This window comes from Amblyomma maculatum, chromosome 9, assembly GCF_055883805.1.
Source record: "Amblyomma maculatum isolate TAMU_Amacu chromosome 9, ASM5588380v1, whole genome shotgun sequence".
Taxonomy (NCBI): Eukaryota; Metazoa; Arthropoda; class Arachnida; order Ixodida; family Ixodidae; genus Amblyomma; species Amblyomma maculatum.
Window position 1 is genome coordinate 86,963,684 of NC_139352.1, and position 144,179 is coordinate 87,107,862.

Here is a 144,179-nt window from a genome sequence, read left to right on the forward strand (position 1 = left end):
AAAAATTGCCAGTAAAACCGTAAAACTTTGTGGTAGCATGAAAAATGATGTATATACACGCAGATACAAATATTAAATTGGGGGGGGGGGGGGGGTTTGCATGGCTTGGACCTAGTGATAAAGTGAAAGCTGTGAGCGTTGCAGCGATAGTCTGTTTAACTGCTTTTCGATCCGCGGTTTTCATAATCTTTTATTTAAATTAGGTTTTGGGGAGTGGAAGGAGCGTATACTTTTAAGTGGATGCCATGCAATTGTGGACACCTATAAGCAGGTCAAGATCATATTTTCATGTTTTTTTTCTTGTATATTACATGTACACTGGTTTATGAGAAAGTTGCAGTACCTGCCATACTTGAGAGAAGGAAGATGGGAGTGGAAGGGGAGATAGAGGTCCCGAAGTGGAAGCCTGTGGAGTAATTTTGCCGCCTCTGGGTCTCAATGTATGTGGACATTGCACCCAGGGCTGCATCTCCGTTTAAGTTAGGTTTTGGAGAAAGGAAGGTGCAGTAACAAGTGGATGAACATCACGATCGAAATCTTGAACACCCACACTTAATTAGGTCAAGGTCACCTGAAGGGCAAATTTAGTGTCGCATGAAGACCTGCTATAACTTGCATAGTAAAGCTTCCGTTTTCATTGTAAATTGGTTTATAAGAAAGGAAAGGCCCAGCACCTGTCAATGTCACTTGAATGTGAAAAGCGGCTCCATGCTGACGGCTCGAAAAGCTGGCGTAGTAAAGCTTTCGCTCAAAAATAAAAAAAAGCGGGGGATCGCTGTACGTCTCGCTCTTGGTTGTAAGCGCAAATGAATCGGAGAAAAGGCGCGTATCACTTCTCTTTCAGCACGGCGCCGGGTAGCCGTGTCCCGCCCAACAACACCTAAATATATTTTTGGCCATTTCTCGCGATTTCAGGGTGCCGAAGGTCGAGGTAATCAGCAGTAATAAAAAAACGACTGTCAATATTTCTGGAGGCTTCGTTAATTGCCAATAATCGATCATATTCGTTTTAGCGAACATTTATTTATTTATTAGAGATTGGTCAAATAGTTTTGTTGCTTGTTTTCTCAGCAAGAAAGCAAAGTCGCTTTGATTTTGAGATGGGCGTAGACATGGAACACAAGATTTTTAAGGGTTGACAGCATGACAACCAAACAAACAAAATAAAAGCGAGAATGATGCTTTCCAAAAATTACTTGAGTCTTTTCTTACGCCCTTATATCTCTGTACGGTACAGAACTTTGCGGAACTGAGCAAGCACAAAGCTGGCAAAGGGAATAGCCATTATCATCATCAGCATCGAGCCCGATCGAGCCCGCGACCGCGCGCAAACGCGCAAACTACGCGTGGCTCGGTCGGTTCGGTCGCTCGGTCAGTGGAGAACAAAAGATTTTCGGCGCAAGGACTGTTCCAAGACTGTTGACGAGGCCAACGTTACCATGTCGTACGAAGGGGCTGTGTACCGATTGCGAGGCTTCTTAAGCGGCATGAACTGGCGACCGACGCGGTTGGCAGAGGATGTATCCCACTACCTCACTTGCCGGCTGTGCAAAGTGCTTCCCAGAAGGACGGTAGTACTACCTTGTCAGCACACACTGTGCGAGTCATGCCATGGGAGCATTCTTCGAGATCAAGGAGGGGTCTGTCCTTTCGACGGGGAAGCGTTCGAAAAAGAAGACTGTGGATGGAACGTCATTCCTGCTAAGAAAATCGAGAAGTTAAAGGTGCGTCGTACGAAACTGCGTGTGTTGTTCTCTTGCGGCATACATAAAAGTCGAAGGGATTTATGCTTTTGCATGTGTTGAACTGTGCCAAAAATGAAAACTTTGCCGTTTCTCGATCATTCGTGACGTGAAAGCTTGCCACTGTCACTGTCGCACGTGGTTTCGCGACCGTGAAGGTAGTTGTATATTAACTGTGATTAGAGCTCCGGTGAATAGACCTCCAGGCATAGCAAAAACCTCTCGCAGTTTTGCGCACACAGTGAATGCCATAAAAGTCCCTTAACGACAGAAAACCTAACCTGGCAAAGCAAAACCACGCAGTTGCAAATGTTGGCTTTTTTCTAATGTTCCGTACTGCTAAGTGATTGGAACACTAGCAGGAGTTTAGTTCCCTCTGAGGGAAACTCTACACACCCCTGAAAGAAAACTAACCAGTCTGACACGCGAGGAGAGGGCAACAACAGGGCACACACGAGCGCTTCTGCCGTGCGTAGTGGTAGCCTTCATATATCCCATTCTTTTTTTCTTTTCTTTTTTTCCGTGCGCTGCCGCCTGCTGACCGTGACATTTCATTTGAAGTATTGTTGCTTGAGCCCCAGGTTGCGTGAAGAAATCTAATCATTGCCATTTCGAGAGAATGGCTCGCTTCAGAAAATTTTCTTTTTTCCATTTGCTGAGTGATGTGAGGTACCTTCAGTGGAAGAATCGGCACTGCTTAGCACAAGATGAGGAGCTATCCACAAATTTACTGTGCTTTTCACAGCCTACAAATGACAGCACCTGTATATTCGCCCACAAGCGTAAGCCAGCTAGCCTATGGAAGGAATTAGCTGGACATTAGCACTTGCAGCAGTGCATTTCACTGAAGCGCAGGAGAGATATAAAGGCTAAAACCTTCTTGACATCTTTTGGAGAAGCTTACAGTTGAAACACAAGTGGCACTTGTTATGGGAAGCCAACTAAAATTTTTATCTGTTGTTGCATTTCCCATGGTTTGCAAAGAAAAGTTTCAAACTAACGTGTCTTCAACAACAACAACAAAAAAATGAACTTAAAAAACATGAAAACAGGTGCTGGCAGTTTTACCATGCACAGTAAGATAAGTAGAACTCCTATACATTGTTCTAAAAACTTGCAAGCAAAAACGAATATAAAAAAATTAATTTTTTTTTTTAAAGAAACCTAGTTTTCCACTAGATTGGAAAATTCGAAATATGGTCGCATGACTAGAAAGTGTTTTCCAACAAAAATTGGATCGTAGAGTTGATAGCAAAGCTACATACTTTTTGGAGGGAAATGCAGGGGATCGAGTGCAAACTTCAGTACATCTGGCATAGACTGACCCTTATAAGAGCTTTTTAATATTTGTAAGCGTAAATATTTCACTTCGTTTCTTTTCAAGGCTCACTGTTTCTTTTCAAGGCTCACTGTTGGAATGAAGTCCATGGCTGCAACTTTGTGGGCACCTTGCAAGCTATGCTGCTGCACTACGAGGAAGGATGCAGATTCCACGACGTGTCTTGTCCGCAGTGCAGCAAGAACATGATTAACGGAGAGCTGCCATCTCACTACACAGCTGGATGTAGCCATTTAGAGCCTATAGGAGAAGCGGACCAACTCTCGGTGAAAGAGAGTCTTGGCGATGTCACCACTGTGCCTGAAACAAAGATAGCACCTTTGAAGGACCGATACGAGGAGGAAGTACCCATTCTTGAGACACGGATAAATGAGCTCACAGAACAGGCAAGGGAGCATGAAATGATGCTGCAGCAGGTAACCACCGCGCTTGGGGGCACTCTGGAGGCGCTGAACGTTCAGCTGACGCAGGCCCTTGGAAACTTCTCAGCCATCTTCAGCGAGGCCCTTCAGATGCGCCAGCAGGCGTCCAGTTGCTTAGATCCAGGACCTTCCAGCGCCAAAAAGGCTCGTCTTTCGACTGAAGCGGAGGCCGGTGAAGCAGCTGTCCCATTGCGCCTGGAGACGATGCACATTCTACGGAACTTGGAACGCATGGTTAGTGGAGTGGTCGGCTACCTGGAAGACATGCGCCATTGTTCTCTGCTGCGCACTAAGTGTAAAGTGCGCGCGATAACTTTTGCCTCGCTCAGAATTGAGCGTATGCCTAACAGGTGTTTCCACTTTCGGCCGTCCAAAGACACGCCCAACAAGCAGCTGCATTACCTTTTGACTGTGCTGAAGGCACGAGAGCTTCGGGAAAGGAGTCTCTCAACTGTTTTTACAGTGTGTGATGGGCGTAACTCATCTTTTGCTGTGCACGTCGGTGAGGCTGGGGCATCGGGTCGGCGCTTGGAAGTTGTTTTCATCTCGGACAGCCCATCTGAAACCTTTCCCATGCTAAAAGTTGTCTCTGTGAAGACCAAGATGCCTTATAGCTCAAATGTTCAATGTTTGTCGCAAGAAAATGAGGATTCACTGGGCTCTGCTTCAGCCGGACGTCGTCAGGTGTTTTATGCAGAGTTTGAAGGCTGTTGGCTGGATTATGTGCGCGACGAGAATGTATGCTTTGAGATTGAAATGCGGCACTGATTCAGTCTGAAAGTGTTGCACCACATGCATCAGTCTGTCTTCAGAGCTCGACCATCTCAGTGTTTTCCCTGCCTGCCTCTTCTGCTCATTGCACTTTGTGGTTCGTGTCATGGCGCTGTGTGTGGGTGCTTAAACATTGCATCTCTGCATGCCAGAAAGTGCAAATATGCCTTAAGTCTGGAGAAAAGAGAGAAATGGACTAACATGAATGTACTTATCTTTGCTGCACATACGCTTTGACAGGAGTTTCTTCGGCTAGATGGCACAAAATTACAAATTTTGTCAGGAGTCGCTGTTATTTCTGCAGAAAATGTTGGCACTGCCTATGAGGATCACCAGCTTTTGGCCCACATATATGACTATCACTTCCGGCCGTGAATAGTTTAAAGGTTTGAACAATGGGCCTTTGTTTATATTTGGTAAAGCAACTTCTGCTCTGTGTGACTTCCTGCTAATGGCAGAACAGCAAACTTAAACTGTTTATTGTATCCGTAGTTTGTGTGCTTTATCCACTGAAATGGGTTCACATGGTTTCCTTCACAGCACTATGCGAACCTGTGACGCAGCGATAGGTAATTTTCATGCTTTATCCCTGTTTAATTTGTGGGCAGTGATAGATGTGCCATGATTAGGGTAGCATGCGAAATAGGATAAGGAACTTGGTAAATTATGAAGGCGGCCCGGTAGTTTAATTCTTGTTTTTTTATAAAGTCTGATGGCATACATTTCTTTTCATTAATTTCATTATAGAGTAGTGAGATGCATCATATATGTCCCTGTGCCCACACAGCTACATGCACTAATAAGTGGAATTGCTCAAGATTGTAGAAAAGCATTGCTTTCCAATTTGTTTTGGTGATGACTTATGAGGCTTTGCGGAAATATGCAGTGCAAGGTTTATAGACATTCATGTGTCAACTGAATGCTCACGGTCAGTGGAATTTTTCCAGTAGTTGGCGTGCACAGAAGTGAATGCCATTTCATGTCAATAAGTCTGGTAATGTATGCAGTGTTGTTGTCGGCAGTGCTGACTGGAGGGTGCTGGGCATTACAAGCTTTCCTACATATCGCCCTGGTGATGAGTCACCCGAAGAGGTGACAAATTTGGCACTGTCAGGCTTTAAAGGAGCTGCATTTATGGGTTTTGCCTCATTGAGTCTGCTGAAGTGCACCCTCCTCCACTAGAGACAGACTAATGTGTTTGTTGACTGGTTGCTAAGATAGTGCGTGGTAAGTAACGGCAGTTGATCAATATTATTCCAAAGCCTTTCCTATTACATTCTTCATAGGGACGGTAAACTCGCGTACCATGCCTGATGTATTCATGCAGCAAATCAATCCATATGTAGGGGTCATTTTGTAAACTCACTTTGAGTCCACCTTACACACTTTCATACCTTGCTGCCTAGCATTTTCGTTGTTGACACTGAGGCAGTGATGTCACATGTGAGTTAATATTCTGCATTGTTACTGTGCTGCTGGAAGTATGTGTTCATGTGTTAAGGCATGTGTTAAGGCCTGTGTGCACGTGTGAAAGGGGTAAATTATGTGTATAGGGAGTGTTTTCAATATTAATTCCATCCATAAGTTGGTGGAAGAAGCTGCTTGCAATGTTGCCCTCCCCACCAGTGATAGATCAGCAGCTATGACCACATAAATCTTTTATCCTTTAAAGCAGCTGCACACGAAATCACGGGTTCCTTCACGTGCATACATACAACCATGGAGTTCAGTACTTTTCTGAGATGCCAAAATTGCCCATATAGCATTCATGCAAACCTAATTACCTAATGGGAAAAAGTACTCAATTTGCTAATTAATCAGCTTCGCATGCAAACGAAAGCTTGCATTTTAGAACCATATAGTAGATTTACAGGTGCATGCATAAGAGGAGTTTGTATCACTTCACCGAATGTCCAAACTTGTGCATCAGTATACACTGACCATATTATTAGCAAGCACTTGGCTTACATTGCTAGAAATGAGTTGATAACAGTGGATAATTTGTTTTCCCACTTCATTTATGTGTGATTGTAAACTTTTCCTTCCCTTTGTTATCCTGCACTGCTTGCTGTTCGTACATATAGATGTGTTCTGCGTCGAATAAACCTAGTTGAGAGCTGCCGCTCATTCCGTTGTACTATTTGTCCACATCATTTTTGCAGTTTTTGTTCCTATTGGCCTTAATTATTAGTGAATTTGGAATTACAGATGGTTTATTACCTTTCTTTTCAGCCGGGCACTATTCTCAATTAAAATATGGCTTTTAGAAAGGCGCATGGCTGGACGGTGGCAGTGGCATGCTCTCTATAGCTTGCCCACAGGTCTGCTGCTGCTGTGAAGTCATGGAGCTGTGATCCTACCCCTCCTCCACGGGTGGAGTGGCCTCTTACGTGCAAAGCGCGTTGGCATGTTTGCTCTGGGCTGACGCTTTTGGTGTGGAACAAAGTGGAAAAAAAGTATCGAGGTTTGCCAAGCCTGTGGCTGTAAGCCTTGCTTTATGAAATAAATCATTTATGATATTCGCCTCCTCGATTCCTACTAATGTCGTAAACTTGAGGAGCTCTCAGAGCACCCGACAGTAATATTTTGCCGCAGTACTGGGCCTCAAAAATCATGGGTGGACCTGCCATGAGTCATCCTAACAGCCAGTGGCTCTGGTTGTGTATGAGAGTAGCTGAAGAGCCATAATCTCACGCTAAATTTTTTCCTAAGGAAATTGCATACGTCGAGCTCTTGCACATCTCGGAGCACTGGGCACGTGCAAAATGAACTCTGAACCTACTTTTTTGCAAAATGAGAGTCTGGGCACCAGATAGGTCATCAGAGGCATCACTTACGTAGGTGTGTGCACATTGTTCAGCAATGTGTTTATAGGTGGGTTGCAGAAACCTAGAAGTCAGCTTCTCTGCAGAGCAAAAGCCCCTTCACCATGGCAGCCAAACCTGTTTTGGGGGCAGAAGTTTGGCGCAGAGCAGAATACTTCTACGTCCGGCCTGATGTCATGCACAAACCTGTTGAGCAGAATTCTTTCACTATTGAGAGCTCGGAGGAGGTAGGGGCGGGGGAGGCGTTATGAATGGCACTCACAAACTGAGGGATTCTTAATGCCATAATTGCGACAACAAGAAGAGGGGTGCAGGAAATGGACGTGGCCATTAATGCCACAATAGAAGTCTCCTGCACTGCACCTAATTTCTGCCCCCAAAACAAGTTTGGCCGCCATGGCGAAGGGGTTTTTGCTCTGCAGAGAAGCTGACTTCTAGGTTTCTGCAACCCACCTATCATAGCAAAGAAAATAAAGTTTAAATGTGAAGTAGAAAGCATACGTCCGGACCAAAGGAAATGCTGAAAGTACACTGCGGCTGTGAAGGTCAAGGGCTGTCAAAGTTCGCTCCTTCCTTACGAAGTAGTTACAGGGTTTAGCGACATAGGTGCTGGATGTATATAGAAATGTCGGGAAGCTTTCTGGTATCTTGTGTTGGTTTGTGGGGTTTAACGTCCCAAAGCGGCACGCGCTTTGAGAGACGCCGCAGTGGAGGGCTCCGGAAATTTCGACCACCTGGGGTTCTTTAACGTGCACTGACATCGCACAGCACATGGGTGCCTTGCTGATTCGATCCCGCGTCCCCGGGAACAGTAGTCGAGTGCTTTAATCACTGCGTCACCCCGGCGGGGCGGTATCAGGACCGTAATAAACACTGTTACCCCAAAACAATGAGCATGCCTCAGAACAGGAAACAAAAGAGTAAAAAAAAAACATTACACAGTACCACAGGGTGTCCAGACCAAAGGAAATACCACCCAAGACAGGTCGTCAGACACAATGCATGGCGAAGTGGGACTTCACAGAAATGTTTCCAGAAAGCAAATTTCATTTTACCGAAGAGCCACATAGTTGTCACTGGTACACATGCTCCCCTTCTTTTAATCAAAAAAGGCTTCAAGAATTTGTCTTGCCACGCGATCGCGCCTTCTGCCTAGAATCCTGATACTGCTAAGCACTGGCTCGCACCTGCAATCTATGCAGTGGAGAAGCATGTTCGATCCTTCTCCTTTCTCTGGTGATTTGCCATGCTCCCGATGTCTGTCACTGATGCAACGACCCGTCTGGCCTATGTAGGCCCTTCCACGTGTTAATGGGATTTCATTACCCACGCTGATAGCGCAGGAAACAAAAGGCTTACCATGCCTCTTATTGCACTCGAATTTCTTCTTTCGCCCAATCTTTGAATACAACCTTACCAGCTTTTTGGATGCGGAGAACACAACTGGAACCTTGTAATGGCTTGCCACCTTCTTCAAGCTGTGTGCTACTCGGTGTATATAGGGGACCACTTGTGGTCGCCTATATAGTTTCCTTTTTCCATTAGGCTTCTTGCCTTTCATTTTTTGAAGAAGGGCTACCCCACAAATGACAGAACATGGGAAACCAGCCATTCGAAGCCTTTCAATCTGATTATTGAAGCTAGCCTCGGCCATGTGAGCACAGGATTTTAGCACTGTGGATTCCAGGCAAAGTGAAGCAATGGCCCTTTTGACTGTCTTGGAGTGTGCAGATCGGTACGGAAGTAGCTCTTTTTTCTATCTTCTAAGAATTTGACCCAAGATAGACAGGTCACGGCAGAGAGTTCTGACAAAATGTGATTCACTGGAGAAGGTAATGGCAACCCACTCCAGTATTTCCTGCCAAGAAATCCCTATGGCCAGTCACAATACCATTATCAATATGGCGCCGGAAGATGAGCCCCCCAGGTTGGAAGGCGTCCCACATGTTACTGGGGATGAACAAAGGGCGATTCCTAGTAGCTCCAGGATGAATGAAGCGGCTGGGCTAAAGCCAAAAGGACGCTCAGTTGTGGATGTGTCGGGAAGCGACCGGAAAGTCCGATGTTGCAAGGAGATATATCACATAGCAACATGGAATGTAAGATCTATGACGCAAGGTAAACTGGATATCGTCAAGCGAGAAATGGACAGATTGAACATTGATATCTTGGGTATCAGCGAGCTCAAGTGGACCGGAATGGGAGAATTTAACTCCGGCGACCATTATGTCTTTTATCGTGGGCACGAATCCAAGAGAAGGAATGGGGTCGCTCTCATAATAAACAGAAGAATGGGCAAAGCAGTGCTAGGGTACAACCCCAAAAACGACCGAATGATTTCACTTCGGATCCAAGGTCACCCTTTCAACATAACAGTTATCCAAGTCTATGCACCGACCACTGCTGCTGAAGAAGCTGACGTTGAGAGATTTTATGCGGACCTACAATGCCTTTTAAACCGCACCCCATCATCAGACGTCGTTTTTCTCATAGGAGACTGGAATGCTAAGGTCGGGAGTGAAGAAATATCCGGAATTACAGGCAAGTTCGGTCTTGGTGAGCCAAATGAAGCTGGGCAGAGGCTAGTAGAGTTCTGTCAAGAAAACAACCTGACCATAGCGAATACTCATTTTCAACAGCACAAGAGGCGCCTGTACACATGGATTTCACCGGACGGTCTGTACAGGAATCAGATCGATTATATTATTTGCCGGCAGAGATGGAGAAGCGCTATACAAGCAGTAAAAACAAGGCCTGGGGCCGATTGTGGCACCGATCATCAGCTTCTTTATGTATGTATCAGCAGCGCGAACACAATCAGAGGAAAAGAAGAATAAGAGGGACAGAGCGCTGTCCCTCTTATTCTTCTTTTCCTCTGATTGTGTTCGCGCTGCTGATACATATGGATCGTTACCAACTAGCCCGACAGATCGTGTTATTCATCAGCTTCTTGTTGCCAAAATTAAGCTTCGATTGAGGAAAGCGCAGAAAACTAGAAGGCCTTTCAGGTATGATCTGGATCAGATTCCATTAGAATATGCTGTGGAAGTGAGGAATCGATTTCAAGAATTAGATCTAGAAGACAAAGAGCCCGAAGAGATGTGGACTGATGTTCGTGATATAATACAAGAAGTTGCTACTAAGGTAGTTCCAAAGCAAAAGAAATGCAAAAAAGCAAACTGGTTATCTGAAGAGGCTTTGCAAATAGCTGAGGAAAGGAGGATGGCAAAAGGTATGGGGGAAAGAGAAAGATACAAGGTGCTCAATGCGGATTTTCAGAAAATAGCGAGAGATAAGAATGCCTTCCTGAACATACAGTGTCAAGCAGTTGAGGACAACAACCAATTAAGGAACACAAGAGCTCTGTATAAGACAATCAAAGATATCAAAGGAAGCTTCTGTGCTAAGATGGGCGTGATAAAGGACAAACGAGGCAAGGACCTCACTGAAGCCTCAGAGATAAAGAAGAGGTGGCAGGAATACACAGAAGAACTGTACAAGAAGGACCCGGATGTGCAAACCCAACATAGGACGGTTGTGATTACTGATCTCGAGCCGGGCATCCTGAAGAGTAAAGTTGAATGGGCCTTAGCCAGCCTTGCTAAGAACAAAGCTAGCGGAATTGATGGTATTCCAGCTGAGTTGCTTCAAAACCTCAACCACGACGCTGTTAACACACTGCATACATTATGTCAAAAGATTTGGACAACCCTGCAGTGGCCACAGGATTGGAGAAGGTCAATTTACATCCCCATTCCAAAGAAAGGCAGTGCCAAAGATTGTTCCAACTACCGCACGATCGCGCTTATTTCGCATGCTAGCAAGGTGATGTTAAAAATCCTGCAAGGTAGGCTGCAGCAGTATGTGGATCGGGAGCTTCCGGACGTGCAAGCTGGGTTTCGCAAGGGCAGAGGAACTAGAGACCAAATTGCCAACCTTCGCTGGATCATGGAAAAAGCAAGAGAGTTCCAGAAACCCATTTACTTCTGCTTTATCGATTATGCGAAAGCGTTTGACTGCGTAGATCACAGCAGATTGTGGCAAGCTCTCTAAGAGATGGGAGTTCCAATTCACCTCATCTGTCTCCTCAGGAACCTTTATGAAGGGCAAGAGGCCACAGTCAGAACTGGGCATGGTCTTACTGATTGGTTTCCGATTGAGAAAGGGGTGAGGCAAGGCTGCATACTGTCGCCCTGCCTATTTAACCTATATGCAGAGTGCATCATGAGGAAGGCCGGTCTGGACGAGTCTTCAGCTGGAGTGAAGATTGCTGGAAAACGTATCAACAACCTTAGATATGCGGATGATACCACTTTAATGGCAGAAAGTGAAGTGGAACTCAAGAGACTTCTGATGCGCGTACAAGAAGAGAGTGAGAAGTTTGGGCTTACACTGAACATTAAAAAGACGAAGATCATGGCGTCTTGCCCTATCAAGTCCTGGAGCATCAATGGACAAGAAGTGGAAGCTGTGACAGATTTTCTGTTCTTGGGCGCCAAAATTACCTCGGAAGGAGACTGCAGCCATGAAATTAGGAGACGCCTGCTTCTGGGAAAGAGAGCAATGGTTAGCCTTGACCGCCTAGTAAAGAGCAGAGACATTAGTCTACCGACCAAGATCCGTATAACCCGTGCTATGGTCTTTCCAGTTGTGATGTATGGATGCGAGAGTTGGACTGTGAAAAAGGCTGACCGCCGAAGAATTGACGCGTTTGAATTGTGGTGCTGGCGAAGACTCAAGAGTTCCTTGGACTGCCAGAAGATCAAATCAGTCGATATTGTCAACCATAAACACTGACTGCTCATTGGAGGGTCAAATTCTAAAGTTAAAGCTCAGCTACTTTGGTCATCTGATGAGAAGAGAGGAGTCGCTGGAGAAAGATTTGATGTTGGGAAAGGTTGAGGGTCGCCGGAGAAGGGGTAGGCAGCGAACGCGATGGTTAGATGGCATTCTCGAGGCATTGCAGATGAAGCTATGTGATGTTAAGAAGATAGTGAGAGACCGGAAAGCGTGGCGTGACATGGTCCATAGGGTCACGAAGAGTCGGACACGACTGAACGCCTGAACTGAACTGAAGAATTTGATGTTAATATCTAAAAACTGTCATTGCCTGGTAGTTAATACGTAAAAGTAAGCCCTTTCCCTTGATGTCTGAAGGCGGCAGTATGTTTCCCACGAAGCTATATGGTACGTCACTGTAGCGTTAGTTTTTATTATAGCAAGAAAGTCGTCCACATATCTAAACATTTTCAGGATTAGGCGATTATGAAGGGAAAAGGCTAAATCGTGGTCAATGGTAAATCATGGGTGGGTACTATGTGATGTTTTTTTACCTTGCTTTTGTTTCATTTTTGCATTTTAGGTTTTGACTGCTATTGCTTCGAATACTTGACACTACTTTTGCTACGATTAAGTGACTGCTATTGCTAAGCTTTGTTTTGTTTATATTTTATTACCTTTGTTTTAAGTGTTTAGAGGTAATTTGCTGATTTCTGATACCGGCAGGGTAGAGCGATTAAGCTTTGAACACGTGCGTGGTCGAGGGTTTAAATATGTCCCTTTTCTTTCAATAAGCATTTGGTAGTATGCACATGGGGTGTCCTTTTCTTTCTTGTGTTGTCGTCTTTGTGCCATATGGTTTTCAAATGATTAGTGTTTCATGCCATATTTGATGCAGTTAGCAAAATCTTAAGTGCCAATCTAGCTGTGCCAGATGAACTCGCATAAATTCTTATGGTATTCACCAGTAGTAGATTGATGCAGCGAAAGTTTTTAGAGAGTTTGTGTGTACGGTGGTGGAAGTCAAAGGATACTCATGTTGAATCTATTCCCCGGATCTCGCGTTCGTTTGTTCTCATTTTCAGCGTCTGTTCAAATGGATATGAGCCAGTCTTTGCATCCACTCAGTACGTGCTAAGAGGGATAAGCATACGAAATAAACCAAAGTGCAGCAATTCTCCATTTACGGCCGCAATGTGTAATATGTACTCGGTGTAGGAAACTGAAGGACGATTTCTCCTTTCTATATTTTGCACGAGCCCGCTTTCCGAAGAAAATATATCTGGTTTGAAATTCACAAAGTAGATAAACCCTCCACATTACTCCTTTTCTGACGGAAATGTTCAAATGCTAATAAAAATATGAGCCATATTTTGATGGCCCAGCTTTTGTTCAGTCGTTTATTCCTTTATAATTGAGTTGAGAGCGCGCTTCTCATCGCCACTGCTCCGGAACAAGTGGCGCCCCTTCCCGCCGGCGCGCTCATAACGGTATAGGTCTGCTCGTCGGAGAAATGCGGCGGAGTGAACGCGCGCAGTCTACTCTTCTCGGCAGAAAATATGTTATAACGAAACACTTTCGGTCATTTCCTGCCTCGTGCCCACACGCGCACGTAAGACACATACGTACCATGGGTGTGTGTTGAAAAATAAACCAAATGCAAAACGAAGAAAGCCGCTACCCGTTCATGTTGTCTGGTAGACGGCCGCAGGCGCTTCGGACGCAGCTCATCGTCGACGCGCGCGCTTCTGTTGGCGGCTCTTCCGATTTTTTTTTTGTTCTTTGTAGTGGGAATTCGGGACCCAAGCAATATGGCACATTCGAAGTAAGGAGATAAATAAATAAAAACTAAGCCAGAGTGCAGTGCGCAGTACTGGCTTTTCCCCTCGATACGGGGCTGTATGTGTAGACAGCGTACTAGATCCCCAAGAAGCGAGAGCCGAGTACAGCTGGGAACCGTCGGTCAATGGAAAGGTTTAAAAAAAAAAAACTTGCTCAGGACGAAACGAGCACAGGTTGTTCCTGGAGATGTGCCATAAGGCGTTGAGCCATGCCTGCTTTTTCAGCGTTCGGCAGTTATGCCGTAGTGTTAAGGCGAAAGCCTTTATAGCCTCATCGTCGTCAGCAAAAGTGTCACGCTTTTGCGGCGGCTCTGCTTGGTCGAGACGAGATGACGTCATAGAGGTCTCGACCAATCACAGAGCGCCACCATAGTATAGAATGCGTGTCTTATAAAGCCATATGCCAATCAATGCCTAATTAATTAAATACTTAGTACTAATTGCTAATTCCTAAATAATGGTTAAAGTTTTAATGAATAATTAAGATATTACAAATTGATGACAATACAATTATTAATTACTAATTAGTGATAATTGCGTAAATTATTTACTAATATTGTCACCTTAAACGGCCATATGGCTATCAATAACCACTTACTAATTTATCAATGTCTGAATAATTACTAATTAATGATTGATAAATTATAATTACTAACCGGTGACAGTTGCGTAATTACCTATTTAAATACTAATTAATGTTGCGCGCCCGGTAAAATCGCGTAACAGAATGCAGTACTCAGGCTTTCGCCTTTCATCACTTTAGTTGCCAAAGCGTCCTCGAAATTTTTTATTTGCTACTCGGTGCGTCGAAACAAGTGGTGACTTGTGACTGCAGTGCGCGGAAAAACAGGCATGCGCTCGTGAACTGTTGTATGTGTTTCTTCCTGTGTCCTGTCCAAGTTGTTGCGCATTTCTCTTATACGTATACTAGGCATGGCTGAGCAAGCTCCGTAGCATGGGTTGTTCTGTGGATTTCGAGCGATCGAGAATGTTGAGACTGATTTTAAGAACAACTGCTTGGTGCGTGATCAGAAACTGTACGAAGCCAAGCATGTGCATGTATGGAGTGCGCGAGGACCTTCACAGTTCACAGGGGCGCTCGGATGTCTTCAGAAAATGCGCTACCCAAATGAAAGGCGCCTTCTACAACGTCAGCTCGGAGGTGTGTTTTATACGGCCCTTTCGGCGTCTCTTCACCACATACGTAATTCGGTTTTGTTGTATGTAGTTGTTGGCAAACCCATGCAATATCACGGATGCCGGGGGCCACTGTTAGCGATGAGTCACGTCGCTCTTATATGATTTTCAAAGAAACCGAAAAAACCTGCTTTTCTGTTGCTTCCCGGTGCTATTTTTATAACTATTATGACAACCATAAACACAGCAGTAAATCGAGCTGTTAGTTTTAAAGGACGTTTTCTCTTACGGGGAGCCCTGAGCGCGAAGCAAATCGGAAAGCACGCACTCTTGCATTGTACTTCGCTCTCTAGGTCGTGCTTCCATGTCAGGCTAGTCTTCCCAAAAGCGAGTGCCGAGAACAGATGGAAACTACCATTAGGAAGTTGTTAAAAAATTACGGCCTATTTGGATAGTTATTGCGTAGTAGATGCGTTGCACTGCTTAGGCGCGGAGGTAAGCACAAGCTTCTTCTGAACGCGGCGAGCGTTTGCCGAGGTCCAGGGAGCACCGCGCGTGCACGTCTGCTGTCCGTGAAAGCTGAGGAGGGATTGATGCGAGGGGAGAGATGCTGAAGTTTTGAGAACGCGCGAGCAACACACGACTGTTCACTCCGAAGTAACACACGCTTGTGCGATGGTGTCCAGTGACGGCCGCCACGTCCGCTACTGACACGCCCCTCTCTCTCACTTTTTCACTGGGTGCATCTATATGGCCGCTCCGCCCCTCACTGTGGTGACTTTAACGCACATAACACTGCGTGGATATGCGCCACTATTAGCCGCCGGGGTAGAGAGCTGCTCGACGCTACCCTCTCTGCAGGACTCCTTCATCTCAACGAAGGACAAATGACTTATGTCAGTCCTCCGTTCGTGGCTATCGTTGAAACCCCTCCCCGACACAAACGGGTCCGACCACTTCCCCATCGACCTGTGTCCCCGTGTGTCTCGACCCAACGTGCACACTCGCTGTACTTTTGTGAACTGTGCGCCAGTGACCGCTCTGAGGCAGATTTCTTCGCCCACATAAGTGAGTGCGCTAAAACGGCTAAAACAAAGTGTACTGTGGTCGTAGGTGCACCGGTGCCAGATATCAAGCTGCTCAACCTTCGTGCCCTGTTGCCTAGCATCGTGTTATCCGCGCTCATCGACGTGAACTGTGCAATCCCTACAATCGCCACGACACGGCTTGAATTCGCCATGCAAAGCGCATCCGTCGTCGAAGCTGGGCCAGCTTCTGTGCAGCCCTCCCTTGCGCCGACCGTCACCAGCATCGAGTGTGGAGCATAATGCGCTCGTTCCTACAACCTGGCATCCCACAGTGTCCGGTTGTTGCAGTGGCCTTTCATCGAGGCATCACCAACCTCGAACTTGTGGAGCGACTGGCCACTCAGTTTGCACCACCCACGATAGCCTCCAGCGTTCCCCCTTCACTCCCTCGGGTTCGACCTGCCGATGACCTTTGCCTTGCTCCTAATGTTGCAGACCAAGTTTCTGCCCTATGCGATGCGGATTTCACCCCTTTCGAGCTCCGCGTGCTTTATGATCACCGCAAGAAGCATAGCGCCCCTGGTCTAGACGGTCTTACTCATATGCTCCGGAACCTCGACAAACCGCAGCAACACTAACTGCTCACAGCATTTAAAGAGGCCTGGCGCAGCGGTAACATTCCGCAAGCTTGGCGTGTGGTCGTTATAGAACCCCATCCTCAAAAAGAGCAAAACCCCGAAGCAACCTCACTTCCTACCGACCGGTGTCCCTCACTTCCGCTCCCAGAAAAGTGTTTGAGGATATGGCCCTTCATCTGCTCAACTAGGTAGCAAAGGCTACCCACGCGCTTGCCTCACAATAGAGCGGATTCCGAAGCCTATAGCTACATAGCGGACTCCATCGCCGATGTCGCTTCGACTTTGAAGCAAGAGCATCTCTCCCGTCATGCCAGATTTCTCATCCTGCTCGACGTGAAGAGTGCCTTCGATTCCTTCCCACAATGGGCCATTTCGGACTCACGTACGGCTATGAGGATAAGTGGACACCTTCACGACTATGTCCGTGGCTTCCTGAGCGGCCGAACTATCCGTGTGCGCGTTCGCTCTAAGCTCAGATCTCCTCGCCCTGTGCCGTGTGGTGTCCCTCAGGGCAGTGTTTGAGACTCTTTCTTTTCAACTTGGTCCTCGCGGGTCTGGCAGAAGCACGGCTACGTCCAAGGGGCTCTACGCCCTGCCTCTCGTCTACCTCGTGCCTCGCAAGTGGCACACCTTCGACGCAGACAATTGGACAGCACTCCGGCTCTTCTACGGCCTGCCAAGCTTCTCAACAATCCATGCAACAATCCATGGAACTCGAGACTCCTTTATTTTTGGAAATAGCTAAATGTTCGCTTCTTGCCAGATGACGTAACAGAAAAAGAACAAATCCCATTTGACACGTGCCCGTACTCCCCGTCATATAATTTCCTCCTTTCTTAAAAACTATTCGTTGCACAGGTTTTTTAATGTCGCGAATACCTCCGCTAGACATGCGGAATTAAGGTACTTCAAGCTTGGTCGAAGGCACCGGAACGGCGCGTCACTAGCCCTAAACTCTGATGATTTCGGGCTTTCTTTCTGTTCTTGTGGTGATGCCTAGCTGATAATCTCTGTTGCCTGGGCTGGACTGAGCAGAGTTGAGCGCTTGATTATTTGGAGCTAGGATTTACAACCGATGTCAAATTAGGTCAAAATGACGCAAGGATGGCCCCCCTGGAATATCAGCTGTCAACCCTATAGCCCTTGATGTCTTTGATGTCTGCTGGACACCACGTCCTCCCACGGGCAAAGTTGTTTACCCATACGGCTTCCCTGCACTGGAAGTTGGAAGGAGGTATAGACCTTTAGGGGTAGACAGCAGACATATCTTTAAACGTGAACTGAAAACTGAGCAGAATTTTTCAGATGGGCTTGTCGCACTAAAGAAAGAAACGTGTGAAGCTAAGGAACCCATGCGTCATAGTGGTTTCACGATCGCTCGCCGCCGACACCTTGAAGCGATGTCTTTTAGGGTGTGAACAGCGCGCTCTGCGCGGTCATGGGATGTCGATGATATGGTGCGATGCGTAGGTGTTTAACGTTTTCATCAATGACGAACATAGAGAACTCTTCGCGGGAAAATTGAGGCCGGTTGCTCACAAGACATGTTTGTGGCGAGCCAAATCGAACGAAAATTTCACGAAGCCGCCGATTGTGACTTCAATGGTCGATGACTGGACAGGTGATCCCTCGCTCCACTTTCTATGCGAGTCGACGACTATCAGCAGTGGTGCATTGGTGTGGCATAGCTGTTGAGAAACCATGGAAAATTTGTTCCTGCTTCTGGCTAAACGATGGGCGTCTCGTGTCGTGCCATTGTCGGCGCCTGTACGCATGCGATTCAAGAAAATGCCAGTTTTAAATCTCACCGCGAGACCCAGTCCACCACAATAGTGTATAGACAAACGGGGAATGTCGCATACTATGTATAATAAGCACAGAGCTGAAAGGTTTTTGATTTATTGCCGGTTCTTGACAAATTACACACTCCAAACTTACGCACACATTCACATTTTGCAAAGCATACAGGAGTCACCAACTTGACATTGGCACTTTTCTTAATCACTTCTATATATACTCCTCCACAATGGTGTCCTGGTATGTGCAGGCACTAGAGAACACATAAGCAAAGCTATATAAAATAACCTCGAATAGTTATTTACTTTGCTTGCAGTACAGTTAATCAAGGTCACATGCAACATTCTGTCAATTGAGCCTGTTTATTTCTTTGTCGACAATAAAAATAAAGTGATTATAGGAAGAGCTGGTTTGTGTTCTTCGGAAAAGTTGGGCGCCGCGTGCTAATTGGGCACCACGAAGTTGGACACCGCGATAGCTGAGCGCCACCTTTAACTGTTGCAATTGACATATTTACTTTTTGCAAACATGTGATTCACATTGAACCTTACCTCTCATATCATGGTAGTAAGCGATCATCATGCGCTCTGCTGGCTCGCCAATTTGAAAGACCCCTCCGACCGTTTTGCTTGATGGAGCTATACGTCTCCAGGAATTCGACATCACAGTGGTCTGGTCGCAAGCATTCCGACGCAAACTGTGCGTCCCAGGCCCCTGTAGATGCGTCCCCAAAAGACGGATACGACGACGCCTTCTTGGAACCGGTAAGCGCCAGTAGTTTCGCTCAACAGCAGCGCTCAGACCCTGAGTTGAAGGACCTGGCGCACTACTTAGAATGAAAGATCGGTTCTCCTCCTTCTGCGCTAAGACGTCAGTTGTCAACCTTCGCGCTGCCCAACGATGACCTCGTGAAGAAGAATTTCGCGCCCAACAGGACCACATACCTATTTTTGGTACCTAAGGAACTCCGAAAAGAACGTTTGCAGGCCTTCCACGATGAGCTGACAGCAGTGCAGCATCGGATCCAATAGCGGTATTACTGGCCGCGGTTACCTGCCGACGTTGCCCATTACTGTAAAACGTGCCGTCAGTGCCAGCGACGCAAGACGCCCCCACCGATCAGACCAGCTGGGCTACTGAACCTCATACCGCCCCCGAACAAACCCTTTTAACAAATTGGGATGGATCTGCTCGGCCCATTTTCGACTTCATCTAAGGGTAACAAATGGATCGCCGTCGCCACTGACTACCTATACCCGCTACGCCGAAGCGAAAGCCCTGCCTAATGGCATTGTGACAGAAGTCGCCAAGTTTTTTGTTGAACACATTCTCTTGCGACGCGGCGCCTCAGAAGCGCTCATCACGGACAAGGGAACAGCAGAGTTGACGCAAGCCATCCTATCTACAGTCATACAAGCCGCCTTCGTCCAACAGCGTGTCATCCACAGACCAACTGACTTACTGAGCGCCTCAACAAAACGATTGCGGACATGACTGCAACGTACATCGACGCTGAACTCAAGACCTGAGACGCTATCCTGCTGTACGTGATCTTCGCCTATAACACGGCCGTCCAGGAGTTAACCAGAGCGACCCCGTTCAAACATGTGTACGGCAGGCAGCCCATGACGACGCTAGAACGCAATGCTGCCGCACGTAACCGACGAGGAGAACCTGAACGTCGCCGTCTACCTTCAGCTGCAGAGGAAGCCCAACGGCTTGCCTGGCTGTTCATAAAAGACCAGCAACACAATGACGCCCGAAGATGCAACTTACGACGACGCGACGCAGATTACAGGCCGGGAAACCAAGTGTCGGTTTGGACGACGATACGACGCCGCAGACTGAGTGAGAAGCTCTTGCGGCAGTGCTTATGACCATACAAAGTCCTTTGACGCGTCGGGCAGATAAACTACGAGGTCATCCCCGACGGCACGACCACATACCAACGGCGCCGGTGCCGGCGCGTCCCGAAGTCGTCCATGTTGTGCGTCTCAAACATTATTTCGCGCGCTTAAGTTATTTTGTTTGTCTTTCTGTGTTTATTTTGCAAGCGTCGGGTTGATGCCCTTTTGAGGGGGGAGTAATGCCGCAAACCATTCAAACCTTTGTTTTTTTTCGACAGATCCGGAAGACGGACATATCGGTATGATTCTGGCACGCAGAATAATTCTTTTTGTTCATGCTCGATGTCACGATTGAGACGCACCTTTATCAGTTTCGTTGTCGCGAAAGATGCGCCGAGATCTGTCTGGAAGATTCCAGCCACTCGCGTATGTTTCTACAATGTTCAAGCCAGGTTGTGCTAGTAACAGTTCGCGGCCTTATCTAGATGTTTCTTAGCCACCTTTAAATTGAGCGTTGACGTGTGCGACAGTCATTCTTTGTTCGGCGAACGCCGAGCACGACTGTTGCTATCGCCGCCGTCAAATCGCTTAGTTCTTTTACGGGCGCAAATCAGCCCAATAAAGAGTTTCTTCAGCGCACTCCCGAGCTCTTCATTTGTGTCATCGACCTTGTAACCACCACGTGACAATATTTAGAAGGGTCGCGCTGAAAGGACGAGGCCTGAAGGAAAGAAGTTTGCTTAAACTAACCCAAGCATATACGTAATGAGCCGCGTGAGCTAAGCCATGCCAATCTTAAATATCAGGTCGGAGGAGAAGAGGAAACTAGACACTGTCATTCGACGGTGCATAATGAGAGCCTTGTGCTTACCGATTACCACATATACAGATAAAATTCTTTCTGACGGAGTGCACAGTACCTGCGACGAAATAGCGGAGGCTGTAAGAATTTCGCAGTTCGAAAGATTAAGCCGAACGACCACAGGCACAACTATCCTCGTAATGGCAAGCCTGCAAACAGATAGGCACCTACGAGGAAACTCAAGTATTCCACAGGTGACAGGACTGCCGAGAAAATAGGATCTTCCCCCTTTTCCCTCGTAAAATTTATTCCATATTCAACGCAGAGAGGAGGGAGAGGAGCAGAAGCACTAATCAGATGATTCGATTCGATTTACAGCAAGTCCGTTGTGTACGTGAACGCGGAAAATGGTGAGTTAGGCGCGGTGGTCGCCTCGGTGGTCGACGGCCGAAGTTCCCCATATCGTCCACCCCAATTAAAAGCCTCTACACGGAAACGGGTGAAGAAGTTTCGATAGCGCTCGCTCGACAACAAAACGGCCATCTGAAATTTTGAAAATGGTCGGAACTCTCCGGGGGCGGCAAGGATTGTGGCCAGTAGACTACGAAACAGAAAAATTAGCCTAATTTGTAACTTCGTACAGGCGTCTTTTCCTGGAAACGAAGCGGGCCGCGAGTTCACCCGAGCTCTCTGCTTCCGGGTAACTGTGGAGCCGCCCGACTACCGGAACATGGACGAGCGTATGCAAAATTATACGGAGATTCCCAAAAATTACAGATTAAGCAGGAGACTGATGCCATCACTGGATAAAAGTCTAAACAATTGAGAGGCAGTCGAATGGCGGCGCCTGCAAGCTTGGAGGTTTGTAAACCTGGTCTGGCCATATTATTTTTTGATAGACGATAGAAATAAACGATAACTGCAAGCACTGTGGAGCGAGTGAGGCCCTCGACCTCTTAATTTGGGAATGCGCTAGCTCCCTATGGTCTGAAGCAAATATAAATTTAGAGAAGCCTGGGGAGCCCTGCTGCGAGTAAGGTCCCTGCTACACAGCAACAAGCCATCCGCCTGGCGGAAGGAGCCGCGAAGAGCCAAGACGTTTTTGCCTGCTTGTAATCGCGGAGGTCCCGTCCCCCAGGCCTGAGTGCCGGGGGTGGGGACCTCCTGCGTGCCTTATAATGTGGTGGAAGAATAAAGTTGTTATCAATGAAAGTTGGGTACCACATGACTCTCCTTGGACGTCGACATTGCACCCTTGGTTATTTTGACGTCTGATTAACTTAATTGGCACTAATCAATAATTTTCGGCATACTACCCCAAATTTTTCCCTAGCGAGATTGTTTTATCCTTTATCTAGTGCAACCATTCGTTTTCTGATAACTCGTTTCGTTCGAACGTAACCCGGCCGGCTAACTTCTAATGACGACCTTGAAAACATGTCCGACGTTTGATCGACTTAATTGGCTCTAATTGATTAACTAATTATTCTGCATGCACAACATTTTTCTCAGCGAGTGTTTCATCCTTGCAACCAATCCTAGTTAAGAACGCTGGTTTTGTGATCCCTCGTCTCGTACGAACGTAGTACTACCGACAAAGGTCTGATGGCACGACCTTGAAAAGATACACAATGCTTACGTATTAAAAAACGTTTAAGTAGCTGCGCTCAAATATCGCATTAGTGATTATCGTAATTCCCTTTGGATATTTTTATAGCATGTTCATTTTTTTTTTAATTTAATACTTCCCTTGCGCGGGTACAATGCGCTTATTCGTTTATTTTTTGAATAGCTCCGTCTATTATGCTCGGGCCATTTGGATTGGAGGCCGTCATGCTTTTGAGGTTTGGTATTCAGGTCTCGAAATTAGGTGCTGCCGGTAATTACACTTCGGGCTCGTTTTCGATTACATGGTTTGGGTAATGGGTTTAACATGACGACGATGACACACGCAATGAGGGACGCCGAAGTAGATAGCTCTGGAAACGTCGACATCTTGAGGTTGTTTAACGTGCACTCTCATCGCACAGAATACGAGCGCCTTGCTTCCCACCTCCATCAAAAAACGACCGCCATGACCGGTAGTATTATCCAAGTAAAGCTTCCGGACTGACAAACTGAGGCCAATATAACTTCAGAAATAATTAGCATTGGGAAGACGGCTAGCGAAAGATAAAAGGGGATGAAGAAGATTTTCTGCTGAGCATTATGTGCCTGGCAGCCGCGCGGCTGAGAATGCACGCGGAGGGTTCTCACGCGGCTGTAAAGAAGAAGAAGCCTTCCTCAAGAATCGGTCGGCCATGGACCACGACTCTGCGGAAAAAGACGCTACGAAGGAGCCAAGGGCGTCCAAGACCTCTAGGAAGGCGACAAAGAAAGCGCCCCAGCCGAAGCAATATTCGGAGAGGCAATGTGAGTCGTCAAGAACTGCTCATAAGCGACCAATGGGCAAGAAAACATCCGAGCCTCATGGGGACAAACGACCCAAAGAAATCAGCGACAATCGGGATCAAGCTTCTAGCCAGGCGGGCGCGCATGAAGCACATAGCGAGGGACCGAACGTTAGATCACCAGGACACCACAGTGCCGCCAGAAACGAAGAAGATTCAAGACTCTCCCAACTACATGCGGATAGGCGCTTCGACCCTGCGAGCCAATCAGAACCGCTCGGCCTTACGGAAATAGAATCTGCCAAAATGCCACCTTCCAACGAAGGTCAAGCACAGCTCCCAAAAGCCGGCTACTACTTAGGTGCCAACCCACGCAATGTGACTGATGACGTCATCGTGACAGCGCCTGAAGACGTGAAGGGCCCTGACAGAGCACCGCAGCACACGACGCGCACCATACCCAAGTCGAGTTGTTTCCAGGTTGGTGCCGAGATAGAGAAAGCGGTGAAACCAAGGCACTCTTCAGAACAGCCGAAAGCGAGGTCCCTCACTACGCAGAAGCCGCCTGCCGTGCACCCCCCTGAAGACGGAATTAAACCTTCGGGATTCGGCGTTATGGTAAGCTACGCGCTCCGATATCTCAAGCATTCGTTGTTAAATATTTTTTTTGAATGGTGGACGTGCTTGCAGCTGTGAGAGGTAAAACATCAGCCACGATGCGCTAATTTTCTTATTGTTTAGAACAAAGAGAGCATCGTCTATTTTTATGGGCAAGATGATAATTAGATCCAAAATTTCGCAGTTAAAATTTGCTGGGTAACATTTCACCATAGGTTATATGAAGGGCTCAATGATATTATTTGGAATGTGGGCATATTAGTTTAGCCAAAATGAGTGTTTTCTAGAGATAAAAGTTACCTCGCCTGACGTCCTTCAGCTGAATGTGGATTGAACTTGCGTGTTTTGATAATAGGTGAGTAAATTCGGCAAGCTTAGTGAGTCACCAGGCTGCCGCCTGTGGTAAGTCATGTACAGACCTCAGATTAACAATAAAATGACAAGGAATTAGCCATCGTTGAAATGAATTAGGAAGCGGTAGCTCAATTTTGCATTGTTTTGAATCGTTTACAGTTTGCTTTCAAACTTTATTTCTCGAAATCTATTCAGCTATATATGCAGACGTTGAGTTAAACATTAAATTTTCTTCACGAGTAACTAATTTCGCTAAATAACGAGGACCTGCGATCAGTGTACTGCGATTAATGAGACATAAGCTACTGAACTATAGGGACCGGGCGCCCGTTGTGTGGTGCCACCGTCGCCTCAGTGGAACAGCTTCGCCCGCGGCGAAACGCTCATCAGCGGAGTGCCGAGGCAGCTGAGCGGCGCAGTCGCTTCTGTTCTGCGAGGCGTTTCTGAGCATGTCCCTCCCCGTCGTTTTGCGGTGTGGCTTTGAGAGCTTTTAGCTACTTTGAGTTATCGCAAGGAGTATTTGTCGTCCGGGAAATCTTGAAAAAGGAAAGGGCCGTCCTCGGCAGGACGTGCGTTTTTTTTAAACCACCCGGCGCATGGTATTTTTGTTGTATACTGGAAAATAGTAGCATAAGGTTTAAATTTTTATCATTTTCCGAACAGTTGTGTAAAACACGTGATTAGCGTGCTTCAATTATATCAATATAAGCCGCACCATATCGTACTTGTTTCGATATGCCGTGACTCGAAGCCTTGCCACTGAGGTTACGCTAAAGCCCAACGGATTCAGTCTGCGGTGCTTGCGTTTTGCATTGAGTTGAGCTCCCGGTCTAGAAGCTCGCGCAAGTGTCGGTTTTCATTTGCAGCTGCGCAGCTGTGTATGGAGAAAACAGCATAAATTCGAAGGGGGAACGAGTAACGCTCAATATTTGAGCATAGTTAGGGATACTATAAATCAAGCTGCAGGATAACGCGAACCTGTATGATGGGTTATTCTGCTTCATGCAAGGGAAAGTTTGTGGCCGAGTTCTGTGAGCGTTTAAAGGTGAAAGTTTTCGACCGAAGCTCCGCTTGTCACATGCAGAACTGATGGCCAAATAAGCTTGGATGGATGGGTGCTCCCGACACTACGGGGCTGGGAATCAGGTGCCCCCTTCTTTTGTAGTGGGGGTTCGTCTGCCGTCGCAGTGTTGTGCCCCTCTGTTAATCAACGGTGCAATGATACGCTTACCTGCTCTGTAGGCCTACGGTGGGGTGCAGCATGCGCTGTACGCCGACGTCATCACCCTCTGGGCCACGCAAGGGCGTCTGCGAGAAAGATGGAGACCAGTCTGAAAATGGCTGCTATCACAGTGGACCGCTATGCCCGCGGCTGTGGCTCACCGCAGAAATCTGAATTCGTGCATTCGTGCCCCTGGCGGTCATTCTCGATTCAAATCATTCTCTCTGTGCTAAGCGGTGCCATTCAAAAATCTAAGGAAATCAGAGTTCTTGGAATCTTAATACACAACCAGCGACAGTGCGACTCAACACTCGCCAAGCTCCGACAGCTGATGGACCAGGTGGGCCGCATGGTCCGCCGGGTTCCCAACAAGCGCAGCGGGTTACGATGCAAAGACGCCTTGCGGCTGACGAACGCATTCGTGACCAGTCGAATTTTATATTCGGCTCCATACCTCCACCTGCGGAAACAGGAGGAGGATACTCTCGAAGGTATCCTCCGTGAAATCATGAAACGAGCACTGGACCTCCCGGTCTCTCCCTCTACCAGCCGCCTCATGGTGCTGGGTCTGAGGAATACTTTCAAGGAGCTCCGGGAAGCCCACCTCACGAACCAATACACGCGTCTGACAAGACAGAGTCGCGTAGCCGTCTTCTAGACCGAATTCACATTCAACTCACCCAACTCATGCAGGGGAGATGTCACATTTCCAAAAAATGGAGACGCGTCTTCCACGTGCGGACTCTCCCCACAAACATGTCCAAAGTGGATTATAGTGGTCGGTGCCTGGCGTGGGCGGAAGCCTTGGACAACCATTATTGAAGCAGACCAGAATTTTTTTACGTGGACGTCTCCGGCCCGAACCCGAGGGGGGGGGGAGGGGTGTTACACAGCCATGGTCATTCACAAGGACAAAATAGTGGACGGCCGTACGTTCAAGGCCCAGTCACCTACACACGCAGAAGAGGTTGCCATCGCCCTTGCAGCATCTGACTTTTCCTCCAATAAATAACCGACCCGCGAGGGGCTTGTCGGAACGTCCAGCAAGGGTGGACTGCTCCCCTAGCATACCGCATCTATCACAATTGTATTCGAGATTCGGATCCCGCGTACAGATCTCTCGTTTGGGCTCGAGATCACCAAGGTCTCTATGAGAATGAGGCAGCAGACGCCGGTGCCAACGTGTGCTCTCTCCGGGCATTTCCCACGGGACCCGACGCGAACCAGAATTGCGATTTCAGTCCAGCTTACAAATTTAAAGAAATATGTGAATATTATAAATCCCCGCACCAAACTCTCCCCGCCCCGTGCAAAGGGCTTGGGAAGGCTAACGATCGGGTGCTTCTGCGCCTGCTCACCACTAAAATGTTGTGCCCGACAACACTTAAACATTTTGTTCCCCAATTCTACGGACGGTGCTCGCACTGTGGGGAAGTGTTTGACACATACCACATGGTGTGCGCCAGCCAGAAGAAACCATCCCTGCCCTCTATCCCCAACCCCACCTGAGAGAACCCAACACCACCCGAGAGAACTGGGAGGCGACCCTGTCCGACTGCTGCACCCACAAGGCCCAAAAGGCCTTAGCGCAGCGCGCCCAGGCTGCAGCAAACGCCCATGGAGTGCCTGTCTAGGGATCCTACATAGTGACTCTATCTCTCTGTATATAAAACAATGTTTTCCCCACCACCACAGCTTCGATGGCGGTCGATGGTTGTTGCGACGCGCGTCTTTTTCTCTCTTCTCTGATTGCTCCTCTGTCCGCACGAGGCCGCGGTGGTGGCTCAACCATGGAGCCAGTTAGCAGGACAATGCATTTTTTAGAGCGCAGATCTTTGGCACCCGTTCTTGCATTTCGCGTCTTCGTCGGCCTGTGATGTGATGTGATAACAACAATAAATTTTCTACCAGATAAGGAGGCCCCCAATCCCCGCTCTCGGTACGCAGGCCTAAGGGACGGGAGCCAAGACCTCCGTGATCAGAAGCAGGCAAAGAGGTCTTGACTCGCGGCGCCTTCCGCCAGGCGGATGGCTTGTTGCTGTGAAGCAGGGACCTCGTTCCGCAGCAGGGCTTCCCCGGCTTCTCTACAATTTATATTTGTTTTAGCCCCTGGGGAGCTAACACATTCCCAGATTGTATGGTCGAGGGCCCCTCTCTCCCCACAGTGCTTGCATTTATCGTTTTTTCTATCGTCCATTTGGACATAATATGCCCAGACCGGGTTCACAAAGTTCCCAGCTTGCAGGCGGCCCCATGCGACTACTTCCCTATTGTTTAGACTTTTATCCGGTGGTGGCACCAGTCTCCTACTTAACCTGTAGTTTTAAAGAATCTCCGTATAATTTTGCAGACGCTCGTCCATGTTCCGGCAATCGGGCGGCTCCACAGACACCCGGAAGTAGAGAGCTCGGGCTAACTCGTGGGCCGCTTCGTTGCCAGGAACGGACGTGTGCAGGTGTCCAAACTAGGCGAATTTTCCTGTTTGGTCGTCTACTGGCCAGAATCCTGCCGCTTCCAGCGAGACCTTACCCTTTCCAAAATTCTGAATAGCTGTCTTGCTATAGCTGATTATGAAATTTGCTTGCGTTCCAACGCAAGCGAGCGAACGTCTTCAGCCGTTTCGGCGTTGCGGCTTCTAATGGTGGCGGCTGATATCGGGGCACCTCGGCCGTCGACAACCGAGGCGACCGCGGCTCCCGTCTTGCCACTTGCCGCATGCACGTACGGAACCGACTTGCTGTCCATCGAATCGCAGCGTCTGATTAGTGCTTCTGCTCTCTTCTCCCTCCTCTCTGCGTTGAATATGGAATGCATGTTACGAGGGAGGCGGGGAATGATTATATTTTCTCGGGAGTCCTGTGGGATAGTTGGCTTTTCTCGTAGTCCCCTATCTGTCTGCAGGCCGACCATTTCGAGTATAGTTCTGCCCGTGGTCGTTCGACTTAATCTTTCCAGCTGCGAAAATCTGACAGCCTCCGTTATTTCGTCCCAGCTATTGTGCACTCCAATTGAAAGGAGCCTTTCTGTGGATGTGGTAATTGGTAAGCCCAGTGCCCTCTTTATGCACCGTCGAATGAGAGAGTCTAATTTCTTCTCCTCTAACCTAATACTTAAGAATGGCGTGGAATAGCTCGCGCGACTTATTACGTAAGCTTGGGTTGGTTTAAGCAAGCTTCTTCCCTTCAGGCCTCGTCCTTTCAACGCGATCCTTCTAAATATTCCAATGGCTTGCGTGGCGAATGCCTCTAGCTTTTTGATTGTTCCATCATTACATCAATTCTCCTAAATGAATAGTCTTAAGATTCTGATTTGATCTACCTTTTGAACTGGTTTCCCTTCTACTTTAATGTCAAATTCCCAGCTGCTCTTGCATCGGAATGACTTTGGGGTATAGAGGAATAATTCCGATATTTGCGGCGAGCATGATCCGATAATGTCAAATTCCCAGCTGCTCTTGCATCGGAATGACTTTGGGGTATAGATGAATAATTCCGATATTTGCGGCGAGTCTACTGGCAGCGTAGTCTACAACAGTGTCCGCCGCAGCCTGCAGGCTCTCCTCAATGCTCGCCTTACTACCCATGGTTAATCCAGAGATTGATGTCAACCGCATAAATACTGAAATTTAGTCCCTTTATGCTCCTCACAGCTTCTGGAAGACCCCTCATCGCCACGTTGAAAAGGAACGGGGAGAGAACCGAGCCCTGCGGCGTGCCTCTGCTCCCTAACTTCACTGTGGGGGACGGAATGTCTTGAAACTTCATGCAGGCAGTTCTGTTTGACAAAACATCCTTGATGTACTCGTATGTTTGTACACCTACTCCGATTTCTTGGAGACCGTGTAGAATCGCTTCATGTTCAACTTTATCAAAAGCCTTTGTCAAGTCCAGGCCGAGAATCACTTTGGCGTCTCTAGAACGCGAGTCGATTGTGTCGTATTTGAGTCGAAGCTTCACGTCCTGCGTGCTCAAACGCGGTCGAAAGCCGACCATCTCGTGAGGCCACAGGTCGGGTTTCTCCATAAAGTGCGTCAGTCGGGTCTGGACTACATGCTCCATCAATTTCCACATGCATGAGGTTAGAGAAATAGGTCTTAGATTTTCTAGTTTTGGGGGTTTGCCCGGCTTTGGGATTAGAATTACGTTTGCCGACTACCACAGCCGAGGCAGGTGGCCTTTAGTCCAAATTTATTGCATATACTCAGTAAGAGCGCTGATGGAGTCATCATCCAGGTTTCTTAACATTTTATTAGTTATCCCGTCAGGGCTCAGGGTCGATTTCGTTTTTAGTCCTAATATTTCTGCCCTGACTCTCGCCTCCGTCATGAGTGCGTCCAGCTCCTCATTGGGAGCTCCGTCATAATCTGGGAGGGGGGCACTATGAGTATCGCCAATGTACATGTTGATTAGTGCATCCACAAATTCCGTGTCTGTAGTCTTAAACGCGCGCCTGGCTTTTGATAATCTAATTACTGATTGGGATTTTGAGTTGGTCGGATCTAACAGGTGTCTCAGCAGACCCCACGTTCTGAATGGCTCATGCCCCCTTCCATCTCGTCGCATCTGCTGCACCAATTCTGTTCGGATAATTTGACCGCATAATTTCAATTTCTTTGTTATGTCTAGCTATTCTCCTTCTAAGATATGGTTCCACTTTTGCTTCTTTAGTATGCGTTCCACACCATGTTTTGCCTCCCACATGTGAAGCAGTTTGCTATCAGCTATCGCCGGGGTATCGTCCCCTTCAAGAGTCTTTGTTGCCTCTCCATCGTGACGCATGAGAGCCTCCGTCCATTTTTCTATGTTTGCAATCTTCCGTGCGACAGCCTTCTCTCGCATTTCCCTAAATAGTTCCCATTGCGTAACCCTAGGTTGACACACACACGGTGCGTATTTACTCCTTTTTTAAGGGTCGAGGCCAGAATGAAATGGCCGCTTCCAGAATTTTGCTCCGAATTTTGCTAATTCACATCTGTCACATTTTTGGAGAAGGTCAAGTCAGGCGAAGTGTCTACGCAGACGCTGTTACCCACCCTGGATGGAAAACTAGGGTCCGTGTGCAAGGTGAGTCAAAGCTCGTGTGCGTCTTCCCATAACTGCCTGCCTTTAGGATCTTGATTAGTGTAACCCAATTCCGGGTGCGCCGCATTGAAGTCACCGACTATTAGAAAGGGATTACTCCCGGCTGTCATTATCGCTTTGCGAAAGAGAGCCCTGAATCTCACCTTTCTCTGCTTTGGCGTACTATACAAATTTAAGAGGAATACGCTTGGTTGCTCTTTTTGTCCCGTAAGAATTGTCAATAGCACTGCCTCAATTTCTTTCGAGATGATTTCGTGCATGATTGCAGCAATGTTCCTCTTAACCAACGTTGTGACGTGAGATTTCTCACCTCTGTCACTTGAAAAAGATTGGTATCCCGAGAGTTTTGCTCCTTTACCAGTCTCTTGCAGGGCTATAGCTAATGGTTTCTCACCCAATAGCGTCAAGTACTGTTGCACTAACGCCCGCAACGCCCGCTTGCGTTGCAAGCCGCGACAGTTCCACTGCCAGATCCAAGACTGACTTGGTGCGGCTCTGGCCATTATGGAGATGATCAAATTTTTACTCAGCTTTTTGCTGCCATTCTCTGATGGCAACTACATCTGCCCTTTGCAGTTGTGCTTCGCCCGTAAGGGTTTAGATCTGGCTTTCAATTTGATTTACTGCCCCCATAGTTATATTATAATAAAATAATAATAATAAAGATTAGAAGCTAAATTCGAATCATTCATGACCCAAATTATGGCAGCAATAAATCAGTCTTCGTCGGCCTCTTAACCTTGTGGCGTCATCGGCCGTGACTTCATAACCGGATGTGACGTCATCATGATGTCGTATCCAGCCATTTCTAATAACCGGATGTAATAATGACGTCACATACGGTCATGACGTCACCAGGAGATTCACGCATATACGAAGCTGACCCCGCTGGGCAATGTAGATCCTTTTCATCTTCTGAAATTGTTGCATATACCCAAAAGGGACTAATATGTGGGAGATGGGGCACTCTAGATCATATTATTTGGGAATGTAACAACAGCCCAGGAGCCAAAGAAACTATAGATAGAGACGCCTGGGAGACCCTGCTGCGAAGCGAGGACCCCGCTCAGCAGCAGCAAGCCATCCGCCTGGCGGCTGAGGCCGTGAAGCAACAATGCATATTCACCAGACCTTAGTTCGTGAGGCTCCAGAGTAAGGCTCCATCAGGCCTGCTTGCCGGGGAATCCGAAACGGAGCTTCTTCTCGGTGGAAATAAAGGTTCTCAACAACAACAACAACCTCGCTGGGCGTTCGATCCAGGCATCCGTGCGGCGCCTTTTCATTTGGCGCTTTCTCGAACGCCGCACGACAGACCATATAAAATAGGCGCAGTATAGCAGGGATCAGCGGTGCTTAAAATTGGTTGACATTAAAGAAAAGGCGCAGTATCTATCATAATTCTGCGCGGACAACTTAACCGAGCTTTAATGAAGAGGATGGATGGCTGGGAAAACATTTATTTTCAGCGGCTTTAAGAGGTGAGGGTTCAGTTTGGTTGTTGGCCGTGTAAGATGGCCACCAGTTGCGTCCTGTCGGCGATCTCTTCGGCCCACTCAGTGACCCGAGCCTGGATGGCCGAGTCCGAGCAGCGCAGCACGGCCTCCCACTCCTCCAGAGATGAAGCTGGCAGCGAATCGGCGGTTGGTGGATAGACCGCGCATCCCCATGTCCAGGGAAGTACGGTCCGAGCGAGAGACGGGAACTTCGTCGTCTTCTGCTTCTCTTCAGTCTTCTTCATACTGGCATCAATATTTGCGGTCGTGTGCTGCTGTCTGTTGATTCATGGTGGAATAAAAGGCTACTGGGAGATAACGACAGATCACAACCTAAACTAATAATTAATTTGCAGGCTCTTTTATAAACTCGGATGTCCTACACTCAAAAACCTACCGTCAATCTATTCATTTCCTTGCAGAATGAACAAAAATGATCAAAATTACGACTTATAACTACTTCACAATCTGCTCTGTAGCCTGAGCCAAGTAGAATGATAACATTAGTCACAACACTATGCTGAGTGCTGATCTCATGCATTGTGTGCACAGTATGCGTTATTCAAACTGTGAACTATTATATCAGTGATACGCCAACATTTTGTAACATCAGTTACGCTGGCCACCAGTATGCAAAAAAAAAACATCATAATGATGCCATGTTATAACGTTTTTTCGCGCGATTCGGTGTACGGTCGGTTCGCGTGATTTTTTTAGGAACGAAGTGTATTATTGCTACGAAGACGATGAAGCAGGCAGTGGCACGGGGCGGTGTGCTCGCGCTAGGTCCGTTGGCCATTAAAGCATATTTCATTGTCATGTCATCACGTCGCTCCTTTTCTGTTGTCGCCGTGTTCCATCGCTCGTCATGCCACCATGCACTTAACATTTGGTTGGAGGTGTGGTTCATCCCTATCGTCGCCTTGCCCCGACGACACCAACCATACGCAGGATCCATCGGACGAAAGCGCGTCGATATTGGCACCCAGCTCTGCCCCATCCCTTTCTGCTCACACCCGACCAGCCGCTCTCCCCAGCCCCGTCCCCAGCCCTGAACACAACGCATGACGACCAGAAGAGTCCGAAGTCGACCTGACCGACCCCACGAAGAAGCGACCTCACGACCACTCAGCGAAGTCAGCACCCCCGCCCAAGCCGTTCGACGTGTTCATGGGCCTTGGCCTCCGGCAAAGGGTGAACATTAGACCTGATGCTCCGGAGCAAGCATACATCCCATCCTCGCATTCAATGTGGTGGCAAGCATTTCATCTCCGAGTCCCCCGCCTGTGTTCGTGTGTCACATCATGCATTGGATTCCAAGATATCGATCAGGATGATCGCTTGGTGGCCCCGGGTTATGCTTCGAAGATGACGCGGGCAGTGGCGAGGTGCGGAGTGCTCGCGCTAGGCCCGCTGGCCATCAAAGCATGTTTCATCGTCATGTCATCACGTCGTTTTGTTTCTGCTCTGTCGCCGCGATCCATGGCTTGTCATACCACCACGTAACAATATATTAAGGAGGCATATGAATACCGACTGTACACATTAGCGAACGGCAGAACCGAAGCTCGGTGGCTGCAGCGATGATGTGTACGCGTTGAATGCCATTAACCTGAAATACCTTTGTCAGAAATGTCATGAAATGGCTTCTAGATACGTGTTAATATACATAAATCTGGAACCTCGTGTTGATTTGAATATTCATTGGACAAAATTTATTATTATTATTATATTATATTATATATAATATAAAGTATTATATCCAGGCTTTCAACGTGGCACTTACAATATTGGGAGATCAGGATCAACTTGTTCCACAGACGGCGGTTTCTTAAAACGGTATGACAGGTGTCAGAAAAATGCGAGACAAAATTTGCCATTGCAACCACTTTTTAGAAACGGCACCGGCAATATCGGGAGGACAAGATAAAGTGGTCCGATGTTGTAGTTTATTAGAAACGGCGAGGCCAATATCGAGAGAACATGAGACAAGTTGGTCCAAGGCCAACAATGCCTGAAAACGGCTGTTCCGATATCGGGAGGACATAGGAAAAAAAGTTGTCCAATGTTGCCAGTTCCTAAATACGGCTAGTCCTATATCGGGCGGGCAAAGGACCAGCTGGTCCAATGTTCCAGGTCCTAAATCGGTTAGTACAATATTGGCGGAGCACAAGGCAAACTGGCCCATTGGTGACAGTATTTGTGAATGGTGGTACCAACACTGGGGGAACAGTGAAACTTGGTTCATCATTTGATGTGTTGTGCGATGGAAAGATCTACATTGGGAGATATCGGGAATGCTGGACCACTGTAGGTCCACCGTTTACCGATATATTCCCAATATTGGACCAGTGTCTTGTGCTGCCTGGGAAGTAGCTGCTTGCGCCGCCTTACAAATGCGCTGGGAGGAAGGTCTTGATTTCACGGTATCGTGACATCTAGTTGTGCGCTTTCTGTGATTTTGGCAGAGAACAAATACTTGGCGAACAAAATAGCATAAAGATATAGCATCTGTCCCGGCGTTCATTATGAAATTGTGGTAGTAATTTCATCAAAAGAGAAACGCATTAGTTTCTGTTTAAACCATGCCTAGAATCACTCCAGGGCTTTTGCTTTTTATGGTAGCGTGACCTCCAGCTGAAGATGTTTGCAGCACGACAATTTTAAAGATGGTCTGACACTATTGGGATGATGTGGGTACGGTGCACTCCCATAGTAAATGGCCTGACTATTTTATGGCATCACAAACACGGTATGGGCCCTGATTGGTCCAGCTGCCGCTGCCTTTTCTAGTGATGTAAACATCTTGTCAAAAGGGGCACAGGGAATTAGAAGAGAAGCAGGAAAGCCTACAGAGAGCCGCAACATGCGTAGAAGAATACGTAAGGGCAAGAGGCCTAGCGTGTTCAACAGACAAGTCGGAGCTACTCAGGGTGGCGAAGAAACCTACGAAGGCGAACCTGGAAATCAAGCTCGAAGGCCAAAACATACAGGAAAAAAACGTCATAAGGATATTAGGCATGTGGCTGCAGAGTAGCGGAAAGTGCAGCCACACGATCAGCCTACTGCAAAAAACAACCGAACAAGTCAGCAGAATGATTAAAAGAGTCTCCAATAGAAGGCATGGCATGAAAGAAGACGACACCCTTAAACTAGTCAGAAGCCTGGTAGTCAGCAGGGTGACATACTCCTTTCCCTACCACCCGGCAATCAAGAAAGAAAAAGAACAGGCCGAAGCTCTGATAAGGAAAGCCTACGAAACGGCCCTAAACCTACCAAGAAACACCCCAAACAACAAGCTACTAGAACTGGGAGTTCACAACACCTTTGAGGAGCTGGCGACGGCCCAACTGGAAGCACAGCTAGAAAGGCTAGAACTCACGGAAACAGGCAGAAGACTACTGAGAAGACTAGGCTACCAGGCGGAAAACACGCCAGACCCAAACGAAAACATTCCAGACGAAATCCGGCGAACTTTCAGAATTCGCCCGATACCACGAAATATGGACCCCAACCTACACGCGACCAGAAGACAGGCAAGAGCAGAATACGTGGAGAACCACCTAGCTAAAAAGGCATATACAGTATATACAGACGCAGGGCTATACCCGAGCGACAGATACAGCACCAACACGAGGATAGCAGCAGCGGTGGTTGACTGCTCAGGCAACACGATCAGCTGCGCATCCGCGAGAGGAAGATCGGTAGTAGACGGAGAGGAGATCGCTGTGGCACTCGCAGCGGCCGAGGGCTATCGAGGAAACGAATCACAGGTTATAATAACAGACTCCAAGACAGCCTGCAGAAGGTTCCAACAAGGAAGGATCTGCAGGGAGGCCCTACGCATTCTCCTCGGCGCAGGAGCCTCGGGCTATAAAGCAACACAAGTAGTTTTCTGGGCACCGGCGCACACCAACATAGAGGGCAACATGAGGGCAGACAGCCTGGTTCGCGAAATCACGCACCGAGCCTTGCTGACAGAAGACCTCGTGGACCCCGTGATGGTGGACCCGACGTACGCAGATATTTTAAATCACTACAGAGGCAGCAGGTTAAAATACCCTCCGCCCCACAAGCGACTCACACAAGAAGAAGCGACCAGCTGGAGAAGACTGCAGACTGGCACCTTCCACAACTTATACATTCTAAACAAAATGTTTCCCACACAGTATAGAGATAGCTGCCCCTGGTGCGGAGACAGTCCGACCCTATACCACGTCACATGGGAATGTAAACACAACTACACTTTCCACAAACAAACTAACCCGAGTGCGGAGCAATGGGAGGGCCTGCTAACCAGCTGCGAGCTCACCGCCCAAAGGGCATTGGTGCAGCACGCATGCGAGGTAGCCAGGACCAGTGGAGCCCTGGAATGAGGGAACCACCCGTGCTAAGGAGTCTCCAACGGTGGCGAAGAAACGGCTGCAGGAAGACTCTCCGAGACTAACCAAAAGACCTCAATAAAGTTTTTTCACTCACTCACTCACTCCACTTTATAAGTGCTTCTTTGTTGAGACATGTTCTGTTGCCACAAAGTGCAGATTTTGAGGAAACTGTCGCAGACAGGACAGCGATAAACGGCATGTGGTAAAACAAGTAAAATGTAATTCGTGCTGGTTACATCGACGTGTCGTGCGATGGTGTAATCAGTGCCAGATATATCCTTCTGGCACTTGGTCTTGAGTTGGGTTATTAACAATTCCAACTCCAACTAGTTCGCATATGAACACTGGCAAATACTGAAGTTTTAGCGTCGCGTTAAATAAAGGCGTCACAAATGATTAGGGGAGCGTCACATGCCTGTGCAGTGCTTGTGTGGACACTCGCTTACCTGCCTGTCGACGGCTCTTGCCCGCACCTTACAAAGGCGTTCTCATTTCCACTGACCGTCGACACCCAGAGCAGACGATCTCACTCGTTTCCGAAGGCACTCTTCGCATTGCTCTTCGTGGTTCAAAGCTCTCGCATGTCATTTTTGAAGGCGTTATTACCCTTGCTCCTCTTCTGTCCTCGAAGCTCGCGCCTGTAACTCACGAAGGCGATCGCAATCGGCAGCAGCACTCTACAAAGGTGGACGCCAATATCTGAGGTCATAGCGAGTTGGCAGTTGATTAACTGAGATATCTGAAAGGAGAAAACGGTCGTTCAAACACAAGCTGAGTATACGGCCACTTTTTGACGTGTGGCGCCATCTGAAGTCATTATTGCAATTCAAACAAAATTTTGGTGTGCAATATGTGCGCCACATGGCGCCCCTGGTCGAACCAGCCACAAGGGCTACCATGCCATCAGGACGTGCTGGCTAGAACCTGTCCCAAACTAATACCCCAGTCAGACGGGCAAGTTTAGTGACAATTTCACGAAGTGCACTTACATAGTAAGAGTGACACTTTCGGTGCTCGCTGTCACACGGCAAAATCAAGTGTCATTTTGAAATGACGGCAGTGCCGATGCGGATGCTGCAGCCCTATGTGGAAATTAGTTTTCACAAAAATACCTTAAAATTCAATTTTATTGCAAGCACAATTACCTTAAGCTAATATTCAGTTTATTTGTGCATTTCAGTACATGGTTTTCACAAAAAAAAAAAAAAAAAAGCATCGCGATGTCACACGCACTTTTCGCTAACATGCATGGTTACTGCTGTTTACAAGCAAAACCGACCTCGTTTATTATATATAGTTGCGCTACTAACTGCGGTTATCGTGAACGTAGCTTTGCGACTTTGATTTGCGTCGTTAACCGATAGCGCCTAGGTATGGAACGGAGTCACCGGTGTTCGAGCGCGAAAAGTGCACGAGTTGTATGATTCAGAGTAGCGTGCATTTTTCACACGAAATCATCTCCGACGGCGCTTCTATATGCAGCCTAAAATGTCCAGCTGCGCAGCTCCCACGCACGGCAGCATCGTCTCGTCTTCACAGCGTTTGCTTGGCCTGTAGTTGTAACACAGTGTCGAAAAATGTCCACTTTCCGCAGCATCACGAAAGTAGGCGAGAAGTTCGCAGCGTTCACAGCACCGGATGCTACTAGCTTTCCGCTGTATGCCGCCCGTTAGCGCCCGTGAACGGCAGAGCGCGCGGAGCAGGTAGCGCTTGGCCGTGCGCTCCTCCGTGGTCGTCGCTAGGCATATAGTTTGTTTCGCATCGAAGTATCAGTGGACGGCGTTTTCGTATGGCCAGCTTAATCAGATATATGGCTCACTTGTGGCACTGCCTTGAGAGAAATGAGAATAATGATAGAAACGTGCAATTCAAATCGACGACTCCTTAGGAGCGTAGCTAGCGTATACGTGTACTACAAGGGTGAGCTGCGCCGCGCCGCCGGCGACGATGGCTCTGAAGTAGTGAACAGAAGTTTGCTTGTATCGCAGCTATTACTCCTGCTAGCGACTCGGTACGGGTCAACGATCCCCAACAAGGATTAATTTCTGACATTGCTTTACTCCAGGGATTATTATTTACGGGAAAAACTAATTCTCGCACACTTTTCTTACGCCGGTGACAGCGGGGCCGGATGCGCCGTAAATGTGCTAGCTTGGAGCTGGCGGCTTGCGGGAGCAAAAGCGGTGCTGTCTTCGACCGGCGCTTGAGCGAAATGCTGCCGTGTCAAGTGACGACGTTCTAGAGATTGGGTTACAAATAACTCCAACTTCGTTGATGCAGCTTGAGATACCGCATACCATCGAGGTGCAGCAGCAGACGAACGCCTTTCTCTTAGCGCAAGCACTTAGAGCGAGGGTAGCTGTTCAAGTGTACGCATTGTTTTTAGTTGGTGACAGCTTAAATCCCTTGCCTAATAATAGAAATGCTCATAAAATTACGATAAACATTTCAAAACATTGTAATTCCCAAAAAATGTATGAGTAATATGAAGTGTCCTGCTGTCGAGACTACACACTCGCCTGCCGGACAAAGTGTAGTGAGTTCCCCAAACTCACTTTGCGCTGAGTGTGTTCGGCAGCGAGTGTCATTAAAGTTCATCGTGTGGCACGATGCGAATGACACTAAAGGCGAGTGCACTCGTTGAAAGTGACACTAAACTTGCTCGTCTGACCGGGGTATAACAATCGTTTGTCGTCGCAATGTCGTTATTGGACGTAGGAAATAATATTTTGTTCACAGTGAGCATGCCTCCTTTTGACGTTATTTTGAAGTCACTAATTACAATAACGCCCGAGTAATTCGAAAAACTTCTGTGATAGAAGGTAGTGCACTTCTTGACATCATTTTGCTTTGGTGTACGGAAACGCCACTAAGAGGTGAAAATGTAGACGTTAAACGTATTACTGCATTAAAACAGTAGCGTATCCTGCGGCGCGTGGCAGCAGTTCGTGCTGATAGCGTATTCACAAACGGAATAGTTTCTCTAATAATATTATAATGTTAAAAAGAGCTATGATAAATGTCACCGTTGCGGGTGCTGTAAAGCGCTCAACGATGCCCACGCTAAGGTTTCCAATGATCAACCAGCGAAGCTCGCTTACATATTCCAGCCACCCTGATCCTCCAGAGCACCGGCACATAAATAAAACCTGCTAGGCGAGGAATTCAAATTAACTGTAATGGCGCTTACACTGGTGCGTCACTTTCCATTCTTCGGCAATACTGCTTGGCCTTACGTGCTTTTGTTTGTCTTTGAAATATATATTTTTTTATTTTAAAAGAGATAAACCAGCATGTTTGCCGAGTTCGCTAATAACCACGACAAGGTTCTGCTGGTATCTGAGCACCAAAGAGTAAATGCACGATGAAATTGTTACTGTGGCAGGGTCGCCGGAAATATTAATAGAGCTGGTTTGACGTGGGGCTAGTCACTGAGATAAGTCTATTTCTGTTGGTTATTTTGTTTTTCACACTGTGCGTGATTTTTAGGACCGAACGTTTGCGAGTTGGTCTGTCTAAACAAACGGTTTAAAGAGCCCACCGGCGCCGGCAATTAAAGATATCATCAGCCGTCTCGCGTGCAATAGGTCTGTGTTTCGAATCCCCTGCTCTTCGTAATTCTCGACGAAATAAAAACAGTCCACGTGTCAATGATGCTGTGTACATGGGTTTCAAATGGATCTTGAAACGGCGACACCCACAGGGAATGAACTATCGCAGCAGAACAAGATTTAGCCTCTTTGGTGCATTGATAGAATAAGAACAGTCGCATATTTTCATCACAGTACCTGACAGCCTTCTATAGGGGCTCCTAGACAATGAGTCAAATTCACATGCATCATCAACCTGGCAAAGGAGAATGCCAAGATTACTACAGATGTTAACCTTAGGTTACAAGAAAACTTTGGAATCAGTTAAACCTCTAAAAGACATGCAGGCACTGGAGAATAAGGGGGGAGAGAAGCCATCCATTTGATGAAGGCACATACTTCTTAATAACACAACGTGTTCGGCACGGGCTCACGACATCAATTGATTCGCCACTTTCTGAGACGAAGCATTCAGAGTTTTGGAGTGAGAACAGTTCGGGATAATTTGTAGTGGACGATAGCTTAGTGTTCAGCAATGCATCGTTTACATTGCCTTACTACAAGTAACTCAGGTGACAAGAAATGCCCATTATAAGACAGACAAAGCAAGATTGCCGGTGTAAAATTTATATACAGAAAACTAAACTAATGTCCAACAGTTTCGAAAGGACGAGTAATCTTCGGAATATGAATTTAGGTGCTGGGATTTCATATATTTAGAACAGACACTGACAGAAGGTCCGGAACGATGGATTTTATGTGAATAGCTGTAAAATGGGAATCGGAGGAGAGGCATTTTGGTAAGCATTCTGAAATCATTAATGACCCTTTACCACTATCTCTCAAGATAGTCTTTTAACAGTAGAAACGTACCAGTGTAAAACTGTGGGCTAGAAGTGGGGAGGATAACGAAAGCTTCAGCACAAACTAAGGACACGCAGCGTGGTATGAAAAGGAAGGTGATGTGCATAACGTTAAAGGCTGCAAATGAGCATAGTGGGTCACGGAGCTTTGCGTGTTGATGTCACCTTAATTGTAAATCAGAAGAAGAAATGGACATGGGTAGAACATGCAGCGCAATGTAATCTCTAAATAACGGCTGCAGACTGAAAAGAGTCAGAAATGGATTATAGAGAGGTAAGACAAGACAGTAGGCGACAAGAGAGAAGGCGGGAATTACCATTGCAACTAAGATTGGCGATGTGAATGAAATGTTCTACATTATCTCCAGAGTAGCTGAAGTAGACGTGAAGATAATGAATAGAAAAGTTATGTGCAATCAGATATTCTTTGTGTAGCAAAGAGAAAAGTAAGCAGCCTCGAAATGAAGTAAAGAACCCTAATGTCACACTCATCTGCGCGCTACTTGACATTTTAGGGAAAATAGAGAAATGCTTTTTTTTCTTTTTCTGACTGAATCCCGATGTGTACTCGTGGAGGTCGAACCTACTGATCGCTTCAATAGATTAGCGGTAGTTCTTTCTTAACGGGAAGTAGATACTATAACGGAAGAACGGAATGAAACGTTTGGACAGAAAAGGTTTGGGGCCGCCTCAAGCTGGTAACAGGTGCAGGTTTTGAAGTAAAGAAACATTGAAATTTACTGGATGAAACGTGATGTTATATGTGCTGGTCTCTAAGCGTATGTGAGTTAATGTTGCTGTGGTTGATATACTGCGCATCTTAAGGGTATGAAATGGCTCAGACAATGACGTCACGGTGTGGTGACAATAAAACTCACCGCCAAGAAAAGACAACCACGGGAACTACAGGCTCCCTGACACACTATTATACATATCATGAAAACATGGGAGAAAGGAAAGAACGGCGCCCTAATTATTCTCCCTGTGGCAAACTCTTTCAGAGCCCAGAAGTCAGCAAGAGGCCCAAGTATATACAATACTCTGCCGGGATTTCCATTGTCTTACTGACCATCATCGTGACGGTGTTTTCGGAACTGCGACGTCACTCCCAGGAACGCCACTACGACACCTGCGACACTCTGGCGTGCTATGCCTACTCGGAGCGGCTGCGAGAGTCTATCAACTCTTCAGTGAACCCATGCGACAGCTTCACACACTACGTCTGCGATGGCTGGAGCAGTCGCAATGAGATAAGCGTCAATGACGATGCGCTGCTGTCTTCGCTGGCCCGAATGTCCCAAATGGTTCGAGATATGAAGGTGCCCAAGAGCGGACAGAATCTGATGCAACGTGCCGCAGCTTTCTACCGAAGCTGCGAACGTATTGGCAAAGGCGACAGCAATCAGCTAACAGACGTTGTACTGGCGCTGAAAGCTGCGAACGTCGTGTGGCCTCTCAATGCGCACCGTCCAGACTTCCTACAGACACTACTACACTTGTCCATTAAACTTCGGTGGCCTAGTATTTTGACCTTCAATGTACTGGCTACTCCGTCAAAAACGCGCTTGATACAGGGGCCAGCAAACGAATTTTTTATGTTACGCCAGCGAGCAAATGAGCAGCTTCATTCGCCCGGAAGCAGGCAACGTTACTTCAATACGCTGAAAAAAAAACTTCGTCGCAGCAAGCGGACCAGGAAACCCCGATGATGTCACGTTTGAAGAAACTCGAAAAGCAGAAGAAAGTATATTGGATGTACTCTGGCCTGGGAGCGGTGTACATATGTTGCTGAATATTGATGCAGAGTTTGAATTTTTTGTCCCCAAATCCTTGGCGCTACAGTGGAAGGAAACTCTGGTAGAGTATTGCTTAGGGACGCAAAATAACACCGATATCGAGTTGGTCACCGATTCATATGCATTTATCTTCATCTTCTTCGATTTGTGGGTTAAGTACGGAGACGATCAAATGCATCTCCTGCTATCCTGGTGCACGGTTCAGGTGGCAGCATTGTTTGCTAACCAGGAGCTGCTCGTCAACTTCTACGGCACAAACCAGAAGGTGGAGCTCGGCCATGCCGCCTTCTGCTTCAGCAAAACTTTCGTCGCTACCGGAGACGCACTGCTTTACAGGTTCGTTCCCGTCTGAAACGCAGAAGCATTTTACATTACATAACAAGGAGGCACAGATCGAGCTTATTCTTTTATAGAGCCCGCAACATGCATGTTCTAGGATGCGGAAAGGCATGCTCTTGAGCTCATTCTTCTTTTTGTCCAGGAATTTAGGTGGGTACAATTCAGGTCCGCAGTGAACACAACAAAGCGTTACCCTGTGTGAAAAGAATTGCGCTGTTACCAATTTTTACAACGTGAAAAGGTATCGCAAGACCAAATTTATTGGGCAGGAGTTTTATTTGTTTCCTTTATTTCTTATGGTGGAACATTAATATGTAGATTCCGTTTGTTGTTGAGATTGCTCGAGGGCCTGACACAAGCAAAGTTCATTCTTACCAAGTGCTGTTTGTTTCAGGATGTCCTTTACAATAATTCCTCATTCCACTCTCTGACAGCCTAACCAAAACTTATTTCAAAACAGCTAGTTGCGTACTTAGAAAAAATGACAGCGTTGTCTGCATCCGCCAAGTTGGGCATTTGTTTTTTTAGCATGAAATAAAATTACTACAGCAGGCATTAGTTCTTTATAGTGTCTTTGTCAATGCTGGCTCTCGGCTGACATTTCTGTAATTGTTATGGCGCCCCTCTCTGCACCAGTGTGCTACATTTAGAGTATACAAAAACAACACAGTATTGTGTTCATTTCAGCAGGCATTCATTTACGAGGTTACAAAAGTTCTTGGCAGAGTAATGTGACTTTACTTGACCGTTTTTGTTCATGCTTTCGAAAGGAGACAAATTAAAAAGAAAAGAAAGTGTCGAAATATATGCTGACAGCGGCTTTACTCGGAACCGGACGCGTGCAATTAGTCGCGTTCAGTGGCATTCAAAATATTCGAACGAGGAAGCACGAGACGGACGGGCTTCTCAGTAGTTCCGGCACGGAGTCTTAGCACGGCTCGTATAAGTATACAGTCGGCATCTTCTTTAGCGTAAAATACACAAGGCTGCAGGTTTGAATTTCGTTAAGAGACTGAAGTGAAACACTGCTCGCAATTTCAGGTTCAGTGAGACCACCCTTCCTGGCAGCCTTCGACAAGAGGCACGAGCGCTCATTATGGACGTTCGCCAGTCTCTGCAGAGGCAAATTCTAAGCTGGGAATACCGTGATGATAATGTGACTGTAGTACACGACTGGGACTCCACCTCTGTTGTGCTGCAGTACTTCGAGAAACCTGTACAAGATGACGACGGTGAACCAGGTATATACGCGCGGGAAGCTGCCTCAGAATACCACCAAACCCGATAGCGGGGGTGGTTTGTAGGTACCTCACATTGTAATAAACTAGGAGCGCTATCCGCAGAAAATAAATTAATGAAATGAATTTCAAAGTATTTAGAGTGTTCTCCGCCTCCACAATAGTGCCAGGCTGCCTGAAGTACACGTTCTGATAAATTTCTTCACACTACAGATTCATAGAAATATCTCGTCTTATTTAACATACATTGGCTAAATGGAAGATTCTTGAACATCTAGATTTTAGCGTTCGCGTGCTATGCGATGTCTGTGCATCTTAAGGAACGCCAGGTGGTCCTTAGACCTTAGTTGGAATTTTGCAGCGGACACACATTTTACGCATTCAGACAAGCACTTTTGAGATGCTCTGAAACATGCAAAATGTGAGAGCTTGTGAAAAGATCAAATCTTTTTCCGTCCACAAATATTTTCATATTTAATTTTAAAACCGTTCGGTTGGACGTATATTTTAGAGTAAACATTGCAGTAACTTCTCCCAAGGAAATGTTCGAATGGAGAAGGACTTGCTTACGTTACTATCCGCGAGCGGTGATCATTGCTGTAGTTGATTTCGCATTTTAAGAAAAGTACAATAAGGTGGATTAAATCAATTGCCTAAGTGATAAGTGATGCCTGAGCAGAAAAATAGTATTCTTGAATTGATTTACGCGCCTACTTTGACTTTTTGAAATTCCAGTGCGGAAACGAGGAATCCAATTTTTTGCACCATAGGGTTACTATTACTAAATCTATGGAGTGTGCCTGTTATATATAAGGCTGATGTTTGAATATGAAATGTCACATTAGAAACTACGGGGCATAGTTTTGTTTTACCAATCTGAGCCCCAACGCAATACGATCGCCAGCGGATTTATGCTGGGTGCCAACCAATTTAACCCATATATGTAAAATGAATACGATAGAGGGCTCCAAATCACGAAACTTGCATTCCAGAAATAAATTGAAATTGAGATAATTTTTCACACCATGGGGGGGGGGGGGGGGGCGACGAGCAAGCGAAGCGTCAACTTATAGGATAGCTTTCGTCAATATTATGACAAATATTGCCTTGATACAAATGTTTTAAAAAGTACAGACACGTGCATTCACTAATAAAATAAGGTGTACTTTCTTTTGCAAGAAATCTAAATGTTTTTGCAAGAACATAAAAAAAGAATCATTGCTAAAAACACTGAAGAGAAGAAAATTGTAAAGCAGGCGGCAATATTTGCGCCTCCGTTGTGTGTGCCGCATTGTTGTGCGCATTTGCACAACGGAGTGTAGCCGGACGGTGACGGTGCGTATTCGCATATTATAAGCAGGTCGTCGTTTGAATGATGTACTTTAACGCGCAGTATTTTCTTCCATGGAAGCCGATGAGCAGTGCTCTGACATCCTAATCGGATACCGGAAACGGGGACCGCCGTTCAAGCCTCCAGGTGCGCCGAGAAGAACAGCAATGTCTCCAAGCTTGACAGGGACAGAATTCTCGAAGTGTCGAAGCGTGGAGGAGATGTGAAAAAAAAAATGGAGGCACGCTGGGCATCAATTTAAAGACGGAGATCCCACTGCAGCGGCATATAGAGAAACGTTGAAGAAAGAAGGAATATCGAAGAAATTCGGAAATTCGGTTCTAACGGGTTTAAAAAGTATTTTGGATAATGATGCTGCTTTCACGCTGAAGAAAATAAAGCAAGCGGTGAAAGATTTACCAGGAATCGTCACCAGCACAAGTAGCATTGATGGCCTACTGGATTCGCACGGATACTCCATGAAGTTGGCGACTGAGGTTGACTCACCGCAAGAGAGACGACGTGAAACACAGCCGCAAATCATAAGAGCAATGACTGCAGTGCGGAGCAACTCGCGTGTGCATGTTTTACGTCGATGAGACGAACTATAACATATGGTGTTCTATGAGCTTCGGCCGTGCAAGTAAGGGACAGCCTGCTGTGCAGACGGCCACTGGCACAAAAGGAGCAAACCTTAATATTATCGCCTGCGTGTCAGCAAATGGTGCCATATAATGGACGGCCGTCTGCAAAGTTCGCTGGGTAGTGTTCAATGAATTTTTGAGCGACATATCAGCCCGTGTCGAAAGCGCAGAATCTGGTTCAGAACGGTTTTTATTTTTGACAACGCTCCGGCTCAGAGCCATGCGGAACAATCAAACCTGGCCAGTCAGATGCACTCGATCAACCGGCTGCCTTACAGCACGTGCTTTAACCCTATAGAGGTATGCGAAGTTCAAGTCGGAAGTCAAAGCTTCCCCCGTCGAGCGGAGGGACCTGGTGCTCATCACTCCTTTTGGAATGACTAAAAAGTACCACCGGCGCTGTTTGTTGCTCGACGTTGCCCGATACTCTATGCAGCAAATACAAAGGGTAGAGAGTGCTGCTTTCAACCGCCATAACTTCTATTTTATACGGGCAGCTTTGCGTGAAGACGATATTTAAAAACTACCGTTACTCTTAGAGCTACCTAATGTGTCCCAGCAAATAAAATTGCACTTCAAAGACGGCCGCCTCTGTTCTTGTTCAAAAAAGAGCGCGAACAAACGGGGACGAAAGGAAGAAACCACAGGAACAAAAACAATGATGTATCTCCAACTCGCCCGCTTAACTATTCTGTTCTTGCACAAGCCTATAATTAGCAATCTACACCACTAGGATTGCAGCCCAGGCAAATTGAGCACTGCTGCTAAGGTGACTACAGTGAGAGGCCTGGGTCTGGGTTGTAAGCTCCGCTGTACGTAGTATAACTTTGCCGTGTCACGACCAAACTGAATGCAGCGGCGCCCGTGTTCTCATTCCGTGGTAGTGGCCGCATAAAATGGAAAAGCGGTGAAATGAGGTAGTGTTTCTCTCGCGCTAAGTTTCTCGCCTGCACCAAATCTGCTTTGCACAAATTCTTATTTTCTGCTAGTGGTGTTGAATCCATGATTAGAAAAAGAAAACTTTTCTGTAATCATCATCATCAGCCTGACTATACCCACTGCAGGGCGAAGGCCTCTCCCATATTTCTCTAATCAACCCGGTTCTGTGCTAGCTGCATCCACTGTACCCCTGCGAACTTCTTAACCTCATCCACCCACCTAACTTTCTGCCGACCCCTGCTACGCTTTCCTTTCCTTGGAATCCAGTTTGTTACCCCAAGCGACCATCGGTTATCCTCTCTTCGCACTACATGTCCTGCCCATGCCCATTTCTTCTTGACTTCCACTAGAACGCCAGTAACTTGAGTCATTTCTCTGACCCAATCTGCAGGCTTCCTATCTCTTAATGCTACCCCTACCATTTTCCGATCCATAGCCCTCTGCGTTGTCCTCAACTTAAGTAGAACCCTCTTGGTTAGCCTCCACGTTTTAGCCCCATAGGTGAGTACAGGTAAGATGCAACTGTTGTATACTTTCCTCTTGAGCGATACCGGTAAGCTGCTAGTCATAAGGTGCGCGTGCTTGCCAAATGCACTCCATCCCAATGTGCTGTGCGATATCAGTGCACGTTAAAGAACCCCAGGTGGTAAAAATTTCCGGAGTCCTCCTCTACGGCATCTGTCATAGCCTGAGTCGCTTTGGGACGATAAACCGCACAAAAGCAAAACCAAAACCAATCTTCTCGTTATTTCCTTTTCATGGTCCGGATCTGCGGTTGCTACTTGTCCTAAGTAGACATATTGGCCTACTACTTCCAGTGGTTCGCTGTCTAATGTAAACTGCTGTTCCTTTCCGAGGCTGTTGAACATTACCTTAGTGTTCTGCATACTGATTTTCAAGCCTACCTTTCTACTTTTCCTGTCTAGATCATCAATCATCATTTGCAGTTCATGCCCCGAGTTACTTAGCAAGCATGCCATCAGCAAATCGCAGATTACTGATTCTCCATGTACCCTTATCCCTAACTGCTACCATTCCAAGTCTCTGAATACTTCCTCTAAGCAAGCTGTGAATAGTACTGGGGAGATTGTGTCTCCTTGCCTATAGCACCTTTCTTTATGGGAATTTTGTTACTTTCTTTATGCAGAACTATGGTTGCTGTGCAGCCACTATATATATCTTCCCGCACTTTCACGTACGGCTCGTCTATCCCCTGATTTCGCTATGCCTGCATCACCGCTGAGATATCTACTGGGTCAAATGCTTTTTCGTAATCAATGAATGCTATGTATAAGGGCTGGTTATTCCGAGCATTTTTCTATCACCTGATTGATGGTATGGATATGATCGATAGTAGAGTAGCGTTTCCGAAAACCTGCTTGCTCCTTTGCTTGATTGCAGTCTAAGGTTGTCCTGACTCTATTAGCGATTAACTTGGTAAATACCTTATACGTAACAGACAGTAAGCTGATTGGTCTAATTTTTAAGGTCCTTAGCATCCCCTTTCTTATGAATGAGGATAATGTTAGCGTTCATCTATGGTTCCGGTACCGTCGATGACACCAGGCACTGCGTATAAAGGGTGGCCAGTTTTTCTAGCACGATATCCCCCCCCCCCCCCCGTACTTTTCTGCACCCGTTGCAATTTCATGACAACAGCCGGCTGTTGTGTGAAGGCCACACTTGCCATCAGCATGCAGAATCAGTGCCTATGACAACCCATAATAAGGAGTGCATAACCAGGCAATTAGAACATGACAGTCATATTTATTCACTTATGTGCCTAAGCTAAATCTTGCAAGGAAGGCATCACAAACAGCGGTTTTTCAGCTGCGCGTGGTTCTTGGGTGTTGCAAGATATAGAACAAAGCGAAACAGGGCATACAGATGTGACGCTTAAGCGTCGCATTATCGGCAAATTGATCTCAATTTCTATTTATTTCCGGAATTCATGTTTTGTGCTTTGGAGCCCTCTGCCGCGTTAATTCTCCACATACGATTTAAATTGGTTTGCACCCGGATTAATTCCGCTGGCGCTTGTATTAATTGCCTTGGTAGTCGTATTAAATTGGGTGTCGCTCTCATTATTCGAGTTGGCGCTTGAATTAAATATGTTGGCGCTTTGATTAAATGTTTTGCACTCGAATGAAATTAGACGGGGCTCAGATTATTTCCACTGGCACTAGGAATAAATTCAGGGGGAAAACCTGTAAAACAAACAAATAAATGTATGGAGAAATAGCAGGATTAACATTTTGTGTTCAAATGAGTATAGTAATAGTTCTCCGGGTAGACGCGGTGCACGTAAAGGGACGATGCTATCAGCGCAGTTACTTCAATGCTTGCTATCATGGTGACAGGATCGCTGCGGTGCTTCTGTTATCTCGTGAGGCGGCGACATTTCATGGGCGCCCAATGATGTATATGCAGATTTGGCAGCCTAGGCTCCCATAATAGTTTTGTGACAGCGTCCAAAGTTTCACCCTTGTGATAACGTTCTAACTACACTGTATTCTATTTCGCGACCTATAATTCTTTTTCGCAATGTACCACAACGAAGAATGCAACGCCCATTGACTACACCGAGAAATTGAAATGTATACAATGAGGGCAGTTCCGCGCAGTATCGGCTAGTTAGGTCCAAATAAGACGTGCCACTAATTTATGCCATTTCCGATGCCGGCATGCAGAAGCCAACAATATCTTCGACGAAGGCGCAGTTGACATGGGGGACTCTCTGGTCGCTAACTGGCACCTGGCATCTAACGCTACGTTCCTGCACCCATCTTCCCGGTATCTGTCAAAAGTCATGCAAGACCTGGGTTTGTACCTAGTGCACACGGATACCTTACAACCGGACTTTTCCCTGCTGCCGTACGCCTTCGGCTTTCCATACTTCGACCACGGAGCAACACGAGCGCTAAACTACGCAGGGATTGGCAGCCGTGTAGCTGAAGCGCTCATCATGCTCTTCACCTCTGTGTATATCTTCTCCCAGCGGACAGGAGGTGTAATTGCGGCGCACGCTCAGTGCATGGCAAACGTCTCATCAAGTGAGGTAAGAGAGCAGTCCAGCATTCCGCGTTATTAGCAGCCTGCGATGTTTCGCCCTGGCAAGTGCCCAAGTTATTTTTCTCTCTTAATTTACCCCACCTGGTTACGTTTCTATACAAACTGACCGGCAAGAGGGCAGATGCTGCGGTTTAGCCTTACTTGCTCGTTCATATCTGAAATATTTTATACTACCTGCTCCTTACAGCACTGAGTAAATTTGGTGCTTTATTTAGAAAAAAAGACTGTTATTTGTGCGTTTTTTAGCTTACTCACAACTAAATTTTTATTCAGGAAACGTGCAACTTATACAAAACAAGCTAAAGAAATAACGAAGAAAAGAAAGGAAGAAATCACGCAGGCGCTTCTAGGTGCAGAGATTGTTTGTGGTGGAGAACCACCATTGGATGAGCACCACAGTTTAGGTAATTTTTTGTGATACGACATGCTTCGGATATCTCCCTAGTCAGTTGATCAGTGTGACGAAATAAAACGACATTTTCTGAGCGATTTCGTCTAAGCGATATTTTTCTTTCCAAAGTGGATGTGGCCATTGAAAAGAATATGTGTGGCCTTTCCAAGAAAATTTTCAGGTGCGTTGATTTGTTGAACGTGCCGATTTCACTCCACGTTGTCAGGATGTGGCAAAAAGTTTCAAAGAAAATTGGTTTTGTCTTGAATTCGCCTATGAAACGCCCTCTAACGATGGTTTGCAATTCCTTGATATTAATCTCCGGTTCATGGATTACCGCGTTTGTTGAATGTATTCCCAAGGTGAACCACTTTTAGATTTTAAATCCAGCCACTACAAGATAGTAAAATGTGTATTGTGGTAGCCTGTTTAGGTTTTTCATTAAATAAATCTTGTCATCACTCAATGCACGATAGCTTTACGGAACAAGTAAACGGGCCAAGACGGGCGGGGTTTCCTCTTATGTCCATCGCTTCTCACTTAAATTGAAAAATGTGGGCAACACATATGGTGTGAGAGTTTTATTGCGAAAGCGACACTACTCGCAATTTCAAGCCTGCGCGTGACCCGGCCACAGTTACGTTTTACCCACGTGACGCTGTGACATCACACCCCACGTGACACACAGGCTGGCAGGAGCTGCCTACTTGGGTCTCTCGTTTCACATGGGACGGTTATGTCAGAATAAGCCTGCTAGGACCCTGGCATTCACATTACCCCTATAGGCCGCTAAGGCACGTTCATATGTGTTGGTTAAAGCGGGGCTTTATATCTAGGCTGAGGAAGAAGAAAAAGAAGAGCGCTCGGTCACCCGTAACTAATGATTTCGCTCAATATTTGGTTCAGCAGCGTTGAACCCTTGTAATTTTCATTTTCAGCCCCGAAAAAAGTCGGTAGCATTTGCGCTGTGGTTGACTGGCGGGCAAATGGTGCCCCTTGCGAAAACGAAAGGCCTGTTCAGTCAACTATGACAATCGGTACGTCAAATGTACAAAAGGGGTTGTGTACCGCACACCTCTCTCCTGTGGCCGAACCTATATTGGGCAAACTGGCCGGGGCCTCAATGTTAGATTTTAGGAACACAATCGATCTCTGAAGAAACCCCCGTCGTCCAATCTGGCCAAACACTGCGCTAAGAGCAGTGGCTGCAGGCCGATACTATGTGATACTGGTGTTTTATTTCATTCCACTGATCAAATAACTAGGAAGATATCAGAAGCATATCATACAAAAAAAAATGACCTAAACTGTGTTGGTGATACAATGGTGGTTCTCGACCAAAAAGAATTTTTGCACATTGATGCGCCTGCGTGATTTCTTCCTTTCTTCCTTTTTTCGTTCTTTATTGAGCTTGTTTTGTATAAATTGCCTATTTCCTGATAAAAAATTAGTCGTGAGCAAGCGCTTGTGGTGTGTTTTCTTTCTTGTCCCGTGTCGTGTGAGCTGTTTAATTTCCCAGGTGGGATGTCTGTTACTGACATTAGTTCTCTGTTTTCTGGCAGACATGCAACTATCCCAGAACAGGGAACGTCTTTAGTATTACTATATGCCCTCAATGTTTTTAACAGCTCGCAGTAACAGCACACTTGAATGCCTCTTTTATTTCTAGAAATGTTACCATTGCCATCTGGATTTTTGTGTAGCGCTGAGTTGATATGCTGAGAATGTGATGTAACCACAGTAGTTGTTCATTCACCTGATTCAAATTCATGCTTGTTAGCAGAAAGTACGTTATTATCAAGCGGAAACTTTTTATATTGTACAGCTTTAATGGATTGAAAAGAGTGTTGATTACACTGAGCGCAGTATTTATTATGGCACAACTTTCGCAATCTCCAAAATATTGGATATTTGCAACTAACAATTTCGTGGTCAGTTATTTTGCATAACAGGGCCAAATTATTGACATTGTATTTAATATCTTCGCTGGTACTCCGACGTAAGCTCACCCATCGTTTCTTGCAGTGCTTTCATTACTGACATCTTTTCATGTTAAGTTACATCTGGGAAAGCGAAAGTGTCATTTCCCTTCATGAGGCATTGCAGGAAATTCATTTAACAAGTTTCTTCTGCATTCGATGAAATTATTAATGAAAATATTTGGGACCACAATCAGAGATTACTTCAGGAAAGATGTATCAGTTTCTTAATCCAAAATCACTCGCAGTTCTCATATGTTTATAATATTTCATTTCTGGCGCCTAATTAGGCTTGTGTGTAGTATCGCTTCTATAACTTATCATCTCTGCAACCGACGTGTTTCGGTAGTACCTGAAATGTGCGAGGTAATAACCATTAGACCGATAATTTCTCCCGTTGTGTTAGTAAGAATCCTTTTTCCATTGCATCACCTGTAGCTTTTCTTGTCCAAGGGCTTATACCATGGTCGCTTAGTTTATGTACGAGTGGATAGATCAGTGGCATCTCTTATTTTAACCACCAGGTTGTGATATTGAGTCTGGGTCGCTATCTCACTCGCCTTCACTCTATTATGCATGAATAATATGCATGCAACGGAGAAAATTTTCTTCTCCGAAAAATATCTCTCTAGGCGACAAATATCTCGAGAAACATTATTTGAGGAAATCAACAACCTTTTTATTATATTTTCACTGTGTCCTCATATTTTTGCGGTGCATTCCCGTACGATAAGTCTAAGTTCAACATCAGGAGTACCTCCAGAACACCACAGCACACCAGCACAACAGCGTCAGCTTCAGTGTCGCCATCGTTCGGGCCAGCGCACAAAACATCATCTTCAGCACAACAGCGTCAGCTTCAGTGTCGCCATCGTTCGGGCCAGCGCACAAAACATCATCTTCGTCTTCTATCTCGGATACACACCGTGACACTAGCCCCCGCGGGGCAAGCACGGTCTCGGTGCTTGCTAAACCGAGGTGGGGGAAATAGTAGAGTTTAAGACGAGCGACGTGAACAGATTGTGGAGGTGTTCAGTAGAGTCAGGCGTGAGAGACAGGGCGTGATCTTGTAGGTCACGCCACTGAGTTGCTGCAAGACGCGGTAGGGACCCACGTAACGGGGCATGAGTTTCTCGCACAGGCCCACATAACGGGCCGGGAGCCAGAGGAGGATGATGGGTCCAGGCGAATAGCGTACTTCCCGATGTCGGTGATCGCAATGATGTTTGGGTCCATCTGGGAAGCCCTGAGGCGATCCAGAGGAATGTTTCTGGCGTTGTCGGCGCGTGCTATGACAGCGGAAGCATGACTGCTAGCATTGTCTACAGCAGGCAACAAGCTGTCGAAAGGGAGCAGAGGGTCACGGTCAAATAGGCAAAAAAAGGGTGAGTAGCCGGTTGAATCATGACGGGACGAACGTTATGCAAACGTGACGAATGGCAAATTGATGTTTCAGTGATAGCGTGATAGCGTATCGCGTTGTGTAAACAGTGGCGACCGCAATCCATGTCTCCCTGAAGTCGATGTTGGGAAATGCTCAAGGAGGTCAAGGGCGGCGCGGGAAAATGGGTCAGAAGAAACTTCTATCGGTTGAAGGTGACCTCTAGGCTGAAGCTGCGTCTTCTTTCAGCAGTGGCACAGGTCGAAAGTTGCAACGCAGTGGCGGACAGAGCGATAACGGCCTGGTCAGAAAAAACCGCCTGCCTACGCTACCACACGTGCGAGACACTCCCAGGTGTCCTGCTGTAGGAGCGTCATTAAAATGGGCTAAAACAGTAAAGTGGTGATGATTAGGGACAACGAGAAAAAGGTCCGCACGAGCATATTGACGGAAGGATCGGAGTCGTCGGTGCATAGCTGGTATATATTAGGTCGTAGGGAAGGGTCACGACTCTGTTCGGCACTGACGGGTAGAAAGTCGGTGATGACAACACGTAGTAGTTGATGGACGTAGATGGACAACGCACCTTAACAATATCAGGACATCATGCCGTAAGGTGGTCGAGGTAATCGGCTTAAGTACATAGTTAAATAGTAATGGTCTAAGCATGCAGCGTACTCATGCCAGAACAGCACAATAACAATTTAAAGTAAAAGGTTGATGATGGGGCCTTGCACAATCCGCTTATGCGCTGTGGAAAGAATCGGAGCACTCGCTACACAGAGGGACGTGGCAGCGATTGCAGAGATATATTATCTTGCCACTGGAGGAAGGACTTCGACAATAGTTAGCTTACTTCTGGTTACTCTTGTTTGGGAAATGCTACCCGAAGTCGCATATTGTTTCTACAGACGCATCGTGGATCACTTGTTTATACATAAAAGCTGGCGCTGGCTTATTGGATTAGCAGCCTCAACGCCTGATCTCTTTGGTTTTAGCTCCTTGGCAACGCGAACTCGGAGCTCAAGTTGGTTCATAAAGTGTTCCTTGCCAATATTGCATCTCCATACAATACTAAATGCGGCAATATTGCAATTGCCGCATTTAGTAGGTGGAAGGCATTGTCATTTAACTCCTCTAGTTCCGGACTATACTTCTGTACCTTGCAATCAAAAAACCCATGCTGTCGACAACCCCCATGTGTTCATTGTAAACTTATGAGTGCAGCCTGGCGACATCGATTGCAATGCTCTCTTTCCTTTTGCCTTTTTCGAATCTATACAATCCTGTTTGGAAAAACATTCTAAAATAAGGACTCAGAAATTGCAGCAATGAAGTAGTCAATCGTTATGTGCGTCGTGCATGTTGATCCTGTGCTCGCCAATAAACACAGCAGTGCTAAGATCTCTATCTAAATAATCATCTTCAGAATCGTGATCGGAGTTAAATTAGAGGTCCAGAAGAGCATAGATTTCCTCCTTGGACACTCCCTGCTTTCAAGACGCACATGCACACACGCACACGCACACACGCACACGCACACACACACACACACGCACACGCACACACGCACACGCACACACACACACGCACACACACACACACACACACACACACACACACACACACACACACACACACACACACACACACACACACACACACACACACACACACACACACACACACACACACACACACACACACACACACACACACACACACACACACACACACACACACACACACACACACACACACACACACACACACACACACACACACACACACACACACACACACACACACACACACACACACACACACACACACACACACACACACACACACACACACACACACACACACACACACACACACACACACACACACACACACACACACACACACACACACACACACACACACACACACACACACACACACACACACACACACACACACAAATTCCCGCCAAGACAGCCTGCACTGCGCAAGGAAAGCTCGGAGAACTACACGTGCTTTGGGTCCAGGCCTGCAATTCTGCAAGTGCGTTTTTCTTGAGGACGCAATTTTCATGCATAATATTCCCCTTTGAGGACAAATGTTTGTTTCCAAGTATACAAGACATAGCCGTAAAAAAGTGACAGCTGGCTGACGTTAAATAAGAGTTGTACTTTGCGCTTATAGTTTTTATACTCAGACAGAGGCATGCCTCTCGATGAAGTATTTTTTGTTAGGAACATTCGATGGCCTTAAACAAGCGTACTCCGCATCAGAACCTGGTATTTCAAGAAACTTTGAAGGCTACTGTAATTTGTGAAATATGTTAGAAACCTTGGCATGTCCTCAGCTGACTCCATGTGGGTAGCGACACGCTCCCATTAGGTAAAAAGTTTTTAGAGCAGGGTACATGTGTGTCCTCATATGAGGCCCGTATGCATGAGAGGGTTAAGTATTGGTGCAAATGGCCGCACTGAAGCGAAGATCGCACGTAAATGTACCCGACTCGAGTTGCACATTTTCTAGGCTGCTGGAATTGTAGCGCGAAGGGTCGCAGGGATAAAGCACAACAGTAGGATTCAGTCATAAAAAACCATGTTGTGAACACCAGCAAACACATTCACGTTCTTGCAAATTACATAGTAAATCAGAGGGGCAGAATATTTGGGGACTCAAATATTCCCAGCTATAACATTCGTCCTGTTAAGACTGCGTCAGCAAGAAGTATTCACAGCAGTCATCTTTCAACAAATCAATGTTGAAATCGCCACAGACAATTTAAACAATTTACCTGTCGCAGGTGATAACAAAATAATACTCATTACGGGATGAAACTTATTTAAACGTGCTTTGTGTGCGGTGAAAAACACCAGTAATGATGCCGAATTTTTATTTGATGATTGGTGATAATTAGCATAAAAGTGGTAACAGCGATCAAGCTGGCCTCGCCGGGGTGGTGCAGTGGTAAGACGCCCGACTACTGTGCCGGAGCTCCCGGGTTCGATCCCGACCACGGCGGCTGCGTTTCGATGGAGGCGAAACGAAGTGGTGTCCGTGTGCTGTGCTATGTCAGCGCACGTTAAAGATCCCCAGGTGGTCGAAATTACTCCGTAGCCCTCCAATACGGCTCCCCTTTCTCTCTTTCCACTTTCACTCCCACCTGCCTCCCTTCCCGTACGGCGCGGTTCAGGTGTCCACAGAGCAAGTGTCACAGATACTGCGTCTATCCTTCCTGTGAACCAACCAACCAATCAAGCTGCTGAACAAAAATTGCAACGACACCATCACGTGATCTAGCCTCCCGAGGTCGCGAAAATGTGGTTGCCCAAAGAGTTTAGCAGTTTTTCCTTGCATGAGCCTAGTCTATGCCAGCGCAATAACATCTTTGCGGTATGTGTAACGTGCCCTATAAGCAATCAAGTGATCAAAGTTTTCCCTATCATTCCGGGAGTTATAATGTAACACGTATACCTTAAGGAGCCGAAGCCAGTAGCTTTCTATTTGGCGAGAACACTAAGTCATTCAGAGATTGAGCGATTGCTGAGTACCTCTATTTGTTGCAAGAACTGGGCAAGGTCAGCCAGGCAAGTTAGTTGCAATACCTGCCAAGTGTCCGTTTTGCGCATCAAAACTTTAGCGTTCATAATGCAAGCGTACTTCGAACCATTATCTTTAGTTTCGTTCAAAGGATGGCTGAGCAGCACTTTCTTTGCTAGACTCAAATATTCAGTTACATAAACTGGTGCACGACGTTCCTCTGAACTGATAAGCCCAGCTGAAATGTATTTAGTCTTTCGTTTCGGCAGTTTTCAGCAATTTGCCTCTAAAGGCACGGGTGTGGATTTGACCGCATTTGACTATTTATGAATGGCCTTCTGTGAAAGGTGTCAATATCGCTCTCACTGATCTGAATTTGCATATGGCATGATATCTCGTTCAAACTAGATACGAAGTTTTCCCTTGGACTAGAGGAAGATTTTTGGTTTTGAGGTTACTTCTGCTGTATTCTTGGAAGTCATTTCCCCCTTTTCATCTCCTCTAGTTTCGTTTCGGGGCGAACGTTTTTCTCCTTTAGTTCTACGCGCTAATCTTGTATGTTTCAGGTAAAGGACTTTCTAGGCTCTATAGCGAAGACTGATGGGTGAGGTGGTACGACATTCAAGGAAGAAAGCAGTGTACCAGTACAAACACGAGGGAAGGAGAGACAAGGCACAACGCTGACTAACAACTGATTGTCATATGCAGAGCACCCGTGTTTAAGCACAAAAGCACTTCAGATAAACCAGAAAGGAAAAAACACGGGAAAACAAAGCAATAAAATTTACAATGATACAAAAAACGTGTTCTTTATGTGATATGGCGATGAATGGAGTGCTAACGGATGCCGGCCCTAGCTTCGCAATCTCTGAAGCCTGAATGACCTTCTTGTAACCGTATCTTTGTGATATGCTGCAACTTCACAATTATAGACCTGCGAATGACACGCACGATATTTCACGGCAATGAATCTCGATATGGATGTATGTATGAATAATTTTATTAAGATGCCGACAAACGATGGTTTAAAGAGTCGTGAGACTGGCTAAGCGTCGACCTGGGTTATGCCCTACTCTGCATTACCTCATTTTGGCCCGTTTGTGGTGGGTTGTGAGGCTTCTGCGTTTCGAGCGCTCCATGGGCCTGCTGGACAGCGCATAGTTGAATGTCCTTGACTGTACTTTGCACAGCACTTTGAAATTCCCACATGATGTGCCATTGGTCCGCCGGACCCACTTGACATACACTGCACATATCATTCGTGTATATCTCTGGGTGCACGACATGTAGCACTGCCGGGGCGAGAAGTGACCTGATTTGTATTTGCCTTAGGATGACTGCCTCCTCCCGAGTAAGTACCGGATGAGGAGGCGGTCATCCTGAGGCAATACAAACCGGGTGAGTTCTCGTCCCAGCAGTGCTACATGTCCTCCACCTAGACATGTACACGAGTGATATGAGCAGTGTATGTCAAGTGGGTCCGGCGGAATTCACTTTGCGGAGCAGCATTTTTTACACTAATGCAGGGTTCCCTCAGCTTGTCGTTAAGACAACCACTAGTTTGACCAACATATAGTGTCCACAGGACAGATGGAGAGAGTATACAATGTGTCTCTTGCAGGGTTCACACTTGTTTTGATGCTTTTTCATGCAGACGGGGACAGTTTTTAAATACTTTTCCAGTGCATGTACGTGTGCACACATGCTACCCAATCGCAGCGGAGCCGAAAATACAACGTCCACTCCCTCTTTTTTGTCAATATTTTTCATACTGTGAGACACGGCGTGAAGGCACGGATGCAGGCAAAAAGCGAGATTTCAGGCGATGCTTTTTCCGATTGCTGGCGGCAGAGAATGAAGCAGTCACTTAGTTGCAGCTCACTATTGTGGCGTCCGGAATGCTCCGGAAAAATTGCAGAATGGCTGCAGAATTAGAGAATGCCAAGCGAAACTTTTCAGCTCTTACTGCGTATGGCAAGCTTCTCGGTGCTTGTGCAATTTTACATTCTAGTTTAGCGCGTAATATACGTTGTGAAGGGCCTGCCACGTGCTAGGAGGATGCTGTAGTCAATTTTTGATTGCTTTCTTAGAGCTTTATTTTACGCTTAGTGAATCAACTATTTTTTATTTTTCATACCTGACAGCCGGCGTCGCACACTGAAACCTCCGTTTTCTTTGCTTGTTTTTTGAGTTTCATCTTGTGCTTCTTTCAAGTTTTGACTGCAAACAACCCTAGAGGAGAGAACCGGAAGTTTATATACTGTACCATCACGCATGCGCAGAACACAATATTGTGCGCCGGTGAATGTCATGGGGAGCTTTGCTGCCTTATTGCCTCTCCGATGTCCTCTGGAGACATCTCCTATCCCCGGAGAGAGGCAGCTATCTCTGCAAAACTACAGGCATTGCGCGATAATTGGCAGCTGACATGTTAGGAAAGTTATCGGTCTTAAGGTTGTGAAGCCTCAGGCGACGACATGACGGGGCTGATTAGGGAGCAGCTCAATATACATGGTAGGTTGAGGAGAATCAAAGCACACTGACTCTCTCTGTTCCGAGTCACCCATTCCCCCCCCCCCCCCCCCCCTCCCCCTTACATCCGACCCAAAGCCAGGTGCATGCGGCTTGATTAAGCTAGTCTTCATGTGTATGCTGTTGAGTATGTTTTTAAGTTTGTGTTAAATACACAGGGGACAGTTAAGGAATTAAATTATGTAAATAGCAGAGTGCATGGATGCGAACGTGGATCCGTAGCGTGAGCCTGCTGGGAAACCCATTAACTCCACTGTGTTGTGCTCTTCAAGGAACATATTAACACTTCACGAACTATTCTTATCATTTGCTGCTAGTATATCAATAAAACGTTTCTTTTTCCAGTGAAATTGTACACATTTCTTCTGCAAACCGTACAACTGTCATTGTACTTGTCTTAGCTTAATCTACTATCACCGCGTTCCCATCGGATTCCGTGCAATAGTTTTCATTAACACGGTGGCGCTAACATGTTTGCAAAGGATTCGGCGTTCTCATTTTGTGAGAATAACTCCGATTGGTCGGCAAAGTATGATGTCACCACAGAAGCTGCAAGATTTAAATGCATTGAATCGGCGGGTAAATAACAAATATCTGACCTGAAGCGATTTCATATGTCGTGTCAAAAAAGCAATGCACGTAAATGTGCTTTAAAGATAGTTAGATAACCAAGTGGCGAAATCAAACACTTCTCCTATGATTTCGCACTTTAATCTTCTGCAAAGAGGCATGTTTCAAGGAATTGGTTAAAATGCGCCCTTGTCTGAAAGTGAGTCATGATATGTTGTTTGTGTGACACCACCCCAAAGATGCAACCACCAGTGGTAACTGATAAGACTCCTTTTTTATTGCAAGTGGTTCGATGTACACCACTGATTCGTGATGGGTTCCTCTTTAGGCCGGAGGGACTGTCTTCGCGTCTTGTTCTTAAGATTTTGTACCTCGGTTATTTCCTTCAGAGTTTGCTACATTGATGGTAAAGCAAAGCTTGTCCTTGCTAAATACATTAACATAATATTTGCGATTCTTTTCACACGAAGTTGGTGAATGCTTGCTGTCGCTGGATTGCATAAGACTTTACATATGCTCTTCTTGAAATTCCTATTTGGCTTGAGTCTTATAACTATGTCCTAACGTAAAACACAAGTCATACATTTCCTGGGTCCTTCGTCAGTCTCATAAAACACGAAGGATAAACCTGTTGGAGTTTGACGTTACAATGTTCTTGTTTCCAGATCAGCATCAGCAAACTCGCACAGTACTTTGAGCCGCTCTCGTTGAAGACAGCTCTGTACGCGTACCGGGCCCGAAAAGATACCAAGAATCAGCGTCTCCGTGGCCTGGAGTTCCTGACCCCGGAGCAGCTTTTCTTTGTCGCTGCGTGCTATGTGCGCTGCGTGAGGACCAGTGGACATTCAGGCGCCGCCGATGAGTTGTGCGACGTGCCGTTTCGGGAGGTCGCTGAGTTTTCCGATGCATTTGCATGTGCATTAGGCTCACGAATGAACCCATCGCAACGGTGCGAACTGTTCTGACCCCATCCTCTGACTTCATGTTTTACGTCTCATGTTTGTGTTGAGCCACATACGTATTAGGTATAAAACGTTTAAAGCAGTGTTAAAACGAATTGAACTCGTTCAGGTCATTATATGAAGAAGGAAGAAAGAAAGAAATAGTGGCACGAACCTTAGGTTCCTTGCCCAGTAATTTCGCCAATAGCTACCAGTGTAGTCTTGGGTTCTGCTATACAGCAGCAGTAAAATTTATTTCATTAGGACTTCGGCGCACCTATCATTCTAGCATTAAGTATTGAAGTAGGGGCTTCCGAATTTGTGAAGCTTTGCTTAGATGATTATTCATCTTAACCTACAGGTAAAGCCTTCGTTTGGCCCCCACGCAAATTTGAGACAAAGTGTAGCACAGAAACGAAAAAAAAAAAAAATGACTCAGTTGAATGGTAATGCTTTCCTCACTCCAGGTTATTGAGATGAAATTACAAAAGTATTGAATAAGTTGCAATGTATATTACACAGTGAACCTAAGAAGAAAGGCGACCAACTCCAGCGTAACAAATTTGGATTAATTGTGGGCTGGTGTGTTTGCAATCATAGCTACAAAGAATATCCACTCCGTGTATGTAAAAGGGATGGAAGCTTCATTGCTAAATATAAAGAACTCTTCGAAATGCTTGCTTTTTATGAAGTTTTAAAAATAAAATGTCAGGAAGCGTTTGCCTGCTTTTTTTGATCTCCACGGCATTATCACTTCATAATAACATGGTTAAAAAAACCGTCCTATGATACTCTTGTCTGGCAGAAGTCAATCTTTTATCCAGATGTTGAAGAAAAACGATTGCACTAGCAGTAGTTCTACATATGAGAAGTTCTTCGATGGAAGTTATGCAGGGGTACCTTTCATGAAAGGAAAATGATCCTTGGTGTGGTTCCCGAATGTTCTAGCGGGTAGCAACGTATCGATGAAGCAGAGTTATTGCATGCATACCTTTGATTGTAGTTACGAGCAGCAGAGGCTAATCTCATACTACACTGCAACCAATAATAATAATAATAATAATAATAATAATAATAATAATAATAATAATAATAATAATAATAATAATAATAATAATAATAATAATAATAATAATAATAATAATAATAATAATAATAATAATAATAATAATAATAATAATAATAATAATAATTTCATAGGAAGGGAAAGGCGTAGTATCTGTCACATTCGTGTTTGTGGAAGCCTGAACCTCGTCGCAATGGAAGGGAAGAAGGTAAAGGGCTACGAATTTCGACCACCTGGGGATCTTAAATAAACCTTTACTCCACCGGGACTCGAACCTACATCCCTTAGAATACCAGCCAAACGCTTTAACTAACTGAGCCACGCCACATATATTTTGTTTATTGTATGAAAGTACTTCGAGCCCAATTTAGCCAGATCGCATCCCGTAACCTGTCATACACAGTAACACCATCATCGAGCTATCACTTTGGCCGCAAATCGAAATTCCATGAGACACATGCATAAATTAAAGCTAACCAGGCGGGAGGTTGATCCTGTGCAGCATATACCCCCCGCACCATAGCACACGGTTCTCTGAATAGACATCAATGAATGTGGTGGTTCTGAGTGGCAATCTGTCTTGCGGCTCTTCCACAGGCTAAAAAGTCCTATGAGCACAAAAAGGTCACATGGCGCCTCCGAAGCTTCCATTGTAGGCAAAAATCTTATAGTATAAGGCGTAATATCAATGCTCTTTTTGGCTCGCCGGGGTGGCTCAGCGATTAAGGCGCTCGGCTACTGTGCCCAAGGAAGCAGGATGGAATCCTGGACTCTGCGGCTGCGTTTCGATGGAGGCGAAACGGAGTGGCGTCCGTGTGCTGTGCGATGTCAGTGCACCTTAAAGAACCCCAAGTGGTCGAAATTTCCGGAGTGCTGCACTACGGCGTCGCTTATAGCCTGAATCATTTTGGGACTTTAAACCCCACAACACAAAATCATACTCGTTTTCATTCTTCCACTAGCGCGTGCTTACACACTCCCTCGTCCGCAGATTCGTTCCTCTCTCACCATAGCGCAGGCCGTACACTAGCGAATCTTGCAGACGCGGACTACTCCTTACCCTACACTTCTACATGCCCGATACCCAGACCGGTTTTCCTCATCATGCAGACTCTGCGGCAAACCAGGACACTTCTTACACATCCTTCTTACATGCTCCACCTCTCCTCATTCCCCATCACCGAACGCCGCAGAGTCCTAGTGGGAGTCTCTTATGAAGAGCACCTCAAGACAAGATCAACTGAAGATTATTTCCAGTGCTATGAGGAGGATTGGTTTGGTTTGGTTTGTGGGGTTTAACGTCCCAAAGCGACTAAGCCTATGAGAAACGCCGTAGTGGAGGTCTCCGGAAATTTTGACCACATGGGGTTCTTTAACGTGCACTGCCGTCGCACAGCACACTGACGCCCCTCCGTTTCCTCTTCAAGAACTTTCTGTTGCCTTACAAGGGTGTCTCCCATGTACTAAGGGAGCAACCAAGTGCAATGTAGGAGGCTTCGCCCCCACTATTTGTTCCAATGGAAATAAAATGTTTCTACCACCATGGGGCACTAGCTCGCGCTTTCACTCGCTCCCACCGCAGTGGCATAGTGGTTAGGGCGCTCGGCTGCTGTACCCACGGATGCGAAATGGAACGCCGGGCCGCGGCAACAGCTTTTCGATAGAGACGGAAAGAAAGGCACCTATGCCGTGCATGTTAAAGAACCCCAGATAGCGGAAATGTACGGAGGCGTCCCCAGCGGCGTCTGGCATAGCCTTGGTCGTTCTGGGACGTTACCCCTACAAACCAAACCAAAACAAAGGCAACATTCACTCAATCACTGATTCACACGCTCACTCATCTCACTGGGTCTTTCGGGACGGATGCACTGCAAACCAAATCACACCACACAATCCACTCATTCATTCATTCATTCATTCATTCATTCATTCATTCATTCATTCATTCATTCATTCATTCATTCATTCACTCAAACAATCATTCACTCACTTCATTCACTCAATCACTCGCTCACTCACTCACGCAATCATTACCTGTGGGGGACCTTACTGACGTCACTGAATTTTCGTGTGCCGCATGCAAAGGCCGCAAAATGTTTTGAAACATTTTATCCAGATTTGCACACCAACTGTTCAATGACTCGTATACAAATATTGCATAACAAAACTTTTATTGACACGGACATATTTGCCTAATTGTTGTTTTCATGCCTGGTTTTAAATGTTTAAGTGGTCATTCTGATGTATCTCACCTAGTGTGCACTCCTTTAGGCCACTTGGCTGTTGAGGCACACTGAAATAAACACTCTATCTATCTATCTATCTATCTATCTATCTATCTATCTATCTATCTATCTATCTATCTATCTATCTATCTATCTATCTATCTATCTATCTATCTATCTATCTATCTATCTATCTATCTATCTATCTATCTATCTATCTATCTATCTATCTATCTATCTATCTATCTATCTATCTATCTATCTATCTATCTATCTATCTATCTATCTATCTATCTATCTATCTATCTATCTATCTATCTATCTATCTATCTATCTATCTATCTATCTATCTATCTATCTATCTATCTATCTATCTATCTATCTATCTATCTATCTATCTATCTATCTATCTATCTATCTATCTATCTATCTATCTATCTATCTATCTATCTATCTATCTATCTATCTATCTATCTATCTATCTATCTATCTATCTATCTATCTATCTATCTATCTATCTATCTATCTATCTATCTATCTATCTATCTATCTATCTATCTATCTATCTATCTATCTATCTATCTATCTATCTATCTATCTATCTATCTATCTATCTATCTATCTATCTATCTATCTATCTATCTATCTATCTATCTATCTATCTATCTATCTATCTATCTATCTATCTATCTATCTATCTATCTATCTATCTATCTATCTATCTATCTATCTATCTATCTATCTATCTATCTATCTATCTATCTATCTATCTATCTATCTATCTATCTATCTATCTATCTATCTATCTATCTATCTATCTATCTATCTATCTATCTATCTATCTGTCTGTCTGTCTGTCTGTCTGTCTGTCTGTCTGTCTGTCTGTCTGTCTGTCTGTCTGTGTCTGTGTCTGTGTCTGTGTCTGTGTCTGTGTCTGTGTCTGTGTCTGTCTGTCTGTGTCTGTCTGTATGTCTGTCTGTATGTCTGTCTGTCTGTCTGTATGTCTGTCTGTATGTCTGTCTGTATGTCTGTCTGTCTGTGTCTGTCTAATCATGCACTCAATCATTCATTCATGCACTCCTGCAATAAGCACACGCATGCATCTCGGCGGCCGGTTTTCGATGGAGGCAAAAAGCAAGGCGCCCGTGTGCTGTGTTTTGTCAGTGCACGTTAAAGAACCCCTCGTGGTCGAAATTACCGGAGTCATCCACTACGGCTTCTCTTATAGCCTGAGCCGCTTTGGGACGTTAAACCCCAAAACAAAACCAAATCATTCATGCACTAACTCAACCATTCACTCAATTCCTCACTCACACACTGCCTCCCTCACTCTCACTCACTCAGTCACACATGCATTCAATCGCTTGCACATTCACTCAGTCTCATATGCATACTGGCGCGCACGCATACACAACTGCGTGCGAGCAACCACTTAATTCACTTACATTCGCATTCACTTTCTCCCACTCGCACTCAAGCAGTCATTCAGTCCATCGATTGCATGGTATATAACCTAAATATATTAACATGCTACCGATAAAAATGTCTCTGCCATAACAAACAAAAGTACAGGGTGACCATCACTTTGTCAATACCAAGCCGAGATAAGTTTTGCATGCTGTAAAAATTTCTACGCTGTGCGATAAAAGCTTCTAGTACAGCATGTGTCTTGACTTCAATTATTTTCGATTATAAGGGCTCAAGGTAGCATTGCAAACTCATACGAATTGTCTAAAGTATCACCCTCTATTATATGGCGAGGACATATATTTTGGAAGAAACCTTTACGCTTCTTTTGTGAGCTCATTTCTATTGGCCTCGAGATCGAGCAGAGTCGCCACCTAGCGTCATAGGGGTGAACCCTACCCAGTGTGGCACGGCCGGTCTCGAGGGAGAGAGCGCGCGCTCTTTCTTACGGCCTTCTCAATCGCCGCGTGAACAATGGGAACTTTTCTCCTTGAGTCACGCTCTCCGCCGCCGCAAGGGGCGCGACCTGCTCACCGTTCGCTCCGCATCTGCTTCAGTGGCGGCGGGTGGCATTTGCCTGGTTTCGCTCTGTCGCTCGCGAGTTTCGTGGTTAGTGCAGCCCCGAAATTAAAGAACACAGAACGTAGATGATGCAGCGGCATGTCGTCAACGTACTACACACGTGAACGCATATAAAAAACACTGTCGTTCAGCAAACGTTCGACAAGCATGGCATACATTGCGGCATGATAGCTACTTTTGTCCATTTTAGTCCGAATTTTTCCCAAGCCTGTACAAGAATAGGAACAAAAAAAAAAAATAAAACTGAATGAGAAGTGATCACATCGAAGCTTCTTCAAGGCTAACATGACAGCAACTCGTCTGCTACAGCAAAACCGTCTTTAGCGCTAGATGCGAAACCATTCATGTAACACCGAAGATGAAAATAATTTCATAAAAATGTAATGTAAATTGCAAAATGCTTGCATGATATAAAAGATTAGTATAACAGTCAAAGTAAGCGTTGTAGGGTAGAGTTTTAAATGTTATTACAATTCATATATTAGCCAATGTGTGGTATTATACACATTTTTTAATTTTGCAAATAAACATTGTTTTAATGAAATTTTTACATGATATTAAGCTTGTTATGAAAGCACTAAAAAATGGTTTGATATTCATGACACCACTTGTGCTCGAAGTGGTAAAAAGAGGCCAGTAAATGATGAAGGTGATACTCGATGCAATGACTTACAAATGAGTTCAGCTGCTATATCGAAAGTATGCAAGAAACTTTAAAGCGTTAAAGAAGGTCACTCTCACTGAAGACTCATTTCAAGCCCTATATAGCGACCCATTGAGGCTCTCTTCGGGAAAGTAAGGTTAATGTGCGGAAGGGAATGACATATGCTAGATGCGAGGGCCGCAACAGCTAGCGGCACATCACTACATTGTCAAGACAGACGTTTGATCTGAGAGCAAAATCAAGGCACTGAAGGAAGTGATGGCATCTCCTACCATCCCATTTCCCACTGTCACATATTCCGGTTTGCTTTACGCCGCCGGTGCTTTACGCGGTTTGCTTTACGCTTTATCGTTTAGTTAATCAACTTCGGGTGTGACGCTTGCTCTATTCTTCTTGAAACTAGCGAAAGAAGCTGCCCCATGTAGTACGCTCTTCTACGAGGACAATATTCTAGTGGACTGCATTATCCGAAACCAGAGCTTGTTGCTCTATTGGACAAGTTTTTTTTTTTTTTTTTTTTTTTTTTAAAGAAAAAGCTGCCGTGCACCTACTATACACACAAATGTTTTCGAAGTACTTAAGATCCTGATTCAGTCAGCATTTCAGAATTCAACACTGAGTTGCCCGAAAGGAATTGACAACAGCTATGTTATTAGGTCCGCTTCTGTGATTTATTTATTTGATATTTGAAACATTTATCAGAATTCTTCTTCTCAAATAATTATACCAGGAAAGTGACAGAGAAGACCGAGAGGCCAACTCCTTATGTGCACAAGCAGTGCAGGAAGATTTTGAGACTGAATTTTCTAGACGCAGGTCGAGTTTTGATGAATTGATGAACGTATAGTGCAATGTGTAACTTTGAAGGACAATTTTTTTATTGTTTGCCGCTCTTTTCGATTCTGCTTAACTGTTTATGCCGATTTCCTTGATTAAAAGTAGTCGCGAGACTACATATACATCTTTGGTCTTTCAACTGACTGATATGTTTTGAACGAAGCTAGAATAGCCCACTCCACTAGACAAGCGAAATTTTTACTATATGAGTAAATTTTTGTCCTTTACTCTGAATCTGAGACGCGCCATGAATTTTTGTCCGTGCCTCTTCTGATCTAAACGAAAACGGTAGCGGTTGACAGAATCTCCACCCAACAGTTCACCATGCACTCACGTCAGGTCGCGCTACACCTGCTTAAAACATTCAAAGGCACATTGCATAGCCTGGTAAATTTAGTTTTGTACAAAACTTAGGGCTAAGAAATGTTGAAGTGTTCCAGAAGCTTCATTCGACCGTGCAAGGCTGCACTGACGAAGGAGCGCGCGCGTGAGCGGATTGTTCACTGTATTTTATTCCTCGTAGTCGATAAATATTCGATGTTGATTACGGATTTTGTATAAACCATAAGGGGCGAAATGTCAGGACCTACCGGTTGCAACTGACGCGGGCGAAGCTAAAAGCGAGCGCGCGTTTCCCTTGCGCGTGAACGGCTGTAGCGGAGGAGCAGCAGTGGGGCGGTGGCGACCCCACCGAGGCGCGGCGGGTGGTAGAAACAGACCCCATTGGAGAGGCCGTAAGAGAAGAGAAGCGCTCTCTCCCTCGAGACCGGCCGTGAGTGTGGATGTGTATTCGCGTCGCGTGCCAGCCCGCAGGAATTTACGTGTGAGCGTGCCTCGTGTACAAGAGTGCTTTTCGTGTGTTTCGCGGTTGATGTGCAATTTGCTTACTTTATCTGTCTCTTGCAAAAAAAAAAAAAAAAAATACGAATAGGCTATTACCCCATGCTCCATTAAAAAAACATTTGTCCATATCGAGTATGCATCGCTGGAAAGGGCATATCAGTCGCGGTCTTCGGCGCTTGAGATTCTTTGACAAGCGGTGTCTCAAACGAAGCGCTGCTGTCGTTAGGCGTCGTGTCGAAGCAAAACAGGTTGCTTCCGTCGATACAACTTAATGAAAACGGCCAAAAAATAGCACAATCCGTGTTTGGAATATCGCAACTGCTGATTCGCGCGACCGCAGACTGCCGCATAGCAAAATCCAGTTTAAACAAGCCACTCTGTGCGTTCGGTATCTATGATAAAATTGTCTGAGTACTGTATTTGCTAATTTTTTGCTGTTAAACCTCTGTCGCGGTGTCTCAGTGGTAGGGCGCTCGACTGCTGATTTCGAGAATGGGGGGTTAGATCCCGGCTGTTTCGAAAGGCGCTCGTCGGCTGGGGAATTTGACTGTACGTTAAATAATCTCCCGTGGTCAACGAGACCGCGGCTCGCCCTTACATCATCCGTCATATAGGCGACGTCGCACGTTAAACCAATATATGCATTTCATTTCTTCGTTTTTTTTTTGTTGAAGGATTCTGCGCGTCCGTAACAGCTAGTGGATGTGAGCACATTTCGCTTTAGAGAAGTGCTCGAACGTTTGAGAAACAAATCTTCGCAGCACCTGTTACACTAAATATTACATAATACACATAGATCAATGTACACTGGTAGCCCATTAGAATCTTTAAAACTCCTTTTCGTCTGTGCTGTCTTTCGAGCAAACTGGTTGTTTCTGAAAAGGGGAGTAAAATAGCTTCATGCGAGCTTAACGATCGGTGTTTAGTTCGGGAATAAATACATATTTATAGACACATGATAAGATGAACTCCATTTCTTTCAGGTTAGTTTTATATCCGGCATCTGTTTTGGAAGCGAACGATAGAGCCGCCCCAAGTCACTGCTCAAGAATAATTACAATGATAAAGAAGTTATCTTTCAAAATTTCTAGCCAGAACATGAGAGCGATCGCAGCTTTTACCATGTCTTCGCAGATACTGATTCGTTGCTTGCACTTTAACGTATACTGAAAATTAATCGCTGGTAGTCCTAAATTTTGTCAAGTGTAAACGTTCTGTCACATGGTGAAATTTATTGCCATTGAAAAGACAAGTAATTACACTATACTAATTTACCATTTAAACATCGTACACATACGAAATTCCTTATACTTCTATCGGTTTCCGGAAATCATTTAGAGTAATTTCACAGTGCAACACTAGATTATCTACCACAAGAAGCATCCGCCTTTTTGTAAGTTCGGCAAACTCAGTCCACTCACCGCTCTACACGTGAGCAGTCAGCTTTCCTATGCGGAATCGCACAGCACACGACACCTCTTCGTGTGCTGTGCGATGTCAGCGTCGTGCGCACAGAAGACAAAGTAGAGAAGAAAGAAAAAGAAGAGGGGTAGAGAGACGCAAGCCGCAACAGCTGTCATCCACCACTTACGCGGTGGCGGGTGCAATGACGGCCTACAACAGATAAAAATTCAATGGTAGGCTAGCCCCCGTCGCAAGCTGCGTTGAACTACCAGTCCCATCCTCGTAGGGCCAGGAACAGCCACCCTTCGCCGCATCCTCCCCCTAACTCTCCGAAAGAACACACCGAAACGTTTATTTGAAAACTGCCGACGATAACGTTACTTCCTAATGCGAAATTTGAGCGCAGCTCATCAGCCTTTTTTAGCCTTTTGATAGATTAGTGTAAATAATTCGTGAAAGACGTGTGTACAATTAGGCTTTTTATTTTTCACACATATTCCTTTTTAAAGAATCCCTCCCCTAACAGTTCTTGATCTAAACGTATATGTGGCCTAAGCAACGACAGAAAATGCGGCGGTGGCACTGGGCAGAGTAACTGTGCACGCAGCGGCAGACGAAGGACCTCCACCGGTTGCCTCGCTTATGGCTTAGGGAGAACTGGCAGAGAACAAGCTATATATATGCATTCGGTTCGTACTAGAGAACGGCGGCTGCTATGCGTTTCTGCTCGGGCGGTGCGGGCTACAGAGAGCTGCATCGAACACAACTAGCGTTCCGTTGAACGCATCAAAGTCCAGTGGCGTTCTATGCAGAATCTACTTTTATGCCGGAAGAACACGATGCCGGCAGACGTAGCGCACGTTAAAGAACCCCAGGTGGTCGAAATTTCCGGAGTCCTCCACTACGGCGTCTCTCACAGCCTTAGTCGCTTTGGGATGTTAAACCCTACAAACCAACCAACCTTTTGTAGCGAAAACCTTCACTACGAGGGTCAGAGTCGAGCTTCGGGTGTAGGCCGCGTTTCACATGATAATATTCTCGCCGCAGCAGAGTGCGATTTCAGCCACACAGCGACAGAAGGGCACACCGCTCCCGTCGCAGAGCGACCACAGAGAAACATACGTGTGTTTCTCTATGGAGTGACTGCGACAGACTTCCAACGAGTTGGTCGCACGCCGCACTGTGGCTGCGATCGTTGCGAGCACCAGCCAATGTAATTCAGCCTCACGTGACTGTTGTACGTCGTTGCGTACAAAACGAAAAAAATTAAAAGTGTCTATTTTGCATAAAGTGTTTAATATTCTGATAAAAGGACATAATTTAGACACAACCCAGTCGGAAAAAACTACAAAATATCTTCTGATGTTACGACAGAATTTCTGTGTGGTTTTTGACGGGAATCCTGTTGTGACAACAGAACATTCTGTAGTAACATACAGAAAAGTGCTACAGAATTACAGACAACAGAAACATACTACAGAAAAACTACAAAACTATCAAACATACTACAGAACTACAGAAAACTCTGATGGTTACAAAAGAACTACAGGATATTTTGTCGTATTTTTGACACAGTGCTGTAGATTTTTTCGACTGGGAACATTTAATCTTACGCACGTTATACCTTTATTCTTGATAAAATATGATGGTGCCGCCGCTCCTGCCGCACCGACAGAAATCGCTGGCGCCGCAAGCATCTGAAAGGGCCGTTGCGATTGGCGCGGCAACGAAACTACGACTGGACCGAAAATTTTCGTGTGCGTCGCATCATGTGAAATAGCCTTATGCCGTATGCCGCGACCGAGTGACATCACAGGCAGCCCCCTCGCCAGGCTCTGCCGGCGTTACCTAGCAATGCTTAAGATATGTGCGGCTCCTCCTCATTAAAATAGTCTGCAGCCGGGAATCGAACCTCCATCCCTTGGATCCCCAGCCGAGCGCATTACCGCTGTGCCACGCCCCAGGATTTCTTTCTTTATTGCATAGATGCACTTCGACCAATTTAATCAGGTCGCATTCAGCAACCTGTCAATACAGAATAACACCAGCATTGAGCTCTCACTTTGACCACACGTGAAAATTCCGGGAGACACACACATGCATCAAGTAAAGGTAACCAGGTAGGAGGTGGATCCTGCGCAGCATATACACCCCGCACCATAGCGCATTGTTCTCTGAACAGAGACTTTGATGAACGGTGGCTCTGTGTGGCGATCGCTCATGCGGCTCTTCAACAGGCTAAAAAGTCCCATGAGCACAAAAAGGTCACATGGCGCCTCAGAAGTTTCTATTGTAGGCAAAAATCTTCTGGTATAGAGCGTAATATCAATGTCCTTTTTGAAAGTCCGTTGAAGAATGCCCCCCCCCCCCAAAAAAAAAACAAAAACAAAAAACACTGCATCCCGCAAATACACAAAGCAATGATCTATAGTTTCTAGCTGCTGACACAGGCGACAGTGTACTAACATTGACACAAAAGTATCTTTTGCACGAAGCCACATTTTGACAAGTAAGGTTGATGTGCGAAGTTTAAAAAGGAAAGTCTTTGAGGCTGATTGTATATACATTCGCTTAACCCGCTTTAATGCACCATTGTCTAGACAGGGGAGGTTAGGCCGCCAATACATCGGTATAGGAAATAATGTCTGAATAAGAACTTTTGTCATCTGTCTTCTGGATAGACTGTGTAGGTATTCTAAGGAAAACCGTACAGTGAGGAAATGGAATGTTTCGGCAACTTCCTTAAGGAAACCCCACAAAGGACCCTGAACTCTGTGACCAGTGGGCGCAAACAAATTAGGCAAATGGGTACTTAATCGTCTATTAAACACAGCTAGGAGGAAGGAATGGCTTGCTTTTTTTGAAAAAGAAAACCCTGAAACAAGCTGATGAACAAACACGTGTTGAAGACCAGCTCCACCAGCCTCCAGAGGGAGAAACAAATTATCTCGACGCATAGGCTCCCATTGAGAGTGCCACACAAAAGTAGTAAAAACTCTATGCATGGACTGTACTTTGTTTCTTTGGCAATGCAACACCTGCAATACATAGATAAGCTTAGATCTCAGCAAGACATTGCAAACTTGTGCTCGTGCAAATAGAGACAGCTCCCTACCCATCCATGCCTAGGTTTGTCGCCTAACTGATGATATCTGAAAATCCCAGTGAGGTCCATTACTGCGATATTGATGCAAAGGTACCCCTAAATACTGTAAGTTTACAGAATCCCAGCTGATTCCGGTAAACAATTTACGCTTTGTGCCCCAGTGACCTAACCAGAACCCCTTTCATTTATCAAGGTTAAGAGATGCCGCTGAACTATCACGAAAACGCTCAGTTACGCGCAAAACCTCGGTCACACTCTCTTTATCAGTACAGAAAAGGGTAATGTCATCAGTATAGGCAAAAAACTTAATTTCACATTGCGATATCGAGAAGGCACGAACTGCTTTGTTTTTAATGATACTACGACATAGGGGCTCAAGATATAAGGCGAGTAACAAAGGCGATAGAGGACAGCCCTGTCGAACAGATAATTTCAAAGGAATCGGTTAGGTTAAGTTTTGATTAACAATCAGTCTTGTAATGGCCGCTTAATAATATAGTTCATGCCTTTAAGCAAGACATCACCAATCATTGCATTCTTCAATACAGCAAACAAAAATCATGAAGCACCTTATCAAAAGCTTTTGCCACGTAAATCTGAATTAGGGCCACTTCACTGACCTCATCTGACACTGTTTCTATCACAAAACGTGCAATATGAATAATACAGCCTTTGATTCCACACACGTGATGTGGCCCTAATAAATCTATTGGTACAAGCTGCGGACGAGAAGAAAAAAACCTTCGCAAGTATTTTATAATCCACGTTGCGTAAGAATATCGGATGGTATCTTTCAACAGTTTTCAACCAACATGCATCTGTGGTTTTCGGGATTAGTATAGTGTGACAAGTGTAGAACGTGGGAGGCAAAAAGCCTTTGTCATAAGCTGCACTGAAAACTTCCAATAAGGCAGGTGCTAAGGTAGGTATAAACGTTTTATAGAATTCGCTATTTAAACCGTCCGGACCAGGAGACTTCTGGCCCTGCAGTGAACAAATGGCCGACTTGACGTCATCTAAGGTAATGAACCCCTCAATGGTTGTCCGCTGCTCATCCTCAAGACGAGGAAAATCTTCTTTTAAATGACAGAAATCACACCCACTGTTCGAGTTATTACCACCACTAAAGAGCCACACAGAATAGTTAAAGAAGGCATTCAGAATACCAGGCGTGTCATTGTACGCATCACTTCCGAAACGAATTTCTAAAACCTGATTAGAAAGAGCAGCTTGCCTTTCATCACTAAAAGCACTGTGAGATGGTTGTTCAATAAAGAACCTCCGCGTTCGCGACCTAATTTACGGCACCCTGATATTTTTCTGCACACAACTGTTATAACTGTGCTTTAATATTGTTGATGTCATCAAGATACGACCCTGGAGAAATTCTTTCCAACTCATATAGTTCGTTCAAGGTGCACTTCAAATCACGATTGTGAAGGTGCTTCAAGAATGTAATTTCTGATGATGCTTCAATTGCAAGACTCTTAACCTCTTGCTTAAAAAAATACACTTTTGAAATACAGATAGATCGGCACGAGCTCTCGTGTCTTCGAAGCAGGCATCTACAAACCACTGAAAAATTTCATTCGAAAGAAGGTAAGTATTTAGCTTCCGTAGCTCCCACTGCGGTTGAAGTAGACGTCCAATATGCTTTCCTATCTGAACAGATACCATGCAGTGGTCGCTAAAAAATATCGGTCTCACCCAGTATCCATGAACAGTAGGTAATGTGCCAGCCAAAACGTAGATCCTGCCAAGTCGGGCATTCGAAGATGATTGAAAGTGCGTGAAAGGTATACTATCGCTTTTTAGCCGGCCAATGTCAACAAGGTTATGCTCACAAACTAAGTCAGTTGGAACAGCAGCACTGAGGTCATAACGTCTGCGATATACTGATCGATCCTCATTGTTACATACACAATTTAAATCTCCCAGCAATAAAATTTCCCGGTGTGTGCGCAGGAGATTTGCCAATGACAAGAACAACACTTTTCTTTCTTGCTGCTTAATAGACGCATAGACACAAACAATTCGCCACTGCTGACCCAAAATGGTGAGGTCACAACATATGAGCAGCCCCTCATCATCAATGCATTATGACAAGTCAGTCATGTCTAGTGTATTGCTCAGAAACAGCATGCACCCTCCGGACAATCCTTTGGAATGGCTGACGATAATATTATAATAAAATAAAAAACATCTCAAGAGCACTTTCAGTATCCTCATCCGTAGGCAACTTTGTTTCCTGAATTGCAGCTACACTCACACGACTGCTTTCAAGCAGTTGCTTTAACTGGCACTGGCGTCGTGGATTCCGCAAGCCTCTAACGTTAAGGGTAGCGATCTCGAAAGCTGTGGTCTCCGCCTTTTTTTCTGCGTGCATTAATCAACCCCATCCGCCTAAGCGGGGAGAGTCGCCGGCAAATTGGCGACCTTTTAGCTGTAACTTCCCGTTATTTTTAAGCCAATCGCCCACTTGCCTCCTGCTGTGATACCTTGCTTGGGTCTTCGTTGACACCAAGGTTCTCCTCCGCGGGACGCTTCAAAGGCGCGCTGCTGTCTATGGAGACCTCTGATGTTGCTGAGGCGTCTGCCCATGATGTCGGAAGCATTGCTTCACTCGCAGCTCGAAGATCAGTCGGCAGCTCTTTGCAGACTCCGGCAGTTGACTCCTGACGCGGCGCACTACACACCAGCAACACACCACCGACGGGGCAGCGTGGACGCACATACGCTGGCTTCTCGGCAACCCCCAGTGGCAGATCTCGAGGTGCATCTGCAGCAGAACGCAGCGTTTTAAACAGCTCGATATCAGATGCACCGTGCTCAAACTGGCTTGGGCTTGGGGTCGGGAGATTAACTAGGTAGCGGATTGATGTCTTTTGGGTTATTAATGGACACTGCTTCATGCGAAACTGCGGTGTTGAGCTCTCCAGAAGTGTCCACAACATCCGATATGTCCATGATGTGCTCTAACACTCCATCATCTTCTTTAGACAAGGAGCCCTGACGCAACCTATCGGCATAGGTCAAGATGCAGGCATCCACTGTGTGACCGAAATGACGACACTGGGTGCATCGAGGCGTTCGGCACTGCCGCCGGACATGTCCTACTCTGCTGCACCAAAGACACAGTGGAGGCCTGCCCGGAATGATTACTAACGCCTGAATCCCGAACACACTCAGGGTATAAGGAATGCTGGAAGATGATACACCATTTTTCAGCGTGATAGACACTTCCCGGTTTGCTGTCTCCATGTACCTTTCCATCCCTGGACAGCGCCGCTTTTCTCGTTCCATGGTTTGAACAGTGCCATACGGCTCTAAAGCTTCTACAATCCGGCGATGTTCCAGGTGGCGTGGGAGCCAAAGCAGCTTCAATCTAATATTTCTCGTTTCCGGGTCAAATATTATGCATTTCAGCACTTTTACGCGTAGCTCCGCCAATTCCACAAGTTTCTGTTTTGAAACGCTGTTCTCACAAGTCACCATCCAAACATGGCTCATTTGATATTGTCCAATGCAGATCGAAGTCCATGACATGGGCAAAGGGCATCCCTGATGTCAGGAGCTCGGTAAGGACGGCCGTTTGCCACCATGCAAAAATACAGTATTGAGCACTACATTAAGGACGGCAGACGAGGCAGCACAATCTTGTAGGTGTTCATATGATGTCTTCAGAAGACGCAAAACCTCGGCCAACGGCCGATGCGCTGTTTCCAACTGAGAGCATTGTGAAGCGTGGCCGTCCCAAACGAATGCCACTCGCGAGCAACACCCCGGGTAGTGAAAGGCTCTTCATAATTCCGCTTGTCTACCGCAAGGGTGATAACGGGATTCCGCGCGTGACAAATACTGCGATTGACGCGCAATTTGAAAGTACCAAAGACTAAAATAGCTAATTCACTCAATTAGGGTGACTGAGTGATTGATTAAAACTTTAATTTCCACCTATTTAGGAGGCCCCCTACTTTCCGCTCCTGGCACGCAGGCCTAAGAATGGGGGCTGGAACCTCCGCGACTAAGGACTGGCGAATATATATTGGTTATTCGCGGCCTCAGCCGCCAGGCGGACGGCTTTTTGCCGGTCAGCAGGGACGTCGCTTCGCAGCAGGGTTACCCAGGCTTCTCAACTTTTAATGTTGTCCCTAGCGCCAGGAGACTTAGGGCATTCCCACAGTATGTGGTCGAGGGTCCCCCTCGCTTCGAAGGCTTTACATTTATCATTTTTCTCTCATCTATCTGGGTGTGAAACAACCAGACAGGGTTTGGGAAATTTCCGGCTTGTAAACGCCGCCAGGCTATGGCCTCTTTATTATTTAAACTAGAATACGGTGGCGGCATCAGATGTCTTCCTAATCTGTAATTTTCGATTATTTCTTTTTAAGTTTGCAAACGTTCGTCCATCGCCTGGCAGTCGGGCGGCTCCGCATTTGCCCGGAAGTAGAGATCTCGGGCTAAATCATAGGCCGCCTCGTTGCCGGGCACGGAAGTGTGTGCTGGGACCGAAATTAGGGTGATTTTGCGATTGATGTTAGCTACAACTGTTAGAATTCGGGCGGCTTCTTGCGAGACCCTGCCTTTTCCGATATTCCAGAGAGCAGCTTTACTGTCGCTAAAGATCAATCTAGCCTTCGTTCCGACGCAAGCGAGTGCTATTAATAGCGACCTCTTCAGCCGTGTCCATGTTTCTGCTTCGGATGGTGGCGGAGACGACTGGTGCACCGCTACCATCGACTACCGCGGCGACCGTCGCCCCTGATCGGCCTCTTGCAGCGTCTACGTAGGCAGCTTCTTTTGCTCTTCTTTCTTTTGTTCTCTAACCAGTGCTTCTGCTCTCTTCTCCCGTCTCTCCTTGTGGTATTGTGGGTGCATGTTGCGGAGGAGAGGACGGACAATGATGTTCTCTCGACATTGCGGCGGTAGGGCTACCTTGTCGGCGTGCCCCTATATGTTTTTCGACCCACCCATTCTAAGTTAGTTCGACCCGTGCTCGACCTACTTAATCTCTCATGTTGGGCGATTCCTACCGCTTCAGCAAGTTCCGTCCAGCTATTACGCACTCCCATTTCTAACAGGCGTTCCGTAGAAGAGGAGATGGGTAGACCCAGTGCCCTCTTGACGCAACGCCTGATGAGTGCGTCTATCTTATCGTTTTCATTGGTCCTGATGTTGAGGAACGGTGTAGTATAGCATATTCGGCTTATTATGTACGCCTGCATCAGTCTCAAGAGGCTTCTCTCTTTGAGGCCTCTACCTTTGAATGCAATCCTCCTAAATATCCTTGTTACTTGCATCGCGTAGGTAGTGAGTTTTTTTATTGTTCCGTCGTTATACCCGTCGTCTTGCTGGACTTTTTTGCTGGAGTTTTGGTACGGTTTTGCCATCGAGCGTAATTTCTACGTTGAAGTCGCCCTTGCACCTCATCTATTTTGGGGTATATAAAAGTTCGGAATGTTGCGGAGAGCACGCAAGACCCCTTTCGGCCGCGTAGGACACAATGTTGTCCGCCGCCGCCTGTCGGCGTTCCTCGATGCTGCCGTCGCTGCCATTGTTCATCCAGAGATTAACGGCACCCACGTAAATGCTGAACTTAAGATCTTTTATGACTTTAAGAGCGGCGGGAAGGCCACTCATCACCACGTTAAAGTGAAAGGGGGAGAGCACCGAGCTTTGCGGCGTTCCTTTACCCCCCAGGTGCAGAGTGGGGGATTCTAGGTCCTGAAACTAGTTTCAACGTCCTGTTTGTCCGGAAATCCATTACGTAAATATATGTCCTCTCGCCGACTCCTAATTCCTGCAGTCCCGCGAGAATTGCCTGGTGTTTTACGTTGTCAAATGCTTTTGCCAGATCTAGTGCTTGAATTACCTTCACGTCTCTGGATTTCGAGTCAATTATGTCATGTTGTAATCGGAGCATCATGTCCTGCGTGCACAGGCCCGGTTGGAACCCGACCATCTCATGCGGCCACATGTAGTTTTTCTCAATGAAATTAGTTAGCCATGCTTGGATTACACGTTCCATAAGCTTTCCAATGCATGAGGATAGAGTAATAGGTCTGAGATATTCCTATTTCATTGGCTTGCCAGGTTTTGGAATTAGCACAACGTTTGCAGTTTTCCATTGATGGGGAAGACGACTGCTACTCCATACATCTTGCATGTAGTTGGTGAGTGCCGTTATGGAAGCTTCGTCTAGGTTTCGTAGTATAATATTTGTTATTCCATCGGGGCCGGGAGCTGATCGCGTCTTCAAGCTCAGAATTTCGGCTCTAACCTCGGCTTCAGAATTGGGCGCGTGAGAGGGCATGCGTAAGAGGGAGGGACTTTGTATCGCCGATATATTTATCTACAAGTTTAGTTATTAGTTCCACGTCAGTCCCCTCGAAAGCGTGTCTTGCCTTTGCTATTGTTTTTTCGAACTGTCGGGATCAAGAAGATATCGTAGCAGGCTCCACGTCTTTGAAAGGCTCATGTTGAACTCTATTTCATCGCACCTGTTACACCAGTTTTGCTCACAGAGTTTAATTGCATAATCCTCAATTTCCTTCTGGTTATTTTTCGCCTTAGGTTTCGGTTCCATCTCTGACACTGGAGGCGTCTTTCTATACCTTTTTTTGCTTCCCACATGTGTAGGAAATTCCTGTCGACTGTTTTCGGTACATCGTTCCCATCAAGTGTAATGGTAGCGGATTTAACGTGGCGCATGAGGGTTTCTGCCCAATAGTCGATGTTTTGAATATTTTCGTCCATGTTTGCGGAATCCCTAATTTGTCTGAATTTCTCACATTCGATTGCGCTGATTACCTTATCTCGTCTTACTTTGACTCCCCGTTTAAGCGTTATTTTGAGGACGTAGTGATGGCTTCCAAAGTTGAGCTCTGTGTTCTTCCATCTAAGCTCCTCTATGTTTTTGGTGAATGTTAAGTCTGGGATTGTGTCTTTAATTGCTCAAACTGTTTCCCAACCTGGTCGGGCAGCCAGAGCCTGTCTGCAGGGTGAGGTTTAATTGGTGAACATCTTCCCATAACCGCCTCCCCTTGGGATCATACCTATTGTCACGGGGTGGTGACCAGGGTCGATGACACAAATGGAGACACAGGCTTGATGGTACGGAAATTAACTCTTTATTGGGCTGACTTGCGCCCGCAAAAGAACTAAGCAACTCGGCGACGGCGATAGCAGCAAACGTGTTGGTCGATCGTCGAACAAAGAATGCTCGTCACACTCGTCAACGCTCAATTTAAATGCTACACAGAACAATCTAGATAACGTCGCAAACAGCTACCAGCACAGGCTGGAGCATTGTGGAAAGACACCCGAGTGGCCGGAACCTTCGAGACAGATCTCGGTGCATCTTGCGCTACAACAAAACTGATAAAGGTGTGACTCGCGACATTGAGCATTAACAAAGATTACGGAACTGATACACGGTCCAGAATCAGAGTGATAAGCCTGTATGCCGGCGGCTGTTAAAAAGCAACAAATACTGCTTTGAAGGTTTCGCGGCACTATTATATCCCCACTCTTAGTGGGAGGCGTTGAAGTCTCCTACAATTAGCAGGGGGTTGGCTCCGACTGCCTTCATTGCTTTGCGAAATAATGTCTTGAACCTAACGTTGCGCCTAACGTTGCGCTGCTGAGGAGAGCTATATATGTGTAGGACAAAAAATACTGGCTTCCTTTTTCCTGCCCGTGATGATTTCAACGAAAACCGACTCAATGTCGCGTCAGCTATGAGGACCAAGCGGGGAACGTGTGTGCTCCAACGCCGCCGGGCGGCGCTTCTCGCCTTCCGCGAGTGACATATGCTGCACCGTTCCTTACCTGTAAACGAATTATAAAACGCCGGTGAACTTAGACGCGCTCGACATGGAAGCCAAGAAGAATTTACCTGCTGGCGAACGGCGCAGAAGACTTGAGAAATTCACTTCTTTTGCTCCCGAGGTAGTCACTGAGAGAGAGAGAAACAACTTCTAATGCCAAAAGAGCAATCATTAAGGCATGTCGGCCTGGCGTGGCCACCAGGTGGGGGCGACGCACTAGGCCCACGAGACAAGCGTCATCTGCGTCTTCTTGTCTGAGCGCGTAATAAGTTGGTCCCAGCTCTCCTCAGAGGGAGCTTGCTGTAAAGTTCGAGGGGGTGGTCTTCCCCTACATCCCCAAAGGGTGTGTGCCAATGTGGCCGTTACTGCACAGTCGCACATGGGGCAAATGGGGTCGTATTCCCCGACCGTAATCAGTGAAAATCTCGAATAGCTGAGAATAGAATTTGAAGTTTACGCAGCATGCTGGCTTGCGCTTTGTCAAGGTCAGGATGGGGAGGCGGGAAGCGTCGTCTCGTCTCTCTGTGTAGGTTGGTTATTTCGGCAAAAGTCAAGGGGGCCTCGGCGAAGGCCTCTGGATTCGCGGAGCCGCCCGCCCGGTTTGTTAGACCTCGGGCTAGTCGGTCGACCCCTTCATTCCCAGAGCTCCCCGCGTGGGCGGGTACCCAGACTAACTGGATTTTATGATCGGGAGTGAAGCCGCGGAGTATGCGTGCGGCGGCTGGACAGATAAGGCCTTTCGAATAATTTTGAATCGCATGTTTATAATCACTAAGGACTGTGTGCGTAGGTCGGTCGGCGATGGCCAACGCGATCGCAGTTTCCTCTGCCGCGGTGGGAGAGGGAGCGCTAACCGTAGCAGCAGTATAAGTGTGGAGTGTGGCATGGCTACGCATGCGACATAGAGATTGTCACTTTGTCTCGCTACATCCACATAATATGCATGGTCGTCTGTAAGTTAAGTGATGTCGTGTCTCGGCCTTGATTCGACGGCGTGCATCGTGGCGCCCAGCCCGCATATTCTTGGGAATGGGTTTATACGTGAGGCGGCTTAAGATGGTGCGTGTAGCCGTATGGGACCTGGATCGAGTATGTCATGTTAGAGTTGCCAGATTACGTCTTGGGTGTTAAGACCAGCGCGGAAGCCAATCATAGTGGGAGGAAAGAAGTTGAGTTTATCAGTGTGCGCGTGAGGCGATTAAGGATGACATGTTCCAAAACCTTGCCCGACAGGATGTGAGTGGTCGGAGATTGGCCAGCTCCAGCTTCTGCCTTGTTTGGGTATGAAAATTACTTTGGCATGTTTCCATGTGTGTGGCAGATTACCGGCATGCCAGTGGCGATTGAAAAGGTCCGTAACTGCCTCGATTGAGTGATCATAGAGGTTACGGAACATTTTATTGGTAATGCGGTCGACACCTGCGGTCGCGGTGGTCTTAAAGGGGTCGTGAAACGTTTTCCGGAAATTTTGCACGGCTTGGTTAAATGGAATACTTGTCCTGCATCATATAATATACCTCGATTCGTTTCATCGCCCGCGTTGATTTAATAGCGACAAAAACAGAATTTCGGTTTTCTAGTGCGCGTCCTCCTCAACTCAACAGATACGCCATAGCGCTAAGCCAATAAGAAGCTCCGGTTGCCGGAGCTTGCTGAGCCAAAGTTGACCGAGCTCGGTGTATTTTAGAGGTTCTAATTCTGCCCTACTCTACGCTCACACATGGTTTTTTAATATGGCCGACGCCTAGGTTTCTCCGTGGGTATACCGTGGGTTCCAGCGTCGCTGTGCTGCTATAGTGAACTAGAATATAGTCGCAACTGTTAAAGCATGGTTACATCTCGGGCTTTGAGCTTACGCCGACGCAACTTTTCGGGTGCCAGGTCAGCGAAGATGGAGCCTGCGAGCGACCGGTACAGTAACACTTGTGTCTAGAGGTCGCGGTAACCGCGGCACAACTCCGGCTTGCAGAAGCCCCGACCGTCAGCCTCTCGATCCCAGCCGTTTCAGAACTACACATTGGTATGTATGTCCGAGTCTTGCAGCCTAGCCTACGTTTGACCGTTGCGAGAGTGCGCAATCGCTAACCGAAGCTTTCGAACAGGTGCAGCTGCGGGCGGTGCGTGCCGATGCCGACTGCTCTTGAGAGCATCTGGCGAGATCCCGGCGGCGACTACGTAGTTGAAGCAGCCGTCTGGGTGTTACAGATCATCCGCATTTACTCCAAATGCTTCTTGATCATGGACTGCTAGTCGAGAACACAAGGTAAGAACCTTGAGCGAAAGGCGACATAACTTGAACAAGCGGCCAACTGTTTTTCATTTTCTCGAGCAAGAAATGCTGTAATGAAATCTATTGCGGAAGGCAGTGTTAATAAAAGAAAGCTTCCCCTTTAATATTACTTACTTGCGATCATCTACACTGTCTACAGTGTCGGTATTGCGCCACGTTAGCGCGAACACAACATCGCTGGTTTTCATATTTTTCTTGTTTTCGTAGAAGGTGCGCATGAGCATGACGTTTCACCATGCAAATTACTGGTTTGCTTAATTCCATGCACGAGTAAATGAGAAAACACGCATCATCTGATAGCGTGAACTTGCTAAATGGAAAGGGCATGCACATTGATGTAAAGTAACGGCAAAAAAAAAACGCTGTCCGGACACATTTGCTTGTTTTATTAGCCAGGTGTGACCTTCAGCAAGTGCAGCACTTCAAAACATGAATACATAAGGAATGCCACAAGAAATGCAGTAAATAAGTACAAAAGCAATCTCATTTCGGAGGACTCTGTGCTAAGTGAAACTGCGTGCAGTGAAGTAGCCTGTCTCCTGCAGAAGCCATGGGAAAATGCACTAAAAACGACACAGAAGAGAAAAACACACATAGCAGGACTGGCTTCTGCAGACGAACACTAACTAGCCCGACAACTCTTGGCCTGTCCCCACTTGCTGCCAGAACAATCACCATAGCAGCACTCAAATTTTTATTTGCTAGTTTTTTTTACCCACTTGCATTAGGTGAGTGTTGTATAATGTGCAAATATAATTAAAAAAATTGTCTGACTTCACTGATACCATCACCAACACCTCCACACAGTAAACCTCTCCAAAATGCATTTGACACTGACACTTTACATGTGCTGAAATGTGACAACCAAAAAAAAAAAAAGAAAGACGTTCTTCCAAAGGCCAGTACACCGAAACTTCCACAGCTTGAGTAAGTGTTGGAAATTTTACAGTTAGCAAATGAAGTTAGAGAGTAGTTTTGCAGCACTTGCAGAAAGTTTGGAACGTGGCGTGTTGTGGGAAAACAACTGAGAGCCGTTGACAGAAGTGCACTTGCAGTTTATGGCTCCTTCGAATAGAATGACGCCATGCACAGAGCTGCTTAATGCATAAGTCGCATACTTAACATCTTCGTGCTATGCGGATGATATCAGCGTGGACATTGACATTGGTCACAACACTAGTATAGAGGGTGTAAGACGACTACCAGGTTTTGTCAGTCAAAAGCTGCATTGCCTTCAGGCATTATTTTGCTGCAGTAGCAAATTGTGATTGCACTGGAGTTCTAATATTGGGTGGGTCACATTCTCTCTCAATCACCTGCAGCAGAATTCAAAGTTTGCCATACTTCCAGAAAGAATAAATTGACAGTGAAAGTTACACTGTACAGCTTCTGTTAGACGGGAATTAATTGTACAGATGCATGAATAACTTCCAAATTTGTAAAAGACCTAAACCATATTTTCATTTTGCTATGCTGAAAAGTGAATATTGCTTTTTCTCTTGTCAACAGGAGGCACCGCTACATCTGCTACAGCCAGCTTGCGCACTGGCTTTGGGGATGCCTCGGCAGACATCACAGTAAAGTCCTCCCTATTTGTGATGCAAGCCAAATAAGGGAAAGGTTTCCATCTGACAGCTACACTGGTTTCCAGTTTGCACAAGGTTTGTAGAGTCATCACCTTATTCATTCTGAAACAAGCCGGAAAACATAAGAGAGAATTGCAGGACAGCTGGACTAATAACTGGAATTTTACTAAAGAATAGAGGCAAAAGAAGACTTGCACAGAGATGCACATGTAAAAAAGGCCCCAAAAGACTGTTGACTGATTTCTTAGCCGCACACACGTCCTCAGCCTTTGCAGTATAGTGTGCCTTTGGATTTGGATCTGTGGCTTCCCTTTTGTAACGAATGGTTCTTGACCATAAGGAATTCGCTTTTTTTAGATGATTTTTTAGACCCTTTCTGCTTTCCACGCTTTCACTGCTTTGGGGGTTTTTCGTGCACGTGCATTTCTGTGCGAATCTTCTTTTGCCTCTTTCCTTCAGTAATATTTAAGTTGTTAGTCAAACTTTATCTTGTGCTCCTCTCACGTGTTTCGTCTTCTGGCTGGTTTTAAGATGAATCAGTACCAACTCATTCAGTTGTTAGTCTTGTTGATATCACTAGCCTGACTGCACCCTCTGCTGGGCAAATGCCTCTCCCATATCCATCCGAATAACCCGATCCTGTGCCAGGTGCATGATTCTTGCAAACTTCCTAATTTCATCTTCTTGCCCGAGTTTCTGCCGCCCCCTGCTACACTTTCCTTCCCTTGGAATCTAAAAGACATATATAGGCTCACTTAGAATGAATTTTGTGTACTCACTCCCTTCCCTTACCTTTGACGGGTAGAATGTTTCTTTTTTTGGAACTGATCGCAGATACATCATAATGGGGGAGGCATCATAATAGATGCCTCTCCCATATCCATTCATATAACCTGATCTTCTGTCAGCTGCATCCATATGATCCCCGCAGACTTCCTAATCTCATCTGTCTGCCCGAATTTCTGCTGCCCCCTGCTATGCTTGCCTTCCCTTGGAATCTATAAGACATATATAGGCTCACTTATAATGAATTTTGTGTACTCAACCCCCACCTATACCTTTGATGGGTGGAATTTTTTTTAGCACTGACCGCAAATGCATCATAATTGTGCAGTTGTGTATATACCTGCTTGTATAGATGCCTCTCCCATATCTATCCAAATAACCCGATCCTCTGTCAGCTGCATCCATCTGATCCCCGCAAACGTTTTAATCTCCCCTGCCTGCCTGAGTTTCTGCTGCCCCCTGCTATACTTGCCTTCCCTTGGAATCTACAAGACATATATCGGCTCACTTAGAATGAATTTTGTGTACTCAATCTCTAACTATACCGTTGTCGGATGCATTTTTTTTATTTAGCACTGACCTCAACACATCATGATTGTGAAGCTGTATATACACATTTGTATATTTAGGAGAGAGGAAGACAGCGAAAAAACATGAATAAAAGACGTCTTGCTCTAGGTCAACTTCCTTCCAGCCTAAAAATTTTGTATGCACTGATGAACCTGCGGCCAACCAATAAATTATTTTGAAAGCAACATGTCTCTCTTTAACACTCATTTGGTAACATTAGATAATGCCCAAATGTGCTACAAAGTGGTGGTCCTTGTGGCACTGACAAACCTAGATTTTCTAGTTGCCATGTTCACCTTTACACGGCCTCGAAAAATAGTGGCTCATGGGGAATAGAAAAATCAAACGGTTTTCTGCAAAAGCTGCTTTGAAAGGTGGCCACTGTTTGCAGCATTTTGCAGTCTCATTCAGAAGCAAGCCAACATAATCTGCAATCTGTAGACATGCATACAATAATATGTGCCTCATACTTTGAAATGTACCAGACTTTAACCAGTCATAAAACAGCGTGCTGAAAAGGTGTGTATAGTAAAGCCTCCTTCGTTGATGATACCCATAGTTTGCATGGAAACATCTGCACTAGAACCTGCATGACGTTGAGTTAATTGGCCTGCTGGTTGAATATGCCACCAAAATGCTCGTAATAAAATGAACTTCGTCGGTGCTGGGGTCAAGTGTGGAAATATAAAGTTGGGATGATTTAATTGTGAAATCTTTTGCTGCTGAATTCACTGCAGGCTAGAATGTAACAGGATTAAAGGGCAGCTGTAGACGTAAGGGCAACCCATATTTTCACGGCATCTTATGCGTCCTAGTGCACATATCTACATACCGTGCATGTTTTGCTAGTAAACAATGCAACCACAAATTTGTGAAGCTCCAAGAATGCTACCTGATGCTGTCTGAGTAGCTGCTTGTGTTGCTGAATATTGTGAAAGCCTTTTGATGGAACGAAAAATGTTTTGTGAATACTTGTGCAGAGTGAGGTTGGTCAGGAGAGCAGGTGATATGTACACCTTCGCAATTTAACCATACAAGCACAGACTGTATGATACTCATACAAATTGAAAAAATATAAGGGACGGAAGTGAACTGAAGACTTCACGGTTCGACAGTCCAAACTTCTGCTACATGTGCTTTGGGCTGTGTGTGCTAGCCCGCTTGCAATCTGATCGCCCGAGCCAGGAAAATAGTACACACCCATATGAGCACCACTCCCAGTACTCTTTAACATGTACATAGAAGTGCAGGTGCTTGGGATAAACCTTGGCTGCCGCAATGCACCTCAAACAATGGCATGTTAGGCAGAATAGCAGGTTGGGCTTGTTGGTTTTCCATCCTGAGGTAACAGCGCAAAATGTGGACGGGAGCACAAGACGAGAAGACGATGAGACATTGTGTCGTCTTCCCGTCTTGTGCTCCCATCCACGTTTTGCGCTGTTACTTCAGAATGTCACATTTGTTGATCGATTTACTGGTCACTGACCATGGTCAATTTTAAAACAAATGACGTTTCGGGAGCGCCACGGCTCCCTTGTTCACAATGAACAACCGGCCGGACGTCCCGGGCTTTTTGTAGCAGTTAGTACTGTTCTTAGAGATTTCGCGTAGATAGGATGCAGTGTGCCATCATTCTTGTTTATTGTGTTAGATGTTGTCTGGATGATTAGTGACTCGATAGTGACTCGAGATTTCGGCGGGCTGATACGTTCTTTTTCGTTGTCATTATTTCTGTTTAACATATAACACAACATTAACATCTTAACACAACACAACATTAACACAATATTAACATCTAACACAATAAACAAGAATGATGGCACACTGCATCCTATCTACGCGAAATCTCTAAGAACAGTACTAACAGCTACAAAAAGCCCGGGACGTCCGGCCGGTTGTTCATTTTGAACAAGGGAGCCGTAGCGCTCCCGAAACGTCATTTGTTTTAAAATTGACCATGGTCAGTGACCAGTGAATAGATCAACAAACCATGATTCCTGACCAGACGGTATGCTGTCGAACCCTCGACTACAGAATGTCACATGCCTGCCCAATATCTACATAATTGTCACACACACTTTGTGTGTATTTACGACTACTTGCACAGCACCGTTGCCACCCACTGATGACGAGCAGCTGAACAGCAGTTTTTCACGTACACTCCGCTGCCATTAATTACAAATGGTATCACGCTACGACTTCCCATACCACCCCACCCAACCTCTGTGTGCAATGACTCAACCTTTGGTGCATTTGCATGTTCTCGGGATACTGAAGAAATCTATGGTACCAGTTAGTAGATTCAAGCAACTTAATCTGACATAGATCTGGTGAGAATATATACTGAAGAAATCTATGGTACCAGTTAGTAGATTCAAGCAACTTAATCTGACATAGATCTGGTGAGAATATTACAACTCTATCCATGTATACACAGATCTGTATCACCACAAGCGTCGCCTACAATTGTGGTGATGTCGCTCAGAACATGACTAATTTTTTTTAGGGCATAATTCTCCACAAACCACTGCTGAGCTTGTGGCCCCTTAGTAAGAGGCTTTCTACATCTGTGAAAAACCACTCCAGAAGTGGTGTGCATTCACAGCTTCAAAGCCTGCATTACAAATTTTTGGAAGTTTTCAACACCACACCCTTACCAGCCTTATACCTACTTGTGCTCAAGGCCACAAGGTAGTGCTTTAGTGGATCCATACCCACTTGCCAATTATATGCCATTATGCATAATTTCTCCATAGACAGCATCTAAATGTGGTTTCACACACAAATATTTATACTTAATTGGACAGGCGGACTGCCCAGAATGTTCCACATGTGATATTACGGAGACTGTGGAGTGTGTACTAGTGGTGTGTCCCAGTATATGCGTGCAAAACAATAACTCGAGTTACTTCCTTGAAGTGTTTTGGCAACAGGCCTCTCTCAGAGGACCTATTGGCCGGTTGGCCAGAAATGGAAAGCTCTACAGGCAGTGCAGGCTTTCTGCTGCTTCTTCCATGACACAGGACTTGACTCGTGACTGTAAAGTTACTATTGCTGTGGAAAGAACGTGATCGAAGTGGAACCAAGGGGCCTGTCCTGGGTGGTACGATATGCTGGTAGGGGCACCTGTTGTGCTGTCCTCACGGTATCGTTCAAAATAAAATAAAAAAACCCAAAATGCGCATATTACTGCTATGAGGGCAGTCTGGCAGGAAACAATCAAATAGAACTGGTGGCTTCTGCGAGTCGAGTAGTTCTCAAATAGGCATATCTGTAAGGCTACAAATCGCAACTACTTTTACTGCGTTTATCACGCGACATACTTTTTTTGCCAATGCACTGGGCCAGCGGTTCTGCGTCGGTACAACGCATCGTTTGAGGTAAGCTTTCTTCGTTTCCGGTCCATGCCGAGGCTTCGAATGACGCCGATCAGGTTCATTTAGGACTTCCAGTAGAAAGTAGTACGAACACATGAACCCAATCAGTGTGCCAAAACTTGTGAAAGCGAACGTTACTTCCACTCGGAGAAGCCGCGCTGCAATCTCGCGACGCACATGGTTGGCATAGCGAGCACTCAAATCCGCACAACACGACTAAACCCAGCACCTAACGTTGTCAGGAAAAATAGGCGAAATCTGAGCACTGTAGACGTTGTAGGAAGTATGCTTCCTTCCTTTTTTTTTGAGAAAGGTTACGAAAGAGGCGTCGGGAAGGTGGGGGAGCAAAGTTGCGACAACGCGTTGGGGGAAAGGGCCACCCAAGTACATGGTACCAACCTTTTTTTTTTTCTGTTTCCGGCTTTCCGTGTATTGCCATAGTTCAGGTCACCCAGCCGAAATAAAGGAAGCGAAGCTCGACACGCTATTCTCAATGATACAGCGCGGAGGCAAGCAATTAAAATACGAGTGCGCGCCGCGGCGCCCGCTCCTGAAACACTCCACCCACCACTCGGATTGAACACACTTGTCGATTTCTTTGACCTGAAACCGTATTTACGTCGTATCTTTAATGACGCCAAGAATAAAAAAAAATTACAGCAGTGGCCGCACAACCAAATTGTACCGGTGGTATAAGACTGCTCAAAACGTTGTGCTCCATCACGAATGTTCACAAAAAAAAAAGAAAAAAACACCAACAAATAAGATTGGAACCATTGTCATTTGGAGTACCCGGCGGAGCGAGGTATAGTCGGCGTTACCGAAAACCTGAACTTGAGTGTCATCTCTCGCTCCGCAGCGAGAAGCAGTCACCCCCCGTCCTCCGCCGCCGCCGACCGCGCGTCAAGTGACAGTAACGAGGGATTGCCCTGGTACAGATTGTTGAAGAAATGCGTTTGCGTGAGCGAATAATTGATATAATATATTTTTATTTGCTAACTTTAACAGGAAGCTATTATTTTATGGGAAATAATGATTATATCTGCGTTTCGAAACGGCTAAACATGACGTAGGCGAGTACTTCTAATTCCGGCCTACAGGGTCGCATGGTCGCTTCAGGAACGCAAAAATGTGGTGATTTCAGAATGGTATTATTAAATTCAGAAGCAATATTTCGACGAGATATTTTGGAATCGGCATGCCTAATGTTTACTGAAGCAAGAAAAATTGCAACTGGGCAGCTACATTTTCGTTTCACGACCCCTTTAATTTGATTCAGAGCAGCGCCAACCTCTGCTAGTGTGATGTAACAGGCAGTCACTGCTTTTCGCTACGTATATCCAAGTATAGCAGAGCTAAGCCATCTTTCATTTTCTTACTCCAGTCGGTCAGCCTTCCGTGGTGGCGCGCGTATGCGCAGGTGCAGAGCCTGGTGACAAGGAACAACGCCAGTGGCGACACCGCGAAACGCAGGAAGGGGCGCCAAAGAGCTGCGTTCTAAAAGAAATTCGCGCGATGAAAAGGCGGTGTTAGACGCACTACGCGTCTGAGGTGGTGAAGGGTGGCTGATCCTTGATAGGGCTGGGACAGGTAGGCCACCGCCGCTTGCGGCGGGGTCGTGCCTGCCATTGATTTTTATCTTTTGTAGTTCATCATTGTTCCCGCCACCACTTCGGTGGCGGTGGACGCGGCTGTTGTTGTGGCGCGCGTCTTTTTCTCCCTCTTTTTTTCTTTCTTTTCTCTTCTGTCCGCACGAAGCAGCGGAGGTGGCTCAGCTACAGAGCCAGTAGCAGGCCCACGTATTTTTTCTTTCTTCCTACAGCCACAATAACACTACGCATCTATTCTCAAGGCGAAACTTTGGCGCCTTCCTTATGTTTTGTCGTTTTTATCTTAGTAGAAGAAACGCATTTAAAATTATGACAGTATGCTGAAAACGCTTCAAGACGTGCAAATTATTATTGTTGCGGAAGCTGCGACAGCTCGCTCCGCAGTAAAGGGGCCATTCCCGTTTTGTATAACTGCGGCAGTAAACAAATTAAATGTAGGAAGGCGCAAATAATGCGTACATCATACCTGCACTTTTTAGCCCAAGCAGCAAATACTTTTCTTGGTATAGAGAAGGTCGCTACAATATCACAACTAAGAAATCAAAGTAACGATACCAACCTTGCTAGCAATTTGCTGACTAAAATATTTGTTTCTGGGACGTTGTCGGTGTAGCACTGACCAATGTTCGTCGACAGTGATTTGCGGCCAATTTTCGGAGAGCGCGCATAATTTTGATCCCAAAACGTGATCCTCGGTTATCTCTTCCAGAAGAGTGGCGCCCGATCACCCTTCTAAACCTAGACTACAAGACGTTCGCTGCCATCGTGGTTGGCGCTTGAGGGGGGTGATGGCCTCCCTTATTGGTTGTCATCAGACGTGATCTTTTCCTGGCAGGGAAATACATAGTTTGTCGTATGCCAGTCGATACATTATTGATTACACACAGAGACGCTTAGCTAGTGGCATCCTTGTTTCTTTAGATAAAGAAAAAGCTTTTGATCGGCTAGAACAAGGCTACATATTCGGCGTTCTGGATGCTTTTCAGTTTCCGCGAAATTTCATACACTTAATGAATGATGGCATACATGTATGATGGCATTCAAAGCACACTGGCGATGGATAGGTGGGGCAGTGTCCCTTTCCCTGTGACTGGTGGGGTCCGGCAAGGTTGTCCCTGTGTGCTCTCAGCTTAGAGCTTTATTTGAGGCCGACAATTACAGCCCCGCCGGAGTGGTGCAGTGGTAAAACACCCGACTACTGTGCCGGTGTACCCGGGTTCAAACCCGACCACGGCATCTGCGTTTCGATGGAGGGGGAACGAAGAGGCGTCCGTGTGCTGTGCGATGTCAGCGTCGTTGTTGTTGTTGTGGCTCTAGGAAGAAGGAAAAGAAAATGCACGGGCCTGCTACTGGCTCTGTAGCTGAGCAAACTCCGCGGCCATGATTTATTTGTAGGAAGGGAAAGGCGCGGTAACTGTCTTATGAAATGTGGATTGAATAGTCGATTGGAACGTCTAGCGCTGGCAGTAATTCGGGCACAGCAGGATCGGAATACCATCCGCAGGGCACAGCTTCAGCGCTAGAGAGATGGGCGCCGGAGACCAGCGATGGCGATGCCGCAGCGTTGTTTCTTCTTCATCTTTACATTTCCCCCGCATGAAGAAGTCGCCATCCTGGCGACTCACGGAGAAGAGACAACCAGAGGGTTGTAATACGGCTTGAGTCGGCTAACATGGACAACCTCACGGCCGCGGCGGTGGTGGTCGGAAGAAGGGGTGACTGGCTCGATGACATAGTTAACAGGGGATGTGCGTTCCAAGACGCGATAAGGTCCGTGGTATTTCGTTTCTAGTTTGCTGGCGGCAGGAACGCATAGCCAAACGAAGCTGTCGGCCAGGAACGTCGGAGTAGGGGTATCGCTATCATGCTGATCTTTGCGATAGCCTTGAGTGTTGGAGGTAAACGTGCGAGCTAGCTGACGGCATTCCTCAGCCTTCTGTACAATATCGGACAAAGCACTGTACTCAGACGCATCTGGATGGTATGGCAAAATTGTGTCTAGAGTACAAGATGGTTCACGGCCGTATAAGAGAATGAAGGGCGAAAAACCAGTTGTTGCTTGGGTGGCAGTGTTGTACGCGAATGTTACGAATGGCAGTACCTGGTCCCAGTTGGAGCTCCCACCCAGATCCGAATGTAACATATATTGCAAGCATGTCTCCAAGCGTACGGTTGAAACGCTCCGTGAGGCCGTTGGTTCACGGGTGGTACGCGGTTGTAGCCCGATGTATCGATTTGCAAGACGACAGGAGCTCTTGGACTACTTCGGAAAGACACGACCTCTATCACTGAGTAGCTCGCGCGGGGCGCCATGTCGAAGAATGAAGCGGTGCATATGAAAATGGGCTACCTCTCAGGCTGTCGCCGCGGGAAGTGCAGCAGTCTCCGCATAACGGGTCAGGTGGTCGACGGCGGCGATGACCCATCGATTACTGGCGGCACTGCATGGTAGCGGACCATAGAGGTCGATTCCCAAGCGATCAAACGGGCGAGCTGGACACGGTAAAGGCTGGAGAGGACCAGCGGGGTGGCGAGAAATCTTGCGTTGTTGACAGGCGGTACAAGATCGAATGTAACGACGTACGAAATTGTACATTCCCCGCCAGTAATACCTCTGACGATTTCGATCATAGGTTTTCAGGACGCCGGCATGAGCGCTTTGCGGGTCAGTGCGATGGTAGGCACAAACCTCGGAGCGGAGGTGGCGCGAAATGACAAGAAGCCATTTTCTGCCGTCTGAGTTGTAGTTCTTTCGGTAGAGGAGGCCGTCCCAAATGGTAAAATGGGAGGCCTGTCGGCGGAGCGCCCGAGGATGCATAGCCACGGAAGTAGTGCCAAGGACATCTAGCAGGTTAGAAACCCAAGGATCTTGTCGTTGCTCGAAAGGCATATCCTCAATGGTGAGTGCTGACAAGGAGGCTTGAGAAGGGGATGATGAGTTAGGCGAACGCGCCGGTGACCGAGAAAGAGCATCGGCGTCAGAGTGCTTGCGGCCAGAGCGGTATACTACGCGGATGTCGTATTCCTGAAGCCTGATGGCCCAGCGCCCGAGACGGCCAGACGGATCCTTGAGAGACGCGAGTCAGCAGAGAGCGTGATGATCTGTAACTACCTCGAAGGAGTGGCCATATAAGTAAGGGAGGAACTTCGTTATAGCCCACACGATTGCTAAGCTCTCCTTTTCGGTAACGGAGTAGTTGGACTCGGCTTTGGTAAGAGCACGGCTTGCGTAGGCGACAACGTATTCGGAGAAGCCAGGCTTGCGCTGGGCGAGGACGGCGCCGAGGCCGACACCATTGACATCTGTGTGAAGATTCGTAGGTGCAGTAGGGTCGTAATGGCGAAGGATTGGTGGTGACGTCAGAACATTGCGCAGTGTCACGAATGCATCATCGCAGGCTGGCGACCAAGAGGAGAGGTTATGGGTGCCTTTCAAGAGCTGTGTAAGGGGGGCTATGATGGTTGTGAAATTCCGAACAAAACGACGAAAGTACGAGCAGAGGCCTACGAAGCTTCGCAGTTGTTTCAAAGTGGTCGGTTTCGGAAAGTCAGCAACGACGCGGAGCTTCTCAGGATCAGGTAGAACTCCATCTTTACACACAACATGTCCGAGTATTGTGAGCTGGCGGGCACCGAAGCGGCACTTTTTGAGGTTCAGTTGAAGACCGGCGCGGGTTAGGTAGGTGAAGACCTGGCGAAGTCGAGTCAGGTGGGTCGGGAAGTCGGTTGAAAAGACGACGATATCATCGAGGTAGCATAAACAGATGTTCCATTTCAGGCCACGCAGTACAGTGTCCATCATTCTTTCAAATGTGGCTGGAGCGTTACAGAGTCCGAACGGCATAACATTAAATTCGTATAGTCCGTCTGGAGTAATAAAGGCGGTCTTAGCGCGATGCTCCTCTGCCATGGGCACCTGCCAATATCCAGAGCGCTAATCGAGTGAGGAAAAGAATTCTGCGCCATGCAAGCAGGCTAGGGCATCGTCAGTTCGTGGGAGGCGATACACATCATGACGAGTAATTTTGTTAAGGCGGCGATAATCAACACAAAATCGTATGGAGCCATCCATCTTCTTAACTAGGACCACAGGAGACGACCATGGACTACAGGATTCTCTAATTACTCCGCGTTGCAGCATGTCATCGACTTTTTGGGCAATAACACGGCGCTCAGTCGGGGACACCCGATACGGCCGCTGATGGAGAGGTGGGTGAGCGCCAGTGTCAATGAGGTGAGAAACAGTCGTCGTGCGGCCCAAGGAAGATTGCGGGATGTCGAAGCAGGAGCGGAATTGGTGTAGAAGGTCAAGAAGTTGCTCGCGGTGGCGCGGCTCTAGAGCGCTGTCCACAGAATGGTCAAAAAGGTCCCGCTGTAGCGGATCTGAAGCCACATGAGTTGGAGTCAAGGCGTCAACTTGGCAAACAGGGACTGAGACATCATCAAAGGCGAACAGAAGGTCCACGGGCTCGATGCGGCCGAGGCACTCCCCTTCGATCAACATAACGGGAGGCGCAAGAGGATTGACTACCAGAAGTGTGCAAGCGCCGTTGTTCATGTCAAGGACGGCAAACGGCAGCGGTAAATGGCGGCGGCGGCCGACAACGTTAGAGGGCACAAAGAGGACTGTCTTGGCGGTGGTAAAAGGGGCAGTGAGGGGAACCAGAACAGCGCTAACGTTTGGGATGGTTGTGTCATGAGCTACGAGGAGTTTGGACGCAAAACGAGGACACGACTCGTGGAGCAGGGCATCAGATGGTGCATCACTTGGTTCAATGAGCTCTACTTGAGGACTGGCGCAGTCAATGATAGCATGATGCCGGGACAGGAAATCCCAGCCGAGAATGACGTCATGAGAACATGTGGGGAGAACGACGAATTCGATGATGTACAAGGCTGCAGCAATGACGACGCGAGCAGTGCAGACAGCTGTCGGCTGCATACTGTGAGCGGATGCGGTACGAAGCGATAGTCCCTCGAGGGGCGTAGACACTTTTCGGAGGGAGCGGCATAGTTTTTGGCTGATAACTGATATAGTGGCGCCGGTGTCGACGAGCGCAAGAGTATAAACACCTTCAACGATGACAGCAGTAACATTCGCGGGATTAAGACGAGGACATACTTAACCAGCCAAAAGACGAGACACAGAATCAAAGAGGGGACAGGACAAGGCTGGACTATCAACTGAATGTTTATGATCGGAAGAAAACAACGAAGACTCCTTCCGAAAAGCTCGAGCACAACCCAACCGGTGGAATGCAAGACATTGGCAAGAAGATGAAGACGAAAATACAAAGCCAATTCAAAGTCAAGGCCTAACTAACGACTTTTCTAAAAGGTCAAATTCCTTACAATGAAGGCTAACCGACGCCTTAGCCACACACTTGTCCTCGGCTTTAGCAATGTAAAATGCCTCAACCAACTCCCTGCAGAGTTGATTACCATTGCTGTAAACTACACCCGTATTATTGAAGTCAGGCGCACAAAGGGACGGGTCATGCTTCGACTTACACTCTCGGGATTGCACATGTAGCGCAAGATTGGAACTCGCCATCCCTCCCAGAGAATTAGAGTGTTCCGTCAGGCGCACATTTAGACATCTGCCTGTCTGCCGTAGTAGCACCGGCCACAATTCAACGGAATGCGGTAGACCACATTCTTTCTGCAGGTGGCGAACTTTTTCCAATCTCCGGAACAAGGCCAGCTGGTGTCGACTCCTTAACATATGGCTGCAGAAACAGTTGTCGCGCGACCTCCTGACGTACAAAAGCCTTGATGTCTTCAGAGAGGCTAGATGACTCCCTCTCCACGGCTAGTTCAGCAAGTGATGCTTGAGACTGGCGAATCAAAACACGCTCCTTGCGGAGTTCGTCGTAGCTTTGACAGAGGTCGTATATTTCCTTGACCGTAGCGGGGCCTTTGGCGACGAGCATGTTGAAAGCGCCGTCATCAACTCCTGTGAGGACATGACGTATTTTAACGGCCTCGGTAATGGTCGGGTCAACGCGGCGACACAAATCAACAATGTCCTCAATGTAACTGGTGAACGTTTCACCGGGCAGCTGTAGTCGCAATCGAATACGCTGTTCCGCGCGGAGTTTTCGGACGGTGGGGCGGCCAAAGACATCAGAAAATTTGGTCTTGAAATGCGCCCAGGTGGTAAAGTCCGACTCGTGATTTCGAAACCACAGATTAGCGACGTCGCTCAAGTAAAAGATGACATTATTGAGCCTACGATTGTCGTCCCAGTTATTGTGACGGCTGACCCGTTCGTAAGTGGACAGCCAATCGTCGACGTCGTCATCGCTGCTTGCGCTAGGTAGCGGGGTCCCGTTGGCGAAGGGCACCTGTGCAGGTGACTGGCGGATGTAGGTGCGATGAAGTAGGCTCCGTCATTGGGGTAGTCAACATTCTGCTGCGAAGTTCCAGGGCAAGATGGGTACAGGGAACCTCAGCTTGACCTCCACCAAGTAAAATGTGGATTTAATAGTCGATTGGAACGTCTAGCGCTGGCAGTAATTCGGGCACAGCAGGATCGGAATACCAGCCTCAGGGCACAGCTTCAGCGCGAGAGAGATGGGCGCCGGAGACCAGCGATGGTGATGACGATGCCGCAGATTTGTTTTTTCTTCGTCCTCTTTACACTTACCTGTTTTCTGTGGACACCGCAACCGTGCTGTAAGGCAAGGGAGGAAGGTCGGTGTGAAAGTCGAAAGAGAGAAAGAGGAGCCGTAGTGGAGGGCTACGGAGTAATTTCGACCACCTGGGGATCTTTAACGTGCGCTGGCATCGCACAGCAGACGGATGCATTTTCGTTTCGCCTCCATCGAAAAGCAGCCGCCGAGGCCGGGTGCGAACCCGGGTACTCCGGCACAGTTGTCGGGAGTCTTACCACTGCACCACTCCCGTGCAGACAGAAGAGAAAATAGAGAAGAAAGAAAAGGAAGAGGAAAAGAAAGACGCGCGCCGCAACAACAGCCGATAGTCCACCACCGAAGCGGTGGCGGGTGCAATGACGGCCTACAACAGATAAAGTTTCCGTGGCAGGCAAGCCCCCGCCGCAAGGGGCGGTGACCTAACTGCCCCAGCCCCATCAGGGGAGACTCCGCAGTTAAAGATACGTAGGTAGTCGAAATTACTTCGTGCCCTCCACTACGGCTCATCTTTCTCTCTTTCCCCTTTCACTCCCACCTTCCAACACCACCTAGACCTATGTGGTGTTGGCAGAGTGTTAAGATGTGAAGGGCGTTGGCGAGTGATTCGGGACAGAGGGTGCATGCAGGTGTAGGATAGAGGGGATGGTAGTAAGAAACAGATAGAGAGGATGGGAAGGTGTGCGTTTGGAGACGTCTCCAAAGAGTGGCACGTCTATTGTATAGGGATGAGTGAGGCTGAGGTTATAGCTGCCGAGTAGCTCTGTAGGCCTTGGTCAGCTCGCTGAAAGTGTGCATGCGCTCCCTCGTAAATCCCAGGTCGGAGGCTTCCTGTGCCCGGTGTATGATACCTCGGGCTAAAAAGTTGGCAGTCTCATTGCCCGGTCCCCGGACTGCGCTGACACCCAAATCGGCTCCACTTGGCGGGACGGGTTTCGCGCAGCAGACGAGCTTAGAATGTCACAAGCTGGACTATGGACTCTGCCTCGCAAAAAATTTTGAATGGCCGTTTTGGAGTCGCAGAGAATGTAATTGCTTTTGTATAGGTTATTACGGAAGCTATTGCACCTTCCTCGGCTTCTTCATAGGTGAGGTTTGGTAGAAGTGGCAGCTTAAAAAGGGGGGAGAGAGAGGAGTTTACTGCGGCAGCCGCGGCGCTTATGCCTGTGCATGCTGCATCCACCCATGCTGTTTCGGAGTCGGAGCCGTACCGTCGGTGGAGTGCCTTAGCACGGGCTATATGGCGCTGTTCGTGGAGATGGGGATGCATATTTCGGGAAAGGGGCTTAATAATAAGCTTCTTGTGGATATGCTTGGGTATAGCGAAGAGGTCTGGGTCGTTGGCGGGTATTCTGAATACGAGATGAGAGGGTATATGGCGACCCGTCGATGTGTGCATGAGTCGTATGTATTGGACATGTTTGTGGGCTTCAATGAGCTCCTCAATGCTATTATGTATGCCTAGGGCTCCCAAGGAGGAGGAGGAAGAAAAAAATTTATTTGCAGAAGAATTCGAGGCACGCAGGCATTCTCGTTCAGACTTTCGAGGTGTGCGGATGTGTCCCTGCTCGCCTCCCGCGATATCGTCGCGCCTCGCTCCGTCGCGCCAGCTTCGCTGCCGCCGAGCACCTTCGCCTGCGCCCGCTACCGTCCGTAGCGGCAGGCGTACGTCCTCGCTCGTCGCGCGCTCCCCAGCGCCGGCGAGTTCCTTCTACTAGGAGGTCTTCCCAGCAGTCGGCCGCGTCAGCGGCCACCCGCTACCTCTCCTAGAGGCCTAGCTCGGCGGGCCGCTTCGGCGGCCGCGGCGCCCTACTCCTCGAAAAAGGATTTCCTCGGGGCCGCCGTCGTTTGCTGCGGCGGCGGCGGCCCCCTCCCTACTTCATGGACAGCAGCCTGCAGAACCGCCCGCGGCTTCCTGCAGCTCCTTGGATCTGGGACGCACCCTGGCTAACTCTCGCTGCACCCTCGTGGCGCGGGAACCCTGCCTCCCCCCATCGCCATGGACCACGTGTTGCTGTGGATCCGGCGACCTACCCACCGCGCTGCTGCTGCTGCTGCTGCAGCAGTTCCCGGCGGCCCTCCCAGTTGCCGCCCGACTTCGTCGTCGCGGCGACTCCCTACTGACATCTTTGTGATGCCGCAGTCCTCGCTGCGGTCGCGCTTCCAGCCAAGCCAGCATGCTTGCCACGTGCAAGCCACCCGCCGTACTCGCAGCACCACTTGTGTGCACCGAGGCGGCTCCACCTCGCCGCCATGGACCACGTGTTCTCGTGAATCCTGGCACCCCCTCCTGCTGCTACCTGGATACTCCGGGACAGCTCCCCGTGGGCTCCCTGCTCGCGGGCCTCGGCGCGCTGTCTACTGACGGTCACCTCAGCGCCACCCGCCGCGCTGCTGCCTTGGCAGCAGTCTATCGCGGTCCCTTCCTGCTGCGGCGGTTGCCCCAATCGCCGTGGCGTCCTGCTGTCAACAGCAGTCCTTCCTGTGCCTCGCAGAGGCGCAGTACCAGGCTTCGTCTGGAACAACCAGAAGCGCTGCTGCACCGGAGGCTGCGCACCGGACCACCGACCTGCCGATGCTCACCGGGCTATTTGCTTGGTGCGGGCCACGACGATAAGGCGATCTCCCCCCCACCCCTCCCAACATCCCACTTCCCCACCCCCCGGACACCAAGAGTGCCGCCGCGATATTAGGCCGGCATAACCCGTGTCCGGTTCCCCCCCCCCCCCCACCCCCCATGAATATCCCAAAGTTCCCAACCAACCAACCAACCAACCAACCGACCAACCAACCAACCAACCAACCAACCAACCAACCAACCAACCAACCAACCAACCACGCAGGCCTCCTGGGTCTCCGCACGACCCCACTCACGATCTAAACGTTCATATTATGTTTATCCATGACGTATGCGGCCCGGCTGACGACGATCTTCTGCCTGGCCGGGTCCGCTGATCGCAGTGAGGTCTCCCAGTCCTCCCAGGTTCGGAGAGGCACCGGCCCGGCGGGGGGAGGAGACGCTGGGCAGGATAAAAGAATGTGGGTAAGAGTGGCCTTGGGTGGGAGCACAAAGTGCATATGGGGGATACCGGCTGAAATTTCGAAAGTAGAGCTGGTGTCGGTAGAGTTCGTGTCTGCAGACGACGCCAGACTGACTGCTCTCTGATAGTGAGGGATGGGTGGGGTGATGGATAGATGAGGCACTCAGCGCGGGAGTTTGCGGTGAACTCAGCAAACGAGTGTATACGATCCTTCGAGAAATCCCCCATGAGGACCGCCTGTGCCCGGTTTCTAGACAATCGGGCTAAGGAGTCGGCAGCCTCGTTGCCGGGATTTCCCGAGTGCGCAGGCACCCAGATGAGCTCAATCCGTCGGGGGAGGTGCGAGGTGGGCATGTGCAGCAACGGTGCACCGAAGGATGAACCCGGCCCCTGGTATAATTCAGAATGGCAGTTTTTGAATCACTGAGTATGTAACTGTCATCGGTGTATGCCAGAGCCATAGCTATAGCGGTCTCCTCGGCTTCTTCAGGGGTCGTGCCTGAAGGAAGCTCAATAGTTAAGGGGGGAATGTGGGGGTTGTGGACAACTGCAGTGGCTCCGCTCTCATTGCAGGCGGCATCTACCCAAACGGCATCGGGCTCATTCCCGTACCATTTGTGGAGCGCTGCCGCGCGCGCCTTCCTGCGAACTTGGTCATAGTGGGGGTGCATGTTCCGCGATAATGGTTTGACATAGATTGAAGTGTAAATTTGGCTAGGGAGTGTTAACAGGGATGAATTGTTTGCAGGAATAGTGACGCCTAGCTTAGTGAGTATACGTCGTCCGGTAGTTGTAGCAGAAAATCTGAGGTATTGTGCTTGTAAATGGGCCTCTCGAAGTTCATATATTGTATTATGGACTCCAAGTTCGAGTAGTCTCTCGTTACTAGTGCTTTTCGATAATTTAAGTGCTGCCTTTGTTGCTTGCCGAATTAATGAGTCTATTTGCTGGACCTCATTGCATGATAGTTGGAGGTATGGCGTAGCATAAAGAATTCTGCTGAGGGTATAGGCGTGCACTACTCGAAGTGTGTCCGCCTCTCGAAGCCCATGCGCGCGTCCTGTCACCCTTTTTATGATTTGTGTGGTGTTTGCAACGGCCTTTTTGAGCCGCTTAATTGTGTCGACGTTATTTCCATCCTGTGGCAGGTATAGTCCCAGGATGCGGATGGTATGAACTTGTGGTACTTGTCTTCCCTGAATTCGAATTTCTATGGGGTTTGGTAGGTCCGTCCTTTAGGGGGTATGATGAGTAATTCTGATTTTTCTGGGGAGCACTCTAATCCGATTTTTGCGGTAAGCTTGGCTATCGTGTCTGCTGCTGTTTGTAGCGTGTCCTCGATTTCACCGTCTGATCCGTGTGTTGTCCAGAGTGTGATGTCATCGGCGTATATGGTGTGACCGAGGTGAGGGATATTCTGTAGTTCTGCGGTTAAGGGGATAAGGGTAATGTTGAACAGAAATGGGGAAAGAACGGAGCCTTGCGGCGTCCCCACGTTGGCAAGCGTGTACGGTGAGGTGTGGAGATTGTCGATGTGAAGTGCGGCTGTCCTGTGCTGAAGGAAGGCTCTTATGAAGTTGTAAAGCCTAGGACCAGTTTGAATGTTCGTGAGTGCCTGTTGGATTGCTGTGTGTTGTACATTATCAAACGCTTTTCGAGATCTATTGCTAGTATCGCCTTAGTATGCGTTGGTATATGTGGGTCAAGCACTGCTGATGTTAGCTGCAGCATAGCGTCCTGCGTAGATAGACGGGGCCTGAAACCGACCATTGAGTGCGGGTATTGGTCCGTGTCATCAATGTATGCAGGTAGCCGAGCTAGTATAACCTTTTCAAAGAGTTTTCCTAAGTTTGGGGTGAACGATATTGGGCGCATATTCGCTGGGGAAATTGGCTTATTGGGTTTTGGTATGAGAATTACTTTCCCGTGTGTCCATTCTGCTGGGAGTGTCCCCTCTTCCCAGTGTTTGTTATAGAGGTCCGTTAGTTGCTCCAATGATTTATCATCTAGATTTCTTACCGCCGCATTTGAAACCTGATCTTCGCTTGGCGTTGTGTTCTTGAGCTTGTGAAGTGTTGCCCGTATTTCTGATGTCGTTATTGCAGCATCTATCATTTGGTCCTCCTGCATAGAAGGGAAGGGATTGTGGTTGACCCGGGGTGGTGTGCATATGCTTTAGAGTAGCTAGTAGGGCATCTGTGTCATCTCTGTGTTGATGGGTTAGTCTAGCTATTATGTTTCGTGTATATGTCTTGCTCTGGGTTGGGTCCAGAAGGTGCCGAAGTAGGTGCCATGCACGCTTTGTGGTGAGATTTCCTTTTAGCCCTTCACATATTTGTGTCCAATTCTGCTGAAACAATTGCGCTCCATAGACTTCAATTTGGATGGCCAGATCATTAATCTTCTGCTTAAGTTTGCGGTTGTGCTTCTGTGTGGCATACCGTTTATTTAAACTACGGTGGGCCTCAAGTAAATGCGCCATTCTGGCATCTAACGTTGGCACATCTTCGTTTGTATCAATGATCTGCGTATTATTTTCCTGGTCCTGAAGTAGTTGTCGCACCCATTGCCTTAATTCTATGTTGTCTTCAGCAGGGGTGTTTTGTCGTTGTTTTCGAAAATTTTCCCAGTTCACCAAACGATGCTTATATGTCTTTGGCGTGCACTGTGGCCCCTCAAGGGTTAGGGCGATGATATAATTATCGTTGCCTAATGTGTGTCCCGTTCGTTCCCATTTCAGGTGCAGGTTGCGTCTGCCGAGCGTGAGATCTGGGCTGGTATCCATAATGCCAACTGTACCCTGTCTGGTGGGCATTTCAAAATCATTATGTACGGATAGCTGTGACTGCTGTATCTGATTGGACAGAACCTCTCCTCTGCTGTTTGTACAACTGTATCTCCAATCAGCGTGTGCGCAGTTTAGGTCCCCCGCTATTAATAAAGGTGTTTTCTTGGCTTCCTTTGCTATTGTCCTAATTAGATTCGCGCAACGAGATGCGGGGCTACTAGGAGGGTTGTATATATTAGACTATTAATGATTCTTTAGTAACAGCATTCGGTATAATTTCTACGGTAATGTGTGCTACCTCGTGTGTATAGTCGTGTATTGTGTGGCTGAGTGTGCGTCTGATGTAGGTTGTAACCACGGGCTTGTCCACGCTAGGTGCATGGTATGCTGTACATCCTGGTATGTTGAGTGCTATACGAGTTTCTTGTAGAAGTATAAGGTCTGGGGGTGACGAGTTGCTAGTAATGAGTTGCACTAGAGGATCCCGCTTTCGCTTAATGCTCCGGCAGTTCCAATGCCAGATTATTAGTGGGTTGTTATTGCCCTTAAGAATTGAAGGATTAGCTGCCATCATGCTGCACTTGGGGTGCTACGGAGGAGGGTATTGGTGGTTGGATAGAGGGATAGCTTGGTGGGTGGATAGAGGGATGGCTTGGGGAGAGAGAAGTGGGGGATGGTTGGAGAGGGAGTGAGGATGAGCTGCCATCATGCTGCACTTGGGGTGCTACGGAGGGGGTATTGGTGGTTGGATAGAGGGATGGCTTGGGAAGAGAGAAGTGGGGGATGGTTGGATGGGGAGTGTAGCCAATCTGGCGTCAACTACGTTCATTAGGCGGGTAATTGCCCCCTCTACCATCGTTTCTACTTTAACAGTTGGATGGTCACAGAATGTGTTTAGCCGCGCCTCTAGCTGGGCCGTTAGGGTTTGGAATCATTCTTCCATTTTTTGCTGGAAGAGTTCGAATTTTGCTTGAAATTTCGCCTCTAAGCGGGCTTCTAGTTCAGCTAGAGGATCGGTGTCGCTGTTTGACTCTATGCGTTTCTTTTTTGGCGGGGGGGGGGGGGGGGGTAGCAGGAGGGGATGGAGTTTGGGTGGTTAGGGGGTGGTGGGAAAAGGAACATTTGAGTTGGTATCTGGGTGCAATAAAGGAGATAAGGTCGAGGATGAGTGGGAGAGGTGTTGCTGTAGGCGTCTTACCTCCTCCCTGAGCCAGGCCATCTCCTCCGCCTGACTGTCTGGAGTAATCAAGTTCCTTGGACACCTTAAGGCATGCGTGTTACACTGTTACTCCCGGAATGTTGGAAAAAACCTTGATCACTTGGTTTTTTAGGGCGCACGTTGTACATACTGTAACGATGTCATTGCGCTGTCATAGACTTGGCTAAAGCAAGGAGAAACTACAGAAATTCCTTGTTAATCATCTTTTCGCGACAGCGCGTGAGTAGATCACGTGATGGAGAGGTTACGCTTTTTGTTCAAGAGCTCAATAAATGATACCACTTTAGTGCTCATTATAATCGGTCATCAAAAAAAAAAATTCGGCATCATTATTGTGTTTTTCATCGCACGCACAGCACTTGTGTAAAGAAATTTTATGCCGTAATGAGTATTGCTTTGTGATCACCTGCGAGAGGCAAATTGTTTAAATGGTCCGTAGCAATATCAACACTGATTTTTTTAAAATACGGCTGCTGTGATTACTTCTTGTTGATAGTCTTAACATTAGAAAGTTACAGCTGGGTAAATTCGAGTTACCAAATATTCCGCCCCTCTGATTATGTCATTTGCAAGAACATAACGATGTTTTCTGGTGTTTAAGACACAGTGTTTAAGGCATCGTAACAGGCATCGTAACTTTAGTGCTTTATCCCAGTGACACTTCTAGTTATAATTTCAGCAACATAGAAAATGTTGAACGCGAACAGGTTAGGTTTACGTGGGACCTTTGCTTCAGTGCATCAGTATTTAACCCTATCATGCATGCGGGCCTAATGTGAGGACATATATGTGCCCTGTTATAAGCATTTTTCACTAACTGGGAGGGTGTCGCTACCTTAACTGACGACATGTTGAAGTTTCTAAGATGTTTAACAGATGACGCTACCCTTCGATGATTTATTTTTGTGAAATGCCAGGTTCTAATGGGACCAGGCTTGTTAGAGGTTATCGGATGTTCTTACGAAAAACAAAATAATTCATCGAGAGGCAGTGGACCTCTTCGAGTATAAAATTATATGCACTAAGTACAACTCTTCTTTAACTAAGCAAGTTTTGTTGATTTTTGTTGACCATAGAAACAACCATGCATGCTCAAATGAAGACATTGTGCATGAAAAGCGCAGTCTTATCTCTTACGCCACCTAACAAAAAAATCATTTGCAGAATTCCAGGCCTTGGCTCAAAGCGCATGTATTTTCCTTGGCTTTCCATGCGCAGTGCCGGCTGTGTTGGCAGGAATTTGGTTGTGTGTAAAACTTCCACTGACCGTGAAGAAAACGGTACTTTTCCAAAATGTCTTCAAAACGACGATTGTCTGGAGAAGAAATGTATGTCCTGTTGTAGCTCTTGGAGGAGGATGATATTAGCGAGACTCTATATGCTAATGACGAGGGTCTAAAAGTTGCATCGAGGGCCCCTACTAAGAGAAACTGAGCACTAAACTCAGCCAAAAAAGACAGCTACTATGTAGAGAAGCCTGCTGGGTTTATTAGTTAGCACAGGGTCAAGGAGCACGACGCACATAACGATTAGCTACCTTCTTCCTGTAATTGCTGAGTCCTCACTTTACAATATTTTTTATTTCTAAACATGTTTGTATGAATTCAAAAAAAAGGAAAGAGAGCGGTGTATACGATGTAATCAGGCCGCACTCCGCGGAATTTACAAAGAACACATGGGGGGTGTCGACATAATGAATTCCTTGATTATAAGGCACAGAAATAACATCCGGAAGAATAGGGGTTACGTGCGAATACCATCAACCTTTTAAATGCAGTAATTGCAAACGCCTCGATAGTATGGAGATGCAACAAAGGCATTGAAAACTTTATGAACCAAATTGAATTCAGAGTTTGCGTTGCCAAGGAGCTCATGAATCGCGTTCAACCCGCACTGAGCTCGAAGCGACAAAACTGCTAATCCAATGAGCCCGCACCAGCTTCTTTATAGGACAAAATGCTCCACCATACATCTGTGGAACAAAATATGCGACGTCATGCAGCCTTTCCTAAATAAAATTAATGAGAAGGAGGCCAACAGCTGTCGAATTACCTTGCATACCGTAGCAAGGCAAGCTACCTCTGCAGCCGCTGCCACGTCCCTCAATGTACCTGCTCTGAGTCCTTCCACAACGCATAAGCGAAGTGTGCAAAGCCCACAATCAAGTTTTCCCTTCAAATTTTTGTTTGTTATGCTCTTCTAGTATCACATCGGCTGCAGTTCACAGACACTTGTTAGTCCACTGTGAGCCTGGTTGATTAAGAAAACAGTCGATGTTATGGCTCATAGCGCTGCGGATATTGTCACGTATGTTTAAGAAACATGAAAACAATGGCTGCAAGAATATGAAGCCTGTCACATTCAGCAAGTAAGCCCCTGCATCGCTTTGTACTTTTTCATAAATTGTCAGGGAAATTATGCGGTGGATGGATGAAAAGAAAAGTGGAGCATGCACACTGGTTGTCTCCGCCTTGTGCCTTTGTCCTATGTAAAACGCATCGCAATAAACTGCGGGTGCTGTGCGATCATGCGACTGACATCACTCGCGAATAACTTGCACCTGCCAAGACGAAACATCGCAGGCTGCTAATAACATTAAACGCTTTACTGCACTCTCACCTGACTTGAGAGGTTCGCCATGCACTTAGCATGCGCCCTAATTGCTCCGCTTGCCCGGTCGGTGACGATATATGCAGAGGCGAAGAGCAGGGTGAGCGCTTCAGCTACACGGCTGCCAATCCCAGCGTAGTTTAGTGCTCGTGTTGCTCCGTGGTCGTAGTATGGAAAGCCGAAGGCGTATGGCAGCAGGGAAAAGTTCGGTTGTAAGGTATCCGCGTGCACTAGGTACAAGCCCATGTCTTGCATGAATGACTTTTGTCAAATACCGAGAGGATGGGTTCAGGAACGAATCATTAGACGTCCTTTGCCAGTTGGCGACCAGAGAGTCACCCATATCCACAGCGCCGCCTTCGAGGACATCGATGGCTTCTGCATGCCGGCATCGGAAATGGCATATATGAGTGGCACGCCTTATTGTGACCTACATAGCCTATGGTGCGCGGAAATACCTTCATCATATACACTTTATTTTCTAGGTGTAGTCAGTCGACGTTACATTCACCGTTGTGGTACACTGGTAAACACATTTATAGGTCGAAAAATAGAATTGGGTTTAATCAAAATGTTATAACTATAGAGGAAATTTGGAAGCCCTCACAAATATATTCTGGGAAATAAAGCCGCCAAATTGGCATGCATATACATCGTTGGACGCTTATTAAATATCGGTTTCTCACGGAATAAGGGAAGTAGAGCTGCTATCTCGTCATCGTGGTAGCAAGCATCGAAGTAGCTGCTCTGATAGCATCATCCCTTATTATTTATGTAACTGGATGAATGTACGTTATTGTACTCTTCACAAGATTCGTAATGAACTAAAGAAATGATCGCCGGGCGCGGGTATTAACATAGACAAGTCCGTTTCTGTTCGAACATTTCCCAAGAAAAGCATTCTGCACTATTTACTCAACAACTACGCCCCACCGAACAGTTTTGCAATAAATATCAAATTTATTGTGAACGGCAATCAAGCAAGGTAATGATCGCTACAGTAAACATTAGGATCTCGCCTTCACCCGTCTGCTTGTGTTAGTGACCATAGGATTCGACGTTTTGTTATAAGCGGTCTCTTTTTTCGTATTTCAAAGCATCTCACAAGTGCTTTTCTGACTGTTAAATGTTTTTCCGCATCAAAATTGCATCTAAGGTCTAAGGACCACCTGAGGTTCCCAAAGGTTAACTGACATAGAACAGCACACGGGCGCAAATATCTAAATATTCAATAACATTCCATTCAGCCTATATATGTTAAATAAGAAAAGATGTCTGAATCTGTACAGCGAAGACATTTCTCTGAACGTACACCTATGCAGCCTAGCATTATGATGGAGACGGAGAAAGCTCTAAATACTTTGGATTTCGAGTAGTTGATTTATTTTGCGCGGATTGTACTTCTCCTAAATTTACCCTTGGGCTACCTATTAAACGCTCGACCTACTGGTTTTGGTGTTCAGGGTAGAACGAGAAAAAGAATATGGCTACTCGTTATGAACGAGCGCTGAGCAAGGGTACAGGGCGGCCACAGTTCGCAAGCCTAGCCAACGTTTCGACAGCTGCTCAAGCATATATACCCGATTCGCCGTCATCTCCTGCAGATTTCTCAAAGTACTGCAGTACAACAGAGGTAGAGTCCCAGTCGTGCACTACAGTCACGTTGTCATCCTGGTGTTCCCAGCCGAACAGGCCCCTGTACAGAGACTGGCGAACGTCCAAAATGAGCGCTCGTGCCTCAGGTCGAAGGCTGCCAGGAAGGGTTGTCTCGCTGAACCTGAAATCGTGAGCTTCAGCTCGGTCGCATAATGAGATTCAAACCTGCAGCCTCTTATATTTTATGCTCAAGAAGCTGTGTACTGTGTACTTATTCGAGCCGTGCTAAGGCCCCGTACCGGAAACACTGATTGGCCCATCCGTCTCGTTCTTCCTCGTTCGAATATTTTGAATGCCACTGAACACGACTAATTACGTATTCGGTTCCGAATAAAGCTTTCAAAAGCTGAACAAAAAAGTGCAATGATGTAGCATTATTGCTTCAACAACTTTTCAACTGCGTAAATGGATGAATGCTTAAATGATCCCATTGTTGCATCCTTTGTTCTTTTATTCTCTAAATATAGCACGCAGAAGCGAATAGGTGCGTAACGACGATTACACAAATGTCAGCATTGTTAACGACACAGTAGATAACTAGTCCTGCTACATTAATTTTATTTCATGCTAACAAACAAATGCCCAGATTGCCGGATTCATACAACACTAACATTTTTTCTACGTCGCAACTAGCTGTTCTGAAATAGGGTTTGGTTAGGCTGTCAAAGAGTCGAAGGGGGAACTATTGTATAAGCTCATCCTAAAACAAGCCGCAATTGGTAAGAATGGACTTTGCTTGCGTCGAGAACTCGAGCAATCTCACCAGCAAATAGAATCTACATTCGAATGCTCCGCCATAAGAAATAAAGTAAACAAATAAAAGGCGTGACCTATAAATTTGGTCTTGCGGTAACTTCTTTTCAAATTATAATAATCGGCAACAGCGGCCTTCTCTTTCCACGGGGTAACTCTTTGTTGCTTCACTGCAAACGTAAGTTGTATCCGCCTAAATTCCTGTAGAAGCAAGGTTGAGCTTACAAGCAAGATTTTCCGCATGTTAGAAGAAGCTGGAAGAAAGTAAAATGCTTACTCGTTTCAGACGGCAACGAACCTGTAAAGTTCGTTGCCGTCTGAAACGAGTAAGCATTTTACTTTCTTCCAGCTTCTTCTAACATGCGGAAAATCTTGCTTGTAAGCTCAACCTTGCTTCTACAGGAATTTAGGCGGATACAGGATTTAGGCAGTGCGTCTCCGGTAGCGACGAAAGTTTTGCTGAAGCAGAAGGCGGCATGGCCGAGCTCCACCTTCTGGTTTGTGCCGTAGAAGTTGACGAGCAGCTCCTGGTTAGCAAACAATGCTGCCACCTGAACCGTGCACCAGGATAGCAGGAGATGCATTTGATCGTCTCCGTACCTAACCCACAAACCGAAGAAGAGGAACATAAATGCATATCAATCGGTGAACAACTTGATATCGGTGTTATTTTGAGTCCCTAAGCAATACCCTACCAGAGATTCCTTCCATTGTGGCGCCAAGAATTTGGGGACAAAAAATTCAAACTCTGCATCAATATTCAGCAACTTATGTACACCGCTCCCAGGCCAGAGTTCATCCAATATATTTTCTTCTGCTTTTCGGGTTTCTTCAAACGTCACTAAATCATCGGGGTTTCCTAGTCCGCTTGCTGCGACGAAGTTTTTTTTCAGCATATTGAAGTAACGTTGCCTGCTTCCGGGCGAATGAAGCTGCTCATTTGCTCTGCGGTGTAACTTGAAAAATTCGTTTGCTGGCCCCAGTATCAAGCGCGTTTTTGACGGAGTAGCCAGTACATTGAAGGCCAAATACTGGGCCAGCGAAGTTTAATGGACAAGTGTAGTAGTGTCTGTAGGAAGTCTGGACGACTCGCCTTGAGAGGCCACACGACGTTCGCAGCTTTCAGCGCCAGTACAACGTCTGTTAGCTGATTGCTGTCGCCTTTGCCAATACGTTCGCATCTTCGGTAGAAAGCTGCGGCGCGTTGCATCAGATTCTGTCCGCTCTTGGGCACCTTCATATCTCGAACCATTTGGGACATTCCGGCCAGCGAAGACAGCAGCACATCGTCATTGACGCTTATCTCATTGCGACTGCTCCAGCCATCGCAGACGTAGTGTGTGAAGCTGTCGCATGGGTTCACTGAAGAGTTGATAGACTCTCGCAGCCGCTCCGAGTAGGCATAGCACGCCAGAGTGTCGCAGGTATCGTAGTAGCGTTCCTGGGAGCGGTGTCGCATTGTCGAAAGCACTGTCACGATGATAGCCAATAAGACAATGGACATCCCGGCGCAGTGTTGTATATACGTGCGCCTCTTCCTGGCCTCTGGGCTCTGAAAGAGGTCGTCAGAGGGGGAATAATTAATGCGCCACTCTTTTCCATCTCTCATGTTTCATGACATGTTTAATAGTGTGCCAGGGAGATCCGTAATTATCGTAGTTGTTTCCTTGCCTCTGAGTTGTATTGTCCCCACGCATTGACGCCCTTTTTCGGAGCCATTTTAAACCATTAATATGTGTAGTATATTAGCCACAGCAACATACGTTCAGAGACCAGCATATATAAGACCACGTTTTTAACCAGTAACTTTCATTGTTTATTGTATAAAACGTGCACCTGTTTACCACAGCTTGAGCAAATTAGAGTTTCGGGCCAGTTCGAAAGACATGATTACTGGGAGGCGTAGCACGGAACAGACAAGGACAAGTGAGCGCTCGTCCTGTGTGCCTCTCTTATCCTTGTCTGTTCCGCGCTAAGCCTCCCAGTAACCATAGCTTCAGCCAGCCCCAAACATTTCCTGTTCAAGCATTTCATTCCGTTTTCCGTTATAGTACGCACTGCGCATTCAGAAAGAGCTACGGCTATTCACGTAAAGCGATCAGTAGGTTCCACCTCCACGAGTACATGACATAATTGCACAAAAAAAAAACACATCAATTCCCTGTTCTCGCGAAAAGGCCATATACTGTTCAAGATGAGAGTGACATAACGGTCCTTTACATCATTCTGAGGCTGCTTACTTTTCTCTTTGCCAGCCATGCAAAAACGGATTGTACTTAACGCCCCCTTATCTTCGCGACTACTTCGGCAACTGTGGAGATAATGCAGAACATTTTAGTCACGTTGCAAATCTTATCTTAGTTGCGATGATATTTCCTGCCTTTTCTCTTGTCGCATACCGCCTTATCTTATCTCTTTGTAATTAATTGCTGACTCTTTCCAGTCTACAGCAGGTATTTAGAGATAACATTACGCTGCATCTTCTGCCCATGCCGATTTCTTCTGTCATCATCATCATCATCATCATCATCATCATCATCATCATCATCATCATCATCATCATCATCATCATCATCATCATCATCATCAGCCTGATTATACCCACTGCAGGGCGAAGGCCTCTCCCATATTTCTCCACTTAACCCGGTTCTGTGCTAGCTGCATCCACTTGACCCCTGCGAACTTCTTAATCTCATCCGCCCACCTAACTTTCTGCCTCCCCCTGCTACGCTTTCCTTCCCTTGGAATCCAGTTTGTTACCCTCAGCGACCATCGGTTATCCTCTCTTCGCACTACATGTCCTGCCCATGTCCATTTCTTCTTCTTAATTTCCACTAGAATGTCATTAACTCTTCTGTATTACGATTAAATGACGTCAACATGCAATGCTCCGTCACCCACTATACTCATTTGCAGCCTTTAACTTTATACGCATCATTTTACTTTCCTTACCTCACTGGTGTCCTCAACTTGTGTTCAAACTTTCGTTAGCCTCCATGCTTCTACTCCGCAGTTTATACGGCTATGTTAAAACATTTTAAAGGCTTTCTCTTGACAGGCACCGGTAAACGGCCATTGATCTGAGAATGCTTACCAAATGCTCTTCACCCGATTTCATTTGATACTCATTCAAAGTCTCGCGTTCCGGATCTCCTGCCAGCGTTTATTCTAAATAGATGAAATTCCAACGCCTCGATCGCGGTCTGTTACGAGTGTTACCCTTCTTATCGACTCTAATGAACGTAAATATTCTCTATGTTAATTTTCCACCTGCAGTCCTGCTTTGTCTGTCTGGGATATTGGTCATTTCTTGTCAACTGAGTTACGTTTAGTAAGGCAATGTAAACGATTAATTATCTAATGAAGTGATGAATCGTTCACTAGGAAGTATCCCGAACTGTTCTCAATAACTCTGAATACGTTCTCTCAGTAGCCGGGAAATCAGAAAATTGTGCGTCCCTGCGAACGTTCTGTCTTATTGGGAAATATTTTATTGTCTTCATCAAATGGATGGCATCACTTCCGCCTTATTCTGCAATGTCTTCATGACTTCTTGAGGTTTAACTGACTCAAATGTTTTCTTCTAAACTAAGGTTAGCAGCCTTCTAATCTTGGCATGTCTGTATTGCCTGACTGATGGTGCATGTGAATTTGACTCATTGTCCAGTATCCTTTGATTAATGGAAATCTGCGAGTTTTCTCATTCTATCAGTGCACCAAGGAGTAATAACAACAACAATAATAATTGCTTGACAAGAAGGGAAAGAGCGCAGTATCTGTCACGCTTGCTCTGTGGACACCTGAACGGCGGCATTAGGGAAGGGAGGAAGGTAGCAGTGAAAGTAGAAAGAGGAGTCGTAGTGGAGCGCTACGGAGTAATTTCGACCACCTGGGGATCTTTAACGTGCGCTGACATCGCACAGCACACGCATGCTTCTTCGTTCGTTTCGCCTCCATCGAAAGAGGTGAAGGATTGCAGTTCCTGGGCCACGGGGCTGGTACGGTAGGTCAACGCCGCTTGCGGCGGGGGCTGACCAGCCACCAAAATTTATCCGTTGTAGGCCGTCATTGCACCCGCCACCGCTTCGGTGTTGGACGACGGCTGTTGTTGCGGCGCGCGTCTTTCTCTCCCTCTTCCTTTTATTTTTTCTCTATTTTCTCTTCTGTCTGCACAAGGCGGTGGAGGTCGGTCATTCTATCTCCACTTTCACTCCCATCTTCCTCCCTTCCCTTACGGCGCGGATGCAGTGTCCACAGAAAACAAGTGAGACAGTTACCGCACCTTTTAGTTCCTATAAATAAATAAATCAGAGGTGGCTCAGCTGCAGAGCGAGTAGCAGGCGCGTGAATTTTCTTTTCCTTCTTCATACAGCCACAACAACGCCAGGATCGGGATCTGCGATGTCAGCGCACTTTAAAGATCCCCAGGTGGTCGAAATTACTCCGTAGCCCTCCACTACGGCTCCTCTTCCTCTCTTTCCACTTTAACTCCCACCTTCCTCCCTTCCCCCACGGGGCGGTTCAGGTGTCGACAGAAAACGAGTGAGAGTTACAGCGCATTTCCCTTCCAGTGAACCAATTACGATCGGGACCGTTTCAATGGACAAATGTCGTTCTGTCGCGACCGTGCGTTCCCTGTATTTGTCACCGTTTCAACGAATCATTTCACACCTAACTACACATTATCATTTATGCGTGGACTCTTTCTTTCGTAGATAATTGCGAATAGCGGGGATTCGAAACGCAGACCTTCTGCACGCGAGGCTGCTGCTGGTAACCTTAATTAGCGGCACCGTTTGAGCTCTTATACCGTTTATTGAGACAGAACCTGCAAGCCATCGGTCTTAATAATCACGCACGTTGTTAAAAATAAAATAACGTACACCAATTGACCTCTTTCAGTGACTAGCACCACGTCAAACCAGCTATATCAAAATTTAGAGCGACTCAGCCATTTCTTTTTTCTTTCTTCTCTATTTTCTCTTCTGTCCGCACGAGGCAGCGGAAGTGGTTCAGCTACAGAGCCAGTAGCAGGCCCGTGCATTTTGTTTTCCTTCTTCCTACAGCCACAACAACAACAGCCCCGCCGGGGTGGCGCAGTGGTAAGACGCCCAACAACTGTGCCGGAGTACCCGGGTTCGCACCCGGCCTCGGCGGCTGCGTTTCGATGGAGGCGAAACGAAGAGGCGTCCGCGTGCTGTGCGATGTTAGCGCACGTTAAAGATCCCCAGGTGGTCGAAATTGCTCCGTAGCCCTCCACTACGGCTCCTCTTTCTATCTTTCAACTTTCACTCCCACCTTCCTCCCTTCCCGTACGGCGCTGTTGAGGTGTCCCCAGAAAACAAGTGAGACAGTTACCGCGCCTTTACCTTCCTATAAATCAATCAGTTTTTGGCGTTCAGATACCTGCGGAACCTGTCGTAGTCGTTAGCGAAGCATTCGACGGACGTGCTGCTTTATCACTTACCAAGACGTGGCCTTTTGAAATTCAAAGCAAAAAAAGATTTCAAAGCCGTTAGAAGTATTCAAAACCTGCTACTTTTCGAAGGAATAGGCAGTAGTTGAACGCTCCGTTCCCCTGGGTATGCTGCCAGTAAGCACTGAAGGCATGTATGTAAGTGTCAAAAACATTTTTTGAATCCTTTTTATGTTATGCTATGTTATGTTATGAGTCCAATGTTTACAATTAAGAACGTTCACTGAACTCTTTGGCGCAAAAATTTACAATGCATGGCTCCGCACAAGTTTAAAATAAGTATATCAAGTCGCATAACCATCCAGGATAACATGCTTCAAGGCTCAACAATGCCTATCGAATGCGAATGCTTGCAGTTATACATTAACGGCAAATCCTGTGATAGGACCATGCAAGGAAAGCGACTGGTTCGCGAACCTTGGAAATGCCATTGGAATAGGAACGTTGTACTATATGAACATTGAATGAAAAAGCCAAAAATAGGGCCATACAGGTAGTGCCAAACTGGTTGTACGATTGACCAATATTGACGTCACCGGTGGACCAACAATGAGAAATACAGTAAAACCAATTAGAGTCAATGTGGCTCTGATATTTAAGCCACTGTTCCCCAACCCTAGACCATCGTCCTTCCAATGATGGTGGTCTACTTGGATCGCTTCAAACCTGACCACCGGCCGCTGTGTTTCGTAGGAACTTCGTGCTGTGCGATGTCAGCCAAATGCCCTGATGGGGCTGGGCCAGGTTAAAGTTAAATTGGTTCACAGGAAGGGAAAGGCGCAGTAACTGTCACACTTGCTCTGTGGACACCCGAACCGCGCCGTAAGGGAAGGGAGGAAGGTGGGAGTGAAAGTGGAAAGAGAGAAAGGGGAGCCGTAGTGGAGGACTACGGAGTAATTTCGACCACCTGGGGATCTTTAACGTGCACTGACATCGCACAGCACACGGACGCCACTTCGTTTCGCCTCCATCGAAACGCAGCCGCCGCGGTCGGGTTCGAACCCGGGAACTCCGGCACAGTAGTCGGGCGTCTTACCACTGCACCACCCCGGTGGGGCGGGGCAGGTTGGTCACCGCCGCTTGTGGCGGGGGCTTGCCTGCCACCGAAATTTCATCTTTTGTAGGTCGTCATTGCACCCGCCACCGCTTCGGTGGTGGACGGGTAGGTCACCGTCGCTTGTGGCGGGGGCTTGCCTGCCACCGAATTTTCAACTTTTGTAGGTCGTCATTGCACCCGCCACCGCTTCGGTGGTGGACGACGGCTGTTGTTTCGGCGCGCGTCTTTCCATCCCTCTTCCTTTTCTTTCTTGTCTATTTTCTCTTCTGTCTGTACGAGTCAGCGGAGGTGGCTCAGCTATAGAGCCAGTAGCAGGCCCGTGCATTTTCTTGTCCTTCTTCCTACAGCCACAACAATAACAACAAATTACCCACACAACCCTCGAGATGACCGATGAAGTGCCAAGAATTGAGGGGTGGGAGGCTGCCCTATCTATCTCAAGACTAGAGGCCCAACTGGTCCATGTCACACGGGCGCTGATAGCAGCGGCAGCCGCTGGAGGCCCGGACTCAGGACCCCGCTTGAACATCCCTATCTTTAATCTCTAGTGAATAAAGTTTTTCACTCACTCATTCAGCACTGCATACGAGAAGTGTACGTAAAGACGGAAAAGCTTTTTTGTCAAACGGGTGCAAGGAAGTAGCCTACAGGTCCTACCCCAAGTAGACAATGGTCGCTAGCTTCGGTGGCGTCTACGACCATTCGAAGGAGTTGTTTAATTGCCGGGTCGGCGCTGAACCGTCGTGTTAATGAATTCACTCGCTTGTGAAGCTTGAGCGCAGTTCCAGATCTCAGGTAGGCCCTACCATTAGACTGTATGCATTTGTCTCATTATTTCCCTTCAGTACAAAACTGCAGTTTGAAAAATGACCCTTAGCGGAATCATTTATACCAAGTAAAGGTACTGTACCAATCACACTTTCTGCGTCGATACCCAAACCGTCCCGTAGAAGTTATTTTCATGCCGGACAACTTTTAAACGACCTCAAACGGAATCCTCCTTGTATCCCCAGAGTACATGGTTGAGGGTAGCTCTCTTATCACACAGTGTGCAGTCAGGAGAAAATTGGTTCGGGAAAATGTGTGACAGATCTACAGGCGCTGGCCATCTGGTAGGGAAATGTAGCTCGGCCCTATATAACTATCCGACCAAATAAAGGTTTCTTCTCTCTCTTGCTCTTCAGAACTAGGAAAAATCCTGCATCCAGATGACTGGGAGACCCTGCTACGCAGCTCGGACCCGGTAATACAAGACCGGATCCTCAAGCGAGCCTATCAGGTCACCAACAAGCTTGACCTGCTGGCCATCTAGTAGGGCAATGTAACTCGGCCCTATAAAACTATCCGGCTAAATAAAGGCGCCGTTCAAGCTTTCTTCATGACACCTTAATCGAGGCGTTGAGGGGATTTGCAGGCGCTGTTGCCACTGCAGTAAAAAGGAAAAGAACATGCAAGGTCCTGCTGGCTCTGTAGTTGATAGCGTGCCTCGATGCGCGCGCCCCTAGCGCGCATTGAGGCACCTGAGGAGTTGAGCCAACACATCGGCCTCGTGAGGACAGAGGAGCAATTTGAGAAGAAAGACAGAAAAAGACGTGCGTCGCAATAGCCATCGAAACGGCGGCATAAACAACAGGTACAAACGCCGCGGCAAACGAACACCCGCCTGAAACGAGTGAGGCTCTGGTTATGTCTCATAAAACCGTGAGCAGTCACCTATCCAAACGTTATTTTGCCTTCAGCTCTACATGCGGTACATAATGCAAAACAATACAAAATGGAGCTACCGCTCCCCAATGCGGTTCAAAAATGGCGAACACCTCATGATGTTTACCTGAAATCTAAAGTCTGTATACATGGCTTACCACAAGCGGAAAGTTTGTAATGCTACTAAGCTTGGCGAATCCACTCACTTGTTATGAAAACATGTATTTAATCCACATTTTCCATAAGTAGGTCCCCAGGCGAGGAAAATTGCATCTCTAGAAAACACTCCTTTTGGCTAGGCTAATATGCTCACATTCTGTATAGTATTATGGGGTTATGTATAAAAAGCTGTGATGAAAAGTAAACCATAAATTTAAACTGGGTATTGCTGGATCTGATTAACACTAAGCCCATTAAAAGGGGATGAATGTGTGTATGTTCAAAACATTAGGCAATGTAGAGTATCGGTGGCGGCTACCGTGGCTGATGTTTTAACACTCACAGCTGCAAACACATCCACATTGATATTTATTATTTAACAACCAATGCTCAAAATTTCAGAGCACGTAGCTTACCATACCGCCGAACCCCGAGGGTTTAGTTCCGTCTACAGGGCAATGCACGGCAGGCTGCTTCTGCGCAGTGAGGGACTTCGCTTTCGGTTGTCCTGAAGGGCGCCTTGGTTTCACCGCCCTCTATATATCGGGGTCAACCTGGCACAGCTCAATTTGCGTATGGTGCGCGTCGTGTACTCCGGTTCTGTGTCAGGGCTCTTCACGTCTTCACGTGCGGCCATTATGACGTCACCAGTCACGCTGCGGGGGTCGGCCCCGATGTCGTGGCTGGCTTTTGGGAGCTGTGCTTGGCCTTCGTTGGAACGTGGCTTTGTGGCAGATTCTATTTCCGTAAGGCCGAGCACTTCTGGTCGACTTGCAGTGTTGAAGCACCGCTCCGCAGTCGGGAGGCTGGACAGCCTTTGCTCTTCTTCATTACTGAGAGTACTGTGGTTGCTCGGTGATCCAACTTTCGGTCCCTTGCTGGGTGCTTCCTGCGTGCATGTTTGTCTTGAAGCTTGATCCCAGTGGTCGATGACTTTTTGGGGTCCTTTGCCGCCATGAAGCTCGAACGTTTTCTTACTCCTTAGTCGCTTCTGATTAGTTCTCGACGACTCATACTCCCTCTCCGAATCTTGCTTTGGCTGGGGCACTTTCTTTTTCGCCTTGCTAGAGCTCTTGGATGACCTTGACGACTTTGTAGCGTCTTTTTCCGCAGAGTCGGGGTCCATGGCCGACCGATTCAGGGGCAAGGCTTCTTCACAGCCACGTGAGAGCACTCCGCGTGCATTCGCAGCCGCGTTGCTGCCAGGTGCAAAATGCCGAGCGAACATTCTCTTCATCCCTTGCAGGTAGTGGCGACGCAAAATAAGATATTGGATGGAATGGTCATGGTGATAAAAAAAGGAGGATGGAGCGGAAAAAGTCGCTTACCGAAAGGTCTCAATAGCACTGCAAGCCCGATGCCATTAGTCAAGAATAGGATGGGAGATATTACGGTGACTACAGGGAATATCCCTCCTCCTCAAAAGAGGAAAATTAGAGAGAAAGAAGATGCGGGGGAGTCCCTTGAGGACAAATAACCAGAATATTTGGGGCCGTGGGTTCGTTGGAATCAATGCTGGAAGGCTCCTTCGCTAAAAAAGATTATAAACCTAATTGCATAGACGAGAGCAATAGAAGAGCTGAAGAGATGGCTACTATGAAGAGCAGAATAGATGAAATCACCATTCTCATATAAAATGGACAGATGACCCCACAAGAAGTTCGTGGTTAAATCTGGCAGTGGAACTGTCGAGGCTTCCGGCGCAACATGTTTTATCCAGACTAGAGGGAGGCCTCTCGCTATAGCCTTGCAGGAGGCAGGGGAAAGGTAAAATTAATAGAGTGCAAGGGCTACCACAGTTATAAAAAGAACTCGAGAGCTTCTACCTTTTTAACGTAATGTAGCCACAGTAGTGCGTGAGCTAGGGAATAAAGATGTAGAAAACGTGTTTATAGAAATTCTTACAGGCAAAAAGGGCGAGTCTAACACTTTTATATTAAACATATATTTCCCGCCTAGGCAACAAAAAACTAGGCTCAGCGCCATTATTGGAAAAGCCTTAAAGGTAGCGGGAAAGCAGCCCTGATAGATATTGGCGACTTTAATGCATGCCACCTTGAGGGGGGGTATGATAAAGAACAAATTAAGGGTGGAATGTTAAGGGAGGATTATCACAATTTGGGAATAACTCTCATGACAAATCTGGAGTTCCCGACGGGGGGGGGGGGGGGGTAAGAGCGTATGCAAAGACTCGTCTCCAGATAATACGTTCAGCAAGAACGTAGGTGAATAGGAGTGGCGCAATACAGCGCAAATCCTTGCAAGTGATCACTGTGCTGATAGTCAGGACGGATTTGAAAGGTAATCTTATGCCTAGGAATGAGGCCCCTTTGTATGTGACATAGTGGGATAGCTCCAGGGAGATTAGAAGCAACAGCGATGATGAGTCCAAAGCTAGACTATACGCTGTGGTGTGACAACCTCAAGCAGAATGCCAAGGGTGCCACAAAGAAAATTTACGTGGATAGCGCCCCGGATGTTGCAGACAGTCGGCTTCTGTATATGTGGTAGGCCAAGGAGAGCATGGAGCACCGTCTGAAGAGGCAAGGCAGGCGGAATCGCAGTGTCAAAAGTATCCTTGCTAGACTCAACTAAGAGATTGAAGACTATGGCTTCGAGCTGTGCGAACAGCAATGGAACAGTAAATGTGGAGAAATGGAAAAGGGCATGAATCACCCTAAAACTTGGAACTTGCTAAGACACTTGCTTGACCTGGAAAAATTCAAAAGGCAGACAAGGGTGCACATGGACAAAATTAGACATGCGTGTGGGGATCTCAGTGATCAGTCATTTCTGAAAAAATCGGAGGATACATATATAGGGGACACGAGCTCGATACAGCTTCAAGACTACGTGGGGGAAGTAAATTTGGAACAGTTAGAAATAGTTAACCTAAAGTTAGGTCAGCACTGGGCCCGCATGGCATTACTAACAAAAATTAAAAAAAAAAAAACTAGGTGACAGCTCTATTAGGGATATCACTAGATTTATGAACTTATGCTGGATGGAGTGGAGAATGGCGAAGGTGATACTAATCCCTAAGCCTGGAAAGACACCTGGAATAGGACATCTTCGGACAATCTCATTGAGCTCGTGCATAGGGAAATTGATGGAACATGTTGCGTAGACTACGTTAACTAGGTTTACGAAGAGGAATGAGCTATGGCCGGATTACATGTTCAGTTTTATGCCGCACCTTAGCACGAGGGATGTTATGATGCTCCTGAAGCATAAGATTGTGGAATGTAAGACACAGGTATTTGTCGGGGTATTTGCGGGCAAATGCGACACATGTTCGCTTTCGATGCGGTAAAAATAAGATCAGCCCAATTGGGGCTGCTGATAAAAGGCCGCAATGGGCCCCAAACTGGCCGTGGGTGGGCTTACCGCTCTGAAACGTCTCCACCTTAACTTTAAGCCAGCATTTTATTTATGCAATTCACGTATTACCGGCCGTTATTTGCCTCTTCCTGAGGTTTCAGATAACTGACCTAAGCATATCAATGACATGAATTAAGACTATTTATTTTACCCTAAACACTACGCTAATATCGCAGTATTGGCAGAAAATATGCAGCAATTACTGTTCCGCTTTACGAGTATGTACTGAACTACCTCCAAATTTTTCCTGCGCCAATTATATACTAGACACACCACCGAAATAAATATTCAGACCAACATTTTGGGGGTGATGTGGGCCAGCCCACATTACTGTAGTGTCGAGAATAAATTTCTTTTATGTTACTGAGTGTAAATAAATAGCGCTCAATGTTTCACACTTGATGATTAATGAAACTTGGGCAGCTCCAAAAATGTCAGATTCAACCCATGATGCACTGCACGTGGACCAGCTCGAAACGCACTGGTCTCCGCAAAGCCGGCGTCGGTGCAATTCAAGTATTGGAGGGATAAATCGACCTAAAAACGAAAACTTTGATCAGTGGGGTGGCACTGCCTACTAAAACGTAGGACCCATTAGTGATTCTGGTATGCTACTCTCATTAGGCTATCTGGGCTGAATGCGGGCAGCCCCATTTGGGCTGTCCACAGGCACACATATTGGGACCTCATCTGCCACCCGTGTTGCGGATGGCAAAACAACTAATGTTATTGGTATCTGTACTGCACGAATTAGCATTGCCGGCCCCAACAACCCTGTGGTATTAAATACCACAGGGTTGTTGGGGCCGGCAATGTTCTCACCAACTGCCCTCAAGATGTTATATTAAGCCTCGAATTTTTAACTACATACTCCGCTCTAATTGACTGTTCTTCTGGACTGCTTCATCTAGATCTGCCGCTCTCTCCTGACGAACAAGCTCATGAACCTTCAACGCTTCGTCTTCGCGCCACTGCATTTACTTGTAGTATAGTTCTCCCTCATAATATCGTGCACGTAGCCAATAAACACACTTATATTCCCGTCCCGAACTCCAGCTGTACTGTACAAGTTCTTCCTGAGGGCATTTCGCTCGCCGAACTGACCCTACTATCTGACTTTAATGTGTCTGCACTTTTACCTGACACTACTGCTGGAGTACCAACACGATCTGCAGAGTCCACGCCTGCGGAGGCCCGCATATCATGAATAGTAGCTCCTGACTTGTCTCCTGATCGTTTTCAAACACTTATGCGCCTTCTGACTTCGTACAGTGACATTTTTTACTTTTGTAACCGACACTTGGGACAAACGTCCCTCGTTACTCAACGCATCGATACTGGAGACGCAAGACGAATTCACATGAGACCTTATCGAGTCGCCATTTCTGAACGTCGCGGCATACAGAAAGAAGTAGAAAAGATGTTTGTAAGAAATATTATAGAGCCTTCGAGCAGCCCTTGGGCGCCGCCTGTCGTGCTTGGTAAAAAGAGGGACAATAGCTGGAGGTTCTGCTTTGATTACCGACATCGCAACAAAGTTACAAAGAAGGACGTTTAACCACTTCCCAGGATAGATGATGCCCTCGACTGCTTGCACGGAGCCAGTTATTTTTCATCGATTGAGCTTTGTTCCGGTTATTGCCAGATCGTGGTCGACGAAGGGGACCAAGAAAAGACCGCCTTCGTCACTCCCGATGGCCTGTATTAATTCAATCTGATGCCTTTTGGCCTGTGTAATGCGCCTGCTACATTAGAGTGTATGATGGACTCTCTTTTACGTGGTTTCAAATGGACGACGTGCCTAAGCTATCTTGATGACTTCGTTGTCTTTTCTTCGACTTTCGAGAGCCATCTTCACCGCCTTGATGCCATTCTTGGAGTCTTCCGAAGAGCTGGCCTTCAGCTGAATTCAAAGAAATGTAGCTTCGGTCGACGTGAACTCAAAGTGCTCGGACACGTGGTCTACGCCCGCCGCGTTCAACTCGACCCCCGACAAAACTCGTGCTGTAAGTGCATTTCCTACACTCCACTGTACCAGTGACGCTCGTAGTTTTCTTGGCATTTGCTCGTATTTTCGGCGGTTTGTCACCAACTTTGCGGACACGGCTCGTCCACTCACACTTCTTCTGAAGAAAGAAGTTCCACTTTGCTGGGGCCAAGAACAATCTCAAGCCTTTTCTGCGCTCATCGCAGCCCTCACCAACCCACCCGTCCTGGCACACTTCAAAGGTACGCACCGACGCCAGTGGTCACGGTATTGCTGCCATTCTTGCCCAGCAGCAGACAGGTCGCACTCGCATCATTGCTTATGCCATTCGCCTCCTTTCAGCGGCTGAGCAAAATTTTTCGATCACAGAACGTGAGTGTTTAGCCCTCGTGGGGGCCATTACAAAGTTTCGGCCTTATTTGTTCGGCCGCCCGTACTCCGTGTATCACTCTATTTTCCATCGTCGTCCTCTTCAATGTCATATACGCAACAATATTATTGTGGTTGTTGTAGGTTCCAGTGTAGTATCAGATTAGCCTTTGCTGCAGGTAAGCTACAATCAGAGGAATGCATAAAATGCATCAGCTTCACCGATATGTTTAACGAAAGGCATCCTCTGCATAAATTCTTTTGAAGAACTGATATAACTACTGCTTGTGAAGTCATTTTTCTTCAACATTTGGATGAAATAGACTTCAGCCTGACAAAAATATCATAGGAGGGTTTTCTTAATTCTCTTATTATGAAATTATGATACTGTGGGGATCGAAAAATGCGGACAAATGCATCCAGACATTTTATTTCCAGATTTTGACAAAAAGCAAGAATTGCGAAAAGTTCTCTATTTTTTGCAGGTTTACTTCCATAACTTTTACATACACTTAGTTGATACTCTTTATAGCTATAATTGAAAACAAACAATCACACAATTGATCCACATTGGTTTACGCTGGAGTTGATCGCCTTTCTTACGGTTACTGTGTAATGAACATTAACTTATATAATGCTTTTGTAATTTCTTTTCTGTAACATGGAGTTGGAAAAGCTTTAAAATTGAACTAAGTTATTTTTGTTTCACTTCTGTGCTACACTTTGTCTCTTTTTCGCGCGGGGGCCAAACGGAGGCATTACCCGTAGGATGAGGATTAACCATCTGAGCAAAGCTTCACGCATTCGGAAGCTCATACTTCAATACTGAATGCTAGAATGATAGTTGCGCCGAAGTCCTAAAATATGAGTTTTACTGCTGCTATATGGCAGAACAGTCAAGACTGCAGGGTATTGGCGAAACTACTGGGCAAGGAACTTTTATTAACCCTATTGTTTTTTCTTCTTCCTGCTTCATATTATGACCTGAATGAGTTAAATTTGTTTTCATACTCCTTTAAACATTTTATACCTAATAAATATGTGGCTCAACACAAACACGAGGCGTCAAACATGAAATGAGGGGACTGGGTCAGAACAGTTCGCACCGTTGCGATGGGTTCATTCTTGAGTCTAGTGCACATCCGAATGCATCGGCGAACTCAGCGACCTGCCGAAACGGCGCACTGCACAAGTCGTCGTCGGCGGCGACTCGAAGTCCCCTGGTCCTCCTTCTGCGCACATAGCACGCAGCGAGAAGGAAGAGCTGCTCCAGGCCACGGACGCGCTGGTCCTTTATATCTTTCCGGGCCCGGTACGCATACAGAGCTGTCTTCAACTAGAGCAGCTCAAAGTACTGTGCGAGTTTGATGAGGCTGACCTGGGAACAAGAACATTGTATCGTCACACTTCAACAGTTTTTTCCTTTGTGTTTTATGAGACTGACGAAGGACACAGGAAATTTATGGCTTGTGTTTTACGTTAGGGTATACCTCAAGCCAAATAGGAATTTCAGAAAGCGCATACATTACGTCTTATACAATACTGCGACAGTAAGCATTCACCAACTTCGAGTGAAAAAAATCGGAAATAATATGTTATTGTGTTTGACAAGGACAATCTTCGCTTTAGCATGAAATGTACATATACACACATTGACAATATTTGCAGAGCATCATTTAAAAAAACAGTTTCCTCAGACAAACTCCAAAATTCTCAATCTGATGTAAACGTTATGAGCTATCTTTCTTTATTCAGGCCTTATCTTCAATATGTGTCCATAGTGTGGTATCCGTACCCTACATCAAATATAAAAAAACCTTGAAAAAGTGCAAACAAAAGCTATGAGATTCGGGCTTTTTAAATTTTTGAAATCACAATCACCATCGGAATTATAGCAAATTCTCGTATACGACACTATGAAGATCAGAGAAACAACTTTCGTTTAGAATTTCTTTCCTTTTTACTAACCAATAAACTAGCACTTGACCCTTCTAACTTTTTCATTCCTTAACCAGCTAGAAACGATCGATACAACAATATAGCTATGCGTTTCGATGGAGGCGAAACAAAGTGGCGTCCGTGTGCTGTGCGATATCAGCGCACGGTAAAGATAATTGTTTTTTTTTAATGATTGGTTCACAGGAAGGGAAAGGCGCAGTATCCGTCACACTTTTTTCTGTGGACACTTGAACCACGCCGTAAAGGAAGGGAGAAAGGTGGAAGTGAAAGTGAAGAGAGAGAAGGAGGAGCCGTGGTGGAGGGCTACGGCGTAATTTCGACAACCTGGGAATCCTTAACATGCGCTGACATCGCACAGCACATGGACGCCTCTTCGTTTCGCCTCCATCGAAACGTAGCCGCTGAGGTCGGGTTCGAACCCGGGTCTCCGGCACAGTAGTCGGGCGTCTTACCACTACACCACCCCGGCGGGGCTGTTGTTGTTGTGGCTGTAGGAAGAAGGAAAACAAAATGCACGGGCCTGCTACTGGCTCTGTAGCTGAGCCACTTCCGCTGCCTCGTGCGGACAAAAGAGAAAATAGAGAAGAAAGAAAAAAGAAGAAGGAGAGAAAGACGCGCGCCGCAACAACAGCCGTATTCCACTACCACCGAAGCGGTGGTGGGTGCAATGACGGCCTAGAACAAAAAAAAAATTCGGTGGCTGGCTAGCCCCCGCCGCAAGCGGCGTTGACCTACCGTCCCAGCTCCGTAGGGATGGATGGATAAAAATTTATTTAAGCAAAGGAGTTTGGTACTCGCAGATCCCGGTCGCACTGCACTCAAGCGTTCATGCCCCTAAGGTCCAGTACGCTGGTAGCCAGGCTTGTGACAGTGGCCTGGTCAGCCGGGTCTGTAGAGCGCAGCAGGGCCCCCCAGTCCTCCCAGGTGATAAGGTGCTCCAGGCCCCGCGGGGGAGGGTCCGCTGGGCAGAGTGTTAAGATGCGAAGGGCATTAGCGTGTGATTCGGGACAGAGGGTGCATGCAGATGTAGGATAGAGGAGATGATAGTAAGAAATAGATTTAGGGGTGTGGAATGTGTGCGTTTGGAGACGTCTCCAAAGAATGGCACGTCTTTTGTCTAGGGATGAGTGAGGCTGAGGTTATAGCTGCCGAGTAGCTCTGTAGGCCTAGGTCAGCTCGCTGAAAGTGTGCATACGCTCCCTCGTGAATCCCAGGTCGGAGGCTTCCTGTGCCCGGTGTATGGTACCTCGGGATAAAAAGTTGGCAGCCTCATTGCCGGGTGCCCGGACTGCGCTGACACCCAAATCAGCTACACTTGGCGGGGCCGGTTTCGCGCAGCATACGAGCTTAGAATATCACAAGCGGCACTAAGGACTCTGCCTCGCACAAAATTTTGAATGGCCGTTTTGGAGTCGCTGAGAATGTAATTAGCTTTCGTATACGTTATGGCGGAAGCTATTGCAGCTTCCTCGGCTTCTTCAGAGGTGAGGTTTGGTCGAAGTGGCTGCTTAAAAGGTGGGGAGAGAGAGGAGTTTAGTGCGGCAGCCGCGGCGCTTATGCCTGTGCATGCGGCATCCACCCATGCGGTTTCGGAGTCGGAGCCGTACTGTCGGTGGAGTGCCTTAGCACGGGCTATATGGCGCTGTTCGTGGAGATGGGGATGCATATTTCGGGAAAGGGGCTTAATAATAAGCTTATTGTGGATTTGCTTGGGTACAGGGAAGGGGTTTGTGTCTTTGGCGGGTATTGTGAATACGAGATGAGAGAGGATGTGGCGACTCGTTGATGTGCGTGTCAGTCGTATGTATTGGACATGTTTGTGGGTTTCAATGAGCTCCTCAATGCTATTATGTATGCCTAGGGCTCCCAAGCGTTCGTTAGGCGTGTTGCAGGGTAGTTTGAGTGTGGTCTTATAGGCTTGGCGAATGAGCATATTTAGAGCGTTGATGTCGTGTTTTGCAAGTGGGAGGTAGAGCGTTGTGTAGAGCACCCACTAAGGACAAAAGCTTCAACGAGGCGACATAAGACGGGTTCTTTCATTCCCCTGTGCCTTACTGTTACTCTACTAATGAGGTGCGATATGGTACCAGCAACCTTCTGGAGTTTCTTGAGTGTGATGGTGTTTTTCCCATTGGATTGGATGTGGAGTCCTAATATCTTGAGGTTGGGAACCTAAGGGACGGGCCGGTCTTCAATGGTGACTGAAATCGGGGCACACGGAGAGTTTCGTGGACGCTGATGAGGAGCACTGACTTCTCCGCGGAGCATGATAGCCCTATGCTGCTTGCGTGATTTTGGGTGGTGGTAGCCGCTGTTTGTAGGGCTTCCTCTATTTCGCCGTCATTGCCATGTGTGGTCCATATGGTTATGTCGTCAGCATATAGCGTGCGGCGTAGGTGTGGAATGATGCTCAATTTGTTAGCAAGGGGTTTGAGGGTGATATTGAAGAGGAGAGGCGATAGTACAGACCCCTGCGAGGTGCCTACATTTTTGACGGTGAATTTCTCTGAAGTTAGGGGGCCAAAATGGATTTCACCTGTTCGATCTGACAAAAAGGCCTTAATATATGAGTACGTGCGTTCGCCAACATTGAGGGAGGAGAGTGCACTAACGATCGCTAAGTGGTGGATGCGATCGAAGGCTTTGGAGAGATCCAAAGCGAGGACAGCTTTGGTGTGTCCTGGTGTTAGGGGGTTGTAACTGTCGTTCGTTAACTGCAGCATGGCGTCCTGAACCGACAGGTGCGGACGAAAGCCGACCTTGCTGTGCGGATACAAGTCTTTGTCAGCCATATGGCGGGCAAGTCTGTTTTGAATAACATGCTCGAAGAGGTTTCCGAGGCCTATGTCAGGGAAATGGGGCGAAGGGCCTGTAGCGCGAGTGGTTTGTTTGGCTTGGGAATGAAGATGATTTTGGCATGCCGCCATGATTGAGACACAGTGCCTTCATTCCAGCATGTGTTGAAGTAAGCCGTAATCTGCACGATAGAATTATTGTCCAAATTACGGAAAAGAGAATTTGTGATTTATTCTGCGCCTGGAGCAGAATTTTTTCGTAGCGCCAGAAGTGCCGCTCTCATATCTGCCTCCGTGATTTCTTCGTCTAATGTTTGGTTCGGGTATCCGTTGTAACTTGGGAGAGCGGTAGAAGTGCCCAGAGACTTGTATGTGATTTTGAGGATGTCGAATAGGGTATCTGTGTCGTCTATGTTTTTCTGAATGAGGCGAGTAACATGGTGTTGCGAGGCAGATTTTGTTCGTGTTGGATCTATGAGGTGGCGAAGGAGTTGCCAATATTTTTTAGAGGATAGTTTGCCATACATGCTGTCACAGACCTGGTTCCAATTGGAGCGGCAGAGGTCTTCCGAGTGTTGCTCGATTTGTGCTTGAAGTGTTGAGAGACGCTTCAAGCACAAATCCCTGAAATGGTCCCAGTTAGATTGTGTGTGGTGTAGGCTTTGCGCTTTTGTTGAAAGGGGATGGAGGCAAGAATGATGTAGTGGTCGCTACCTAATGTATGCTGGGTTCAGTCCCATGTCACCTTTGTTAAACAGCGGCTGAAGACGAGGTCGGGGCTGGTGTCAACACGTACACTACTGCCAATTGTCTGGGTGTGTTGAAGTTGTTGTGGACGGATATAGCCCCAGTCTCTGTGGGGACTGTTAAAGCCTTCCCCATTGAGTCGAGGGTGCTTACCTGCCAATTTATATATACTCTTTAGGAGAGATTCTAGCGAGGCAATGGGTAATGAGGCTAGTTCCTAGCCAGTAAAAGTCCCTAGGTGGTCGAAATTGCTCCGTAGCCTTCCACTACGGCCTCCTTTCTCACTTTCCACTTTCACTCCCATTTTTATGATTTCCCTTTCAAGTGTCCACAGAGAAAGTGTAACAGATACTGCGCCTTTCCCTTTCTGTGAACCAATTAATAATAATAATAATAATAATAATAATAATAATAATAATAATAATAATAATAATAATAATAATAATAATAATAATAATATTAATAATATATTTTCGCCTTATTTTGCTCGAACTAATTTGTATAAGTTTTCTTTTCTTCCTCGCACCATCGATGAGTGGAACTTTGCCTATGGCCCGTATTCCGAGTTTGCGTCGTTATCGAAGTGTCGCTATCTCATGTGACCTCGAGTCATCTGATTGGTCGAAACGCCAGAATCGGGTGTTGCCTCTACGGAACCGGAAATGGTGGCAACGTCGTGTTCCGGCGTTTCCACCAATCAGATGGACTCGGGGTCGGAGAGATAGCGAAACTTTCGATAACGCAAACTCGGAATAATGTTTTTCGTAAGAGTCATCGTTTTATAAAATTGCAAAATCTATGTTGTAAGTGCGTTTATGCTGCAAATTGCTTTGTTTTGTATACTTTTTTTCTGATTGCTTCTTTGCTATGTATATTGCCCTACCCGATTGGACCTAACCACGGTCAGCAGTGCGTCTGTAAATAAATGAATACATCTCCTTTGGAGCTGCCCTACTTTTGACGCAGTACGGGAGAGAGCACTCAAGTCCCTGGGCGGGCTTCGACCTGCAACCCTGCAGGCATGGGTCGATCCCTTATCGCACATCGGGCTATCGGACGCAAACCGGCTCTGGCGAAGTTTTCTTTCTTACTTCAAGGAAGAAGAAGGACCAGGCCATTACTTCGCGGAGCCGACCTCGGGACGACCCTATCTCGAGGAAGAAGTGGACACCGGTCCCTCATATCTATCCCAACCTTCACCCCCACCCCCACCCATACCCTCACCCCCACCCTTAACCGCTCCCCCACCCCTACATCCATGAAGCAACTTAGTTCTGCCGCAAGGTAAACGCCTACCGTAAGCAGAAATAAAGACGTAAAAAAAATAAATAAATACATTATGAAGGAAAGAACTGAGGCAAAAATTTTAAGAACGAGGCTCGAAGAGAGTTCCTGCGGCCTAAAGAGGAACCCATCACGAATCAGGGTTATATATCGAACCACTTGGGATAAAAAAAAGGAGCCATGTCAGTTACCACCGGTGATTGCATCACTGGGGGTGGCATCACAAAAACAACATGGGGTGACAAACTTTCAGACAAGGGCGCCTTTTAACTAATTCCTTGAAACGTGCCTCTTTGCAGAATAACAAAGTGCGAAATCATGAAAGAGGAGTTGGAGCCCGCGACTTGATTATCTAACGTTCTTTAAAGCACATTTACACGCATTGCTTTTTTGGCATGATGTATGAGATCGCTTGACGTCAGATAATTATTTTCCGGACGATTCAATCCGCATAAATCTTGCAGCTTCTTCGGTGACATCACACTTTGCCGACCGATGGGATTTATCCTAACAAAATGAAAACGCAATGTCGAATCCTTAGCAAAGGTATTTGCGCTACCGCGTTTTTAAAACATATTGCAAGGAATCCGATTGGAACGCGACGATAGTCGATTGAGTTAGGAAATGGGGAATGGCAGTTGTACGGTTGCTGTGCGATGTCAGCGCACGTTAAAGATCCCTAGGTGGTCAAAATTACTCCGTAGCCCTCCACTACGGCCCCCCTTTCTCTCTCTCCACTTTCACTCCCACCTTCATCCCTTCCCTTACGGCGCGGTTCAGGCGTCCACAGAGCAAGTGTGACAGATACTGCGCCTTTCCCTTCCTATGAACCAACCATTAACCAGTTGTACGGTTCGCAGAATAAATATGTACCCCGCCGGGGTGGCGCAGTACTTACGGCGCTTGGCTACTGTTCCCAAGGACGCGGGATCGAAACCCGGCCTCGTCGACAGCTTTTCGATGGAGGTGAAAAGCAAGGCACCCGTGTGCTGTGCGATATCAGTGCAGGTTAAAGAACACTGAAGGTTTGAAGGTCTGAAGGTTTGGAACAGATTGGGAAAAAGAAAGTGGACGTTGCACTTTCACCTCCGCTGCGATTTGGTCAAAAGATGCACATGTAAATGCACTGAAAAAACATGTACAAACTGTCCTCGTCTGCATGAAGAAGCCCGAAAGAAGTTTGTACCCCGCAATACCTACATTGTATAATCCCTCCCTCTGTCCTGTGGCAACTATATTTTGGTCCAACTAGTCATTGTCTTAACGATAGGCATAGGGAACACTGCAGTAATGTCAAACATGCTCCTCCACAATATCGGGATTCATTGCCCTGATTGCACTCGTCATGCGCAGGTCGCACATTATGAAGTTGTAGCATATCACAAAGATACGGTTACAAGAGAGGTCATTGAGGCTTCAGAGATTGCGAAGCTAGGACCGGCATCCGTTAGAACTCCATTCATCGCCATAACACATAACGAACACGTTTTTTGTATCATTGTAAATTTTATTGGTTTGTTTTCGCGTGTTTTTTCCTTTCTGGTTTATCTGAAGTGCTTTCGTGCTTAAACAGGGGTGCTCTGCATATGACAATCAGTTGTTAGTCAGCGTTGTGTCTCGTCTCTCCTTCCCTCTCGTGTTTTTTTTTTTTTGCGAAGTTTATTGCCTCAGGGCATAAAAGGAATGTTATGATGGATGAAGGGTGTGGTCAAATAAATGAAAAAAGGTTGGCTGATGCAATGAAATCGAAGAGTGAACGATGATGCGGTCCCAGTGTCCAAACAGCATATGACTGCGGATTATGGGGGGAGAGGCCAGCTGCCACCAGGTGCCGGATCCGCGTTGGCTTCAACGCTTTACAATCCCACAGTAGGTGATGGATGTCAGCTTCTATATTTCTAGACTTGCAGATGGGGCACCCAGGGTGTGGATATAAATACCGAAATTGTGGCCACTTTCGGATCACTGCTGGTGTTAGGGCCACCCCTACTCTAATCCTCCGAAGCGCCACCTCCTCTGCACGGTTTAGACCGTGGGGTAGGCTTACCGTACACGGAGTTATAAGAGCACGTGTACGGCGCCGGAGGTGCTCCTTTCTTGTTAAAAGCAAGGTACTGCTTTTTATTGTTTGTACTGGTACACTGCTTTTTTCCTTGAACGTCGTACCAACTCACCCATCAGTCTACGTCTTTGGGCCTAGAAAGGCTATTGCCTGAAACATAACATAATAAAACGCAGAAATAAAGAGGTAAAACGTTCGCCTAAAAAAAGAACTAGGGTTGAAACGGGGGTAAATGACTTCCAATAATACAGCATAAGTAAACTCAACACCAAGAGACTTCCTCTTGTCTATGAGGAAACATAGTGTGTTGTTGGAACGAATTATTATGCCATATGCGAATTGAGATCAATGAGAGCGACATTGATACATTTCGCAAAAGGCCATTCTTAAACAAAATAGTCAAATGCGCTCAAATTTCACACCCTAGTTTCTAGATTGATATTGCTTAAAGCTGCCGAAAACCAAATACAAAATACATCTCAGCTGGGCCTATCAGTTCAGAGGCAAATCGTGCACCAATTTATGTAATGAATGTTTGGGTCCCGCATTGGAATTCTGCTCGCCTACGCTTTGAACGAACCTAAAGATAAGTGTTTGAAGTATGCTTTTCTTATGAACGGAAAATTTTTGATACGCAAAACGAACATCTCGCACGTATTGCAACTAACTTGCTTGGCTGACCTTGTCCAGTTCTTGCAGCAAATAGATGTACCTAGCGATCGCTCAACCTCTTAACGGCATAGAGTTCTGCCCAAATAGTAATCAAGTCCCTTGGACACCTTAAGGCATGCGTGTTACACTGTAACTCCCGGAATGTTGGAAAAACCTTGATCACTTGGTTCTTTACGGCGCACGTTGTACATACTGTAACGATGTTATTGCGCTGTAATAGACATGGCTAAAACAAGGAGAAACTGCTGAAATACCTTGGTAATCATCTTTTCGCGACAGCGGGTGAGTAGATCACGTGATGGAGAGGTTGCGTTTTTTGTTCAAGAGGTCAATAAATGATACCACTTTAGTGCTCATTATAATCGATCATCAAACAAAAATTCGGCATCATTATTGTGTTTTTTATCGCATGCACAGCACGTTTGTAAATACATTTTATGCCGGAATGAGTATTAATTTGTGATCACCTGCGACAGGCAAATTGTTTAAATCGTCCGTAGCAATATATACACTGATTTGTTTTAAATACGACTGCTGTGATTACTTCATGTTGATAGTCTTAACATTAGAAAGTTACAGCTGGGTAAATTCGAGTTACCAAATATTCTGCCCCTCTGATTATGTCATTTGCAAGAACATAACGATGTATTCTGGTGTTTAAGACACAGTGTTTAAGGCATCGTAACAGAGTCTACTTTTGTGCTTTATCCCTGTGACACTTCTAGTTATAATTTCAGCAACATAGAAAATGTTGAACGCGAACAGGTTAGGTTTACGTGGGACCTTTGCTTCAGTGCATCAGTATTTAACCCTCTCATGCATGCGGGCCTAATGTGAGGACATATATGTGCCCTGTTATAAGCATTTTTCACTAACTGGGAGGGTGTCGCTACCTTAACTGACGACATGTTGAGGTTTCTAAGATGTTTAACAGATGACGCTACCCTTCGATGATTTATTTTTGTGAAATGCCAGGTTATAATGGGACCAGGCTTGTTTGAGGTTATCGGATGTTCTTACGAAAAACAAAATAATTCATCGAGAGGCAGTGGTCCTCTTCGAGTATAAAAATATATGCACTAAGTACAACTCTTCTTTAACTAAGCAAGTTTTGTTGGATTTTCTTGACCATAGAAACAACCATGCATGCTGAAATGAAGACATTATGCATGAAAAGCGTAGTCTTATCTTTCACGCCACCTAACAAAAACTCATTTGCAGAATTCCAGGCCTTGGGTCAAAGCGCATGTATTTTCCCTGGCTTTGCATGCGCAGTGCAGGCTGTGTTGGCAGGAATTTGGTTGCGTGTAAAACTTCCACTGACCGTGATGAAAACAGTAATTTTCCAAAATGTCTTCAAAACGACGATTGTCTGGAGAAGAAATGTATGTCCTGTTGTAGCTCTAATTTAACTCTGATGATGATTTTGAAAATGATGATTGGGACAGAGATCTTGGAGGAGGATGATGTCAGCGAGACTCTATATTCTAATGACGATTCTATAAATTCGGGTCTAAAAGTGGCATCGAGGGGCCTTACTGCGAGAAACTGAGCACTAAACTCAGCCAATAAAGGCAGCTACTATGTTGAGAAGCCTGCTGGGTTTATTAGTTAGCACAGGCTCAAGGAGCACGACGCACATAACGATTAGCTACCTTCTTCCTGTAATTGCTGAGTCCTCACTTTACAATATTTTTTATTTCTAAACATGTTTGTATGGATCCAAAAAAAAAGGAAAGAGAGCGGTGTATACGATGTAATCAGGCCGCACTCCGCGGAAGTTTACAAAGAACACATGGGGGGTGTCGACATAATGAATTCCTTGATTATAAGGCACAGAAATAACATACGGAACAATAGGGGTCATGTGCGAATACCATCAACCTTTTAAATGCAGTAATTGCAAACGCCTCGATAGTATGGAGATGCAACAAAGGCATTGAAAACTTTATGAACCAAATTGAATTCAGAGTTTGCGTTGCCAAGGAGCTCATGAATCGCGTTCAACCCGCACTGAGCTCGAAGCGACAAAACTGCTAATCCAATGAGCCCGCACCAGCTTCTTTATAGGAGAAAATGCTCCACCATGCATCTGTGGAACAAAATATGCGACGTCAAGCAGCCTTTCCTAAATAAAAGTAATGAAAAGGAGGCCAACAGCTGTCGAATTACCTTGCCTACCGTAGCAAGGCAAGCTACCTCTGCAGCCGCTGCCACGTCCCTAAGTGTACCGCATGCTCTGAGTTCATCCACAGCGCATAAGCGAAGTGTGCAAATCCCACAATCAAGATTTCCCATTAAATTGTTGTTTGTTATGCTCTTCTAGTATGGGTTACCTGTGTTATATTAAGCAATACTATTTACATATGTACTTAAGCCGATTCCCTCGACCATCTTTAGGCATGATGACCACAGTTGAGGACACATTGAAAATATCTTAAGGATGTTGTTCATCAAATAATTTTTTTCGAAATCTGTGTGGCCTAGAGAGATATTTTGGGTGAAAAAGCTTTTATCCATACACTCTAATTCATGCACGATAGAGTGAAGGTGTGTGAGATGGCGACAGACTCAATATCAAAGCCTGGTGATTGAAATAGCATATGCAAATGACCTATCCCCTTGTACATACACAAAGATTAATTGCTACCACGGTATAGGCCCTTGTACAACACAAACTATAGCTGATGTTCTAAAAAGAGAAGGATTCTTACAATCACACGCCTAGAAATAATTGAACTGTACTGTGATAGTCAGCACTTCAGCCATCGACATGCACCTGTGCGTTGTGCGACGAAGACAAAGAAGTACGCTGGGCTCGCCGTTGCAAGGTCCTGTCCTCACAGCTCTCCATCTGAGCGTCAATAAACGCCCTATTACAATTGGCGGAGGTGCCGGAAACGATCCCACCCAAACTGGAACTGCAAAGCCGTACACTACCCTCTACGACCGCCATGCAAGACGAGTCCACTTCGACGCTGCCGGCAGTTCCACCCACGATCATGTGTGCTGGCGTCGTGCGCCAGCGTGACCCTTGCCTGTTCAGCGGCACGGCCGATCAAGATGTCGACGACTGGTTATCATCGTATGAAAGAGTAAGCAGCTACAACAAGTGGGATGACTCATACAAGCTCAGTAACGTCATATTCTATCTGACGGACGTGGCGAACCTCTGGTTTCGCAACCATGAGGCTGACCTGTCATCTTGGTCGACATTTAAAAAGTATTTCGCGGAAGTGTTCGGCCGCCCGGCAGTGCGTAAGCTTCGTGCCGAACAACGTTTACACGATCGTGTTCAGCGCGCTGTTGAGACCTTTACCAGCTACATAGAAGACGTCGTTGATCTCTGCAAACGAGTCGACCCGGCCATGCCGGAAGCAAAAAAAATCCGCTATATCCTCGAGGGCATTTCTGAGGACGCCTTCCAGATGCTGGTAGCGAAAGATCCCACCAGCGTTAGTGAACTCGTGAAGCTTTGCCAGAGCTACGACGAGCTCCGCAAGCGGCGCGCTTCTAGGCGCCGCTCCAGTGTGTGCGACGAAGGCGTATCCGCATTAGCCCTGGGTGGTTCGCCAACTTCTGAAGGGAGCCCGCTGAATCAAAAGATCAAAGATTTTATTCGTGAAGAGGTCGCACGTCAGATCTCACTCCTTCCCCATTTTCAAGACTCGGGCCGCCTCGTTCCTGAACTGGCTCCATCTTTGGCCCCTGCTATACGCCGTGTCGTGCAAGAACACGTCGCTGATGTCTTGCCGTCCAACCCCGTTGTGCCGCCTGTGACGGCACCTCTCACGTATGCCCAAGTAACGGCTAGGCCACCACCTTCGCCGACGTCTGGCTCCTATGTGCAGGTCCCTGCCTACCATTCACCGCCGCATGCTGAGCCTTCGTTTCAAGCCCCACCCTCAAGGTTCCGCCCACATCCTATGAAACCTTTGCGTACTACGGACAACCTTCTGATTTGCTATGCCTGCGGTCGGCCGGGCCATGTTGCGCGCCTTTGTCGCCAGCGCCTCCAACCTTCACAGCCTGACATTCGACTTTACCCGTACGATACCGACTCACGCTCGCAAATGATTCCGCCCGGTTCTCAATTTGTCCCACAAGATCGCCAAACCTATACCACTCGTCGATCACATTCTCCTCGGCGCCGATCGCTTTCTCCAATGCTGCGACGTTCTACCAGCACCGTTGAGGGAAACTAACAGTCGCAGTTCCGGGGGCAAGAACTGCGCTTGTTTCGAATTCCTCAAGTCCTCCATGTCGTCCCGCTAATGTTATCAAAGTTTCTGTAGAAGGCGCCACAGTTCTCGCTCTCGTCGATACCGGTGCAGCCGTCTCCGTCATCAGTGAAGCGCTCTGCCGTCGAATTCGCAAAGTGACCACTCCGATTTCCGACTTTTCGCTCCGCACCGCCTCATCACAGCACATTCACCCCTCCGCATCTTGCACAGCCCGTGTGCTCATTCAAGACGTCTTGTACCCCATCGAGTTTATTGTTCTGCCGAACTGCTCGCATGATATCATCCTCGGATACGATTTTCTATCGACTCATCAAGCCGTTATAGACTGTGCTCGTGCGCAAATGGCCTTCGCCCCCCTCTGTGATGTCCCCTTCTGTGATACCCCTCCCCGCACTGCAAAACTTCTCGTCGCCCATGACACCGACATTCCTCCGTTCTCTGCTGCCCTCGTACCACTGTCTTGTGAGTGGGTAACTCCTTTGACTGCGATTTTTACACCTTCCGAAGCCACCTCCCGTCATCCCTGCCTCCTTTTTCCGTTCGCAGTTCTCGAAATTCAAGACGGCAAGAGTGCACTTTACGCCTCGAACCCATTTTCTTGCCCAGCAGTCCTGCTCCGTGGCGAATGCATTGGACGTCTTGAAGAGATTGATCCCAGTCATATCACCACTCTTGCTGACTCAACCCCCTCCTTCGACGTTAGTCTGTGCTCTTGCGATGTTGCGACCGCTTCGACGCCCTCCGACGTTTTCCAACATGCTATTGATGCTGATCTTCCACTTGCGCAACGTGATCAACTTGTCGCCCTTTTGCAGAACTTCGCTTCTTTATTCGACTTTCCTCAAACTGACTTGGGCCGCACGTCTGTCGTACAGCACACCATCGACACCGGTAAAACTGCACCTTTGCGCCAGCGCCCCTATCGCGTGTCGGCTTCGGGGCGCCAAGTAATTGCTGATCATGTGGACGACATGCTCCGTCGTGGTGTCATTCGGCCATCCCACAGTCCCTGGGCGTCTCCAGTTGTGTTGGTACCTAAGAAAGATGGCTCCTTCCGGTTTTGTGTCGACTACCGCCGGCTCAACAAGATCACGCGCAAGGACCAAGGATCCTCTGCCACGCATCGATGACGCACTAGACTGCTTGCAGGGCGCCGAGTTTTTCTCCTCGTTGGATTTACGATCTGGCTACTGGCAGGTGCCAATGGCTGACGCTGACCGTTCTAAAACTGCCTTCATCACACCAGATGGATTATATGAATTCAACGTCATGCCCTTTGGGCTTTGCAATGCCCCGGCCACATTTGAACGCCTCATGGACACTGTGCTTCGTGGATTCAAGTGGCGAACCTGTCTTTGCTATATCGATGATATCGTAGTCTTTTCTAGCGATTTTCAATCCCACCTGCTCCGACTGAAGGACGTTCTCACTTGTCTCGCTACCGCTGGCCTCCAACGGAATCTGAAGAAGTGCCGCTGTGCTGCTCGCCGACTAACAATTCTAGGTCATGTCGTTTCTAAGGATGGCATTCTTCCCGATCCCACCAAACTTCGTGCAGTTGCCGAATTCCCACGCCCAAATTCACTGAAGCAGCTACGAAGTTTCATCGGCCTGTGCTCCTACTTTCGCCGCTTCATCTTAAATTTCGCCTCTATTATTGCTCCTCTCATCCAGCTCCTCTCCGGCAGCTCCGACCTCTGCGCATGGACACCTGCTTGTGATGACGCCTTCAACAATTTACGCCGTCTTTTAGTTTCGCCTCCCATCCTCCGCCACTTCGACCCGAATGCGCCAACTGAGATTCACACTGACGCTAGCGGTATTGGGATAGGCGCCGTTCTCACCCAACGCAAACCTGGTATCCAAGACTATGTGGTGGCGTACGCAAGCCGCACCTTGACCAAGGCAGAGTCCAATTATTCTGTTACGGAAAGAGAATGCTTGGCCATTATTTGGGCCATCGGCAAATTCCGTCCGTATGTCTATGGCCGACCATTTTATGTGGTCACTGATCATCACGCTCTGTGCTGGCTGGCGTCCCTCAAGGACCCGTCCGGCCGCCTTGCTCGCTGGGCTCTTCGCCTCCAAGAGTATGACATTCGTGTCATATATCGCTGAGGCCTCAAGCATACTGACGCGGACGCTCTTTCGCGCTCACCGCTGCCTCCCTCTTCGTTGCCTGATGAAATCTGCGCCTACGATTTGTCTTCGCTTGCCACTATTGACATGGCCACGGAACAGCGGCGCGACCCGTGGATATCTACACTTCTGGACTTTCTTTCAAGTCACTCTCCAGGTCGTCTGTCTCGGGCGCTTGCCCGCCAAGCTCACCATTTTTCAATTCGTGACGGGCTGCTCTATCGCCGCAATTATCTTCACGACGGAAGGAAGTGGCTTTTAGTCATCCCCCGTCATCTCCGCGCCGAAATTTGTGCTGCTTTCCATACTGATCCCCAGTGCGCCCACGGCGGAGTGTTGAAAACCTACACGCGCTTGCGTCTACGCTTCTTCTGGCGTGGAATGTACCGCTTTGTCCGCCATTTTGTCCGCTCTTGCCAGTCTTGCCAACGTCGAAAAACTCCTCTCAAGTCCCCTGCTTCGTTGCAGCCGTTGCCCTGTCCTGCCCGTCCGTTTGATCGTGTCGGCATAGATCTATACGGTCCCCTTCCTACAACTTCAGCTGGCAACCTCTGGATTATCGTGGCAATGGATCATCTAACCCGCTACACTGAGACATCATCATTGCCCTCTGCTTCCGCACGCGACGTGGCTGCCTTTATTCTGAAAAACCTGGTTCTTCGCCATGGTGCCCCTCGCGAACTGCTCAGTGACCGCGGACGCGTTTTCTTATCAGACGCTCTTGAGGCTCTCCTGAAAGAATGCCGCATCATACACCGCACCGCTACCTCGTACCACCCTCAGACGAATGGACTGACAGAACGTTTTAACCGCACTCTCGGTGACATGCTGGCTATGTACGTGAACACCGACCATTCCAATTGGGACCAAGTTCTACCGTTTGTTACTTACGCATATAACACCGCGACACAGGCCACTACTGGATTCTCTCCATTCTTTCTCCTTTACGGGCACGAGCCACCCTGTACTATGGACACACGTTTTCCCTACCGCCCTGACGTTTCCGAATCTTCCCCGCTATCCGATGCCGTCACGTACGCAGAAGAATGCCGTCAGCTCGCCCGCTCTCTCACAACAGAAAATCAGTGGCAACAAAAATACCTTCGTGATACCGGCGAAGCTTCGTCATATCTCCCGAACACACTGGTGTGGCTCCGGGTGCCCTCCACAACCCCTGGCCTTTCAAAGAAGTTTCTTGCTCGCTACCACGGGCCATATAGGGTCCTTCAGCAAACATCTGCAGTCAACTACGTAGTTGAGCCCGTCACGCCCTCTGCGGACTTGCGTCGCCGTGGTCGTGAAACAGTTCACGTGAACCGATTGAAGGCATTCTATGACCCCGCTGTGCTTTCCGCGCCATAAGTCGCCAGGATGGCTCCTTTTTTTTACCCGGGGGGAAAATGTACTGTGATAGTCAGCACTTTAGCCATCGACATGCACCTGTGCGCTGTGCGACGAAGACAAAGAAGTACGCTGGGCTCGCCGTTGCAAGGTCCTGTCCTCACAGCTCTCCATGTGAGCGTCAATAAACGCCCTATTACAGAACTAATGATTATTACCGCGGACATTTGCAGCACTACTGAAATAAATCGATTGCAGTGATGAGGATCTCAAAGAAACGGTACTACACTAACATGCTTACGCGCCAGGAATGAAATATTGTAAAGATATCAGAACTGAGGGTGACGTTATTGTAGTAAGAATGAGTGATATAATTTTCCTGAAAAAGTCTCTGAGGACGTCGTAAATATTTTCAACAATCATTTCGTCGAATGCAGAAGAAACTCGTTAATTGCCATCCCTTCAATAGCGCTTTAAGCAAGAAAATAATACTCTCACTTTCGGTATATTACTCAAGCTGAAATGATGTCAGTGATCAAACCACTGCAAGAAATAAAACGTGTGCTTATGAAGGAATTCTAATGGAGGTATTAAATACAAAGGCAAAATTTTTAGGCCTCGCGCTAAATCATTATCCACGCGATCTTTAGTTGCGAATATCTAATATTTTGAAGTCTGAACGGTCTGCCAGTATGTATACACTGGAGGCCCCAATGACAACAAATGCTACAGACCTCCATCTGAGTTGAGTGTAATGAGTACTGTATTCTAACCGTAAAACCTGTACAATTTAGTAAGTTTCTGCTTGATAACAATGTAATTAGTCTGAGCAGCATGACTCTCTCTCATCTAAATCAACGGCAAATCTCGGCTCACCATATTTTCAGCAGAATAACTCTGCACATTACTAACTCCAAATAACAGTGGTAACATTTATTGATATAAAGAGGCGTTTGAGTGCACTGGTCACTGCGAGCTGTTAAAAACAATAAGGAAATAATAATAACGGCACTTTCTCTTCTCTGTCAGTTGTATGTCTGCCAAAAAACAAAACGTAGTGTCGATAACAGACGTTCTATATTCACACCAGCGGCTTTCGGAGTCTCGCGAAAATCTAGGCTAGGGCCTGTTTTGTTTTGTATGTTCATCAACGACCTAAAGCCGTTAGACTTCCAAAAGTGTTGATGTATGCAGATGACACAGCTCTTTCGTTCACACCTCAATCAACTTCTAGACTACAAAACACTGCAACACGTCAAATGCGTGTTATTTCCGAATGATTTTGTGCTATGGAACCAGCACTATAAATCTAAAACCTACATATGTGGAGTTTCACTACATGAGACTAAACGATGAGACTGACACGCTTCGCATATCGCATAAGAGTAGTATTCACGGGGTTTCTTTTAAAGTCTTTGGCGTCGTCTTCGACCAACACTACCATTGGCCACAAAACATCGATCGTGTATGTAAGACATAGAGTTTGGTTGCTGTGTCCCACCCCCCTACCCCCCATTTAAGGAAACAGTTATTCTTCTCATTCGCCAAACTCAGTCTCGTGATAGCAACTGCTGCGGTACTATCATTTGAATCCTCACTCAGTCGCAAACTTTTTATATCAGTATATTGGTATACATAAGTACTAGTATTTCTCTACCATTCAGTATGTTAGTGTTGTCGTCGCGTAGTACAAGACATATATTAAATGCAAACTTCAAATGCCTGTCTGTCATAAATTGAACCAAGAAAGCCTAGTTCAATTTTTCGGATAAAACATTTGAAATAGTGATGTTTATGTGAACTTTACAAACAGCTTCCCACTCAGTTCGAAGATATACTTCATTAAGAGCTAGGAAAGGTCCTCCCCCTGCTCTCATTTTGTTTTTCCTTGAAGTTTTTCTAGGTGGTTTATTCTTCTTTTCTGTGCTTGTCTTTAATTATACTCTACTATGAACTGTTGACTGATATGCATTTGCACCTGAAGAGTTGATTATTCATTTGTTTGATTATATGTCAAATTTCGGATTAATAAGGCTGCCTGATCAAGTTTATTTTTTACTCGACCATTTACAAGTCAAGCCCAACAGTTATCGAACCGATTTATAAATATGTATTGTCTTGTTTATCGATAGAGATAGCTTTGATTGATTAGTTGACTGATTGAAATGGGATTCTATTCCTATCA

The 144,179-nt window shown here is 46.7% G+C and overlaps 3 protein-coding genes, 1 long non-coding RNA gene and 1 pseudogene across 5 annotated transcripts; 3 read left to right on the forward strand and 2 right to left on the reverse strand.

Annotated features, from left to right (window-relative positions):
- The first annotated feature begins 1,288 nt into the window (after positions 1-1,288).
- On the forward strand, positions 1,289-6,859 carry LOC146179692 (uncharacterized). Of its 2 annotated transcripts, XM_084579319.1 has the most exons (3): positions 1,289-1,724; positions 3,147-3,737; positions 6,507-6,859. In XM_084579319.1, the coding sequence occupies exons 1-3, from the start codon at positions 1,440-1,442 to the stop codon at positions 6,525-6,527; spliced, it is 897 nt and encodes a 298-aa protein (XP_084435445.1). In that variant the 5' UTR covers positions 1,289-1,439; the 3' UTR covers positions 6,528-6,859. The 2 variants fall into 2 exon arrangements, with proteins under 2 accessions (XP_084435445.1, XP_084435444.1); XM_084579318.1 differs by lacking the exon at positions 6,507-6,859 and having other exon boundaries at positions 1,292-1,724; positions 3,147-6,476.
- A 20,671-nt stretch (positions 6,860-27,530) lies between these two features.
- LOC146179693 (uncharacterized) lies at positions 27,531-29,135 on the reverse strand (annotated as a pseudogene).
- A 12,088-nt stretch (positions 29,136-41,223) lies between these two features.
- LOC146179694 (endothelin-converting enzyme 1-like) lies at positions 41,224-61,686 on the forward strand. Its single transcript, XM_084580245.1, has 6 exons — positions 41,224-41,238; positions 41,966-42,409; positions 42,918-43,096; positions 44,141-44,340; positions 49,941-50,308; positions 61,381-61,686. The coding sequence occupies exons 1-6, from the start codon at positions 41,224-41,226 to the stop codon at positions 61,678-61,680; spliced, it is 1,506 nt and encodes a 501-aa protein (XP_084436371.1). The 3' UTR covers positions 61,681-61,686.
- Positions 61,687-76,709: 15,023 nt separating this feature from the next.
- Positions 76,710-77,360, reverse strand: LOC146179695 (uncharacterized). Its single transcript, XM_084580246.1, has one exon. It carries the CDS (start codon positions 77,358-77,360, stop codon positions 76,710-76,712), a length of 651 nt encoding a protein of 216 aa, XP_084436372.1.
- A 6,116-nt stretch (positions 77,361-83,476) lies between these two features.
- Positions 83,477-85,889, forward strand: LOC146179696 (uncharacterized). Its single transcript, XR_014700935.1, has 3 exons — positions 83,477-83,699; positions 83,782-83,942; positions 85,479-85,889. It is a non-coding gene; the product is annotated as an uncharacterized LOC146179696 (long non-coding RNA).
- Positions 85,890-144,179: the final 58,290 nt, after the last annotated feature.

Coding starts and splice junctions, on each gene's coding strand:
- LOC146179692 (XM_084579318.1), top strand. CDS start 1,440: ATGTCGTACGAAGGGGCTGTGTACCGATTGCGAGGCTTCTTAAGCGGC. Junction 1,725..3,146: donor AGAAAATCGAGAAGTTAAAG/GTGCGTCGTACG, acceptor TTTCTTTTCAAG/GCTCACTGTTGGAATGAAGT.
- LOC146179694 (XM_084580245.1), top strand. Junction 43,097..44,140: donor GGAGACGCACTGCTTTACAG/GTTCGTTCCCGT, acceptor TCGCAATTTCAG/GTTCAGTGAGACCACCCTTC. Junction 50,309..61,380: donor CAAACGTCTCATCAAGTGAG/GTAAGAGAGCAG, acceptor TCTTGTTTCCAG/ATCAGCATCAGCAAACTCGC.
- LOC146179695 (XM_084580246.1), bottom strand. CDS start 77,360: ATGAGCCATGTTTGGATGGTGACTTGTGAGAACAGCGTTTCAAAACAG.